The sequence below is a fragment of the Drosophila kikkawai genome, chromosome X (genome assembly GCF_030179895.1).
Source record: "Drosophila kikkawai strain 14028-0561.14 chromosome X, DkikHiC1v2, whole genome shotgun sequence".
Lineage (NCBI taxonomy): Eukaryota > Metazoa > Arthropoda > Insecta > Diptera > Drosophilidae > Drosophila > Drosophila kikkawai.
In genome coordinates, this window is record NC_091733.1 from 31,549,288 (window position 1) to 31,693,466 (window position 144,179).

The 144,179-nt window shown below is 37.2% G+C and overlaps 1 protein-coding gene across 3 annotated transcripts; it reads left to right on the forward strand.

The window, feature by feature from the left end:
* Positions 1 to 28,494: 28,494 nt before the first annotated feature.
* bi (T-box transcription factor bifid) lies at positions 28,495 to 100,021 on the forward strand. 3 transcript variants are annotated; one of them, XM_070288338.1, is made up of 8 exons: positions 28,495 to 29,069; positions 29,644 to 31,025; positions 58,136 to 58,249; positions 58,319 to 58,481; positions 91,506 to 91,652; positions 91,726 to 91,802; positions 96,281 to 96,534; positions 96,645 to 100,021. In XM_070288338.1, the coding sequence occupies exons 2-8, from the start codon at positions 29,947 to 29,949 to the stop codon at positions 97,727 to 97,729; spliced, it is 2,919 nt and encodes a 972-aa protein (XP_070144439.1). In that variant the 5' UTR covers positions 28,495 to 29,069; positions 29,644 to 29,946; the 3' UTR covers positions 97,730 to 100,021. The 3 variants fall into 3 exon arrangements, with proteins under 3 accessions (XP_070144439.1, XP_070144440.1, XP_070144441.1); XM_070288339.1 differs by having other exon boundaries at positions 58,319 to 58,472; positions 96,645 to 100,020; XM_070288340.1 differs by lacking the exon at positions 28,495 to 29,069 and having other exon boundaries at positions 30,887 to 31,025; positions 58,319 to 58,395.
* The last annotated feature ends 44,158 nt before the right edge of the window (positions 100,022 to 144,179 follow it).

Below are 144,179 nucleotides of genomic sequence, written 5' to 3' on the forward strand. Positions count from 1 at the left end.
AATTTTAGCACTAAGCATAAGCATATTTTGTTCAAGTTTTGTAAAATAAAGTCCAGAGTCTGGGATTAATTAATAAATAAATAATCATAAAATACTTTTAAATATTTTAAAATTTTTTTTTAAATATCTAAAATTATTATAAAATTTTATTTAATATTTAGTTATACATATATTTTAATACAATACTTAAAAATAATATTTTTTTTAATTTAAATTTATTAAAATATGATATTTAATATTTTAAAGTATATTTATTATTACAAAATAATTAAAAAAAATATTTTTAGAGATTTTACATTTTTTAAAAATTATATTAAATATTTAGATACATATATTTTATTATTAAATACTAAAAAAAAATATTTTTTTAATATTTGTAAAGATCTAATATTGTTACAAAATTATTTTAAATACCTGAAAATATAACATGTTTATAAAATATATTAAATACATATTTTTTATATAAATATATATATTTTTTTGTGCACCGCACAGCAACATCAACAACAACGACACATGAAGGCGGCATTGTCAACGCTGCAAACTGTCACACGGGCAAAAGCAAAGAGGGTGGTCAAGGGGGGGGGGGGGCTGGGGATTGGTTGGGGTAATGGGGGTAGAAAGCAGAGACAAGTGGCTCTCAGCTGGGGTCGCTAGGTCACCCCAAGCCCCAGCCCCATCCCCATCCCCATCCCCATCCCCATCCCCATTCCCAGCCCAATTCCAATCCCTTCTTTTGCAAACCGCTTTCCCAGTGCGAGCTGGAACTGAAACTGGCATGCAAATTACTGTCGAGCATGCTCATCTAAATTAGCAGCGGGGCTTGGCGGGGCAACAGTGGGTTAAAGAGGTTCCAGGGGCTGGCTGTGCCTAAGAGGGAGGGTCACAAGAATGGTGTGGGGTAGGCGATTCGGAGAATACCGGAGAGCTCCTACAACCAGAGGGTGGCATATATGCATAATTATTTTTATTATTATTCTTTATGCCCCGTCTCCTACCTCTACCGCCTTCTCTTTTCCTCCATTTCTCTGTCTCTTTCTCTCTGGGCACAGATTGCGACTTCAGCGCCTACCAAAGACCACACAGTGGGGCAAAATGCCTTAAAAATGTTGAGGAATTAGTCTAAGAATCTATCTATCTATGATAAGCTAGAATAATCATTAAAAAGGTATACAAAATTATATAAAAAATTTTTAAGTAGATTATTTTGTATTAAATATTATTTAAATTAAATATAGAAACAAAAGAAAATTGTTTAAAAAAATATAAAGCTTTTTATATATTATTTTGAATATAAATTAATTTATTTATTTATATTTCATTGCTATAATCCTGTAAAATACTTATTTAAGTGCTTAAAAAACATAAAAGAATACTAGCTTCTTTGAAATATCTACAAAAAACCACTTATTTGTGGGTTTTAAAGCCCTTTAAAAATTGTTAAACAGTTATTTTTATATTCCAAAACTCAAAATATAATTGTATTTTACCAAGAAATTGAAATTCAACATTAACAAAATATATTAAAAATTAAATTAAAATATATATAAATTAAATTCTTGAATATTATTATAAATTTAATTAAATGTATTTATTAATTTCATTAAAATTACTACTAAATAAATTAAATTAAATGTTACTCTCTAATTTAAACTCGTTTTTAATACCCTTTAAACCACTGTGCATCGTCTCCATCTTCTCTGGCGGCTCCGGCTCCGAACATGGCACCGACGCAATGTGCCGTAAAAATAATTATGGCTGCAACTGCACAATTTTCCTACAAAACCAAAGCAAAAAAAAAAACCCCACTCCGCCCTGATTTGCCACACCCCCTTAGACGCTTGCAACGCTTTCTGCGCCCTCCGCCAGGAGTTTGGCTGCTGGAAAAGCCAGCGGGAAAAGCCAAAGGGGGGGGAAAACTTGCAGCTGGTCTTGTCACAAGAATCTAATGTGCAATTTTATTTTACCGCATGCCACGCCCACTGTGCCAGCCCATGGGGGGGGGAGGCCCCTTTAACTGGAGGAGAAGCCTAAAAGGGGGCGAGACTTGCCTTTTTGGATGCGAATCATCAGGCTTACATAATTAACATACTGCTCACACACACATCGCACTGAAGGGTTGCAGGCACTCCTCGAAGAGGGGAATCCCACACACTTGATGTTTTTACCACTTTTTCCCAGTTTAAAAATTTTGTGTTTTTTTTTAGGTATAAATTGGTAATTGAGAAATTTAAGATTTAATATTTGAGATTTGTTTGGAAATATAAAAAGTTGTTCTTTAATTTTTGGGAATTTACAATATTTATTTTAATTTAAAACCTTTCAAAACTAGTCTTCCTATTAAATTTGTTTTAAAAATTTAAAGTTTTGTGTTAAGAAACTTAAGGTTTAAGCTAACTAAATAAGATATACAAGGCTTTAAGGAAACCTAAAAATTAACCAAATGTAAATTAGTAATTAAATTAATAAATAACTTAATAAATTAATTAATAAACAAAGAAATAAGTAGATTCCTTTTCCTATTTAAGAAAAAATATAATCTGTGATCTTTGTAAATTAATTAATAAATTAGTAAATTCCTATTCCTTTTCCTAAAAATATAATCTACGATCTTTGTACATTTTAATTTAAATTTTAATATATAAAATGAGAAAAAATACAATCTGTGTTCTTAATAAATTCCTTTTCCTCTTCTCTATCTTTGTAAATTTCAAAAAATAAATTAGTACAAATATAATCTGTGTTCTTAATAAACTAATAAATTAATTTAATAAATTCCTAATCAAACTCCTGTTTATATCTGATTTTCCAAAAACTCTATCTCTGCCTTTAAACTGCTTTTAAAATCCTTTGAAATTACCAGCCAAGGCACAATTTTTGTTTTTTTTCTGGGACTTTTTGAGGCAACTTGAATTGGCTTTTTTGGGCAAATTTGAATGGTGCTCATTACAGGACTTGATTTATATATATATACATATAAATATACAAATTCATATATATATATATTTGATTTTTTTTTTCTGGGTGGTGGCATAAAAGGCTTTGCATTAACACCACCCAGAACACCCCAAATGCAGCCAACCAAATGTCAAACGAGGCTACTTTTACTGCCTCCTCCTCCTGATCCTCCTCCCCCTGCCATATATATGTATATTTCTTCCCCTTTTTTCTTTAATGGGATTTACCTAAATGAGAGCTAATAATGCCCCGGCTGGGTCCGAGAGTGGAAAATATATTTCCGGGTGCGAGCCAAGGAGGCTGCTGCTGCAGACGACGACTTTGGCATGCCATTTGATGTCGGCCTGTGTTTCTGTGTTTCTGTTTTCTGTTCCGCTGAGTCCTGTTCCTTGGCCTGGTCCTGGTGCCGGTCCTAGTGCTAGTCCTGACTCTGTGCCATGATTATTATTGGCACATTAGCCCGGCGACTCGCAGCCAAGTGCCGGGGCCCAGCAGCCACTCCAGCCACACACTCGACACTCGACTTGGCTCCGGCAGCGGTAACGGGTCCATGTCCGGAGCCACAGAGCAGCCTCTGACCCCAGCAAGGCACTGGAAAAAAATTTAAAGGGTTTTTAAAATAATAAAATATATTTATGGGTAAGAAAAATCAAAATTGTAGGCTAAGAAATGGTTAAAAATCTATTAAAAATCTAAGAAATATATTTGTAAAACTATAAAATTATTATATAATTTTTCTCCCTGTGTAGCTGATATTTGCGAGTCGGAGCGGAAGCGTCGAACGGAACCTGCATATGTAAGCAAGCCAGAGGCAATTTTTTGGGTCCACCCTGGGTAGCTACTATTTGGGGAAGGAACGAGTGACGAATGGCTAAGGGGTGGGGCGGGGGGGGGATTACAAGGATAACTGGGCAGGACGACAATTGTCGCGTCTAGAGGCACTTACGCTAAATTGCATTTCACTCGTGTGTGCATGGCGGGGGGAAAAAGCAAATACCAGACCGTACTTATCGCACAAAGAGAACGAGAACGAGTACAAGTACAAGTACGAGTGTGAGTAGAGCAGCGAGTACACTAATAGGAGTACAACAACGAGTGCTAATAGAAGTACAACAAGAAGTGGAAGAAGACGTTCGCGAAAAAGAGCAAGTAGCAGTAGAAACGAGTAGAACGAGGAACTAGTAAAAGACCAAGAACGAGAAGAAGTACAACGAGTACTACTAGGACTACAGCAAAGAGTCCTAATAGAAGTACAACAAAGAGCAACGAGTCCTAATAGAAGTACAACAAGGAGGGCAAGAAGACGTTCGAGAAGAAGAGCGAGTAGCAGTAGAAAAACGACAAACTAGTAAGAGAACAAGATCGAGTAGAAGTACAACGAGTAAATAAACATTCGCCAAAACACACTTTAAACTCGAAAAACCTGGAAAACTCTAACCAAAAACCCAATGGACATATTGACAGTAATATTACCTCGATTCTTGGTACAGTGAGACCTGGCGATGGCGACACGCAAGCATGCCACCCCCCTTTGGGCCAAAGAGGAACAAAAACAGGTCAAAATAGCCCAACGCGCATCTCATAATTATCTCCTCGCTTGGCTGCCGTTCTGAGGAGTCACGGAGACAGTTTAATAATCGTTACCCAAAGGGCAGCCCCCGCCGATCCCTATGACCAGCTTGTTGCATGTGCGATGCCATGTGGCTTCTATTCTATTCCCTGGCCCACATCCCATAACGAAACCGAGTCCGTGTCGGTGACGGTGACGGTGACGGTGTCCGTGTCCGTGTCCGGTTTTCATCCCATAAGTTGATCAAACACGCCATCTCCATCACAGAGAACAGCCAGGAACAGGGCCAAATCATGAGTGTCAGCTGCGCGTGAAAAGTTATTCGCGAAAGAAAGCCAACTTTTGGCCTTTTGCAAGTTAATAGATATATTGTTAAAGTTTAAAATTATAAATAAAATAAATTACATTAAGGTAAAAATTATACAGTATTAATTATACAGCCTAGGGCTTATTAAAATTGGCATACAATAGTTTAGCATCAATTTATTTAATTAAATGAGAAGATATCCTTCAGATTTTCGGGCTTAAAGTTGTATAAACATTGTTTAATTATATTGAAAGAAGATAAATTTATATTTCTAGAAAGCTAAAATCATATAAAAATAAATAAATAATTTTAAATATTTTAAAAATATTTTTTTTAATATTTTATAGGTATTTTTATCACTTAAAGAAACTTAAAGTTCAAAATATATTTGTTTTTTAGTTTGGTGATTTTTGTATAAACCTTTGAATATGTTTAAAATATTCTTAAAATTTTTATAGATGATTGAATTAATTTTTAAATATTTTTTTAATGATTTTGAAATATATTTTAGATATTTTTAAAATATTTGTTTATATTTTTAGGTATTGTTATCATTTTAAGAAACTAATAAAGCCAAATATATTTGTATTTCAGTTTGCAGTGATTTTTGTAGAATCTTTTTATATGTTTAAAATATTTTTGGTGAATTTTTTTATGTAGAAATTACCATTATCCTTGAAAACTACATTAAACAGTAAACTGAGCCTTAAAATAATTGCTTTTTAGTTAATATTTAACCATTGAAAAAAATCTTAATTTTCAAAAGCTTGTCATTCCCAACTGCCTGGTACTTTTTGGTGAATTTTCCAAATGGTTTTCCACGGGTTACGCCCCCCACACCGCCCTTAGATCATGTCACACAGAAGCCAAACAAAAGGCAGAGGGTAAAAAACTGTTGTCAATTCATAACTAAAAAATGAAACGTTTTCTGTTTTGCTGGCCATTTGTTATTTGTTGTTACCACTATTATTGCTGCTACTAATACATACGACCACTGTATTTTTTTGTATTGTTTTTTCCATGCAACTTTTACCATAATTGCAGGTCGGCAAAAGGTTGGTTTAGGAGTGAAATGGGGATGGGGCATTATGACATCGGGAAGCGACAAGCGAAACGCAACCTCAACATAATTACAACAATTTGTTGTCTAGTGTTTGACAACAACAACAACAAGAAGAGCAACAACCAAGCAGCAAAAGGAGATGATTGTTGTCATGCTTCAATGATGCAACTGGAAAAAGGCAGCAGCAGCAACCGTCTATAAAGTCAGTGGCATAAGCCTAAAATGGGTTCAAAGGGGGGAAAAGTTATAAAGTTTATATAATATATTTATAGATACTATAATATTTATACCATAAATAATATATATTATATTTTTTAAATTATTTTAAACAATAAAAATATTAAAAACCTAAGAAAAATATTAATTAGAGCCTCGTTTACAGTCTATTTTGTTTATAGTTTAGGTTTTATTTATTGTTTATATCTCAGTTATGTTTAGGTAAAATATTTGTATATTTTTAAGAATACATTTAAAAATATCTACTATAAATAATAATGATTTATATTAATTTAGATTAATATTTAAATATTTTTTAAATTAACAATATATTCTTGGGCTTAGGAAAACATCTTAAAGGCATCTAAATTTTCACTGCTTTAAGTTACTACTTATTTAGAAATTAAATTTATGATCTAGGGTTTATTTTAGAAGTATATCCCCCCCTTAAGACCCCCCCTTAAGAGCCGCCCCTGTCTACACCAGTGGCAGCAGAAAAAGTCACGCACATTGACATCGCCGGAGAAACCGAAGGAAACCGACAAAAATAAAAGATGACACGGTAAGGCAGCTATGGAAAAAATAAGGAAAGGTGGGAAAGCCTTCAGGCAGAGGGCCACATCTTCTTCAACCAAGCAACCCCCTGGCAGGCACTGAGAGAAAAACAAAGCATTAAGCATAATTTTATCATTTATTTAGGGAAATTTTAACTCTAAAAATATGAAAAAGCAGCATTAAAATATTTAAATAATTTATGAAATTTACAAGTAATTTTTATAAAAATAACAATATGTTTCCCTGGTTTTAGTGTATATATATATAAACTCTTTATATGTTTATCTGTGACTCCTCTCTCAGCGATGCACGTCACACTTCATTTCAACGCTTTCAACGCTTGTTGCGCCTCCAAATTAATTGCCACAACCTTCTGCCTGCCTGCCTGCCAGCGCCAAAATTTAATGCAAAGTTTAGCAAATACAACGAAGGGTGTATGGTTGGGTATCCCCATCCCCTCCTGATTTATCCCTCGGGATGGAGCATGGTACATGGTACCATGGTACATGGGGATTCGGGATCGGGATCGGAATCGGGAGCTTCGACTAATTAGCAGACGAGGCGCAGGCGCCAGAGTCCGGGGGCTACGGCAAAGAATGCGAATCGAGAGGATATGCGCGCCACATGCCCCATTATCAACAATTGCACATTGCGCCATTTTTTACAGTTAATTCGCAACAAACCGCAGCAGGAGCCGGCAACAGCAGCTGCCTTTGCAAAGTGCTTTTTTTTTTAGGATTTTCTGAGTAAAAATTTTAGTTGAAAAGTAAATAAATTAGGCTATTATCTATTAATTTAATTAAATCTAATTTAATCAATTTAATTTTAATAATTTAATTTAAATTTAATTGATAAAAAAACACTTAGTATAAAGGAAATACATTTAAAGTCTAAAATTAAGATAAAAAAAAGGAAAAAATAAGAAACAACTTAAAATATAAATTTTTAAACGAAAATAAATTTCCTACTTAAAAAAACATATATTAATTAATAATAATTTTAAATATATTTTAAATTAAAGAAAGGGGTTCATATAATGAAAGGACCTTTCTAAAAACTAGTAATTTTTGCTGTAATAATATTAATATTTATTATTAACAAATAGCTCTGTTTATTAAATATTTCTTTGAAATTTGGTTTAAAATCTTACCTTTAAGCTTAAAATATATTAAGTTAATTATTTTATTAAAATACAGTATTTATTGATAACATTAAAAACTTAAATATAAATCTAAATATATAAATATCACAAAATTCTTATATTAAAAAAACCTTCTTACCACAGTTTCTCGGCTTTTGCTAATTTTTCACTCATTTTATAACAAAAATAAAATAAAATTTCCAAAATTTAAAGGTTTCATCCCAAACCTAATCAAAATACAAAGGACCCTTACAGCATTCCTTCAAAAACTCCATTTACTGCTGGTGTTTTCCCCCTTTATTTTTCCACCCATTTCCTTTTATTATTATTTTATTTCTAAGCACTTCAATTTGAGCATAAAATTTCGCGCCAAAAAACGAAATTAAATAAAAATAAAGCGAGGCGGGACATGGCTGGTAAAGAGAAAGGGAAAATTAAAAGGACATTTCTTCTGTGTGACAAAATCTCTGTGTCTGTATGAGTGCCTTTTCTCCCCCCCAAGATGCCTCGTCTCACTCGCACGTTCGCACACTAACGCACACACGACCGTAGACTCCGCCCCCAAAGCGATCGTGAAACAAACTCACCACAGCCCCGGCCGCCAGCAAAAAAACGCTCAACTCTCGTGCAGGACAGCGACGTCGACGTCTCGCTCTCACAGCGCAGGCGCACTCGTTCTCTCTCTCACTCGCTCTCTCTCGCTCTCACACGCACTCCTTGTGTGTGTAAAATGGTCGACCAGCAGGGGGCGTTACTCAATGGCCATCTCGCTTGCTCACACATCTGACCTTAGGAGGCTTGGTGCCTGCCACAGACAGAAAGAGAGAGGGAGAGTATGTGTGAGTGAGAGGGTGGCGGAGAGCAAGGATGCGACGCGACGCTGTAAACGAATTTGCATATTTCTGCTGCTTTACGCTTATTGCATATTTTATTCATTACGTTCTGGCGCTTCGGCGACAGAGAAAGGCGAAGAAAGCGTAGGAAAGTGTCATAAGGCATTTCGGCTACCGTTAACGGCCATCTTCCCTCCCTTTTTCGGGAAGCTATCGTACTTTTATGGTGTACTTTATGCCTGTGACGGACTTTTCCCGGTTTAAAAATTTGCAATTTAATTTACAAATTCAATACAAAGGTTTTTCATTGTTTTAATTTGGGTTTTAAATAAAATAGGGTTTGATTAAATAAAAACTTTGATTTTAAGTTTATAACAAGTTACTTTTTAGAAAAACTTGAGCTGGAAAGATAACCTTAACTGCTTATTGATATATCTAACAGATAAACGATAAACAATAGACCTTGGTAAATACGTAATGCACACAAAATAAGCTTAAAAAGAGTAACAATAATTTAAATTGTTAGTCAATTAAATATAAAAAATGTATATTTTATAATGTACAAATCAAATTAATGAAAAATAGTGTACAATTTAGTAGATGCCTAACATTAAAAAAATGTTTTATAAATTTAATTTCTTTGTACTTTATAAAATATAAATACAAATATAAAAAATATATAAAAAATACATAAAATATTTAAAAATATAAATATATAGCTACTTTGAAACCGTTTTAAAATAAACAAATTACAAAACCAAAGGATATTTGGTAAAAAATAAACATAAAACAACAAAAAAAAGTATGAAAAAAATGAAAGCTAGTTTTAAATGAATTTTGGGATATTTTCTATATATTCTTAAATTTTTTTAAAAGTAATTTTTAGCTTAAATATTTATTTTTGAAACTTTATGTTAAGTTTGTTTTGTTTAAAATTTAATGTTATTAATCTCTGTCCTTTTTCAGGATCCTTTCACTTTTGGCTTACTTTTTTTTAAGTATTTTTCCTTTTGTTTATATTAAGGAATTTACTTTTTTTTTCTTGTCACTGCCGCGCTAAATCTTTTGCTCCAGTTTTTTGTTTATCTGCCCAAAACCGAGTCCCTTGCATTTATCTTCGTTTCTTCGTCCTTCGCATCCTGGCACCCAAAATGGCCACCACACACACGCACGCACACTCGCTTGGCTGCTCTTTTTCTCACTCTATATATATATATTTTTTTTTTTTTGCATGCGTTATCCTGGCAAAAAAAAAACAGAAACCGAAACCGAAACCGGTTCCAAAAACCACTCAAAACTTGCACTCAGATTTTTTGAGCTGCCCAATTCCCACTCAAGCGGGCAGCGCTGCCGTGGTGAGTTACCCAAAGCCTGGCAGCGGCGCCAGCAGCGGCGAGTACGTCACATCAGTCCGAAGCGGCGGGTGGAGAGATCGCTTAAGGGCTGGTAAATAAAAAATAAAAAAATAAAATAAAATGCAAGAAGGAAAATAAAAACCAAAAAACATGCTGGCCCCCCTCAAAGCAAAAAAAAAATGCGGTGTCAAAATACTTGTTAGCGGCGGCAAAAACCTAAGCCTAAGCTGTGGTGAACTCTCTCTCTCTATTGCTCCCTCTCTTTCTGGCTAGCCCCCTCACTCTGGCTCTCTGTCTTTCTCTCTCTCTCCGTCTCCCGGTGTCTGGCCGTCTCTCTTTTGGCCCGGTTTTTTGTGGGAAATCGCGCTATGTCGCTTTTTGGATCGCTCGGCTTTAGCAGTCTGCCTGTCACAAGCAAACGTCAAGTCAAAAAACGCAATTTGCCGTCGCGCTTTTGCCTGTCCACGTCGCGCCGTGTGTTTACGTGTGAATCCCCAAAAAGAAAAATAACAAAAAAAAAAAAAACAACTTACCACCTCTGACCTTTTACCGTTCTTCTTATCGATAGGCGACAATCATCGGATCGACGATAACAGCCACCGAAATATGTGAACACTCCTCCCTCCTGTTTTGTTTTTTCATATTTTTTTGTGCAACAACAAATTTCAAGAAGGAAAAATCAAGAAAAGTGCAAGTGTTGTGTGTAGTAGAATTCCTAACAATTCAAAGCAACAACTAAAAATAATAATAACAAGAAAGGAAGCTAACTTCGGCACGCCGAAGTTTGTATACCCTTGCAGATTGGTTTTGATGTTTATTTTATAGATTTAAATGCTGAAAACACTCACAAAACAGAGTTTCATTACATTTTACCTATACTTATTATGTTTACAGTTTGACAGTTACAGTTTTACATTCTCAGCTTTATATATTTTATACATTTACCGATCGCTTCTATGGCAGCTATAAGATATAGTTGTCCGATTTTTATGAAATTTATACCAAAATTCTAGAATAATAAAAAAAACGTATATCTCAGAGTAAATAAAAATGCGTTGAAAAACAACGAAGCTATAATTTTATTTCTATTAATTTCTCGATCGTTCCTATGGCAGCTATATCATATAGTCGTCCGATTTTCATAAAATTTTTACCAAAATTCTGGAATAATATAAAATGGCTATATCTCAAAAATGATGCAAAAATATTGAAAAACAGCCAAGTTATACTTTTTTTTCTAAAAATTTATCAAACATTTGTATGGCAGCTATATGATATAGTCGTCCGATCCGGCCCGTTCCGACATATATAGCAGTGAGAGCATATAGAAGACTATATGCAAAGTTTCATTCAGATAGCTTTAAAACTGAGGGACTAGTTTGCGTAGAAACAGACAGACAGACAGACGGACAGACGGACAGACAGACAGACGGACAGACGGACAGACAGACAGACGGACAGACGGACATGGCTAGATCGACTCGGCTGTTGATGCTGATCAAGAATATATATACTTTATAGGGTCGGAAACGTCTCCTTCACTGCGTTGCAAACTTCTGACTGAAATTATAATACCCTGCAAGGGTATAATAAAAGGTGCAATAATAACACGGAACTAAGGAGATTTTCCATCACGGATTTGTATGTTTTTTTGCCAGAAAACTAAAGGCATATCCTTTGAGATTATATGATAAATTGTAAAGGAGTATAATACATAGTAATATTGAGTTGTATATGTTTATATAGATTTTACATGTATATTATTTTTATTTTATATATTTATAAGTAACATTAACTGTTGATATAATAATTAGGGATTTTTGAAGTTTTCTTGAAGGAAAGGTTAAATATTTTGAAATATTAAATTGAAAACAATTTACTAACTTAATTTTAAGTGTTTCTATTAATTTTATTAAATTGTCTAGGAAACATTTTGAGTATTATGATATTTGAAATAGGTAGGGTTTATAATTTGAGGTATAAATTAAGGAGTTTTAAACTATAAAAATTTTATAGATACATTTTATAGATTTTTTTAGATATATTAATAATTTTATATTTAGTTTCTTTTTAAAAATTCAGAAATATATATATATTTTTTATGATTTATAAAATGTTTTTCATAAAAATTACATCAATTTCTAAATGTTAGCCTTTGAAAAATGTTTCTAAATTTAAAATAAGTAACAAGAATTTCAGCTTTGACTTTGAAGAAGTTTTTAACTTTTACTAACAGAAATTCTGAAAAATTAAGAAATTTAGTAAATTATCATCTAATTACATTATAAAATGTATATTTATAGAAAAAATAAGAATATTTAAAATATATTTTATAGAAAAAAAAACTTACTATGGCCACAACTTGGAAGATAAGTGGTTATTTTTTAAGGTTTCACTTAACCACCTGCCTGCCAAGAACTCACTTTGATTGGATATTATTACACAATTTATAGAGAGAATATAGAAGAGTTATAATTTATATATTATTATAAATTAATTATATAACAATTTTCAAAGCTACTTAAAATCTTGATAATTTTATTTATAAAAATAATTAAAAATATATTTAAAGTATTCAGGATTTAAAAGTCCTTTAAACAGTAATACATTCACAAATAAAATTATATAAAAAATATATTCCTCTTCTTAAAAGATAACTCCTTTGATTTCTACTTAAAAACCCATTGAAGTGCAACGAATTTGAAATGAAAATCCGTATCTAAATCAAAGTCATTATCCAATTAGCTAGCTTTTTTCATCAGTTTATCGCCTTTGCCAATTGTTTTTGTGTTTTCTGTTGTTTTCCTCATATTTTGTTTGCTACTTTAACTGATGTGACAATTTGTAGCCATTAGCCGGAGGCAGTCACTCAGTCGGGATTTGCGAGTTGTTGAGGCGTGACACGTACCCCCTTCCCTGAGACGAGATCATGATCATGTTGATCACGAGATCTGGCATCGAGATGTCGACACGCAGCTAAAAAGTGTAAATCAGCAGCTCGCCTTCCATTATGTCAACAATTCTCGTGTATCTCTCTTCTGTCGTCTGTCCTGTATTATTTACATTTGTCAAATCAAATTTGACAGCTGCGGAAAACATAATATCTGTTGGGAGACGTCTCTCCAGGCAGGTTTTTTCAAGGCAGAGGGGTTCTGGGGGATTGCAGAGGCAGAAGCCTAAGCCAGAACTGGATTTGTCACTGGCCAAGGCAGAGCTACAGATAAACTCTTTAAGCAAAGACTGGCAACGATCTTAATTAGACTGTGGTTTTTAGTTTTATTTATTTTACTTAAGGGTTTTACTTGAAAAAATTAAAAAGAGGTTTTAATACATAATTTAAAAAATATTTAAAATCATTTAAAATACATAATTAATTTATAATTTATATAAGAAAATTTAAAATCGGTATAGTTTCAAGAGTTTTATTTTATTTACAAGCTAAAATCTAATTTTAAGCTAAAGATTTTAGTTATTTAAAAGTTAAAAAAATATTTAAAAATAATTTGAAACTAAATAAAAACCGAATTTCAAGTCTAAGTTTACAAGTTCTTTAAAATTTATAAAACATATAGAAATATTATACAGAAATCCATCCAGATATACTTTAAAAATTTCTTTGCCTAATTTTAGGCTTCTTTTAAAATGATTTCAAAGCCACAGCTACTTCTTAATTTAAAGCCAGTAATAAAATCTTTGATAAATAATTACTAGATTTGTATAATTTTTATTTATTGTCAAGTGAAATACCTAAGTAAACCCTTAATGAATCTTTTTGAAACCTCAAAACGTTTTAAAACCCACGAAAAATGCAGCTGAAAAGATTTCTTGGCCTACTTTTGGGCAGCCTTTCTGTTGATTTCAAAATACCCATAAAATCTCTAAATATTTACAAATTATTTAAAACTCGTTAAAACGAAAACCTAAAAATATATATAAATATTTTTCCTTAGCCATAGATTTGAACCCTTTTGAAAAATCAACAGTTTCCTTGACTTTCCCCCCTATATGGTATTACTTATTAGCGCTTAGTGACTTTTATGACGACTTGTAGCCAAGCGTGAAAAACCCCCAGACACAACCCTTAATCGGCTACGTGTTTTTCTTGTTTTTCTTAACGTTTCTTAGGCAACCTTTATTTCCTATTTGACTGCCTATTTAGTAGGGATTACAAGCTATTATTTATGGGGTTTAACAGAGTTTCCATTTAAGCCTTTTGTGTATTGTTTTTCCTTTAAATTAATACCATTAATTGTTGGCTTAAAGTTTATAAAGGAAAGAGGAAAGTATACTATAATTCCAAGCGAAAAAACTATATGATTTAAAGGATATTCTCCTTCTGGGGGTTGATCTACCACTTTGGAAATTGTACTATAAAATGCAAGCTCCATTGTTGTTTTTACTGCCCGAGAACAAAAAAAGGGGGGAAATTGTGTTTTTGTATTGGATTTGGCATTTCAAATGGATGCAGCACTTATCATCCTCCTTCGGGGGTTGAACGGGCACACACTTGAGCGATAAATACGCACGATATATACACATAATGCTCCTGCCAGAGGGGGTAGGTAGGTAGGTAGGTAGGTGGAGAGAGTCCTGGACAGATCCTTTTGTGGCTATCCCATAGCCGTATCCGTATCCATATCGTATCTATTGACTGACTAACACGCCAGCTGACGAAGGAGGAGGAGAGGCAGGAGCAGAAGCAGGAGCAGGGTCCTGTTTCGTCCTGAACTGAAACTGACTGACATCCCGGGCTAAAGCAAGCTCAACTTCAGCCACAGCCACACGCAATTTTCCTCCAACTTCCGTGTGGCAGTAACTTCTCCCTCCTGATGATTGCTTTTCTCCGGGGGTGGTTATTCCGGGGCAAGCGATTTTCCAACGTGTTGTAATCCCATTTGCAGGATTGCGGATTCAGGAATCAATTACGAATTTAATTTATAAGCAAGCTTCTCCAGCAGGAGAGAGCTGATGATGAGGGTTTCTGCTGGAATATATGTACATATATCTTTATGTACAGTCTAAGGATGCTTTGCTTCCTTCTGCTGACAGGATCACAGGTATCGATTCCTGTCTAAAGGCAAAACTTTGCCAGCTTTCGCAGCTGTCAAGTGCATCATCCTGGCGCCAAGGACTCCTTGGGATGTCTGACAATGCCAGCAACTAAAAATTCCTTTTAATGCGGGGAGTATTTCTCTTTTTCTTTCTTTTTTTCTTCTTGTTTTGTTTAAGAAAATTTCTGAAATGATTTTCCCTCCCCCAATTTTCCCCCATTTTGGAGTGGCCCGTGCATAATTCTCGTCTAACAATTTGGCGCATTTTCACGCGATTTCTCTTCTTTATTTGTTTGTTTGTTCCTTGTTCACAAAAAAAAAAAAAAACAAAAAAAAACACTTGACAGTTGCCTTTGGCTTTAATTGCTATGCAAATTTGCTTGTGAAAGGATAAAGGACCAGCTACACCCAAAAGTTTTCTTACTTGGAAAAGTTTGTAATAAAATTTTGTTAGATGAAAGTTTAAAGAATTATTATTTAAATGTTTAATATTAAATTAAATTAATGAAGTATTAAAAACCATTTAAAAACAAGTCAAAATCAATTATTTAAACAAAATTAACTCGCATTTTTCTATTTAATTAATTTATTTTAATAAATTCCCTTGAAAATTGTTCACAATTTTATATTTTTAATTTTAAAAGATTTCCCTTTATTCGAATTTTCTTTCCCTAAAAGATATACCAGCCAAAGACCCTCACATTTAATTTTATTTCGCTTTATTTGCTTTTGGTTTTTCTTATTTTTTTCTTTCTTATTTTCTTTGTTTTCCCCGGGAAAAGCTCAAACCGAGCGCAACTTTTTATGGCAGCATCACTTGGCACTTTCAATACAATATCATAATGGCCAAAGGAGCTTAGGAAAATGGGGAAAAGCTAGGGTGGTGGTTGAGTGTAAGTAAAGTGTATTTCTATTCGCAGCATCGACGCCTCATCGCCATCTCTCTGTCTGCGTCTGCAGCTGACTTTTACATTAATGAGCATGTTTTTATTTATAAGTGTTCTTTTCTTTTCTCCAGGACTTTTGCCTTTGTTCCTTCGGAAAGTCTGAAAAAGAAAACCAACAGTATTCTTTAATATATATATATATATATGCCCTCTGGTTTGACATTTCACTGGATTTTTTTGCGTTGTTCTGGGCACTCGGACAACGCTCGATTTCATTTGATGTGCCCGCTGGCCAGACTCATTTGGCTGATTGGTCAGAGGGAAAAATCAACATGGGGGGGTTTCCAAAAAAATAAAAGGAAAATATATAGAAATATATATATATATTTATAGAAAAAACTGTAATAAAAACTTCAAGGAATGCGGCCAAGAAGCTTAACCTTAAACAAAACTAAGCTCCTTTGTAGTAAAATATTTAACTATGCTTAGTTAAGGAAAACTTGTAGGAAAAACTTTACTCTAGTAGCTATAAGTACTACTTAATTTCTAAAAATAATATCTATAGGTTTGATTTATTTCAAAAAATAATTTAGAAGAGATCTAAAAGTCTTAATTACTTCCCAGAGAACCTCTTAACCCTAGAAACCTCTTGAAAACGACATAATCTTGCGGAGAAATAATACTAAAATATCTATAAACTCTCTCTTATTTCTAAAAATATGATCTAAAGGTTTGATTTAATGAAAAACTTAATAAAAGAGAGATCTACGTTAAGGATCTATCTTAATAACTTCCTAAAAAATCTCTTAACCCTAGAAACCCCTTGAAAACAACATAACTTCGCGAAGAAATACAGCCCAGTTTGCTTTAGAGAAAATAACTCATCTTAGACACTTATTTTCCCCATAAAACTCTATATTTTTAAAATCTTAAAAAATCTTACATCCCAAGACTATACCCCATAGAGCTCCCTAAACCTTAAGACAACCTTTCTTACCCCGCAAATCCCCCCCGAAGTTGATTTTACCTTCAAAATCCAACTTTGTTGTTTGTTTACCCCATCGCACCTACAATGGAGACCAAAGTGGGAATGGAAAAGTCCAGAGAGTCAAAGCAAAGAGGGTGTGTTGACCCTTCTCTTTGGGAAACTTTGGCATTTTCTTGTGCTTGTTCTTCTCACATTTTCATGCTCTCCCGTCCATTTGAAGCCATTGTGTGGCATAATTGCTGAACGCGTCGTCAGGCTGGCGCCTTTTTTATTGCAACGCCCCTTTGGCCAACACCCTCCTCCACACACACTCACACACTCATACTCACACTCACACTCACATACGATGCAGGTAAACAGACTTCAGCACACACGCACACAGCCGCGGGTCCTGTAATGAGCTCCTGCCGCTTTTCCAGCTTTTCCCCTTTTTCCGCTGGTCAGTGCGGAGGCTCCTCACATTGCACTGGCACTTGGGGGGAAAAATAAGGAAAATAAAAGAAAAGAAAAGAAAAGAAGTGCGAGTATAAGCTTATTTAGCTGGTTGCTTTGCTACCCTGTAATTTCACATTTAACGAGTTATCGATATATGCTTCGATAAATATATCGTTTTTTTGTACAAATGTTGAAAATTTTGGATTGTTTAGTTTGCTTAATTATTCAGCGAATAAAAATATTTCTTATCGTCTATCGATATTTTATCTACAAATTATCGATAGCCAAGATCAAGAGAAATATGTATTTTTTAATAAAGTATACATTTTACCCAACTTAACTGGCTTTTTGGAATAATTTCACTTAACGTTAATCGATATCACATCTAGGAATAAGCATCAGTCGATATATATTCTATTGAAATTGCTAAAAGACTGTTCTTTAATGTTGTAAAAATGTTATTCAATCCTCAACTAATAATTTAATGCACATTTAATTACCAAACCTTAATCACAGTTACATACATAGTGTTAATCGGATATCGTTTGGTCGAAACACCTGCTATACATCGCCATCTTGCTAGCTTATTTTTCATCGGTTTTTGTTTGTGCTCCCTCGAAGCTATGCTCTTTGCATAATAAACGGAAAGTTTGCTTTTTAGCGCATCATAAAAGTTCTGCCAGGTGTCATGTTTTCATTTACACTTTGCTCTCCCGCTTTTACCGGGGTTTTCCGCATTTTCCAGATGCACTCCATGGGGGGGCGGGGCGGTGCGCCCATCAGTTGAGTTTTATGAGCGTCATAGAAGAGAGTTGTGTGTTGTTAATGGAATCGTTGTTGGCTCTGAAAGACTTGACACGACTCCAGACACTTGGAGGCAAACAAAAAACATACACACACACTCACAGTCACAATTATATTCACATTCACAGTCACATTCCACATTCACTTCATCCATATATCCACTTGCAAACATCCACACATGAAACTGAAATGAATAAATAAATATGTGAATAAAAGTTTTGAAAGGCTGGCAAACTCCCAGAGGCAAAAAAGGAAAACTTCTGTACTTAGAGTCAGTCTTTGGGCTTTTTCCATATTCAGCTCGAAATCGATTGACAACATTTTCACTGATTTATAATTAATTTCAAATGGGGTTTTACTAATTTTCTTTTGGGGCGAAGAGCGATGAGATTTTCTCATCTGTTTAGGTGCCACCTGGTTTTTAGGGGGTACCGAAGAATTGATTTTCCTTAATTGCTCTCGGCACTCGAATCGAAAGTGGAAAATATGTACTTGTTTAATTGGCAGGAAATTGCCTTTAAATATTTCTCTTTTTGGTTTATTTATCGTTCAAATAAAGTGAAAGATTTTGGATTTATCTGTGAAAGTCTTTGGTTTTTCGGTTTGGTTTTCGTGGGAGTTTAAATACATATTTTGTTGTTGATTGTTGTGTTGTTCAATTGTTGTTGAAATTGAAATACAATTAATGAATATGGATTTTACAGAATTCGTTTTTGTTATAGAATATTTTATAATAATAGTTTAGGGCAGCAAAAATTAATTTTTAAAATGATTAGTTTTTTTTATTTAATAAAAAATTTAATTAAAAATTTTAGTTAACTATTTACACCTATATATAATTTTTCAAGACACTTAAAAAGCTGAGAACTTTAAAAATCACTTTGCAAGACCCCCAAATGTATGCTATAAAAACGTGTAAGGATCAAACTTTCGTATAAAAGTTTTGTAGCCTACTTTTGGACACACTTTAAATTGATTTCAAAACACAGTTATTTTTTAAAGCAGTTTTTACTGTAGAAAATAAAATGTATTTTCTTTTTTTTTAGATATGTAAATTTAAATCCTGGAATCCTGCTTTTTGAGTTTGCTTTTGCTGGGTTATATGACCATTTTGGGCACCGGCCAGCAGATCCTCTTTTTGGCATCCTCATCACACTCACACACACACACGTCAGTGGGTGTTGCTATTTGTTTCCATATATCGTAGGTGGCTTTTGGCTTAGAAACGAAGACAATTCTGCCGTTTGCCCATTGGCAAGCGTCGCCCCATTCGCTCTCTCTCTCTCTCTCTCTGTCTATGTCTTTGCTTTCTCTGTCTGGCAACGCGACATACAAACATTTCCATTTTCCACATTTTCGCAGCAGTGAGTGGGAAATTGTCAAGTGTTGGTGTTGGTGTGAATTTTGTGTACTTTGGCCACTCCTTCGCCACCCGTAAACTCTCGTCGGTGCCCAGGAGTCTCTCTTTCTCGGGCGCCGCCTGGCCTTTCCTCCTCCTGTGTGTCTTGGCCAATCGCTTGTGTAAACACTCGACGGAGCCCAGACATTCCCTACGCCCTCAGAGCTTTTCACACAAAAAGTGTTGGCTGCACACACACAGACACACACACCTACATATACCCCTCCCCAACCCTTCCTTTCTGCACTTGGAGTAAGAAAAGGTTCCAAGATGAAGGACTGTAAATCCAAAACTGGAAATCATGAAATGGTTTTCAAGAAAAATAAATAATAATAACAAATAGTACAATCAATATAAAACAAGTTTTTTAATGCATAGTGAATAGATGAAATATAAAATACCCATTTTCAGTATAGATACTTCAAAAGCCTTTTTTCACTATAATTCCCAACTGGTTCGCGCAGAAAGTTCTAATTTATAAAGCAACTTGGCTAATTCTATTAAATCTTGTATAATTTGGCTGTATAATCCAGCTATACATATTCTTAACACCTTTTTTATATATTTTGGATTTCAAAAACCCTCTTTATTAATTTCTTAAATTAAAAAAATCACTTTCCCAGCTTGAAACTCGATTTTTTCGCCATGTACTTCTCCTTTATAGCCATGGCGATTATTCATATTGCAGCCCGGGAGTTTGCCATCCATTTATCTTGGCCACATTGTTGGTGCTAGAGCCTCCCTCCTACCCCCACCCTCCCTATGATCCCCTTGATTACCCCCCCATTGCCGCCGCCACTGGAGTTGTCCGTTTCGCTTGCGGCGCGGCGTGCAAAACGCTTTTGTGTGTTTAATTGCTTGTGAAGAGCGCTTTTCAATGGAAACTGCCAAACAGCGAGAGAAGAAAAGAGAAAAGGAGGGTGGAGGAAATCTAGGGGGGAGGGGGTGTGGTAGAATCGAGCCAGGAGAAAGCCGAAAGGAGCAGGAAGAATGGCAAAACAAAACAAAAACAAAAGCCGGACCCGGAGAATCGCCAAGAGCCGGAAGATGGAAAGCGGCGCTGGGAAAACAGGAAAAAAAAAGAGCTTCAAGAAGGGAAACAAATAGTAGAATAAAGGGAGTGGAAACAAAATAAAGAGGGAGTGGGAGAGAAAAAGGGCAAATAGGAGACAAGAAACGAGGGAGGAAAGCAAATATGATTCAAAAATAAGGATGGAAAAAAAAATATATAAGCTAATTTTTAAAAATTAAAAAAGAAGCAAGATAAGTTTTAAAAACTGTATATTTTGATTTACAAAAATATATTTGAGTCATAAGTCAAAACTTCTTGGACTTGAAAACGATTTTAAATCTTTTCTTAAAAATTTTTACTGAGAATTTAAATTGCATTAATTTTTTAAAATTTATATTATAGTACATTTTTTTATATTTTTGTTATATTTTTAATATATTTTATTATTTTTATATTTCTTAACATATAATCTTATATTTTTAATATATTTACAAATATAAATCCAATATTGAATACCCCAAAAGTGTTAATTCTTTGCAATCCAAAACTTCTAGAAATTAAATACAAAATTTGACTATCTTCAACGCAAAGTTTTAATTAAAGTTAATGCCTTTAAGACATGAACTTTAAAATGTAAAGTTTAAATAAGTAAACACGTTTTGCAACATGTTAGGAAACCGTTTACAAATACCTTTCCCTTCATTTGTACTTGAACTTTTCTAGTTTTATTTAAATAAATTTAACACTTTGGAGCTATGATAAACTTTTGCTAATTCAATTTAAGTCTTAGCAGGCAAACAAACTCTTTTGTGTAGGTTAAAATAAGCTCAAAAGGAACAGGAAAGTAAATATGTACAGAAGAAAGATAAATGTATAGCTTAAATGTCCTTAAATTCAACGTTTTTACTTCTGCAGTAGTCGAATTAATCGATGTTTATGTGTAAATAATCAACTATTCCATTTCTGTAATCAAAATTAAATGATAATTATCATTATCTTCACTATCAGTCGATTGGTATCAAATAAATTCTACCCAAGCACTGAGTTCCCATTGAATTCATCGAATTAATCGCACTTAAGCAGCCAGCGATAACAGTATTGCTTCTGCAGCTATCGAATTAATCGAAATCAAGCGATAATTCCACAATTTATGGCTCTTGCAGTGTGTTAATTAAATGCGATATTCGGTGGTATCGTTAAGCTGACAAGCTAACAACTGATTATTCCACTCGAGAAATTCAATTCCCGGGGACTTCACTCCACCGATAAACGATAACAAGTGCAGAAATGGGGGGAAAAACGAAGGCTCTCACGGAGGGAAATGCACTTTGTTTTTCACACATCGCCCTAACTGATTAACTTTTGTGTTGAGCTGAAAAAACAACAACAACAACAAGGCGGTAGAAGCGGGTGCAGGGAAATTCAGGATGCACAGAATGCACACAGACACTCCCACACACACATACACATACACTTACGGACAGCGGCAGACAAAGCCGAGCAGAGCAAACAACATTGAAAAGTCTGTCTCTCTGTCTGCCACGCGTGGTTGTGTGTGTGTGTGTGTGATAGACAGGCGTAAAGTTAATTAAACAATAAATACACACACATACACATGCAGACACCAGCCGACACCGACACAGGCACCCGCACACACCCACATACACACACACACACACACACACGCAGACGCGTTAAAAATGGCGAAAAACTACGGACTACACTTGGCAGCCTGGCGTGAAATTCAACACAACATAACACACTCAAACACACACAGACAGTGAGCTGCGGTGTGTGTGCGCATTGTCTGTTGCACTGTAATTGAGCAATTGCAGTGGCCGCCACCCACACATGCACACGCCGACATACACACTGGCCGCCTCCTCTCTGGCTGGCTTTCAATTTACTTGACGCTGGAAAGTAGGCAACGCTCATCAGAAGAGCGAGACAAGGAGAGAGGGAGCAGGAAGAGTGGGGGATGCGAGAGATGCAGAGGAGATGCACTGGTAGAAAAATATAGGGAAATAAATATATATAAATATAAAATAAATACATATAAAAATATAACATGAATAACTATATATATACAAGTATTAATACCTTACCTCCAAAATATATATTTTCAATCAATTAATATTATTATGATTTTTAAATTAAAAATGTTAAAAGTTAGCCAAGCATATTTTCCCAATGTGTAGCTAGGAGATATGCCAAGAGAGAAGACTTTCTGCCATAAAGGGATGCTGCTGCAACTGCTTGCTGGCTGCCTGGCCAGGACGAAACTAGTGGAGTCCCTGGAATGAATGTAAATTTAGTTTCGTCTTTCATTTTTTTCAAACAGAATCTCAATGGAGGAAGTTTGTAGAAAAGTTCGTAGGGAAAGTGTTTAAAAAAAAAAAGGGTGAAACGTAACGAAGGCAGTAAAGATGATTGAAAAAAGGTTGTGTCTGGCTCAAAAGGGAAGTCTTCAGATTCAGATTCGAAAAAGGTGCTTCCGGCACTTGCCTTCAATCAAATTTTAAAAGAGCATTCAGAGAGCTACTCAAAGGCAAGCCTCTTCCTTTTCTACAATAAAAAAAACACGTTTAATTATAAAAAAGATCAACGTAAAGGAGAATATTTAAATAGTTAATAATTAAAACAGTTTTTTTTAAATCCCAAGAAATGCGTCCCTCCATGTGTTATATCAGCTTTTTGCAGCTGTAACCAACTCTAATTGGATTAGTGAAACAAAAATCACACAAAAAAAAAAATAAATAAACGCGAAAAAAGCTTAAGTAAAACAGAGGGGATAAAAGGGCCAAGAGCAGCAGGAAAATGCTGGAAAAATCTAAAAAGAAAATATGCACATGTGTGGTTTTAGCCATGAATATTGGCACAAACATAGGTAGGGCAGGTATATATCTGGAAAATGGACAGAAATAACTCGGATAAACAAACTTTGGTCGGCACAGAGCGAAAATCTATTTAATTCTGTTTGGAAATTACATTTTTTGGTAATCATAGCATACTTTTGAGCTTAGTTACAAGTGTTTTCAAATCCCTAGGGATTTCTTAGGTATATATATATTTTTTTTTTGTGTGCTGGACTCCATTTCCACGGAAAATAGAGGACACCCACACTCGATTACATGTATGTATCCCTTGTTTACATAAGACTATACACTTGCTTTTCTCATCTCTTCCAAAGGCATCTCTCCTCCTGCTTAGACTTCCCCCAAATTTTTTTTGGGTGGCTGCCAGTCCAGCTCATCCTCCCTAAACTCTATTGTTTTCCTTTGCACACATATTTCACATAATATTATGTTAATTTTATTGATTGCTGCGAACGTCGAGCTGGAAAAACAAGCGAAAATTTTCGTTATTTTCTTAATCTTTGCTCCTGGGGCAATTACGAATTAGTTAAAATGCAACACCGGGAATGGGATATCCTTTAAAGGACTTTTAAATCTTAAAAAATAACATTTTATTCAGAAATTTATTTTATATTTTGAGGTTTCTTATTTTTGGTGGCAATTATTTGCTGAAACTTAATATATTTCATAAAATCTCTAGAGAAAATAAATGTTCCAAGTTTAAATTACATATTTAACGCATTAATTAACTATTAATTTATATATTTTCTCTGTTTATTAACCTAAAACTTTAAGAAATTCGACGTGTAACTACTTTAAAAATTGATTTACCCAAATTTATACTCGCCCCATTATCCCTTTTCTCATAGAAACATAACGAATATTCCTGGATAACGGTTAAACACTGGCATCCAAGCGCCGCCACGAGCGTAACGATCGCAACACAAACAAGCGGGCAGATTTCAAAGTGTTAACCCATTCGTCGTCACCTTTTTGGCCCAAACATATTTAGATAATTTAACGCGCGTCGCTCGTAAATTTCCACAGACACACACAAAGGGAGAAAGAGGAGCATACACACACATTTTGCTGCGAGAGGAACACCCACACAGACGAAAGACAAACAGTTGCAGACACAGACACAGGCAACTAAACCATGTTAAGCAAATAAACAAGGCAGCTAGAGGGAGACAGAGCGGGTGTGGGTGTGAGTGTGAGTTGGGGGCGGCTGTGAGCGAGAGGCAGATAGCTGGCAAAAGGCAGCCAGTGAAATAAATGCCGCCAAATAAAGTTTTCCCTCTGATAATTATGAGCTCTACTGCTACTGCTGTCTGTCTGTCTGTGTGTGTGTGTGTTTGTATGTTCACATAAACTTTTAATTAGCTACAAAGCGCCAACAAAAAAATCACTTGAAATCGCACCATTAAAGAGCGAGAGAGGGAGAGAGCGCAAGCGAGAGGATGCTGTGTGATGTAAGCTCTCTCCCACACACACCTACACTTGCTTGAATCAATACCCAGGGAGAGCCAGCGAGAGAGAGCGAGAGCGAGGAAGTGGGGCCAAGCGAGCGAAAGAGAGAAGCGAAAACTTCAGATTTTCTAAAGGCATTTCGGCATTTTGGTTGGTTGTTTATTAACACCTTTTTCACTTTCGACCGACTTTCCGTGTTGGTGTTGGTGTTGGTGTTACATTTCGCAATTCACTCTTGTCGTTGTATTGGTTACAAACAAAAGTTTGGCGCAAAAACATCAAAGGATTCTCGCCAGGACTTGCACACAAAAGATGCTACGCATTCAAAGACCGGAAATTGTTTAGTCAGTTGTGGTCTTTATCCTAAGGGTTTTTACGTGACTGTCAATGCCCGGTTTATCTTATTGGTAAAGTCTGATTAAATAAAATACATAAACAAAATTCCAATTCAATTTTCGCTTTACTTAAAATAATTAAACACATATTTCTTAGCTACAACTAATGATTTTGTTTAATCTAAACTGAGAAATTAAGATTGATGTCTTGAATATTCGCTTTTCAAGCTCTTTCTTCATGAAAAGAAAAGCCGAAACACCAATTAAATCGCCTTTCACCTCTCAGCATCCTTCTTCTGTTCTCTCCTCCTCCTCCTCCTCTGCTTCACTGTGCCGCCGCCTTCGCTGCTCGGCTTCTTCTGCTTTATCGCCACTTCGAACTCATACCAACGCAATCGAACTCGAACAAGAACAACAACAAGAGCCTTCACCCAAAAGAGAGCCGAAAAAAGCCAACCAAAGCGAGTGGCGGCGGCGGCAAAGAACCGAAAAACGTCGCTGCTTTGCTGTAATTTTTCACACCACAAGCACACACACACCGATACAGTGGCAGGCTGGCTGGCAGACACAAACAAATGTTGTCACCTCATCTTGCATCCCGCTTGCTCACGGCCCAGTGGTGGTGGTGGAATTAGGTTCCGCCATTGAGGTGTCGCTCTCTTCGCTCCTCGCTCTCTGGGTGTCTGTGCTGTGTCTGCATGTTCGTGTGTGTGTTTGTGGTTAAATTTGTCACACAAGAAGAAGAAGCAACAGCAGCAGCAGCAAGTCGCTTGTCGTCTTTTTCTTACACACGCCCAGCCGCCATATTGCCGGCTCGCTCTTTGTCTCCTTTTTGTTTCGCTGTATTTGTGTGTGTGGGGGGCAACGTGTGACGAAATACATTTGCGTTGCCGTTTTTGCTTTTTGGCTTCGTCGCTTCTTTGTGTTGAGTGAGTTCGCCCCTGTCTCAGTGGTTGTGTGTGCTTGTGTGACTTGAGCTTGTGCCTTTCATTTGCACGCTTTGCCATCCCGCTCGCACCTGCGGTGTTTGCGCTTAACTTAGCGTCAAGTTTGTCACACACCTCTGCCGGCGTCGCTGCCGACTGTTGGCTGTGTCGGGTGTCGCTGCCAGCGTCGCAGCCAGAGTTGACGTCGTTGTTGCTCTTCTGCTTTTTCGCACTTGCGAAAATTTTCGCAACGTCGAAAAGCAACTTTTGGCAACGGCGGCAGAGTCGCTTCGCTCTGGTCGTTACCGTTATCCCCTGGAAATCTTTTCATTTACATTTCGGACGCATAAAAGCTGCCAAAGCGGCTAACAAGCGTTTATTTTTCTTCTTTTTTTTAGGGGAGAGGGTAGGGAGGGTCGTGTGTGGGTGGGAATAGGTTACGTAAGTGTAAGTGTGACCAGGCCAGCGGGAGAATCACAGCGGATTCCCCGTTGCGTTGCCGGGATAAGTCGGTGAATTTTCGTATTTCCTATTAAGTAATTTGGTAAATTCTAAATTAAATGATATTATCTCGTTTTTGGTAATTTAAGAAGATTTTTATTGAATTTATTTACATATGTACAAAATTCAAAGACAAACTAAAAACAAATTTCGACTAGGTTTTCTTCTTTTGAAAATTAAATATATTTTCGGAGCATGTGTGAATATTATTAGATTATTATTATTATTCATTTAATAAAATCAAGCATTTTAAAATTAAAAAAATTTTTTAGCACTGATTATGATATTAAATGTTACTATTATAGTCTTTATTTTATTTTTATTATATTTTCATCACATTTATCTTTTATTTTCTTTTGATTTATGACTTTTTATAGGCTTATTTTTCTATTTGCTCTATTTTGATTTTTCGAGCAGTGCCTTTTGATTGTCTGGAGGTCATTGTAGGTCAACTTCTGTGCCTTAAAGTGCTTCTCGCAGCCGGCTTTATCTCCCTGTGGCCTGGGAAGCGCCACCCCCAAAAGCCGACCCAAAAAGCGCCTCACCCATTTATCTCACCACACCCGCCACCCGCTGCCCGTCGGCCCCCCTCGCGCATTTATCTCCGCCACCCCCCAGGCCCCAACTTCGCCCCCTTTAGCAAACATTTGACCATTGAAGCGCATTTTTCGCTTGCGCGTCATTTGTCAACTTGGCCGCTTTTGCAATTCTGGGCCCCCACATCCAGCCGCCGCCTCTGTACAACCCCCCTTTGAGTTCCCTTTCGCCACCACTACCTCTGTGATTTACTGCTATGTTTTTTCTTCTCCTTTTTGGCAGAGGCTTCTGTTTTACTGATACTTTCCTTTCGGTGTCTCATTCTTTTTCTTGTATTCTTGGAGTTTTCTATAAATATTATTATTTACATATTTATATTATACTTTTTAGGATTAAAAATAGTGAAATTATAATATTAACGCTAAAAGAAAAAGATTTCCCAAATTTATTTTGCGAAAATATTTAGATAATTATATTAAATATTTAGTTCTTTCTTTAATTATTAATTTCGAAATCAGTTTTATTCACAAAACCGAATAATTTATTTCTCTTAATTCCTTGTTTTTCTTTTTAAAAATAGACAAAATGCAAATAAAATAATTATCCTGGTTTGTTTTTTAACAATTTAATCTTATTTCGTTGTATTTATTTTTAAAATATCCCTAGTTTATTCACCGATTGGTTTTCGTATTTTCCTATTGTGACAGCTCTTTTCCCTTACTTTTATCTGCCTTCTCCCACTCCCACTCCATTTTACCACCATCGCCTTTGCCACCTCCTTCTTCGTCAGCGTCTTTCTCTTCTTCTTCTGCTGCTGCTTTAGTGGTGTCAGCTGCCTTGTTACTTCTAACACGCTGCAGTGACGCGACGTCGCTGCCGCCGCTGGTTGGTGCCATTTCCCATTACACACACACACACAAACAACGTAACACTCTCGCACACAGTCGCGTGCAGGCGTCAACTCAACACTTTTGGTCCAAGTTTTTGGTTTTCTTATTGGAACCCCGCAGCTCTCACTTGCTCGCTCGCTCACTCACTCGTCTGGTGCCGCCGCCGAGAGAAACTCAACACTCCGCTGGGTCGCCACCACTCGCTCTCTCTCGCTCGCACTGAGCAGTCGAGAGAGAGAGCTCGCCATCTCGCTTGCACGCCCGCTCAGCAGCCCGGCGGTGGGAGGGAGAGCGCGAGAGTAAGCCGGCGCGGCAGCAGCGACGCCGACGTCCGTTCGCTCGGTGGGCCTTACACATTCGCAACTTGCCCAACCGAGCTCAGTTTCGCTCTCGCTCTGCCACTGCTGATGTCGGTGTAAACGCTTGTCCCGGCGATGTTTTGTTAAAGGCTCGCCTGCTCGCGGCGGAAACCGGAATATTCGGAAATCTTATCGTTTCATTTTTTCGTTTTCTTTTCCGTTTCATTTTGTTTTCGAACGCCGAGTTGTCGAGTTGAACCGGCCGGCGTGAAATTCGTGTCGCGGTCGCGGTCGTTGTTGTCGTTTATCGTCGTTTGTTGTTCGCCCCCCGGTTTTTATCGTCTCGTCGTCGTGTCTCCAGCATCATCGTCGTCTCGTCCTCCCCACCTGCTTCGTCGTCGCCTACTCCTTACATCGCCTTGTTCTTTCGCCCGCTCCTTGCACCGGTACTCCATTCTATACCCCAGATATTTTTTTTTGGTTTCCCTATTGCAAAACTAAACGAAAACAAAAACAAAAGCGACCAAAAAAGCGGCCAAATGTGGGGAGCAAAACACAAAGTGCAACTGCAAAAGAAGTTTTATTAAGTGAAGTTTGACAAAACGCATAACAATAGAAGCAAAAAACAAAAAGAAAAACAAAGAAACAAAGTTGTGGCGTTTTGCCGTCGCCAAAGCAAACGGTAAACAAAGAGAGTGAGCGAGCCAAAAAGAAGAACCCAAAGAGAGCGCAGTTACAGTTAAGAAGTTGCAAAGAAGGAGCAGGAAGGAATCAAAGCTTAAAATCCAATTAGAAAATAGCCATATTTACAAAACCAATAGGAATTATGAAGAAGTTGAGAAGAAAGCGGAACAAAACAAAACAATAAGTTTGTAAGGCTTTGAAAAACCAATAGGAAAGGAGGTTTCAATAGGAAAAGGATTTTATCAGTAAATGGAATATATTTTATTTAGCACACCCCTTTTTTTTTTTGTTTAATTAAGCAACAACAATTTAAAGCGGCTATATTACAACTAAAATAAAGATGAAAACAAGACAGAAACACAAAAATAGAATTAAAAGCATTAGATTAGAAATAAATTAAACAGTTAAAACTGTCTTAAATTAATAATACTTAGAAACAATTACTTTAAGACTTTAAATTAAAGTTAAAAAACCTTAAAAACTAATTTAAAAGAAAATCAACACAAACTGAAAACCGTGCTGGAAAATCTCAATCTTAACCCAAACTCTTTTGGTTTTATATATTTTTTTAGCAAATAAAAAAGAATTTTTTTGAAACAAACCACAAAACCAAGAAGTAAAAACAAAGTAAAAATTACAAAAAAGATAACAAGTGCAAGTGCTTTTTGAGTGTCCCGGAAAAATAAAAAATAAAAATCGTACCTGCTGAACAACAAAACAACAACAAAACAACAACAAAAAACTAACAAAAATCAAATCGAAGCCGAAGGAAGAGCTGGGAAATATATTGCTGAGAATATATATATAACTTAAAATATATATATAAATAAGTTGGATTCTGCATGACGCACCTCTCTGTGTAGAACGGTTATGTGATGAGATACGACGTCCAGGAGCTGCTACTTCATCAGTCTGCTGAGGATCCATTCGCCAGGTTCGCCAATGGGATGGCATATCATCCATTTCTGCAGCTAACGCAACGGCCCACTGACTTCAGCGTCTCCTCGCTGTTGACGGCGGGTAACAACAATAACAACAACAACAACAACAACAGCGGCAACAACACCAACAACAGTTCAAGCGGTACCAGCGCCACGCCCAGCGGTACCAATAATAATAGTAGCAACGCCCACGTATCGCCAACGGGTGGTGGTGGTCAGCTATCGCCGCAGAGCAACCACAGCAGCAGCAACACCACCACCAACACCAGCAGCAGCAACTCCAACAACAATAACAATAATAATAACACCACAAATAATAACAACAACAATAATAACAATAATAATAATCACACAAATAATAATAATACAAGTAACAGCAATAGCAAGCAAGGAGGAGGAGGAGCTGCCGCAGGAGCTGGAGCAGTAGGCGGACATCATCTGAGCAGCGACGAGACACCTTCGCCCGCTGGCAGTCCTGGCCTAGTGCCGCCACCGCCCGCCGCCCATCCGCAACAGCCGCAGCCGCCGCCGCAGCATCAGCATCATCAGCAGCAGCAGCAGCAGCACCCCGCGCATCCTGCACATCACTCGCCCAGTACGGGTGCAGTTGCTCCACCGCCGCCACCTCAGCAGCAGCAGCATCTCCAGCAACAGCAACAGCCGCCGCCACCGCCACCGTATTTCCCAGCAGCGGCACTGGCCGCTTTAGCCGGCAGCCCAGCTGGTCCACATCCCGGCTTGTATCCCGGGGCGGGACTCCGATTTCCGCCGCATCATCCGGCCGCCCATCCGCACGCCCATCATCCGCTGGGCAGCGCCTACACCACCGCCGAGGACGTGGTGCTCGCATCGGCCGTCGCCCATCAGCTGCATCCGGCGATGCGACCGCTGCGGGCACTACAGCCGGAGGACGATGGCGTCGTCGATGATCCGAAAGTGACGCTGGAGGGCAAGGACCTGTGGGAGAAGTTTCACAAGCTGGGCACGGAAATGGTCATCACCAAGAGCGGCAGGTGAGTCTCAACTAAGAATAGAAAGAGGATAGTTATATTGGGGAAATGATATAGATAGAGCGGGGATCTTGAAGGGATCTTGGGTGAGATTGGAAAACTTTTAGAAATTATAATATCAGAGTTTTTTAGAATTTTAATTTTTAGATACTTTTTTTTTTAAATGAAATTCTAAAATCTCTTGGGATCTACCCTGAAAAGTAAATACGTTATTGATATTATGAGTGAATAAAATGAGTATTTCCTAAATAAAAATAGGGTTATTCTTACTACGATACCATGAATAAAATAAGTATTTCCTAAATTAATAAAGGATCCTACGATTTAACCCAAAAAATGGTTCATTTTGAGATGTGAAATATATTTAGAAATATATACCTTGAAAATATATATGGTTAGAATCCAGGTCTTAAAAGATCCTGACGGATTTTGAATAGAGAACAAATATTACGAATCGCGAAATTCTAGATATATTTGTGATCTTATAGAAAATTCGTAGTTCAAAAAGTGAATAAATAGGAATTAAATGGATTACAAAGTGCCGTAGGTTCTAGAATTTAAAAACTGGAAATATATACATATATACAATTTCTAAGGAGGACTACAAATCTGGAATAAATAAAAAACATAGAAATGAATTTTTAACAGGTCCAAAGTGATAAGCTTAGATTTATTCAGAAAAAAAGTGAGATTAAAAAGTGAACAGTGCTTTTTTTTTTTTAATAAAAATAATATAAAGTGCTAGAAACACTGATAATGTGAGTGTTGTTTTGCACATAAAAAATAATATCAAGGGTGTTATGAACACTAATAATATGTGTTTATTAGGTGCGGAATTTCAAATAAATATTCTACGACTTAAAAATAAATAATTTTAAAAAGCTAAGCCTCTGAAATTGGGATTTGTGTGGAATAAATCTAATAAATTCTACATACGACTTGGATTGTATATAATTTAGACCAAGTTCTAAATTTTTAAAATAGATTAGGTTTGTTTTTTAACCCAGAAAAATATAAACAAATTGCTATTAAAACAACAAATAATCATTTCAAATATTAATACCCAATATCCTATAGGAATTTTAAACTATTTTCAAAAAATCAGCGCTTTCGTCCTTTGGGATTATTTTCAATAGCCAATTTTGTTTAATATGTTTGGCTTTGTAAAAGGCTTGAATGCTTTTCAAAAGAATGCATTTCCATAGTGTGAAAACACTGCAACAGCATCAAATTCTATAAAGTTTTTTATTATTTATTTTTTTTGTAATGTTTTGGACAACGTTCCAATGAATATTGGTGGAATATATTCAATGAATGATGGTTTTAATCTCAAAAAAAAAAAAAAAGAGAAAACATTTTTATTTACAGAATTTGAAAAGAGAAATTTATATTGAATGAAATGTGTATTTTTTTTTTTAAAGAAATTTCCGTTTAAAAAATCAAGAACATTTTCTTTTTTTATAAAACAAAATGTGTCTTTTTTTTGGGGCTGGCAATCGCCGGCAGAGATCTCCGGCTATAATCTTGAGGCATTTCCGAAGCGAAGGTCAGGTCGCCCAGCCGTAATCCGTAACCATTCAGAGATTCTCAGTCAGTCGCCTGGCAGCAGCAGCAGCAGCAGCGGCAGCGGCAGCCTTGGCCACTTGAGCACGTGTGGCGATGTCTCAAGCTCCCGTTAACCGCTCCCAACCGACCGCTTCCACGCCCAGTTTAAGCTGAAAGTAGGTGAACCAGAGAGACGCCCCCTGTTCCGCAGCCCCTGGCTGAGTGACTCTCCTCCGCACCCCCTGGATTTTTCCAGCGGCGTAGTCTTCTCAGCCTCTCGGTTCCCCCGAGATGAATGATGATGATGATGATGATGGTGATGGTGATGCGGCGTAGACGATGATGGCAACGTTGACATTCAAGCTGCGTTGGCGCGTGAAAATGCGTTTTGAGCTTCACACCTACTTGAGAAAGTATTCACGGAGACACACTCACTCTACACACGCACACACACAGACAGAAGTGAGTGTCAAGTGAGTGCAAGATGTGGCAGCTGTGAATGCACTCAGTCGACGATAGTGGCTCTCACACCTTCCCAAGAATGATTTGTACTCTGAATAATTCATATTTCGTATAGCAGACAAGTCTTGGTTGAGTTTAAAAAGGGATTAAAGGAGGTTTTATGCTAGGAATTTAATTTAGGAAAATATATTCTATATAAATATATTTTCTGAAATTTTAAAGCATAAAAATAAATTCTTATAAAAAGTAATAACAATCAGGGGAAAGCTAAGCTGTATTATTATATATTATATTATACTTTTTATAAGCTAAGCTATATTCCATAAATAATAGCTGCTGAAATAGTTTATAAATTCCTAGGAATTTTAATTAACCTCGATTTGAGTCGACTTTAAAAGTGAATTTTATGCTACCCCAAATTACACTCTTAATCCTTCTGAAGCCTTTTTATTTATATATATTTATAAGCCAGCTTCCATTTGTTTATTTGATTTTATTTCACACACTTTATGGTGATTCCATTGCGTAAAAGCAGGCCAAAATTCAATTAGCCTTCTGTTCTTGTTGTTTCTGGCATCTTTTTAAGCTACAAATTGCCTGACGCCTCGGCTAAGCTTCTTTGGCCAACGCCTTTGACTTTTTACCACCCACCCAACCAGCAAAATAACCCAACGCCTGCTTTTCAGACAATTTTCAATGCCAGTCTGGCGCGGCGCGGGGGGGGCGTGGCATTTGACTTTGCCCAACAACAACCAATAGAAAGTGGAAAATGGGCGAACAAAAAAAATGAAAATAAAATATTTGCAAATAGTTTTGTGTGCTGAAAGTTGCGAATATGTCTGGCCAGGTGTCTGGGCCACGCCCACACCGCCCCCAAAAACTATAACTGCAACTACAAAATACAAAACTCCTCCATGCATAGTTGCATTTCAGCCTTGTTGTTGCTTGTTCGCACTTGGCCAAAACAAAAAAAAACACAGAAAAAAGTGAAAAACAAATGGAAAACAACAACCGCAAAAAGTTAATGCAAATTATATATATATATGTATATATATATTTCAAGAAGGGAGGTTCTGGTTTATATCCTTAAGCTCATTAGCAGTTTGGCGACTTGAAGTGTGAAACTAAACCAAGTGGCCCAAGCCCTGGGCATAAAAACACTGGCATACTGCAGCAGCTCCGCCCCTACCACCATCTCTTCAGCCTTGCCTTCCCAGAGTTTTGTAGAGGCTTGTGGAAAAATGTGTGCACTGGGGGAAAATTATTATTATTAAAGGGGTTTCTGTTTTAATTTTGAAAATTTCAAATAGTTGTATATTTTATGGGCTTTTTTTTTATATAATATATCACCAAGAACCTTGTCAAAGACTTTTTCTTTAAGCAGTTGGGAATTATAAGCCTTTTTTTTCTTAGCAGTTTCTTAAGCAGTTGGGAATTATAAGCCTTTATTTTGTTATATTTTGGATATACTTTGATAAAAGAAAACTCTGAAGAGTCTTACCCTAAATTAAATGCGAAATAAATTTGAATATTATATTAAAATAATTTTTAATAATAAATATATAAAGAATTCTAGAAGTTCTGCCAGCAAAAAGTTTATTACAAATAGCTTCATTAATAAAGAAAGGTTATTATTATGTTGAGGCCTAATAAAATATTTTAAAATAAAAAATAATTAAAAAGAAAGAGAATTAAAATATAAATATAATATTTAATATATTTGAAACATATAAATATAAACAAAATAATTATTAGTTTGATGAAATGAGGATTTCTCTCTATTTTTATTATAAATTTATTTATTTATTTTTCTTGCAATGTGTGTGTGCTAGGTTCATGACCCCTCCCAGGGGGGGGCGGTGCAGGTGTGGTGCCCCAAAGTGTGGCATGCAATTGTTGTGGGTGAGGCGGTGGTTTGGGGCAGAACATACCGAGTGGCTTGTAAAAGTTTTAAGTACTTGTACCTCGCACATACACATATGGCGATTATGGGTGTGTGTGCGGTTTTTGTTATTATTATTTTTTTTTTATTTTTTGTGTAAGTTGCAACTTTTTTGCACGCCACACACACACACACATGGGTGACTGCTTTTGTTGTTACTGCTGTTGCATGCCACCAGCTTGCTTGCGAGACGTGCGAAAAAAAGCAACAACCAAAACGGCGAAAAAAGCAAGAGCAGCAGCAGCAAACAGAATTATTGTTGCCGCTTCTGTTGCCGTTTTTCCCCATCATCATCAATGTCAAAATTATTGTTTTTCCTCCCCTTCCACCTCCCCTTCCCCTTTTCAGCCACACACACTCCACATGTGAGTGCCACTTGAATGTTTTGCGAGTGGATTTTGCATATTCACTTGGCTCCTCACGGATTCAATTGGTTCTTTTTTTTTTTCCTCCTGCCGGCTTAGCGAGAAATTTTTGTTTCCATTGATTCATTGGTTTTTAGTTTTTCATTCATCAAAAGTTTGAAGGTTTCCCTGCGACAAGGTCGTTGTTAAAATTAGGTTTTATTTTGTATCGAATTCTTTAAATTTGAAGTATTAATTCCATATTCCTGTGCTTAGCTTCCGTTTTTAGATTGGAATTTAAAAACAAACTCATAAGTTGCTGTTCAATTTCCACTCTCCACTTCAATTTCCTTCCAATTTCAATACTATTTTTCCCCCCTATTTGTCGCTGGCAATTAAATCGCTAAAGTAAATTGCGTGAAATCTTTCTTGTTTGGCGACGGCGGCAGCTTGTTGCTGTGACTTATCAATTAATTGAAATTGCTGTCTAAGCGCAAATAAATAAAGACTTGTCGTCGTTGCGACTCCCCTAGCACACAAACACAAACACACACATACACAAAACTTGACGACGACAACACGTTTAGTGCGAATTCAGGGAAATAAAAGTCCCAGAATTCAATCTACAAAAAATATAAAAAAATATATATACATGTATAGTAGAGACCCTCGAAGAAATCTATTAAAAAAATGTCAAAAATTATCAAGTGTTGACCTCAAAGGCAGAGGAAAGAAACACTGAGAAAAAAAGAGAAGCTACAGGGTTTATTTTTTGATTTAAGAATACATTTAGTAACTAGATAATAGCACAATGTAATAGAACATTTGTAATAGCATATAACAAAGGTAAAGACACCGCATGTAATATTACAAACATATATCCACATATGCTAGACCGGACGTCTTCGCTTAATCCGGAAGCGTTAGAACCAGTTGGGAATTATAAATGCATATGTGGGATACTTTCTTAAAGCTAATTCTTTATGGAGGGGTTTTTTTTTGTAATTGATTAGTGAAATTTGAGCAATTTGCTTTTAAATTAAAAAAAGGAACTTAAAGCAAATTCCCATAAATTTATTTAATTCATTAAATTAACGTCAAATTTAATTAATAATTTTAAAATAGAAAAATGATCCCTGAAATATGGTTTTTATGATGGCTGGCCTTGATTTTGAGGTACTTTGCTTATGGAAAAAAAACTTAATTCTAGTTTAATTTCTAGAAAAATATTTTTATTTTTAATTTCATAACAAAATGAATAACTTAATTATAGTCCTTAATTTCAGGTTGATTTTTTTTTCAGAAAAATATAGAACAATATTTTTATGAGTGAATGTATTAAGCTTCTTATATTTTTTGTGCAACAAACGAGAGAATCTTTAGGCAGGCACTGTGTGTGTTTGAGAAGGCTTTGATTTAGCCAGTTTAAGGCTAATTGAAAGTGGCAATATACCCAGAACGTCCCCCCAAAAAACACCATGTGTAATTTTATATATATGTATACATATTCATATATATGTTTTTTTTTTTTATATATATTCCTTTTGAGAACCCCCTTCTAATGCTTTAATTGATGTCAGACTTTTGTGTCCCGGAGGCGGCATGCGATAATGTGGCAGACAAAAATATTTAATGACACGCCAAAGGACACACACAATGACAGGGCACACACACAACACACTCACACACCCGAAGAAGGGTCAACCCCTGGGCAACCGCCTGTCAAAGTTCACTTGTTTAATTTTCATAAATAAAAATTTTCCATTTCCTTCATTTCGTTTTCGCCTTCGTTTTGGGTAAAAACTCAGCTGACGGCGACAAAACGCAATCAAAGTGCACTGGCCCTGACACAGCCCCTAAGACCAAAGGACCAACCCACCCCCTGCCCAACTCCAACTTCCAAACGATGATCCCCGGCCGTTTCGTAGGCTCAATTAAATGGGCGTGTCCGCCTCCCATTTTTTCCCCTGAATATATATATATATTTTTTTGTTGTATTTCCAAAGTTTTCCGCCTCCTCCTCCTTGAGGAGTCATTAGGGGGGGGGGGGAAATTTTGTTACAGTGCAACCCTTGAGGGGCTCCACCATCTTGGAAACGTTTTTCATAATTGTGTTAAAATTATCGTGGGGGTTAGAGGGCTGTGTTTAGTAAAATTATCGATGTGCTAAGTTGACAAATACGCGCAGGGGGGGAAGGACAACAAAAAAAAAAGGAGGAAAACCCCTCTCTAAATTGCACGTAATTTGCTTAGTAACTTGGAAATTTCTTTAGACCCTTTACTGCAATTTTCTTGCCACCCTTTTCTATATATATTCTTTTTTGTTGCTACCAGAATTTGCTTGACAATTTTCAGTTTGATGAAAAATGCATTATAATTGGCATAGCGATGGATCCACGTAACATGGCGTATATGGTGGATATGGAATTGCCAGCCATTGGAGGTTCTTGGAAAATTCATGAGGCCGTTGGATAATTTGCGCGTAATTTGATTTCAAATTGATTTCGCCTGGGAGTTTATGGGAATATTGGTGGATAAATGCAGCTATGTATATATATATATATCTGATAGGGTATATATCAAGTATATGTGTATTTGCAACCCATAATTATGGCTAGAAATTTCACAAAAAGTTTAAATTGAGTGTGTTTAGTTTACTAGAATTTTTAGTATATTTTTTTAGGTTAGCAAAATTGTTATTGCTTAAATATTCTTTCAAGAAAATAACTTGGGTAGATCTTAGCTGGGAAATATTCAATCTAGACTCTAAACTCAATAGGAATCGGTTGATATTTTAGATATATTAATATTCCGATTTTTAGATTTATTCCTAGAGAGATCCTTCCAGGTTTTTGTGATCTATTTATTAAGAATACTCTTGAGTTGCAATATAAAATACTTGATATGATCGTTGTATCCATTAGTTACCCTGTGGCTTTTTATTCATGGCTACTGTTTCTATAATCCCTGAATGAGAAGAAGAATGCCTTTGTTAGAATCTGATCTTCCGTTTCGATCATGGCCGACTGACAACCCTCGAACAAAACCCTGTAAACCCTCCACTATAAAATAAAATCAAATGAAAAATAAAATAAAACCCGTTTCATTCAAACTACTCGTACAATACGCACCACCCAAAAAAAAATATATATAAACGAAAACCCATAACCCAAAGCCAAAAGCCGCAACCAAAAAAACTCAAATCCAAATCCGAAAACGACGCTGCTTAAATTACAATAAAAATGTCATAAAAAATTTGAACAAATTAAAAAGACGGCAAGACGGTGGAGAAAACGAGACAGATAGGCATTTAAGTGGCGCATTTTGGTGGCTGTTAATTTAAATTGCATTTACGCCCACTTGGAATTAAATGGAAATTAATTTGACGAACACCAAAATTTCAGTTTTCTGCTTTTTCGTCCAGCTTTATATTATATTTTGTTTTTCTTTTTGGTTTGGTTAATTAAGTGAGCGCTTCCGTCGCCCACGCAGCGGAAGTTGCAAGTTGGAAGTTGGAAATTGAAGCGCGTCTGGCGGCGCAACGCTCTTAACTTGGCTTAATGGCTGCTGAGTTTGGTCAAGACAACCGCAAACAGTCGAAAAATTGATGGTAACAAAATGCCGCTAAATGGTTTCGGTCTAATCGAGAGAGAATTCCGCTGTTTACACGCTTCGCTTAGCTAATGAGACGCCGCCACTAAGGCGGGGTTAACTGATAAGCATAATGAGTGATCATGGCAGGTGCCGGATTGGGGGGGCGGACGTATTTAAAAAAACAAAAGAAAACTTTAAAGAAACAGTGGAATGAAACACCGAAACATTGGAATGAAACAGGGGAACAAGTGGAATGGAACACTGAAAATATCATAAAACTGTCAGAGACAACCCTAAAAATAATATTGAACAAAAAAAAAAAACATCTACAAGAAACGCCTGGAATTCGAAACGCACAAAAAGAATATTTAAAACGCATTTTGCACTCCTTCCAAGTTCTTTTGCGTTTCCTTTTCTTCTCCCTTTTGGAACTTGGAAATGCATAAAGCAAACAACGCAAAATATGACAACCAAACAACGACAGCAACAACCCAAAACGATGACGATGATGACGTCCTTTATAATGAACAACATGAGTTCAGAAGAACCCAAAAAAAAAAAAGAGAAAAAAATAAAATAACACACAAAACCGAGCAGAAAAGGAGAGACAGCAAAAAAAAAGGAAGAAATATATAAACTGAGAGCACAAAGAATGAAAAAACATACAACAAAAACCAGGGAATACCAACAACAAATGCAGAATGCCAGGCCATCGAACAGGAGCAAGCGAGAAGAAAGACAGAGCGAGCGAGCAAGGACGAAGACGGAGACGGCGTCTTTTTGGCGCCAGAAAAATAACGACAATGCCTGACGAATGTGCGTGGAGTCTGCTCAGGAGGAGGAGAAAGGAGGTGCAGCAAACAGCAGAGGAAAATTTATAGCATTGCCAATCAATGATTATAATTATTATTATTTATTGATCAGGATCAGGATTAGAGGATTTTAAAGGATTTTTTAAAGATTTTCAAAGATTTTTAAAGACTTTTTCCTGTCATATTTTCCAAGTTCCTATTATCTTGACCCTGACTGTGTGCTTTTCAAGAACAATGCCTTCAAGTTGTTAGCTGGACATGTGTTTGGCATTGGCGCTCGCTCGAAAAAAGCCGAGAAAAAGCAGAGAAAGTGATCGTCGGGGCAGACGACAAACAAGAATCAGATGAAGGAGAAGAAAGAGAAGCTGGGAGAAGCAGCATCTCAGCATCAACATCAGCGCCAGCATCAGCATCAGCAGCAGCAGCAGCGGAGACTAAAAGAAATGTCAAAAACAATGAGAACGGTCGAGTGAGTTTGACAAACATTTCCTAGATGTGCGCTGGCAGATCAAAGGAAACGGCGCCGGCAGAGCAGCAACAAAGTCAACGACAGACTTGCGCCATCCTGCTTTAATCAAATTAGCTCTCTCTTTTACTCAAAAAAATCTAAAAAAAAAAAAAAATTAATAAAATAAAATAAAAACAAAATAAAACTAAAAACAAATAAGTAAAATAAACTTGAAATAAAATAAAATAAACCCAAAGCATCCTGTGATCTTGCCTCTTCTTTTTTTCACAATTTCCCTACATCGCTTCCTTTTGTCCTTAGATTTTGGTTTTGTTTTTTATTCCCAAGCTTTTGTCTTGTTTTATTTATATTCTATTTTTTTTATTTCTTATTTTGTATACCCTTTTTTTAAGGGTCGCCTTTTGTCTCGTGGCAAATTCACGCGTTCGAGGCAAACTCGGCTTGGCTTTTAGCATTAGTTTACACTTGATTAGAACGCTAATTGGCCCAAAACCCAAAGGAAAAAAAAAGGAGAAAAAAAAAGTTAGAAGGGGAACCCAATGAGCTGGGAAATTTTTCGCGGAAATGGGGTCTCCCCTGGTCGTTTGATCTATGCGATATACCTGAGCCCGATCTTATCTCTGAGAGCTGATCAGCCGTTTTGATGATGGTATTTGGCATTTTCCAGAAATTCTATAAGTATCGTTTTCAGAAGCAGGTCACCTGAAGTTTCATTCAGAAATTATATAAAGAATATTTTATTAATATATAAAAATGAATAGGGAATTAAAATTAAATATATATAATATTTTATTAATATAATAAGATGAGTAGCGCCTTCAATATTTTTATTATATAAATCTTAGATATTTTTCAATATAAAGAATATTTTATCAATATATTAAAATGAATAGGGATTTTAATTAAATATATATAATATTTTATTAATATAATAAGATGAGTAGCGCCTTCAATATTTTTATTATATAAATCTTAGATATTTTTCAATACTTTTATTAAAAAAATGAATGAATACACAATTTTTTAGAAAAAATTGAATGAATAAATGAATAACGTCTTGAATTTTTTTTTTGCAATTTTATTCATGAATAAAATATATAATATTTTACTAATATAATAATAATAATTGTAATAATATAATAATAAGATACATATAAAATATATACATAAAAATATATTTATAAAAAAATGAATACCGCCTTGGAGTTCATTTTTTACTCATTCGAGAATAAGGCATATACCATGTGTGGCATAAATGTCAAAACACTCTTAATATAAATAAATAAATGCAAAAGCAGAAAAGTTGATTTACTTTAGCATAAATGTCAGAATTTAGTATATTTACCTTGGCAAAAATGAATATCTGAAAAAGAGTTTAGAGATTTATTAGTAGTTTTCAGTCCTCAAATATTTACTCAAAAATACATACAAGTATGTATATATATATATATTGTTTAAATTTATTTCTCAAAATGCAATTCTTCTAGTCTCGTGTCTCCTCTTCTCTTCCCCCACGTTTACCCTTCTTTGTTCTCCTGGATTTTGCTTCTTTATTCAGAGGCTCAGGCGACGCTTTATGAATTTTAAGTGGCAAAAATTGACGAGTTGCTTTGGTTTTATTTTTTCTTTATTATTATTATTGCTGGTATGCACATATCTCTCTCTTTCTCTGTATGTGTTTATATATTTATTTAATATTTTTCTGGTCTGAAAAATTATACAAATTGTATGGGGCATTTGGTGGGTTTTAACTGCTCTGCGTGTTCTGTTTGCCTGATTAAACTGCCAAACACAAAACACACAACAAGGCGAAAGAAAACAAAACCAAAAGCCAACAGCTACAAGCTGGCTCTCGGCGGCGCACAGCCTACGTTTTTGGTAACACACACGAATTTATGTTGCCACTTGATTTTTATGAATAAAAATTCTTCTTATTTCGGTTTCAGTTTTTCTGGGAAAATAAAAATCAAATTTATGTAGCACCTACACCATGGCCAGTCAGTCACTCAGTCAGTCAGTCAGTCAGTTAGCCCTCCTATGAGCTCCTTTCCCCTCCTATCTTGCCAGTTTTTCCTGTTGAGGGTTTTCCACGAGGGAAATTAACACGAAGCCAAAAGGCAATTACGCACGCACATCTACGGAGTGGATGGTGAGAGGGGCCCACTGTGCACTCATAGGTTACAGTGGGCCCTCGACAAATTGCTGCTTTCGGTGACAAATCTAGAATAAATTTACTTTTAAATTCTAACTTTGCAAATAAAACTATCAACTTTAGGTAGCTTTAAGAAATTATACTATGGTCTATGGTTTGTTTTTTTTGGTGACCACTGTACTGGCTGTGTTGTTGTTGCATTTAGGTGTCAATGACGTGCGCTATCAGTTTCCATTCATGCCCAAGTCTCGTTGCAACAGCAACAAGAGCCTCATTCCCCCAGCAACACCATCAAAAACAATGCAGCTAACAGCTTTAGAAAAAAAAAAAAACAATTACACTTTAAAAATCACAAATAACTAGAACGAAAAAGATTTTTAAAAGTGGAATAGGTTTGAAACTACTTCACCAATAAATATAAACTATTTCACCAATAAATATTTAAGATATAGCTAGAAAAATCAACAATTACACCAACAGTAACACCAACAATTACACCAACTATTACACCAACAATAACACCAACAATTACACCAACTAGAATTTAAAGCTAGAATATACAAATTAGCACATATAAAAATCTTTAAAAAATCCACAAAAAATTACACCAAAGCACCAAGAGTTACACCAACACATCTAGGATTCTACCAACAATTACACCAACCAAGGAAGAGCAGAACAGCAATCATTTGAGCGTTCTCCTTCCTTTCAAACCCCTTTGTTTGTGTGTGTATGTGCAGTCAATTAACGGCAAACAAAAGTTTTGCAATCTCCGCTCTCTCTTTCTCACACCTTTTAGTGGGTGGCAAAAAATAAAAAGAAAATAATAACAATACAAAACAAGAAAGGAAGCTAACTTCGGCACGCCGAAGTTTTTATACCCTTGCAGATTGGTTTCGATGTTTATATTATAGATTTAAATGCTGAAAACACTCACAAAACAGAGTTTCATTACATTTTACCTATACTTATTATGTTTACAGTTTGACAGTTACAGTTTTACATTCCCAGCTTTACATATTTTATACATTTGCCGATCGCTTCTATGGCAGCTATATGATATAGTTGTCCGATTTTTATAAAATTTATACCAAAATTCTAGAATAATAAAAAAAGCTTATAACTTAAAGTAGATGAAAATACGTTGAAAAACAACGAAGTTATATTTTTTTTCGATTAATTTCCCGATCGTTCCTATGGCAGCTATAAGATATAGTCGTCCGATTTTCATAAAATTTTTACCAAAATTCTTAAATAATATAGAGTGGCCATATCTAAAAAATGGTGCAAAAATGTTGAAAAACAGCAAAGTTATAATTTTTTTTCTAAAAATATATCGAACATTTGTATGGCAGCTATATGATATAGTCGTCCGATCCGGCCCGTTCCGACATATATAGCAGTGAGAGCATATAGAAGACTATATGCAAAGTTTCATTCAGATAGCTTTAAAACTGAGGGACTAGTTTGCGTAGAAACAGACAGACGGACAGATGGACAGACGGACAGACGGACAGACGGACAGACGGACAGACGGACAGACGGACAGACGGACATGGCTAGATCGACTCGGCTGTTGATGCTGATCAAGAATATATATACTTTATAGGGTCGGAAAGGTCTCCTTCACTGCGTTGCAAACTTCTGACTGAAATTATAATACCCTGCAAGGGTATAAAAAAAAAAAAAAAAAGAATATTTTTGCAGCAGCAGAAAAACTTTTTTGCTTTTACATATGCTTGTATGCGTGTGTATCTGTGCGCTGCTGTTTGCAGTATATTTTTTATTTTTATTTATTATTTTTTTTTGTTGTTTTATTTACTCCCGTGCAGTTGTGTTTCCCTGCTTGCATCGCGTTAATTGAGTGTGAAGTTGGGCTTTTGTTGTTATTGTTGCTGCTGCTGTTGATTTTAATTGTTAAGCAACAAAGGCGCGAAATATGTTTTAGCTGTTTTGGCCAGGCTTTTAATTAAGCAAAGCCTCCCAAAAGAAGCAAAAAAATAAAAACCAGTGCAGATAAAATAAAGCAAAAAACCAAAAAGCAAGTCAGAAGCAGGAGAAGATTGCGTGCAAGTGGCAGTAAAAAGTGTTGATTTCATTAAAAGCATTAAAAGCAATTGCAGCAACAAAGTCAAAGTCACACTTTCCGTCTCCTTCTGGCCCATGTAATTTTTATTTATTTTTATTTTTATTTTTTCTTCTTCTGTATTTTGTTGTTGTTGTTGTTGTATGATCGTGTGTTGACTGCATTTAATTGTTGTTGTTGGTGGCAACGTTTCTGCTGGCGTCGCTGCTCGCGTTCGTTGTCACTTTGAGTTAACAACTCGATTACACGCTCTGGCTCTGCCTCTGGGCCCAGCTTCAGCCTCAGTCTCAGTCTCGGCCAACGTCGCTGTCAACGCTGCCGGCCATGTGCAATTTTTTGAATTATTAATGAATCTCGGCCCAACGATGGCAATAAAACCATGGAGAACAAAGAAGTCAAGTCCAACAGGCCAAAGAATACCTTAAAAAAGAATTTTTGCTATTTATTTAAACAATAAATAAATAATAATAGCTTACTTCTCATTACATTTCTTCAAGGAAATGTTCTATTTTCTTTTCAGATAAATATTTGTTTCAATAATCATACAAAGTCTATAATAAATTCCTTTAAAATATCATGAAATGCAAAAAATACCCAAAACAACTCGTTACTTAGACTCGTTACCTTTTCTGTGACATTTCAAATTTTCAATTTGCTTTTAAAATAGATTTTTGTTAGTTAAGATAAATATAAATGCAAAATATCCGCAAAGAACTCGTTACTCCAATTCCCAAATCCATTTACAGGGTATAAAAAAGGCGACACAGAAAGACCCCTCTTACATAGTCAAAGTGCTCTCTGTAAAGCAGCCTGAGGATCGTGTTAATAAAAAACAATTAATATTAAGTGTATGTTTAGTGCGGCTCTTGACGCTGTTGCTGTTATTGTTGTTCCCGATTCACGGCAGTCGCTGCCGGTGTGTGTGCACTCGTTGATTATTTGTACTATTAACGCGTTGTCAGCGCCAGAACTCGTTATCTGCCGTCTCGCTCTAGTCGCGTGTAATTACTTTTAGTTGGTCATAATTTGTCAATAGCTATTTTGTTGCACTGCCAATTGCCAGGCAGTCGTCAGCAGTCAACAACAATTGCAATGCCCCCCTAGGCCCCAACGACAGCGCAGCACCATCAACGGAAGTGCAAGTGTACAATCGTGTGTGTGGAAAGGAAGAGCACAACAGAGCGTAAGGTAGAGAGGAGACGGAAAAGGAAGAAGGGGGGAAAACAGAAAGTGGAACAAGTTAGGTGACAGGCAGAAACAACTTGGCCAGATCCGAACCGTGATTGACAACCGTCAATTGCGGGAATAAAAGCCTTGCCTGAGGAATGTCATTACTCGTTGCTCGTTTTAATCCATCACTCGCCACTTGCCACTCGTTGGGTTTTAAAGAAGCATTCTTGTAGAGAATATTTCTTAGGGTAATCCCTATATATGTGATATACTTTGTTAAATTTTCATAATTAACTAGTAAGATATTTATTTAAATTATAACTCGCCATAAGAGAACTCGTTACTCGTTACTTTAAGTGATTTTTCACATCTTATATTGTCTTGAACAACTTCATTTTTTTTTTATAAAACTTGTTTTACTTTAATTTTGATTAAACTAAAAATTTTATGCACTCGCTTAAACTAAGTAAATATTTGAAAGAACAGAACACCAATCGTCACTCGCTTCTGAAGTGCCGGTTAATTAGCATAATTGAGATAACTGGATGGCGGACTTGAAGGCACACACAATAGAAGCGAGGCTAATCCCCATTTACCAGCCAGCCCCTGTTCCCTGGGTATTCGCAATCCCTCTTTTCCCTAGTCCCGTCCCTCTGCCCCGAGAGATTCTCCAGCTCTTTTTGCTCGCTCTGCTGGCCAAATCCCTCTCGCTCAACCTGTTCCCTGCTGCCCTGCGCCGCGGCGCCTCAGCGATTTTTGCGAGCAAAAATTGCACAAAGAGAAAGAAGTAGAGAGAGAGACGCACAGAGCAGGGGAAGAGGTGGAGGCTTAAGAGGGAGAAGGTCAGCTGCCTGGAGGGATGTGATCGCAACCCTCGGGGCAACCCTGTTCTCAGTTTGTTGTTGGTATTCTTTGTTTGATCAGTCCCTATAGCGCCAGGTAAGCCACATCCTCATCTTCATCCGATCTCATCCCCCGATCCCTCTCATCGCTCAATATCTCCGCTTTGGCTCCTCTTCCTCTGTTTGTTTTTTGTTGTTTTTTTTTTTTTTAAAGGTCTTTCTCCCTTTTCCTCTTCCTTATGGTTATGGGCCACTTGTCCAGTGTCGTTTGTATCTGCATTTTATTATCATCAAAAGCCGCTGGGCTTTTTGGCTTCCTTGTCTGTTGTCTGCCCTTCCTCCAGTTTCCTATAAATGCCATGGGTATTTCATCAACATATTTATAATCTGTCCGTCAGTCGGTTTGTCCGTTAACTAGAGTATGGGATAGTAAGGGAAGTTTAGGGGATATATTTTTCTGATATTTAGAATGTTTATAGATTATGCAAAGAACCATTACATGAACTTATTTATAATCTGTCCGTCAGTCCGTTTGTCCGTTAACTAGAGACTTTTGTGGAAAAAAATAGGAAGCTCAGGATATATCTTTATGATTTGTAGTATGCTTATTGATTTTTTATAGGTATATTAAATGAACTTTTTGATGATCTGTCCGTCTATCTGGTTGTCCGTTAACTAGAGTCTTTTGTGTGATAATGTCGTAATTTCTAGACACATTTTCTCGAATTTTTAGATGTTTATAGATTTTCCGAAGAACTTTTTAATTAACCTTTTTAAATTTGGTGTTTGTGCTACAATTTTGGATATTTGGTATTTCAAGTTTACATTTTTCGATGCTATATTTTTATTTTGGGTTGTTTTTAATCGAGATTTCAATTTCCGTGCTGGCTTTTTTTTTGTTGAATTTTTTTAATCATTCAGCTGGATCAGCTGTTGAGGCAAGCTTTAGTTTTACTCTTTTTTTTCCAAGGGGGTGTGGTCAGCACCTATCTGGCTATCTCTGCTCCGTTTCCCCGATGGTCTCTGGCTCTGCTCCGACTGCTCCGGCTACTCCAGGAGCGGCGCAAAAGGTAAACAGACCACAAATTGGACAGTGGAACACATGTTTGGCGCGTTAAATGCTCGAGCGTGTTATTTATAACGTTTTTTATGCGCTCAACAGCTCTTTGCAGCCGGGCCCAGCAAAGACTCCTCGGGTCCCTCGGTTCCCTCTCGGTTCCCTCTCGGTTTGCCCTCCACCTTGGCTTGTTGCTTTTGCTTGTTGGCCAACTTGGGACGCTTCTTGGTGTTGTTGTTCTTGTTAAGACGCGTGTACCCAGTTTGCCCCTCGTGTGTTTTGGCCAGTTTGCTGGCACTGCCACTGCCACTGCCGTTGTTGTTTGGTCAACACCTTTTGTAGACTCTGGCTTCGGGCAAGAAAGAAGAATCCATCCCCCCGCTCAATCTCTCTTTCTCTCTGTTTTTGGAAGAAAAAGGGCTTCGAACATGGAAAAAATACAGGAGAAAACGGCAGCAGTTGTAAGTTTCTGTTTGTTCTTCACTTCTCTCTTGGTGACCGCAAAAATATGCCTATATGGTCGTCCCTTTTATATATATATATTTTTTTTTTCTGGTGGCCTTATGACAGCCATCGGTCATCGAAGGCAGTCCTTGAGTCCTTGAGCACAACTGACGCCAGAACACGCAATCTACAGAGAGGACACTCGGGGGCAGCGCCACCAAAAAAAAAAAAAACCAAAAGAATTCCCATTCTGGATCAAGATCGGTATCGCAGACAGGCAAAAGTTGAGGTGTTGTTAGAGTCACGAAGGAGCTAAAGGAATTTCTATAGTAATAAACGGTATTATCCTTGATAATTCTTTATAAATTAAGAGTTTGAGCCTTAGTTTAATCCTTGTTTAAGTAAAAACAAGGCAAAGATTCTATTTAAAACCAAAGAACCCCAAAGAATTCTTGGCGAACAGGTGAACCAACCAGTAGATCTCGCCGCTGAGATTCTTCCCCCGGTGTGTGTTTCTTCGTTTGTATATATATATTTTTTTTATATTTTCTTTACGGTTCCGGGGCCTCTTATCAGCTCTTCTTGGTTTTCTGCGAATCGTGTTGATTTGATTTATTTAAAAAAACCAACAGAACAAAACGCAAGCAACCCAGGGAATGCGAATTTATCGCTGTTCGATCATAAATAAGAATTATATAAACATGCGTTTGGGGGTCCTCTCGCTGCACCACCCATGAATGGAGACCCCTTATTTCTTGTCTTGTTTTTTTTTTTTGTAATTTTTTCCCATCCTCTGTGGGCTGAAACAAGTTGCAGTATGTGTTGTCTGTCTTCGTCATGATGATGATGATGACGATGACGATGCCTTGGATGCTTCGCCGTGTGTGGGACATATTAGAATCCGGTCCTTGGGCTGCCTCCTGACTCGGTTATGTTAACAACATTTAAACGCAGCTCGTTTAGAATCTCCTGAATCTTCCTTTCCATTGAGAAACGAAGAAAACTGGAACTGGGATCGGGGCCAGGGATCGGGCTGTAGTTTTGCTGTGTTGCCTGTGGAACCTAGGCTCGTTACGTGCGCTGCCCTCCGCCTTGTTGACTTTGAGGATTTATGAGTGTCTGACGTGTGTGATGACTGTTATTAGCCGCGTCCGCGTCCGCATCCTCAAGTCAGCTCTGCAACAATCGCAGCAGCAACAAACTGGCAACAAGCCCACAAAAATAAGACACACTAAGGGAAAAGTAGAGTATTTTTAATAAAGCTTTAAATTTGTATAACAAAAATGAGTTTTTCTGTTTGTAAAACTATAAAAAATATCTTAAATATATATTTTAAAGAAAAAGAGCTGGGAATATATTTTTTTTAATTTTGTTACTTGATTTTCCTCGGTGTTTAACCAAGATCTCTGAAAAACGGATGTGCCCCGATGTGTGTACTGTATTGTATCCCTCGCTTACCCTGGCAACCATCATCATCATCATCATCTTGGTCGTGATCGTGATCCCAACCACTCAAAAAGGATCCCTCTCTGGCTTTTCCTTAAAAAATAAATATAAAAAAATAAAAATGAAGAGAAAAGGGGAAGCAATACCCGGGCAATGCAAACAAACAAACTGTGAGAAGCGTTAATGGCGCCTACCACCATAATTTAGACATTAAACGTGGGCGCTGAGGGGGGCGTGGCAGCTATCGGGGTTGTTTGTTTTAGCGATTACTCACTGTACAAAGGGGGAATGCTAAATTAATTTGTTTTTAATACAAAATATGCCAAAAGTATAATATAAAATGTTTAATATTTTTATAAATATTTTATATAAAATATAATAAAAAATATTTTATATTTTTATATTTTTATAAAATATTTTATATTTTTATAAAATATTATATAAATTTATAAAATATTTATATTTTTATAAAATATTTTATATTTTTATAAATATTTTATATTCCTATAAATATTTTATATTTTTATAAATATTTTATATTCCTATAAATATTTTATATTTTATATTTTATGAATTAATTAATCCTAAATTAATTATTAAATATTTTTTCATTTTTATAAATATTTTTAAAATATTTTTTAAAAATGTTATATTTCATAATAAATTTATACAACTCCATATTTATCTTGGCTTTTATTTTCCTGCCACTTGAATGGCCTTCAATGGCGACAATTGGTATGGAAATGAGTTGCTCGTCGAGTCAGTTTTCCATGGGCCAGCCCCCTGCTCTAATTTTCTCCAGCATCTTGAGGCTCATCTTTCTTTATCTGCTCGCTTTGAGCTCACTTGAGCACTAAATGCGCATAAATTACTTACACTTTGGCAGGCAAACATTGACAGACTGCGGGGGGAAAAAAATAATAGGAGGAAAAACAGGGAAAAGCCAGGACGGGGGGCCACGCCCCCTAAACCACCCACTGAACCACTCACCACCACTTCACAATGTGCTGGCCAGCGAGCTGCAAAAACATTTGACGCACAATTTAATTAAAAATAAAACAAACTCCCCTCTTCTGCCGTTTTTTAAAACTTGGTCATAAATTATTTAGCACCAACTTTTGGGGTCGTGTCCTATCTATCTCTGAGATACTTTTCCCCGCTGATTTGTTGCAAATGTCACTTGGGGACATTCCTGCCTCCTCTTGGCCAACTTGAGACTTGGCCTAAGAGAACCTAATTGAGGTTGAACCAATTAGCCTAGCCATCGCGGGTCTTTTGGGGCCAAGTCAAGGAGCTGTAAATGAAATGTGGCAGCTTGAAATGCATATTCAATGGATTTAGTAAGATTTTTGTGATTTTTAAGGGATATATTTAAGGGATACGGTAATATATATAAAGCATTTTCTTTAGCAATTAAATTTTGAAATTAAAAGATATATAAGACATATAATTCCCAACTGGTTCTAACCCCAAAGGTAATTAAAATTGATCATAAATTAATTAAAATAATCTTTCTAAATGTAAGAAAACTGTACTTTTAACTTTAAAAAGTATTTCCCATATTTTCGTGATCTAGTTTTCTGAATCATATTATAACTTCCGCCCATTGTGTCTACCAATTTAATTGAATTATTTACCAGAAAATTACAGCTAATAGGGGGGAAAACAATTTATCTCGTATAAATCCATCTATTTTAATATTAAAAAAAAAAAATATATATATATACTCGCCCCCTCCTAAATGTTATTATTTAAATCAATCTATTTCTAATTATAAAACAAAATTTGAAATTATTCTAAAACTGTCTCTGGTTGCATGTGCGACAAATGAAAATTAAATAAAAAAGATTGCCGCTAAATTGTTAAGCCTATTGTTGTTTCTGTTGCCTGTTTTTATTGCAGTTGTTGTCGTTTATTACCCGCTTTTTGTTGTTGCTGCTGCTGCTGCTGCTGCTGCGTGGCTTTGATTATTGTGCGAAAAGTCACACAACTGAGGGAGCCAGCGGCTTGCATATTAAACAGGCGAAAAGCCAGAGGAAACCAAAGATTATTAATAAATGAATGTAAATGGGTAGTGTACAGAGCTAGGGATGTCAAATACAGATATATCGTTTAATGATTTTATTTAAAATGTTAAAATTATTTAAATATTTAAAAATCTATGAAGATGTTTTTGGTTAAATTTACCAATGCCTTAATATTTAGTAGCAAAAATGATTTGTTAGATCATTTTCAGAACGTTTTTTATTAGATATGTTATCGAAGCTGATATTGAAAAAATCGTTCACATTCTAATCAAAAGCAAAATTCTTGACTTAATCCTAAAATAATATATATGTATTATGCTATTTAGATAACTGTATTTAAAATACACAATGAAAATAGTATAAATAATAATATTATAGTGTCGAAAATGCTAACAATATCGATAGTAATATCAAAACAATATTAAGGTTATCGAAAATAGCAACAAAAGTACCGGAAATTATATTGAAAGCCCCTATAAACCTCTAGAAATATAATGTCTCAAATATTATCGAAACGCATATCGAAAATATCGATAATAATATCGATCTCATGACCCATCTGTAGGATACAAAATACCAACAAATCAGTATCAAAAAATTAAGCAGGCAACAAAAAAAAACAAAAAAAAAAAAATAAACCAAAGGGTTAAGAACATTTCTTGCATGCAAACGAGGCAGCGACGTCGACTGAGACTGCGACGCCGGCAGAGGCAGCGGCAGCGTGACAAGAGTATGTAAAACGACCAAGAGCAAAAGAGACGGCATGTCAGGTGTGGGAGCGAGACGAGGCGCAATGGGCGGGCCAAGCGACGCTGCTGACCAGCAAAATCTAGAGGAAAAAAAAGAAAGAAAATAAATAAGGCAAACCAAGCGCATAAAAGCGAGAAAATAACAAAGCAAAGCACAAAGCACACACACATACGACAAAAAAAAAAATTAAGCAAAAAATAAACAAACAAAAAAAATATATAATAGAAAGAAAAAAGGAAAGAAAAAAGCACACATGCGGGGGCGTCGCTCCATCCTGCTCTTGCCCAGGCCTCGCTTATGGCCAGGCGTGCAACAGGGACAGCAACAGGCCCGAAAAACAGAGCAGGTGAATGACGAGCGGGAGGGGGTGGGTGGCATTTTGCAAGGTTAGAATGTGTGTTTTATTTTTTTTTCTCTTATTAAGAGGGTGTGTGTGTGTGTGCCAATTGACCGAAAATGATGGCGACCAAAAAAAAATAAGCAAAAATAAAAATTATTTCAGCAAAAATGGCGCAAATACAACACGAGTGTTGGTCTTTTCTGTGTGTGTGTGTGTGCGCCTTGTGACAGCAGCCGCAATTATGACCAATTATGACAAAATACGAAAAAAAAAGAAATATAAAAACAAATACATAACAAAGGCGGCAAACAAAAGCAGCGACAATAAAAACAAATACAAATAAAAACCAAACCAAAGCAAAAAAGGGGTGGACATTGTTTGTATATTAATTTGATGCGTCCCAACACACACACTCGTACACCCCATAATTATCCATATTGGCAATGTCCGCTCAAAAAACTATTTACAGCTCAGTATAAATCACTTTATTTTTGTGCACTTGAAACTAAATATAGATAATAATTAGATAATTATAATTATTATTTAAAAAAAAATAATAATAAAATAACAGGAGGTTCTTTTTAATTTATTTTTATTAATAAGAATAAATAAATTATATATTAAATTTATTTTATGGTGTTAAATATATTTCTTCATATTTATAATTTTCTTTTTTATCATTCTCTATTTTATAAATATTTTTAAAAATTAAAAATCCTCTCCCTTAAATAACAAAATTGTGTTAAAAAATGATATTGATATTTATGGTTTCGACGCACTTGTTTTTTTTCGGGGTCCCCCTGCCCCCCGCTTCTTACCCTGTCCAAGTGGAGGCTCTGTGTTAGAGGCTTCTCCAGACCGACATAAATCAACACCAAAGTCGAAGAGTCGCTGGAATCTGACCCCGCGACCCCCTGAACCCTTGTCTTTCCGCTTATCTGCGTGACAACTGCATTTCAATTCATAACAATTAAGTTCGAACATCGAGAAAAGCAACAATTCTAATCGTGGCCAGGGTTAACGGGTTCATCCTGGTATGTTTTCTTATATATTTTTTTTGGGAGACTTTTGTCATGTTATCATGTGAGATAGTTGCCGCCGCGATGACAGGGCCACAAATCCAGTTCTTTGATAAGGATAACTCCAAAGGGAGGATACCCTTTTCTTATTTGTGGAAGGGTGTTTTGGGTATGTGGGGATTTGATAAATATATTTTAAATATATATTAATATTTATGTGTAAAGTAGAAACGAATTTCAAATTTTTAATACAGGGTATTACTTATATTTATTTATATTTTAAACAACTTTTTAAACCATACACTTACCTCAGATCGAAGTACTCCTTGGTTTTTTAATTGTTTTATTTCTCTATAAGTATTTTTTAGTGAACTCCCACTAAATTCTTCCTAAAGGGTATCCCTCAATTCGTTACGATTTGGTTTTCTTTAACCATTTGCTTCGCTTGTTTTACGCTCTCCCAAAATGAAGCGATCAAATTGTAATTACAAGCGATTTTCCACATTTGATTTATTCATTGCGCCAGATTTATGACCCTCCCAACCGATAAGCGAGCGATAGATTCCCCAGTTTTTTTTTCCTCTATAAAAATATATATATACTAAGTATATGATGTATATTTAAAATAGCAGAATTATACTCGATCCCGATCCCGAATCCCTAGCCCGGATTCCCGATCCTCTTTCGGTTCTTAATGACATGGCCATTCATTTCGTGGCCCAAACAGACTCGACGCCGTCGAGTGGGCGTTACCAACTAACTGACAGGGCCCAAAAGCAAACAGAGAGGAGCGGTATTTACGAGGACTTGGGGCCGTGGTTATGCCTTCATAAATTGTTTTATTATTATATAGACTTGATATATGGCAACTGGCCCAGGTCCGGGTCGGGTCCTGTCAGTTTATTGGTTTAACTAATTTGTGCCCCGATCCTCTTGGCCTGGTCTGTGTGGGTAATTAACGTTTATGATGCAGCTGCCTGGGTCCTTTTTTCGTTCGCATGTATATATTCTGCATTTAGTATTCCCCATCACAAATTTGTCAAATGTCCCTGTCCTGTCCCTTTTCCTGCGGCAATTTGCATGCAATTGTCATTCAATAAAATTCAAATTAAATGCAATGCTAAAATATATATATATATATAAATCAACTGAAAGTCAGACAGATGTTCTAGGCAAATGATGTAAGACGATCATGATGATTATGCACCCTCTTTGCTTATCGAAAATCCATCCATACATATTGGCCCAATGTGTTGACAAACTTGGCCCAAAAGATTCAAGGGGAATACGAAAAAAAAGGAAGAAAACTCGACAACAATTTTGTTGTCACAAAGCCAAACTGTCAACGAGGGATCCGATCGGATCGGTTCCTATCTCCCCGGTAGCCCAGGGAGCCCCTATACCTTTTTAGCAATTTTCGGTTCCCTGCAGGTGCTACTTTAATCCCCGCGCACAAAATAAGAATAAGAAAAAAAAGGAAGCCCACCTTTTGTTGGTTTTTCGGCGGCTCTTCAACCTCATCATCGAGATCCTGATCAGCTGTGGCCGCCTGTTGACATTGCAGCCTCTCTTCATATATTTTTTCTTCCTTTGGATTGACTATCAGATAATGCCTTGACGCTTCTACGGCAGGTTCCACTGTGTGTTCGCCAGCACAGGTGCGTTAATAGACGCCATTTAAGGGGACAAGGGCTACTTGAAACAAGGAAACTAAAAAAACAGGGCACAGGCCACAGGACACAGGACATAAAAGACACTGGGACACAGATGTCACCTGCTGATGGCATCGCTAATCGATTACATGGGCACCACAAGTAGCCAAGATTTAGATAAGTAGATGGAACCATCAGTCCAAGTCCAAGGGTTGTGAGTCAATTTTTTGTTGGAAATTTACAGGAATTGAGAGGAACTTACAGGAATTTACAGAAAATTATAGGAAATTCTGTGTAGAATTATACAGTAAAATATTATATATTTTTTTATATATATATTATATTAAATAAAAAATAAAATAAATATTTATTTTATACATTTCTTCGCAATCTTAGCTAGAAATTTCCCTACTTTTTATTATTCTCAATCCTCAATATCCTTTTCATTTAACTCCTTGTTCTTGTGTTCTCTCATCTCAAAACCAAATTACAACTCAATTGTTGGTCATTTTATTTTTTGGGCCAGGCTAATTGATTAGCCATTAACCCCTATGTGGGCTAAGGACAACTGAGCGACACCTTAACACACTCTTGGGCCAAAGGAACGGAACGCACTGAGCCTTAATTAGGCTTAATTATGGGCAGGAGCCGGGTTGTTGTTTTTTGTTGTTGTTACCTTTACGTTTTCTTTTTTTTTTTTTTGTTTATTTTTTCTTGGCCTCAACACTTTTGGCCGGGGGAAATTGAATTAGCCGCGGTGGCTCTCCGTTAAATGTGTGTGGCAAAAACAAACAACGAACGAACGAACGTTGGTCAAAAGGTGCAAGTTTTACACGTAACGATTTGCACGAACCTGAATCTCGGCTGCTTTGGGTTTTGTTTTGGGCCAGAAGGAAGTTTCAGCCAGCGAGCGAGCGAGCCACCAGCACAAACGAGAGCAAATCGTTTTGTTGTCGAGCAAGAGCTCGAGCTGGAGCCAGAGCTGGAGCCCAGGGTTTCAGGCTTAAAAAAAAAAAACACACACACAGTATAAGCGGCGTGCGGTGTGGGCCCAGGAAACTGGCTCCAAAGTCGGCCTCGCTTGGGGCCATGTCTCTGGTCTTGGCCCGGTCCCTGGTCTCTGGCCATAACAAGCTGCCAACAACTGGCGCCAAGTGCTCAATAATGTTAACGAGCTATTCAGTTAAGACAACACACATACAGAAAAAAAACAGTCCAGGCCCAAAAAGCGAATAAAATATAAAAAAAAAAAGGAAAACCAAAGCAAGGCAAGGCGAGGCGCAGACAGACGTGCCTTCGTTCCTGGCAAATAAAAAATAATTTGCAGTCGAAAAAGGCAGGCAGACACCCCCCGAGAAAAAGCGGGGAACTGGGTGCCTGTGCCTGTGCCTTGGTACCTCCTCGGTCGGTGCTGCGCTCTCCTCCAAATAGAAACATCCTCGGTTCGGGGCTTGCCCTCCGCCTCCTTCGTCTGTCCAGGTCCCGTCCCGTCCCGTCCCGTGTCCAGACCCAGCCCGTCGTCCAGTCAGTCAGACAGACATCAGTCAGCTTGTTAGCCCTCGAACGCCTCACCCTTTGATCGGGCCCCCCAGCCCAGGGTTTGTTGGTTTTTATCAAAATGCAGTCGCAGCTGATGATGATCTGTGAACATGAACAAGACGTTCGTTAAATTTGATTCATGAGGCGCTCTCGGACCAAGAGTCCCAGCCTCAACCTGAATTTGTGGCTGCACAAGATAGGGACACTGCTAGAAGAATTTTATAAATTTATATAAAATTCTATGGAGACCTTAAATGATGAATACATTTATTATACTTCTGACTTTGTTATAAAAGTTATACAAAAACACTTGAGAACTATAAAAAATTATTATATTAAACAAAACCAAAGGTTAAAACACATTAAAAGCTTAAATTTCATTTCATAAACAGAGGAAAAAATTCGTAAAAAATATAAAACTTGAATATTAAGCATCCTACTTGACTAAAACCACTTGGGAATCATAAGGACATTCAGTGGTTATGCAGTCTCTCAATACAAAAAACACCATTCAAGTCATGAAGCTCTCTTAAAAATTCAATTCTTAACACTCTTGAGTATTTCCCTTTTTCTTAATCACAATTTAAATGCAATTTCAAGGACTAACCCATAAGATTTTGCTCAGTGCAGCTGTTGCCAAACCTGAACCTGAACAGCGATTGAGTGATTGCTACTTAAAGTTATAATTTTCATATTTATGCCCGTGTGTGTGAGTGTGTGTGTGTGTGAGATCTCCTCTGGCCAAAGACGCCTCATCCTACTCCAGGTCCTCTCCTCATCCTTCTCTCCTGGTTGTGTTTTTTTTTCGGGGAGCTGGAGGGACAAGGAACGACATCGTCTGCGCCCGAGCCTATGCCTGCGCCTGTGCTGTGTGTGTGTTCCCCCTTTTGGCTGGGCCATGTAATTTTCGAGTTTGCACATTGCCACCAACATGGCTAATCAACCTGGCCAAGAGGAGGTAGTGCAGAGAGGAGGAGCTCCGCTCAGCTCTTTGGGCCAATTTGAATTCGGGCGGGGAGAGAGCTCTAGAGCTGGGAGCTGGGATCTGAAGCTGTAGCTGTAGCTGAAGCTGAAGCTGAAGCCTGGACTCGACTGAATCGAGTCGAAACAATTTGTGGCTTGGCGCCACTTGATAACCCGGGCCCCGCCGAATCGTTTGGGCCATGGGTTTGTTTGCTTTTGGCCAACAGCTTCAGCTTCGAATCCGATAATGATGATGATGATGATTGTTGCGATCTTGGACTTGGTGGACGGGCCCCCTGAGAACCAGAGAATACGTGGTCTCAGAACCCAGGGACTTGGGATCTCTGCACTGATTAATGCTTTATTTGATTACCCCGGGAAAATGAGTGTATATATACCCACAAAGCACACCCAGTTCTCTAATTCCTCATCTCTCTCTCTCCACTCTCCTTTTGCAGACAAATGTTTCCGCAAATGAAATTTCGTGTTTCGGGACTGGATGCCAAGGCTAAATACATCTTGCTACTGGACATTGTGGCGGCGGACGATTACCGTTATAAATTTCATAATAGGTGAGTTTTTTATATATACTTTTTTTGTATTTATTTTTTATATAATTTGTTAAATTGCATTCATTGCAGTCGCTGGATGGTGGCTGGTAAAGCGGATCCCGAGATGCCAAAACGCATGTATATCCATCCAGATTCACCCACAACGGGTGAGCAATGGATGCAGAAAGTTGTTTCATTTCACAAATTAAAATTGACCAACAATATTAGTGATAAACATGGATTTGTAAGTACTGTACGTCTTCTTTGTTTACCGCATTTAGTTATCTAAGACCACACCATTAATGCCTATAAAAAACCCTCAACAAAATACAAAAAAAACCAAAATCGAAACCAAAAACCTTGAAGAAACAAAGTCTAAGGATATTTATGTTAGGAACTTCACTTGAAACTTTGCTTATACATTTTTTTTGGACTTCCTTGATAGTAAAATCGTTTGAAACTTATTTAAACTATATTTTTTAAGGCAGTTTTGTCAGTAAGTTCTTTTTGAAACTAATTAAATTTTGTTAAATTCTGTGTGTGCTTTGAAAGAATGCTTTTTTGCTTGACTGAAAATATTATTTTGGGTTTTTTTTAGAAGCCTAAATTTGGTTTGAATGTTTATTCTTATGAAATTATAGAGCTAGCCAGATAGGATATATGGTTTCAGGAGATTTCCCTTTAGGATTTGAGTGATATTTCCTAGTTATTAACTCATTTAGTCTTCCTATATATACTTTCTCTAAAAATAAATATATATTTATAAATAAAAAAAAAAGGTCATAGAAAGACGGAACTGCCTTACATCAAAGCGGACTTTATCTAGGCCTCATATCACAGAGTCTGGGCCTCATAGTCGCCGCACTTTAAATACAGTTTCCAACTTCTCCAGATAGATACTCTTGTTTTTGTTTTTATATTTTTTTTTTGGTTCCTATATTTTTTCTAAATATATTTTTTTTCTCTATATATTTTATATATATATATATAGATTTTTCTATATATGTATATATATTTTTTATATATTTTTTTCCTATATTTTTTTTTTCTATATTTTTTTCCTATATTTTTTTTTCTATACTTTTTTCTATATATTTTTTCTATATATTTTTTCTATATATTTTTCTATATATATATATTTTTTTTTTCTTAATTTTTGTTCTTATATTTTTCTATATATATATTTTTTTTTTCTTAATTTTTGTTCTTATATTTATTTTCCCTATATTTTTTTTCTCTATATTTCCCCACCCCCACCCTCTACTTCCCTCTTATCATTGGAAAATTTGCATGGCATCCGAGTCGTTCTCGCTCCTCGGGTTTGCACTTTGAAGTCGCCATGGTCTCCTCCTTATCTAAAACTTCTCACACGCATGAAGAAGCGGGATGGATAAGCCCGGGATCTGGGCTCTGGGATCCTTCCTCCCCTCCTCCTCTCGGCAAAAGGAAAAGGAAAACTGAGGGAGGCGGGCGCCAAGCAAATTGTCGGTGGACTTTATATTATTTTTATATTTTTCTTTCATTTGAAGGCCGCTGCTTGGGCGCGCTTCTTTTGACTTTGTAGTTGTGCCGACGCCGATCGCGTAAATTTCATCAACTGCTGGGCAAATTTTCATTTTTTATTGATCGAACGATCATCGGGTGGGTTTCGGGGGGCCCACCCGTTGTGCCTATATGATGATGATCATCATGATCATGATCATGATCATCATTCGCGGCGCTGATCATTACGATCTTGGGCGGGCGCCATGTGGTTCTGCAGTTTTGTGTCATGTCTCCGCCTCCTTTCTTCCCTGGCTCTCGGGTTTTTGCATGCCGAGTCATAAATCGCACAGCGAACAAGCCGCAGCGGATAAGGGCTCCACCACCAGCTTGGTTCTCCATTCTCCGTTCTCCGTTTGCCGTTCTCCATTCTCCCCCGGACAATTGTCCGTGTCTCGTGTCCGGCGGTGTGCGTGGGCCTCCGCCTAAGTAGCCTGTGTTGGCCATTAATTTCGCTTAGTTCAAACGCCAAAAAGCCGACGCTGCGTGTGGCTGTTACTGAGGGGGAAATGTGACTAAAGCGATTTTAAATTGTATAGAAATTTATATATATTTTATAAGTATTTTAAATATATTTTAGATATATTTTAGATATATTTTATATAGATTTTGGTTATAGTTTAGACCATATTAGGGTACATTTAACGACCAAAATAAATATTTAAAATATTTTAAAAATTTTTTAAATATTTTTTAAAGTATTAAAAATATTTATTAACTGAAAACACTGATGAAAACCTTTGGAAAAAGCTATAGACAACAGCCTTCTGTTCTGGACTTCTTTTAAAATATCTCTAAAGTAGTAGAACCCCGTTTTAAATATATATAAATTATACTAAATATTTATATATATTTTTAACACTATATATTAAATCTTAGTTAATATTTCAATCAGCTTTCAAAGCAAAATTTCTCCTTCAGAGACACCTTACTTACCTCACTTTACTTCAAATAAATCAATATATAATTTGCTTAAATAATGAGAGATACTTTTGTTTAACTTTGATAGTTTTTTCTGGAAAATCAACAACAACACCAACACCAACAACAACAAATTGGAACAACCCCCTTTTGTTGAGTTTTTAAGTTCAGCAGCTGTTGGCGCTCTCAAAAGCGTTATAATCATATAATCATGTGATAGCAACTCTCGGACCCGTTTGCTATTTAAAGTCTATAATTTAACACTTTTTGCGGTCGGTGGGGGTCATTCTATATACACATACATATACCCCTTTGGGGGGGGGGGATCACCTTTTATAAGTTCGAGTTCGAAGGGGTGGTGCTTTAGGGGTGTTCACTGGGCGTTTTTCGAGTTTGGGTTTATGGCTGATTTCAGTGACTGCTCTCCGCTGGCTGCGTGTCAAAACAACGGAAAAGTCGTAGCAAAAGGGCCCTCGGAACGGGGGTACCATAATTGTGTGCCAGTTGAGGCACCTTTGTTTGCCCCGTTAAATTAAATATATACCTAAAAATAATATTCACAGTAGAGGTCAAAATCATAGGATAACGAAATAAAATTTATTTAAAAGGAAGATTTTAGAACTTCAAGATGCTAAATTTTCCAAAGAAAATATATAAAATATAATATTTAAAATATTTAAAATAGATTTATATATTTTTATTAAAAGTTTTTAGTAAAATATACCTTGTTAAATCTGAAAAAGCAAGCCTTTTTAGTCTTAATTTATTGACTGTGTGTGTTTATTACATATTTTTGTATAAATATATATACATTTAGCCAGGATTCATTCCGATTTTGGCCCCCAAAGCCTGGCGGAAACGGAAGCGGCTTTTCATACATTGAAATGCACTTAACGGGCGGCAGAAAACGCGCGCGTTTTTAAACGCCCTGTTTTTAGACTGTATGTGTGTGTATGTGCTAGTGTGTGTATATGTGTGCCTGCTGGTCGGCCATGTTGCGGCAAGAACCACCCTAATAAGGCATTAATGGGCTTTGGGGTGGGCCAAACAAGAGAGGGTTGGTAGGTGGAAGGTGTCGCATTAATGCGTTTAATTGTTGCAGCTTGAGTTTTGGGACACTCTTTACTCCAATTAGCACCATTCGATGGAAGAAGATGTACACTGAGAGGAAAATATAGTTAATTAAAAGGCTTGTATATATTTTTCTATATATTTTTATATATGCAAGTGATTGGTTTTAAGAGAAAAAGAATTTTATACTCCCAAAACAAAATGTAAATAGTTTACAATCACAAAAGATGAATCTTTTAATAAATATTCCATTGATTTATTAATGAAAAAGTAAGCAAAACCTGGACATTAAAGAGGTTTTCTTAATGTTTAATAAATATTTCAAAAATATATTTATATAATATATATTTAAAATATATATTTAATCTCCAACTGACATATCTTGCCAAAACAAAAAGACGTGTCTTTAGGGGAGAGTAAAGAGATGTCAAATCGGTTTTGTTTTTAGGGGGTTGGGGGTTAATGGGACTGCTGCGCCCTGTCTGCTGCCATTAGTTTCCCCATAGTTCAAAGCATAGTTGGCCATCTTCTGTGCCCATTCAACCATGGCCAAGTGGTCTCGAGAGCACACATCCACATCCAGAATCCAGTATCCCATATCCCATATCCCAAAAGCAGACGAAGCGAACAAAAAAAAAAAAATTATGTCCGAGGCGGAGGAGAATGGAATGAGAACGGGTTGACAAACTAAACTCAAGTGGAGTTCCATTTCCGGGCAAATTAATTGAGGCAGAGCGCGGGGCAGGGCACACCAGTGAGTCCTTTAAACCATTCCCTTCCAATCGAAGCTGCAGCTCCGTGTTCTCTGGTGGTTTTCTTGAAACAATTCGCTTAGAAAATCAAAGGCGGTCCCGCAAACTGCACGTGTGTGCGTGTGTGTGTGTGTCGGGATATGGGATATGGGCCAAGGGATATGGCCAATTTGTCTGCGAGGTCAGGTAGGTTAGGTGTTGCCCGAAATATACCATTTGAAAGGCTCCTTTGAAGTTGACAGCCTTGTCAGATCCATTCTGGACATCCTTGGGCATCCTTGGCTCGTGGAAGGATGTGTGTGTGTGTGCTCTCCTTTTTGGAATTGAAGTGGATTGAAGTGGATTGGAATGCTCATTGTGACGCCAATTAGGCCTGGACCAAGGTCTCCCAGGCAACACATTCGAACACAAGGACTTGTTATTATCTTTGCAACTATTTTTAAGGCATCTCGAGGGCTTTTAATAATTATCGATTCATGAGTTCAAGTTCGATTTTCTATATATATAGATACGCATTAGTCTGAGGATCGGTATCGGTATCGGTTTGGGTTGGGTGCAACCCTTAGGCATACAACCCCAAAAGTGCTAAGCCCTTAATGAGGATGCTTCCTGCTTCCCAGCCGCAATGATGATGATGATGACGTTGCCGGGTAGCTGCTGATGTGGCCGGAAGATAGGCCATATATACCATATACTGCTGCCTTTTGTGCCCTTAAATGTCTGATTTCTTATCTAAGACCTAATGCCATCAATTGCGGCACTGCGTCGGCTATCTTGCCGCCCATATCGTATCATATCCTATCCCATAATAAGGCAAAGAGTGCCATACTGGTCGGGGCACTAAATAACAGTGGTGTTCAAGAAAGTAGTACTAAAAATGCATGAGTTTAGAAAGCTTGAAATTAAGGTGGAATAAGAAGAATTTTAAAATAGTTTAGGAACCTTTAAAGGGTAAAACTTGTTGGGAATTCCTAGGGAAAAAGTGCATTTAATACTTAAAAAATGTTTGTTAAGTTCTATAAGAAATATTGGTTTAAGAAATATTTTAAAACAAGTTTAGAGACCTTTTAAGGTTAAAACTAGTTGGGAATTCTTAGGGAAAAACGTACATTAAATGCTTTAAAAATGTTTATTAAGTCCTATCATTCTAACCTCCGCTGTGGAGAATGCATGACGTGGAAGGAGGGTATCAATGGCTGGCTATCTTTGGCGATCAGCTAGATTAGGCCTGCTGTTGTCTTATACATATAACCTTATATATATATTTACTCTTTTTCGCCGCCAAGTGAAAGGAGCAATATGTGAAATATTCGCAACAGCTGGCTAACTGCTGCTGCCACCGCTACCTCTACCGGCGAGTGGAACTGGTCTTGGCCATCAATCATTCAACTGATGGAAGCCACACGCAATTTGCCGGAGGGCGTAACATGGTAATGGGATTGGGATTGGGATTCCGACTGGGAATGGGAATGGGAATGGGAACATGGCCAGGTGAGATGAGCCAAGCCAAGAGAAGAGCTGAGCTGAGCTGTCTTGTGATTGGAAAACCATTTTAAGTGGCCTTAACGCGGTCCAAAAGCCACCTCCTAGCCAGGAATATTAAGTTGTTTCAGTTTTTATAGCTTCCTCTTGGTAATTTCAGTTAATTTCAAGCTGTAGCTATGATTTTTTATGGTTTTTGCTTGGTAAATTAAATTGAATTAGGAACTTTTGAATTTATAAAGATGAATTTTGTTTAAATAACTAGGAAAAACCTTGGCATTTTCTTTGTAATTAATTAACTAAATTCAGGACTTGTGTCCTGCTGAGCCTGGTATCTTATCTTGACCAAGTGTTGCCCTTAAATGCGAACAAGGACAATGAAGATAATCCAAAAAAACCAAATCTCTCTGTGGCCAAGCCCATCCTTTGGCAAGGGTTAAGTCCGGGTCCTATGGCCAGTTTTTCGACCAGGACATTAGCATATTACTCTCCGGATCCTGGCCAGAAGCTAACGTGACCAAAAGCACTTAAAGCGGAGTCAGGAGTGTTTTTTTTTTTTCGGGTGTTTTGTCACAAATTTTGGAACATTTAGCTAGCTCTCTTTCTTTCCGTGAACTCCTTTTTGGCTTATATGGCTTGCGGTCAGGGGCGTTGAAACTAATTAACATATTTAATGTTTTTGGCACGTTTGACTCCTGCCAGGGCCGAGCCTTAGACCCAGAGCGTCGGCGGCGTGAGTCCTGGCGCCAGGCCTAGTTAAAATCTAATAAAAACCTGAGCATGCCTCATAAATTTCCACCGCTTCCACACTCTGTCTGTGTAGTATAACTCCCTCATTTTATTTTGTGTTTTATATAGGTATATTTTTCTACTTTCTTTTCTGTGTAGAGTGAGGGGTTGGTTGAGCGCCTAATGGCGAACGCGCTTTTATGTTAAATTAAAACCGAGATCCGTCCACATCCTCAACTAAACTTCTACCTTTTTGGGGTGGCCTTTTCCACGAAATACCAAAAATGAAATGTTGAATGTACAACGCGACAAGGTGGCAAGTACGTTGTCGCTGAGGTGCGACAAAATATCGCAAATAAAAATTCCATTTTGTGTTTTGGAATTTTTTAATATTCAAATGAAGTCTCGCGCAGGGCGCAATGTAATGTACCTTTTGAAGAGGTTTCTTTTTTCCCCCCTGAGGGTAAGTTTCAGTTGGCTTTATTCTTTCCACTCTTATTTTATTTTTTATATATTTTCGGCCACTCAAGGGCCTTAAAGTCAGCACTCTTCAAGCCAAAGAGGTCCTGCAAAACAGAAGGTTTCAAGGGGTTTTTCTTTGGGTTTACTGCTTCAGGCATTTCTGGTTTTGATTGCCATTCGAGTTCGATTTAAAAATAATGTGTAAAATATAATAATAATTTTAATTAAATTAAAATAAATTATTTAAAGCCAAAAATATTTTTTACAATTTATAAGGGTATCCTTGTAGCCCTGGAAAATATTATTATAAATAAATAATAAAGTTTTCCAAGTTTTTTACATGAAAGTCATTTGATTTTAGAGTTTATTTCACCAAGAAAACTATTTAAAAACATGTTTATAACAATTTTTAAAAATTTTCCCCATTAAAGTGACTTGATTTCATAATTTATATAATAAATTTCACTAAAAAAAACAATTTTGTAAATGTTATATCAAAGTTTATATACATTTTTAAACTTTCCCCAAGCACCTAGAAAATACATTCCTTATTTTTCTGACCCTTTTTGGCCTTATCCCTCATTAACCTGGATTGAGGGACAAAGCAAAGAAGTCAGCTATATATATAGGGACAAAGGGGGCCCCCTCTCAATGGCAGTTAATCCCCTTGATGATTAGTTGCTGCCCGCCCCTGGATTTCAATAGGTTTCGATTTGTTCGATGATGGGATCGGAGCTCTTTCCTTCCTTCTTTCTTTCTTTTTCTCCTATTTTTTTTTGAATGGCAGGATTAGGCGAGCCGCAGCAACGAGATGATCCTGTGCTAATATCCTTAGGCTAGAAGGGTCCCTGGAAAAGGCGCATCTACCACAAGATGCGATCGCTGTCTAACAACATAATTAACCAGACCCACGCCCACTTTTTCATAGTCGTTCTCCCTCGTTATATTTCTTTATATATATATATATCTTTTTTTTTTTTTTTTGGTGGTTTCTGGATTCGGAACAAGGAGATGGTGGGGCGTATCCCGCAGTGCAGTCACCGCAATCTTGAGGGGAAGCCCCCTTGTCTATCTACTTTCTTTGTGTGTATTTTTTGTTGTATCTTTGTATCTTTGTATCTTGTGTGCTCGCTGCGGTGCATGTCTAAACAAATGCTTAGAAATTAAGGGCGCGCGACGACAGCTGAAGACGAGTTTATGATGCCAGGACAATGCGCACATGCTGGCCTCAGTATCCATCCTGTCTCCCGTCTCCTTTTGTGCGTCAAGTGTGCGTGGACCCAAAATCCAGCGATTAACTATATATATATATATGTATATGTATATATAACATTTTCATCCCACAATCGCTTAACAAATCCAAGTGAGCAGCGCCAGCTGTGTGGCTGGGGTGGAGGAGGAGAAGGAGGACAAAACCCCATTGTTTGGCTTTATTGTGTTGCCAAAAAGGAGATCACAGGAAATGCGGGGCGCGCGTGGGTTTTCCATTAGGCCAAAGCAAATAGACAAGCTTGACTTGGATTTCCCAACAGTGCGAAAGGGGACGGAAGTGCAATATTTGTCAGGCAAATAGATTTCTAAATGCGACTATCTATAGTCGTGACCGAAAGTGTGCCTATTACACTCTAAGAAAATTATAGAAAAATGTTTTGAAAGGTATTTTTAAAGAGTGAATTTATTTTTGTATTTTTTAGGAAAGTAAAAAAGTATTTTTTTAAAGAGATTTTTAAGCTTTCTTTATGGAAAATATGCGAAATATATATTTTAAAATATATTAAGGTTGTTTTATAGCTGGAAATGCAGTTAAAATTCTCAAGTGCTCATTAAGCAACATACTTGCCATCTCAAAATATTTTTTTTTATTAAATATAATATTATGTATAAGTGTTTTTAAATTATAATAACATAGCATTTCTTAAGTGTACTCTCTCCACTTTAAATCACAATTTTTCTATGCTCTTTTGTTTGGGTTTTTTGCCTATTTTCTCCGTCTGAATGACTTGGAATGAGATCTCCTATCATCCGCTGATATCCGCCGAGTGCCTAAGTCTGAGGTGACAGTTAAACACCTCAAACATGCTACCACATTGTGTAAATCTCTATTGGTATTCAAATGTTTGTCCCCAACTCAGACTGTCTGTCTTTCAACTTAGATCTCTGTGGCATCTGTTTGCCTTTGTTTCTATTTGAATTTAAGATATTTGCCTGTTCTCCGGCTTGTTTGACTTGTCTGCGACCCGAAGAGACTCGGATTCGAATTCACCTGCAGCAGAAAAATATAAATGAATACATAAAAAGAGCGCAGCTTGCAACACTCGAGTGGTAGAAACGGAAGCTGCCTCCGCTGGCGCCTCGAAACTAATCTCCGTAATCTTGGAGGTCACCAGATATCTGGATTTTATCTTGACTTTTAAGTGGGTGAAATAGTTGAGGAGAGATTTAGGTTTTTATTCAACACTTTTCTCTACCTGAAGCTTTTTCCCGCTGCTTTTGATCTTTTATCTTGGAGTTCTTTCCCCTTTTAAATATATATATCTTTTGCTGGCGCCACTCGCATATAGGTATATATGGAGTTACCCAAAAAGTCCATCTTGTTGATCTTTACTTAGCCGAAATGTTTGCCCAAGACCCCTCAGAACCATTCATTCTCTTCTTTCGGTGTTTGCCAATGCCTCTTCTTATCTCTTCGGAGTCTGTGGAGGCTTGTGTGTACATCTTCTGGTTCTTGAACAGGTGAAAGTAAAAGAATTTTCCAGTGACTTTTTATGGATTCACTTGCTGCTTATTTGATTCGATTATATGTCGTCGCCATGCCATTAACCATATAGACAGAGTATGACAACAATTATGGCAACAACTTTAACAACATCTAAAACACGGCAACAACGGGAACAACAACGAGAACAACTTAGATGTCGCACGCAAATTCTGTGTTGTCTCTCATTAAGAGCGGGAGGGGGAAGGCGTCCGTAAAAGGGGGGTTTCTACCATAGATTGATAGTTGCTGTAGCTGGGATATAGTATGTATAGGTGTATATATTAATGTGTGTAGTTAGGGTTCTGTATCAACGCTCTGCTGTGGACATGATTCTTGCGTGTTGACAACTAAGTTGTCTCTGTCAAAGCGTCAATCACTGGGAAAACAATTTTCGAAATGTAGGAAATGAATATATTTTAGGATATTTGCATAGGGGGGAAGTATGAAATGGGGAAATATTAATACAAAATGTAGAAGAGTTTGGTTTGGAAATTCTTTATTACGGAGAAATTTCCAGGATTAAGCCAAATTCCACTATAATTCCTAAGAGGTTCTAGTTAACTATTCAACAAAGTTTTGAAATTTATAGAATATTTGATTTTATTCCTTGGTATTTCATTGATTCACTTGCTTTAGCTGAATTTTAGATATTTTCCAATTTTGGCTTGCTATAATTCTCAAGTGATTCTGGCTAACTTATTACTTGAGAATTATAGTCAAAATTCAGCTTACTTCTGGGAATTTGATTAGAAGTTAGGTTTTACTGTTCTTAAGAATTGTATAGTTCCTTATTTAAATATTATAAAATAATTGTATGTACAATATACAAATAAAACCCAGCTCAAATACACACAAAAATAACAAGAGTACAACAAAAAACCAAGGGGAAAACGAACTATTAGTGGGATAATTAATTGAATCAATCGACGCGCTGCCGTTGGCAAATGGAGCGAAGCGCGTATTCTCATAGTTCCACTTCCACTTTATATTATATATATATTCTACTCGATAATTTTCCACCCGGGTCACTCATCAATAACCGCCAGACTCTGGCAGCAGTGGGTTCAAAATAATAACAAGAAAATGTTGGGCAATTATTGTTATCGTTGCACCTCGGACCGGACCCCGGTCTAGACGCTAGAGTATCTGTATCTAAGTATCGGGTAGTAGCTACTACCTGGCCAGATGAATGACTCTATATATGTATGTAGGGGATATGTGTATTGGCCTGGCACTCCAGGGCGGTGCACAGTGGGGCGTGCCAGCAGCGGCACAGTGGGGAGATAATGGCCTCGTTTTGTTTTGTTTTGTTTTCGTATTTTATTTTATGTTTGTGTGTCTTGTGGCGCAGTTTCCCTGCTTCGGTCTAGTGGAAAATGGAAATGAAAATGAATGGATATTAATAAGTAAGGCATTCCAAAAGGAAATTCAATTAGTTGAAGTAGATAAAGCAGGTCAGAAAATAAGAGAGCCAATAAAAAATAGCATTTAAGGTTGAAATATTAAATTAAAAATTATTAATTATTTTTTTAATATTATGTATAGAATTTTATATATATTTAAAAATATTTAAGAATATTTTTAGTAGTTAAATTTACTTTTTTAAATGTTTTACTTATTTATCTACACCTTTTTTCCTATCAAAATCAAAGCTAAACTTTTGTGTGGCTTTTCTTCAGCTTTTCTCCCACTTTTCCAACTGGCTTTGACCACATTTTCCACCCAGCTTGTTGATAAATTATCGCTCTTAACGAGAAAAGCGCATGAAATTGGCACCAACAAAAATAAAAAAAGTGCATTGCACATGCAACTCAGGTAGCCAAGCGCCGCCCGTCATAATTACCCCAAAAAAAAGAAGAGAAAAAAACAGAAACGGAGAAATATTAATGAATTATTTGGAAAAACAAACGCCATGGGGGCAGGGGTGAAAATTAGGCATTTAATTGTCTCGACCAAAACGCTCTGCTCTCCCCTCTTCCCTCTCCCTTCAAATTATAGGCCCAGCTGACAGGCGTCACGTTGGAAAACCAACAAAAATTTAACTGCCAACGATGAGGAAAAAAAAAAGAAAACAGAACGGAGTGCGAGTTGGAGGAGGCACATGCAACGCCGCTGGCCCCCCGCCTCCTTGAGTGCTTCAAGCCCTGGCGCCACAAAATGGGCGCAACGTGGTCAACCACCAAAAAAACAAAAATAATAATAAAAAAATAGGAACAAAAAAAAGTTATAATCAAAGGAGAAAGAAATTAGTATGCGTCTGCGACGGCAACTTCATTTTTCGATGATTTATTAAATGAAAAATTCAAGTTGCGGTGGAGGAGATCCAATCCGAATCCTTGGAAACATTTCTACACGCGTCTCATTATTAAATGAAATTATACTTTTTATTATAGATTATTAATAATTTGTGACACGTAGCTGCGAGACCATGGGCTTCCAATGAAATCGAAGGGGTAGGGAGGGAGGAGGTGCATATCGAACACATTTTGGTGATTTGGTAATTCCCGACGGGCGCCGCCGCCATCCTCTGGGGAATGTCTGTCTCACTGGTCGCGCTGTGATCACAGCTAAAAATAAAAATATCCATCCATCGGATACATCGATCGATGAAATTGCATTCGAAAAATGATTCAAGGTTGAATAATTAATATATATTTTTCAATATGCTTGGGGAACAGGTATCCATGAGAGAGATCTCCTTGTTACCTTAGCATAATTTATAATAATTTATTAAAGGAATATACATACAAACTGTATAGTATAAAATGTGGCTAAAAGCTTTTTAAAATCAGGTATTTAACAGGGTTTACAACATACTTTACCTAAGGGGAAGTATTTAATATTCAAGTATACCACTTGAAATACATTTCTACTTATATTTCAAGGGTAAAACCAGGTCTCTAAATAGGGTCCAATTTAAGCCTAGTCTCTGAGGTGTATTCCCCTAGGTGACCAACACTCCATTTATCTATTTTCACCCTCCATTAGCCCTATGACTGATAACCGATAACTGATAGCTTCCTTGGGTTATATACATATTTTTCTTTTTGAATAATTCTATTTGCTTAACAATTTCGTTTCTATCGTGGTGGCGCTTGAATAATGATGATATAGGGGCTGGCTGGCTGGCTGGGTTCGGGGCCGTTTTGTTAGCCCGGCTAAGAGCGAGCCGGCCTAATGACCGGCTTCATTTATTGATGACGATTATAAAGCAATTTGTGTGCGAGTCAACAGCAATTCCAGACTGACCCAGTGGCAGCACCCCGGTCGGTATATTGGCCGAGATGCAGTGCAGTTGGTCGCGCTTTTTCCAGTAATTAAGCTGGGCGACGACGATCGACGACCAAGTGGGTTAGCAATTAACCCTTGGGCCACTCTGGTTCCCCACCATAACTATTTATTATTTATATATATATATAAATATATATATATATATTTTTTATAACGTTTACTATTCTGATTTATAAGAGCAAGTGCAAGAGAGAGAGACAGGAGGGGAAGAATGGCGATTAAAATGCACTCATGGCGATGACAAATTGCAGGGGCTGTGCGGGGCGGCGGTAGTTACCTGGTTTAATTACCTGGGCTGTCGCTCTGCCAGTGCGTTTCGCGTGCGTTTTTGCACTCTCTGCCTGTGTGCTAATTATAGTCGCACTCGTGCCGTCTCTGTTGCTCCTGGGCCTCTGGGCACCACCACCCCCCCACCTTGATCGCCCTCACTCTCTCTCTCTCTCTGTTGCTCTCATTCACACATATTTCCGCCATTGTGGCCCAGCCATTGCATTGCACTGCTCTTCCTTTCTCTCTCGCTCTCGCTCGGCTGGGGGGGCACTCGGCATTTGGCATTCGGCACTTCTTGGGCTTTGTCTTCGCTTTCGCTTTCGTTACCCTTCTCTTTCTGGCCAGCTTCGTCATCTTTATTTATGCCTTTGTTTTTTTTTTTTTTTCAAGTGTCTTTTGTCAAGCGGCCATGCCTGCTGATGCCTCTTCTTTCTCGTCTTCTCTTGACTGCATTTCTCCAGGTCTCCGTCTGCACCTCTTTCTTCAGGATACCCTATAACACGCTGAAGAGAGAGAAAGAGCTTTATAATTCTGGTTAGCATTTGGTGTCCTGTGGTCCGTTTGTCTGTTAATTTGTTGTTATGCTTAAAATGTATTTTAGTAATACAACATAATTAAAAAAAAAATATTAAAATTTCATTTATATAATATTTAAATAGAGCAAGTAAAACAAGACTAATAATTGTTAAAATAAAAAAAAATAATAAAATATACAAATAAATATGTTAATGAATAAATAAGTAAATGAATAATAAATAAAATTCCTTCGCTTGACACTATAATTCCGAACTAGTTCTAGGATCTTCTGAGTGGTAACCCAGCTGAATGTTGAGGTCAAGTGGTAGAGGTATTGCGGTGTGTGGTTGTGTTGTTGTGTGGTAGTCTTTCCCCACTTCTAAAACAGGTGCTACTTGTTGTGTTGTTGTGCTTTAGTGTACCCTATCTCTGTTTTTTTTTTTTTTAGCTTAGTGCAGGTTTATTTAATATCTCTGTTGCTATCTAAGAGAAATGGAGAGTGTGTGGGAGGTTGTAAGTTGATGTGCTTTCCTTCTGTGGCAAAGCGAGAAGCGAGAGAGGAACAAGCTGATATCACCGGAAAGGGTTTGAGATCAGAAAGAAATCAAGGAAATCATAGGATATCAGGGATCAGATGAGGGACCTAGAGAAATGTGAGTACTCAAATTATTTATTTATTTAGCTTTAATCTTAGGTAGGTAATAGGGTCTCCTTGTCCGTTGTCCGTTGTCCTTTATCCGTTACTTGGCTTTGAAATATTGCTATAAGATCATTTGCCTTTCTTTATATCTTTACTATAATACAGTTTCTGTTGGTTAATATTATATATATTTTTTTTTATTAATTTATATTTCTTTTAAATTGTATTTTTTCTTTAATTTAAAATAATCTGTTTTTATAATTGTCTTAATTTATTCTGCTCTTTTACTTGCTGACTGGCATGCAAATTGGCAACTGCCCCCCTTCCTAAGAAGAGGTAGCACCCGTAGGGGGATGCATTTGGTACAATGGGGTGGGGATGGTGGGGTTGGTGTGGATGCAGCAACACTTGACAAACACCCAAAAGCAGTTGGCAGTCCTGCCAAACAATTCCTTGTCTCCGCTCTCTTTCTTTCCGCTGCAAAAACCACCATCTATGGCTGCCTCTTTCTTTTCTCTGCTCTGCCTTGTGGGAGGCCTCTTCCTGATTATATTTTTTATTCGTTTTTGGCGCTCATTAGGGGTAAAAAGGAGAAAAAAAAAATGAAAAACATTTCCGCCAGCTGAGTGGCATGCCACATCCTCGCATTTTGCCCTCTGGTTCAAGTGGGCTAATGTCTTTGGAGTGTTTCGCACTCTTCACTCACTCAACAAACTCCCCATATTTAGGCATTATTATGCACAGATTCAATGGGTTTTTTATCCAGGGCTCCATGCCCTGCCTGCCAGCTCATTATTGTCACAGGACTCCTGTATTTTTTTTTTGTATTTCTATTTTTTATACCGACACCCCTTGCTATTTTGCATTTAATTGGATTTTCTTAAAGCTGCGCCTTGAGCTAATGGGATTGCCATTTGCAAGCGAATGCGATTTGGGGTTTTCCCCCCACTCCTTCACCGTCAAGTGGCTAATACCGGATAAATGGGTAAAATGGTATAACTCCCAGATGAGTGAGTGGCAGGTGTTGGCAGTTTGACGCTGGTCTGAGGGATTAGCCGTGTTCAGTCGAGTGTTTGCTGTCTGATTTGATTCGATTTTCAAAAGGTGTGAGTTTTGTTTAATTTTATATTATTTTTTAGGATTTTTAAACGAAATTTCGAAGCATAAAAACTTTAAAAATGTCTTTAGTAAAATTCTAATAAAACTCTAAAGGCATTTATTTACTGAAAGTTGCAGCGACAGAGGAAGTTCTATAATAATAATACCTCAAAAGTTGTAAGAAAATAATCAAAAGGAACCTTACCTAGTCAAACGATAATATTATGAAACCAGAACTGCAAAATACGCTTAATATTTGATGAACCCTTGATTGCTGACCCAGGCACACTCTCGGCACACAACACTATAATTTCGATAGTCAACCGACATAGGTATAGTTCTTTGATTCCCCAGAAGTCATGCCACCGGGCAGGGGCAGGGGTTGGGGGTAGGGGTGTTCCTTTGTAGGTTGTATTGACCCACGTTCCGTGCGTGTGTTCCACTTTTGTCTGGCAGCCATTTACAAACGATTTGTCAACCGGCTAACAACTGACTTGGCTTTCCTGGACTGGTGGACCCCCGAAGTTATTTGTGGGCCCAAAAGTCGTGGCTTGTTAAGCCAGAGCTTGATGGTGGCCTGCCCTGGCCTGGCCCTTGGCTAAGAACTACTCAAAAACATATTAATCATGCAGCATCTCAGGCAGGCCCAGACAGCTGAAGACAGCACACGAAACGAAATCGTTTAATTGCCACAAATTCGAGACTGGGCTTTTGGTTTGGGGGCTCTTCAAAGCTACGTATTGGGTGCTGTGGCGAGTGAGTCAGTTAGTAGGGACCGATTAATGCCTGATAGACAGGGAGATGCAAGAGATGTATTATGCACAGGGAGAAATGGAAGGGTAATACGAAGTGGGGATTGTGGGAAAACATTTATTAGTAAGGGAAAATATATTAAAAAAAAAAAAAAAAAAAAAAAAAGATTAAAAAATAATTAAAGAAGAAGATTAGAGATGAATTTTTAATTTAAAGAATTTAATATAAAATGTATAGAAAATATTTTTATATAATATGAATATAGAATATTTTTTTAAAAATTTTAAAAATTGCAAAAAATTAAATTATATAAATTTATAATATATAAATATGTATTTTCCCCCCCTTTTCTCTCTGTGCATCACCTCTCCCTGTGGTGGCCAATTTTCGTTTATCAATAACTACTGATAGATCTTCGCCCTTAACCCTTGGCTGTCTTCTATAGAGCTCAGCCTCAAAATCAGAATCAAAATCAAAATCAACAATGCTAATATGTGTAGGCCGCCCGCAGGTCAAAAACCACATTCACTGTATCTCAAAGTCTGTAGCTGCGTATTTGTAGCTGTATCTATGAATGTATCTGTATCTGTAGCTGTCTCTGTATCCGTATCTGTATCTGTGCCAACTACTAATTTCCAGTTCCCACGGAGATTTGAAAATTAACATTTTGCTTAGCTCTCTCGGTTGGTTCGGTTTGTTGTTACAGTTCCTGCGGCTAAAATCGAATCGATCCAAAACCCAGGCCATACAATACAATCCAAACCAAACCAAACCGAACCAATCCACCTGTGTGTATTTCGGACTAAGCCACACACGCACACACACACACACACTCGACTCGGGGACCCAATAATTTTGTAATTAATGATGTGAGAATGGACTGCCGACAGGCTGATAGGTGGGGAGGAGGCTCTCGGACTCTCGGATTTTCGGACTGTGTCTTGGTATGAACCTTAACCTCCTCCGGAGCTGTCGACAGTAGGGTGCCCCTACCGGACGACTCTGGGAGAGACCCCCGGGCTGCTGCTTGTTTGGCTTTTTGTCATCATCATCAGCAGAAGCAGCAGCAGCTCAGCATCATTAGAGCCAGATTATACACTCATCAGTGCACAGGGAGAAATTAGTTGTGAATATTAACATTCAGACTCTCAAGTTGTATCCATTTTGGGGGAAACGTATTAGTTTCTTTTATATTTTTCTTTAATACAAAAGATAGCCTTCATTTCCGTTTATACTTTTCTTTTAATTCAAATATAGTCTTTATTTTCTTTTATAATTTTCTTCTAATTAAAAGTTAGCCTCAATTTCCCCCAGTGCTTTATTTCTGTGTGTGTTTTTGCCCCTGTTTTGTATCTGTGCCTTTGTGCCAGGCTGGAGTGTCGCCAAAGGCTTCAAGTGGCTTTCTATTGTTGGGCCTGACATGTTCTGGCCGAGACTGAGACTGAGGCTAAGGCCGAGACTGAGGCTGATTAATTGACTCAGGTCGTGTCTTGGGCCTAATGCTTGCTGCTACTTGAACGCCACAATATCTCCCTAATGGAGTCGCTCGTAATGATATCTGAATCTCTCTGACAATTAATTAAATGATATTCGAATATGGAAAATATATTCTTATAATATATATACATATTGTGTGTATTTATTTTCTGGGAAAAACAAAAGCAATATGTTTTCGTTTATAAAGTAATTTAATGTAATTGGATTTCTTTACTGTTCTGTTTTAAGATTTTGCTAGAATTTATTTCTCTAGAATTTATTTCTCTAGAATTTATTTCTCTAGAATTTATTTCTCTAGAATTTATTTCTCTAGAATTTATTTCTCTAGAATTTATTTCTCTAGAATTTATTTCTCTAGAATTTATTTCTCTAGAATTTATTTCTCTAGAATTTATTTCTCTAGAATTTATTTCTCTAGAATTTATTTCTCTAGAATTAATTTCTCTAGGATTTATTTCTCTAGAATTAATTTCTCTAGGATTCATTTTTCTAGAATTCATTTCTTTCGAATATATTTCTCAGGAATTTATTTCTCTAGAATTTATTTCTCTGGAATCTATTTTTCTAGATTTATTTCTCTAAAATTCATTTCCCTAGAATTGATTTCTCTTGAATTTATTTCTCTAACATTTATTTACACTTTAAACAGGTATCTATATATTTTACCTTATTTACTTATATAACATTATTTATTTATTTATAAATAATAAATTTATAAATAAGTTGGCAATTTTATTATAATCTCTTAACTTGCTTCCCTCCACTCTGATTGGAAATTTTCTTTCTTGCCAACTTCTGGTCTGTTGGGGCTTAGCCAACCCTCTCTCTTTCTCTATCTTTCTCTCTCTATTTCCCTGTCTATCCATCTGTCTGTCTGTCAGTGGCACTTCTCCCGCTTCTACTGCCTCCCACTGGCCACCCGCTGCTGCTCACGACGCCCAGCTCGCTCGCTGATAGGCCAACCCCAGCTACCACCATATGGCAGCCACCACCACCAGCGCCAGCAGCACCACCTTCTATTCTGGCTAAGTGTTGGCTGGCTTGTAGTTTTGTCGTCTGTTTTTGGCTGCCAAAAGGTCAGCCCCCTTGGCCCAAAAGAGCTGCTGCTGCTAATGCTGCTGCTGCTGCTGCTGCTGTCGCGTCGTCGTGCCGGCAACATGTGTACCCCATCACATCACGGTCGCCAAGGAGACCCAAGACCCAAGACCCGTACTGGCCTTTGTTGTGGCTGCCTGCCTGCTGGCTTCCTTCTACCTTTTCTGCCTTTTGATTTGGCCAACCGCCCCCGATGCGATTTCGATTTCTATCGATGAATTTCATTTGTGTTCTATTTACTGATAGCCATCTAAACGGCGCTGCTACCGACGAGGACGAGGACGAGCCTTAAAGACGCTGCCAAAGCCAATTTGTATGCCCCCCCCGAAACCAGACTCTGTCTTCTCCTAAACAAATTTTATGCAGTCTACCATCAATATATATATATGTATTTTTTTTTTTAGATATATATTTATATATATATATATTCGAAACCAGTCGTCGCTTCCTTTTGGCGCACGAGTTTTCAACAAAAATTTCTTATCTGTCTTGCGAGCTGGTTTCAAAAATTTTATGGCAGCCGCCGAAGAATCAGCCACCAACGAGCTAAAAGAATTGCCAGGGAAGAATCTGTTTTGAGGAGGGGAAGGGGGGGAAGACTGGCGTTAGCAGCGGCGACCTTCAGAATCTACAGAAAAGAGGAGCCACGCATTTGTCTCTCTGCGCCATAAAAAAAAAAACAAAAAATGCAGCTCCCTCTTGCTCTTGGCTTATTATTTTGGCAGTTTGAATTTGTTTTGGCCTGGAGCTGGTAGATGGAAGCTGGAAGCCTTTAACCAAGGAGCCTTGGTTCCATGGAGCCAAGAACGAACCGAACCGAACCGAACCGAACCGAACCGAACCGTCGCCTTGATTTCAAGTTAAGATTTGAATGTGGTCGCTCCTCCTCCGCCAAAGACAATGCCTTGGCGTTGTCGTCCACGTCGTCGCCTTGGTCGTCGTCCTGTGGCGCTCACAAAAGCTCGTGCTCAGCGGTTTTTTTTTTGCCCCCTTTTCCCACCAGCTGCCCCTTTAAGGCTCCCCCCTGGTTGAGACTTTGACTGGCCGCTGGTGGCCGTCGTCGTCGTCGTCGTCGTCTGCATCGTTGTCTGGGGCTCTTTTATTTTATTTGCTACGTTTTTCTCCGCGCTTCTCCTTTAGTTTTTATTTTTATTATTTTTTTCTGGGTTCTTTGTTTTTGGGCTGGCTGGCGCCTGCGGTATTCCTTTGTCGTCGTCGTCGCCGTCGTCCTCGTCGTTGTTGTCGTCGTTGCCGCCGCCGCCGCTGCTGCTCGGGTCTATATGAGAAATGATCGGACATGGGAAACAAAAGATTTGCAAATGTCTTTGGCTTTTTGGTTTGCGCCGATGCTGCTGGGGCAGAGACAGAGCTACGAGCTTGGAGCTTGGAGTTTGGAGCTCCCAGCTATGGAGCTACGAGGGACGACAGGTGACGCCAGTGGCCAGCCATCTATTTAAGCGGTGCTGCTGCTGCTGCTGCTGCCTGCAGCTGGGAGAGCTCAAGCCAATTACATACAAAATACAAGGCCTGACAAGGCGGCAGGTCAGGAGGAAGCTGGAGAAGGAAGGGGAGCTGAAGGGGGAGAAGGCGATGGAGGCAGGGAGCAGGGAGCTGAAAGCAGGAAGCTGGGAGCAGGGACCAGGAGCTGGGAGCTGAAACAACGACACACATTCATCTTGAAACGACGAGGCGACGCCACGGCGGCAACACAGGCGCCGGCCAAGCCGCCGTCCTGTAACAAGCTTACCGGGGCCAACATGCTGCTCCTCCACTTCCATCTCCACCTCCAACCTCCAACCTCCTCTTGTATGTGTTTTCTGCCTGCTTTGCATGAGGATTGTGTGCCTCTCAGGCTGACCATGGGCGTGCGCGGCCTGACGCCGCCAACTTGTTAATTAGCCACAAACGAACCGAAGTGAGCTGAATCCCTGGGACAAGGTCGTTCTCTCTTGCTGGGATTTTGGAGCTAACGGGCTTGGCTTGGGGGCAAGTGTTGATCGGGGGAGTTGATCTTATGGGTTTAAAGTTGGGGGTTTTTTGGGGAATTTTAAATAAATATTAAAAACTTAAACTTGCTTTATTAATTGATAAAATATAATTCCAAGCTTAGAAATATTTTTTATTGTATTTTAAACACCATGTTTCCAAAAGTCTCTTTTAAGCCTGCAATTGCTGTCACTTGACCAACTTTTGTTATAATTTTTCAACAATTTGTTGGGGGCTAGAAGCCAGGCGCTTCCACTTTCATCGCAGCGGTGGGCCCCCTTACTTAGGCAGAGGCTTCTCCGCCAGAGTACCAGGGGCAATTTGTGGACCACCGGGTGAACCGATTCCCAGAGAAAAAGCAAAAAAGAAGAAACGCAATGTGGCACTTAAGGTGGCTACCGCTGGCAGCTTGCTACGCAGGCGCCTTCGTCTCCCAACTCCAACTGCCCTCCGCCGTCGTCGTCGTCGTCGATGTCCGATTCCCCAGCCATTCAGCTTTATCATTAAACGCATAAATGCGAATCTGCAACATCCGAGGCAGCAGCAGCATCACCACCAGCCTTGTGTGGATATTTATGGGACGTAAATTTTTATGTCCCCGTCCTGGGATCGATATGTGTACTTGGCATAGGCCATCATCGTATTTCCCACCGAAACGCGTCGGTAGCAGCGCCATAGCCATCATCATGGTCATCATCATCATCATCACCAGCAGCAGGAGGAGGAGGAGGAAAAGTGGAGAATCAGAATCAGAATCGGAATCGGAATCAGCAGCCAAGTCCTCTCATCGTCACATGAAAATGCCATTTTTATGGCCAACTTTACTTTGGCGGCAAATGTTATTAACGCACATTTTTTTATGGAGGATGCTGTGGCTACCGCTCCCGCTTCCTCTCCCCCCTCTTCTCTCTTAAAAAATTTAAATTAATTTCCCTGTTTAAAGCTTGGACTTTCTTTTGACCAAAAACACCAAGTTTATTAGCATCGCAGCGGAAATTGTGGGCAGTCGTCGACCTACTACCTTATATGTCCACTCTCGTATTCATTTTCTCCACTAAACCGAGGGGGGATTTCCGTTGCAACTGATTAGCTGTTAGCTGTTAGCTGTTAGCTGTTACCTCTTACCTCTTACCTGTTGACTGTTTTTGGGCTGCCAATACGAACCACCGACAATTTCCTCAATCAGCGGGCAATCAAAAAAAGAAGAACGAAGCGCGGCATGATTAACATAATTTTACACTTAATTCCCTCGATTAGCCCAAGACGGAATTGTTTTTTTAGGCTTATTTTTTTATAGGAAATTTCAAAGCCATTTTGGGGTGATTGCAGCTCAAGCAACTTGCCTTCTGTATTCACTTTTTATGACCTCTAAAACGTTAATTAAAAATACATACAATCGTTAAGGAAATTCTATCAATGGTAGAGTAAAATATATCTATAAAGGCACTTGGGGGGGGGGTTCTTTTAACAAGGAAAATAACTTTGGCTTACATGGAGTTTAGAGAGTATTTTAAATTGGGGGGAAAAATGAGGAGGAAATTGTAAAATTAAATGGGTAATAAATAAATAAATAAATAAGTAAATAAATAAATTACTAAGCAAATCTCTTAGAGGCTACTTACTGCTCTATAAACTAGTTTTAAATATGAAATTTTAGGTGGTATATTTTCCTAGTTTTCCCTTTAGAAATTAATTTAATTTGACTAGTTTTTCAATGAATTTTAGAGGCCACTCTAGTGACTTTTTCTCCCTGAAACTTAATCTTTAAAATAAGAAAAAGATTCACAGAAAATTCTAAAAATAAATGGATAAAAAATACTAGTTAAAAATTAAAAAACGAACCTCTTAAAGCTGCTTGCTTATTGATTTATAAACTAGTTTTAAATATGATGTTTTAGGTTATATATATATATTTTATTATATATTTTATTATATTTTTTTAAATAAATTTTATTAAATATTTTATTATATATTTTATTATATATTTTATTATATATTTTATTAAATATTTTATTATATATTTTATTATATATTTTTTTTCTTTATTATTTATTCTTCAATCTTTCTTGTTTTCCCTTAGAAATTAGTTTTATCTCGTCTAATTTTTTCAATGAATTTTAGAGAAGCCGCCCCCCTAGTGACTTTTTCTCCCTGAGACTGATCTTCATGCCTTCTGATTTTAGGTTCTGGATCTGCTAATTAATTTTTATATGCTACGCTCTGTCTTGGCCTTTTCTTCGTTCGTTAATTAAGCAAAGAACTTGAGTGGCTGCCAGTAAAAGAGAGGCAGTCTGTGATCTGCTGGTGTGAGTTTTTTTTTTATAGAGAGTTTATAGAGTTTATAGAGTGTGTGGAGTGTGTGTTTGAGGCCATAAAGACGAGTTGCACAGCGTGTGGCACTGGGACTCAAAAAACAGACACACACAGGCTGCTTTGACCTGAACCCTTAAGCCATTATCTGGCTCATTTCCATAAGCCCTTTTTTCATTTTCATTCATTAAATTTTATAAAAAAAAAAACAAGAAGAAAACCCAAAGGAAAACAAAGAAAAGCCCAAGAAAACTCCAATTTGAATATCAAACATGTGACGATTTGTTTAGTGACTTTTGACTGAACGTAATTAAGTTATAAAAAATATTTTAAGGCCCAGATAAAGATAGCGGCTCAAAAATCAAAGGATCACATGGATCATTATTTTGCCAACAAAAAAAACAAAATAAAAATAAAAAAGGCAAACCTAAAAAACTGACACCGTGTGTGTGTGTTTAAATGCTGCTCATTAGCCGGGCTCGAGCAGCCCATTAATTGCCTAGATATCTGGGCTATCTGCTGACCCGCCGGCTACTGTATTTGCCATCTCCATTTGCCACCTGGCTCCGTTCCAGTTCCACTTCCAGTTTCTCAGCTTGGCTTTCACTCCTTCTCGCTCTTATTTTCATTAACATAAAATGTTTTGTGTTGATTTTTATATACTGTAAATTATTGGGAATTTATGCGACAGCCAGGGCGGTCTCGAAACCTTTCACATTTCTCAGTTCTTTTGCAGTTTTTTGTTTCTTTCAAGTCTTGGCTTCTTTCCATTCATAAAAAAAGCAGGGCCTACACTGCGTATGCTTAATTTATCGATACTTAATGTCAATGCTGCGAGTCGCCAGGCACTTCAATTAAAGCCCCAACACAGTTCCTGGCCCCTGAGTGTGGTGTGTCTGCATTATGCTTAACACTTGTCGAACAGTAGCCTCTTCAGCTCCAGGTTCTCTTAAACCGATCCCAGACCCAGAAGGAGACGGCGACGGAGACGGAGGCCACTTTCAAAGGCCAGAGCCCGCCTCGCACACACAACTCTTCTGCATGCGTGCAAATAAATTTGTCTTTTAGTAATTGCCGGGGGAATTTTTTGGGGGAAGGAGTTGGAGGAGCCAAGGAGCCAAGGAGCTGAGGAGATCCCATCAGGGGTTAGGATCGGGACAGGGCTTAATCATTAGCGCTTCCCGCTGAATTTCATTAAGCCAGCTGGCTGAAGGTAAAGGCCGCAAGCCAAGTGGCAAATGTTTGATTAAGGATTACAAAATAACAGGAATAAAGGAAAAAATTAACAAAAATATATTACAAAAAATATTAAAAATATATATAAAATATATAAACAAAAGAAAAATAGTAAGAAATAGAAAAACTAGTAAGTTTTCGACAATTTTAACGTTGTAACCCCTTACAAAATTTTGAAAAAATGGTTAACAAATTTTTTTTTGCCAGAAATGTCTAGATAAACTCGGCTTGTGATGCGAATCAACAATATACATGATTTATAGGGTCGAAAAAGACTTCTTCAATGATTTTTAAGCTTCTTCTCGTTTTTTTTTTTAATATAAATATGTTCTTTGAATATAAATATATATTTATACCAGAAATTTCTATGAATGTTTAGGGTTTATAAGACCCTCATAGCCCCCTTCCTAGCCATCTCTTCCCGATTAACCTCTGAATATAGAGCATTAATCTCCCTTCTGCTCCTGCTACTTACTTAAAATTAAACCAGCAAAGCAACACCAATCCCAACACCAACTTGAAAACTCAAAAACTAAAAAAACAAAAACTCGAACCCAATGGGGGACACCCAACAACGTGAAAGACCTTTGGTGGACAATCGCTTAATGGCTCGCCTTGCGGAACATGAAAAAATACTCAAGTGTTATCGATTAATGTCCAAGTCTAGCGGCTACCGAACGAGCGGCAGCCCCAGAGAGAACTGGGAACCCACCACAATCGGGAGTCCAGAACCCAGAACCCAGAACCCAAAAACCCGAATCCCAAACCGAATCCGAAACCCAAATCGAAATGAGAAGATGCCAGTTGGAAACCCGCTTGGCGGCAAACGGCTGCTCAGCCAAAACTCAAACTCAGTGGCTAAATGGACGACAACAACTTGAACGACAACGAGACAACGTCGGGAGTTGTGTGTGTGTTGTTGGTTCTTTATTATGATTATTCGCCTTTTTAATAAAGAAGAACAAAAGGCGCCGACAAATATGGCAAAGCGGCGACAACGGCAACAGAAAAAAAAGTGCGGGTCCAGAAAAACTGAGGGGGGGAAACCAGCAGTAGCAAGGTGAGCACTTGAGCTCGAGCTGAGTGGTAAAAAACACTGAAAAAAAAAATATAGAGAATGTTCTGGATATTTCTAGGATTTTTTTCTGGATTTTGGGAAGAGAATAAATTAATTTTAATTGTATTCTACTTTAAAATATTATTAAAAATAAAATTAAAATTATAAAAAGCACTGACAAAAATTTCAGAGAATGTTCTGGATACTGCAAGATTTTTTCTGGATTTTAGAAAGAAAGATTAGGCTTAAAGAGAGTTTATTTAAGGGGGGGGTAAGGTTAATTCGGTGCAAAAATGCCCACTTTTCAAAAAAATGTTGTGGCGAAACGGCTAAAGCTAGCTTAACGAATTAAATACCATATAATAACACAACATTTGAACAGTTTGTGATAAATTTTGTATTGAAAAATATTTAGAGGTTGAGGAGTTATAGGGAATCTCCCGAGTCGCCTCCAAAAAAAGTTGGTTTGCGGTGTACATCCTAACTGTCCACAGAATCATCCGATCTACAAAAATTATACCTCATTCGTTAAAGGATAAGTGTCCCGAGGTATTCTCGAAGCGTTTTTATTTTTACAATTTTTTCCCTATTTTTTATCAAAATTTGAAGTCAAAACCCCGATTTTTGACTAAAAAATTAAGTTAATTTGTTAAATAAAAAATATAAGAAAATTAAAAATTAAAAAAAGCTCGACGAGAATACCTGTAGAATTATCTAAAGAAGTTATGTTCCAAATTTCAAACCGATTGGTTCAGTATATTTTTAGTTATCGTGTACACCGATTTTCAAAATGGCATTTTTCAGGAGAGCGCTTTAAACTTTGTGATTCTCATGCATTGAACACCAACCGACCTTCGTTCAGCTCCGCATAACTTCGTCAATTTTACTATGATTGATGTAAAACTTGGACACAATATTCTTAAGATATTGAACTTTTAAAATAAAAAATAAAAAAAAATTTACGAAAAAAAAAATTAAATACCTTACCCCCCCCCTTAAAGAAAGACTTTTGATCAGGTTTCTCTAGAATTATTATTCAATTTTAATCTACTTTTAAATACTTTTAAAACTAAAATTAAAATTATAAAAAAAAAAACACAGGGAAAAATTATAGAGAATGTTATGGATATTACTAGGTTTTTTTTTCTGGATTTGTTTGAAGAGTGATTCTCGGCCAGGTTTTCCTAGCATTATTTCCACTTTAATTTCTACTTTAAAAATTCTAGAAAATTTCTAAAATTTAAGCTATTTTTCTGCCAGTGTCCTTGAGAGTTGATTGCGGCATTTGGATGGTGCTAATGTCATCGAGCGTTGAACACCTTTATCAGTGTTGCATTGAAATGCACACACGCATGCGCCGGCAGTTGCTGGCTTTCGGTGGCCAGTTGCCAGTTGCCGGTTGCCAGTTGCATGTTGCATGCAACACTATGCTGCTGCTGCTGCTGCTTGCTGCTGTTGCTACTCCTTATCGCAGCAAATAGTTGGCCAAACCCGATCCGCGCCGCCTCAGTGGTGGGTCGCCATCGCCATTCAATTTATTAGCTGCAATAAAACGCAAATCATCGAGCAGCCCCCTTTTTTTTTTTATACTTTTTGTTTTTACCATTTCCATTTTTCCAGGCAGATCGGGCGGCATCGGCAAAGTGTTGAAATCATTTGAAATATTTGTCATTCGCGATAGTCGACGGTTTGGATCTGGTAGCTCACTCGACCATTAGCCGCCCCTGGGATCTTAACCGATCCGCGCGCTTCGTTTCGTTTCGTTTTTTATTTTTATTTTTTATCTACGGCCCGGCGAGCTCAGCTCACCATAACTCGGCTCATTTATAAGCAAGCGGCGGCGGCGGACTTCACATGGCCCCGGCTCTTGAGCAGCTGGAAATTTATAGCCCTCTTTGGGAAGGAGGGGAAATGCAGAGCGCGCGATATAAATAATCATCGATAGAGCCCGGTGCCTACTAGGTGTTTGCTCTTTATGTGGGTGGCGCGAGTACAAAACGATTATTAATGGAGTCGGTGGAGCCGACAGTCTTTGGGGGTTATTACAAATCGATTAATGTCCATCGAACGAGTAGTTGTGTTTTTCACGATTCCGAAATAACCAATAAAAATGGGTGTTGTCGGGTTTTGCAAAGCGATTATCTATCGATAAGTCATGGCTTTGATTTTTAGGTGAGCAATTTAGCAGGCCATAACCATGGGTAATTGATACACTTTGATTTTATCGATTTGTTATTTAAATAGGATTTATCTAAGTAGGCTTAAGGCTATTTGTAAGTGGTTTTCTAACTTTTGTAAGCGTGTAATTAGCGCTGTAATCGATTTTATCGATAAGTAATCTATATAAGTAAGGGGTAAAAATCTTTGGGATTTAGTTAGTTGGTTTTTAAGGCATTGAAAGCTTACTTTCAATATAAATTTCCTTATTTATGAAGTTTAAGAATTGCTTACTTTCAACAAAACATCGAATTTATCGATAAATAAGTTGGGTTTCTCTCTAATTTGTATTAAAATTCTTATAAATTCTCCTCAAAACTTGTATCTCTTGGTTTTACATATTCTCTACACCCACTGGTTATCGATAACCCCTGACTATCGAGGCCTGGCGTGCTATCGGGATCAGCGGTCCGCATCCAACCGCAGCCACAGAGTGCCAGAACTCATGTTCCAAGCTGGGCTTTCGCCGAGCATTCGCTTTCTGCTCCCGGCCAATCGACTGTGACTGTTGTTTACTTATTTTTCCTTTTTATTTTTTCTTTGTTTTTCCCCCTCTAATGGTGAGAGGGGAAAAAGAAGGGAACACGATCGATTTGCATACAACAAAACGGCAGCAAAGGCATCATTAGGCGACTGCCGGCCGAGATTTCATTGAATATCGAATGTTGAAACCGAAAATGTCTTGCTTGGGGATTTTTCTCCTTCTTTTCTGAGGCCCCAAAACGCCGCCCATTTTGTTTAGCAAATTTGCAATTGGCTGCAACTCTTTTTTTGTGTCTTTCTTTTTTTGTTTTTTTTTTTGTGTGGCTTTCAAAAGTCTCTGTATCTCAATCGGAGCTGGTCGCTGGTAGCTTGTGGCCTTCGCTTCGTGTTGTCATTAAAATGTAAATCCGTTTTTAACATTTTCCCGACGACGTCGACGACGACCACCGGGCGATAAGATGGGCCCCCGAAAAGAATTGTTATAAATTGTAAATAAATTTTGACTGGGGCTCTCTCTCTCTCTCTCTGGCGGATGCCGAAATCAACGAATTCGAATTCGATTCGATCGGCAGCTGCTGTTGCTTTTGCTGCAGTTCCGTGAGAGTTTTGACAGAAGAGAGTCTTGGGTTGCCGGGAGCCTGGGTGGCTTTGTTTTCTTCTCCTTTGGCTTCTTCATTAAAATTATGCATAATTTACAGATTAATATGAGACAGCATGGGGGATCTTTCCTCTTTTCTCTTGTTTTTCTTGTGTTTTTTATATTTTGTCTACCTGATCCGCTGGCTTAATTAAGACATGGCCACTGCGACTGCGATCAGAGTTTCGTGTTGATATTTATGGTATAGATAGGTCAATATGCATATCGCTTAAATACTTAATACAGCTTAATAAAACTTGGACTCGGAGTCGGACTCAGACTTGGGCTTAGTCATCGCGGCGGCTTTGGCGCTTCAATTATGCCCATAATTGGTCAACAGGTAGCCCCCGAAAATGGCTGTGCGGCGGCTGTGTCGCCTAATTGAGTCCGGAGATGATCGAAGCCGTTGCTGATCGGAGTTTATCATTGTCAGTTGGGTGCCGGGTGCCGGTGCCTTTAGAACTTGCCTCAGATCGTTTCAATTGAGTCCGCGTTTGCGATCACTGAACTGATCGGGCCATCAAGCGATCAAGTGATCAAGTGATCAAGTGATCAAGCAATCAAGTTATCCAGCAATCAATCCGGTCAGCCAAAACCATTTTGTTGATCATCACTTGCTGACAATTTCAATTTGGCATCGATCTTCTTCACACGATCAGGCCAAGCATCGATCTTTGGGTTTGTTTTGTGCTTAAATAAACAGTAATTTATGTTATCGATGGGTTTGGGTGTACAGACACATCCCTAATGGTATTGATAGGTTAATCGGTGGCTTAAAATGTGGAATAATCATTAGAGAACTCAACCTAGCTGAGGATATATTATATAATAATTATGTTCCCCGTATTCTCTTAAGTTTTCCCCCTATTTTCTTTGACATTTCTCAAGGCTTTTCTTAAGCCAGATCTTCACACGATTAAAAGCCAACTGACATTCACTCACGATCACCTTGTGGCTGAACTTTCCAACCGACTTTTTGGAATTAAATTGACTTCAGTTGGAGTTGGACTCGCCGGAGTCAATTGAATCTAACTGGCAATCTCACCATTAACTTGCGCCTGGTTGCCTGCGAAATCGAATCAAAGTGTGAGTGATCATTCAATTAACCCGGCCAACAACGAACACAACCTGACAAGGCTCTTCCGTGGCAAACAAGGCAACGGGCGACAGTGCCATCATCAGTTAAATTATGTGATAATATGCCAACAATGAGTGTGCAACAACAGCAGCAGCAACAGCAGCCACAGAGATTTTCTACCTTTTAGCAATCAACACGCAAAAGCCAAAAACAAACGTGTTGCAGGCTGGCTGGCTGGCTGGTTGCAACTCCTGCTGAGGAGAGGCACAAAACACAACACCAAAGGCAACATGAAATTGTCGCACCATTTTTGGTATTGACCGACCGCCGGCGGCTCAATCAGTTGTCACCCGGGCGATATATAGAGTGATTAACTGCTTGGGGTATTGGATTGTGCTTGGGTACTTTGTCAATGTGCTGGGAGCCAGGAGCTGCTAACTGGCCACGTTGTGCTACCTTGGCTAGGCTAGGCTCTGCAAACAGCAATTGCTACGTGCAGCAATGCGCAATCATATGTGCTAAAAATCTAGGCAATATTTCGATGCATAATTGCCAAGAGGTTTTGTTCGCCAATCAATTCAATCAGCAAATACAATCACGACAGCAGCAGCAACAGCAGCAGCAGCAGCAGCAACAGCAGCAGCAACAGCAACATGCAATCTGGTTGCTGCCTGTTTGAGTGACGACAACTGGCGACGACAAGCGACCGACGACTGCGTGGCGTCCGTGTAATCGCACTTCATGTCTAATTAGACTTGTTTATGCCCATTTGGAAAATGGAAAATGCTGCTGGCTGCAGAGAGAGGCAACATTGCATGCTTATATTTTGTATTTTGTACTTTTTTTGTTGTTGTATTTTTTTTATGGCTATCTTCACGGTTATTTTCATTTAAATCGCCGCCACAATGACATTTTAAATGACAATTTTGCGCCTTGCATGGCAGAGCAATGAAAAATTAACGTAATAATGCAAATTGTTTTATCAATAAATTCTAGACACACACACACTCTATACTATGTCTTTGGGGTAATTATGATGATTGTCGTGCTTTGCAAAATGAATTTATGTGTCAATAAATTTAAAGCAAATTAGCAAATGACGTTTTAAGTAGAAGCAAAAGGCGTTGTACGATTTATGGACTCTAGGGGGTTATTATATATATATATTTTTGAGGCTTTAGATTGATGAATGATAATCATGGCTTGGGTTTTCTAAATTCTATAGCTCAAAAATGGTGGAGCAATTAATCAGCTCTTTTGTTTGGGTATTTTGGTGGGGCCTAACTTTTGTGAAAGGCTTTTTGCAGTTGGAAAATCAGCAGCAGAACCAGCATCAACTCGTTTCCCATTCTTTGGTTTTTAAACACAACAAACCCTACATATTTATGGGGTATTAAATGTATTTTTCGATTTTCTGTGATTTTCCCCAAAACAAAGCTCATGCCAAACAAAAAGCCTTGTTTTTAAATGATTTTATCAATTCAATCAAAAAAAAAAAAAAAACAAGGATAAAGGTTATAATTTGTACAGGAAAATATACAAAAATATAGATTAAAAATATTAAAATATATAAGAAAATATATAAGAAAAAATATAAGAAAATATAAAAATATTTAAAAAAAATGCATATAAAAATATATTAACAAAGTATCTTTAAAAATGATATATAAAATTATGTATATAAAAATAAATTTAAAAAGATGTGCAAATATATATATATACAAAAAAATAAAAAATATATATTTTTAAAAGTATATTTTAAAATATTTATAGAAAAATATATACACATCTAAAAATATATTTAAATATATACACATAAATTTATTTCTCTATTAACATACACTTGAATTAAAGTATTTTATAAAGAAAGTATCAAGAAAATATAACCCCCCCCCACTAACACCACATTTACACACCGAAAAGCATTCGCATTAGTCACACCTTCCGCGGAGCAGCGAGAGTCGTCGCCATTGGTGGTCTGGTCTTGGCTGTGCTTGGTGGTGTTGTTGTGGTCTCTTGTTGTTGGTGGGGGTCTCTGGGGCTGGGGCTGGGGCTGAGGCTGAGGCTGAGCCGAGAGGCGTGCGAATCCAACGCAGATACAAGATACCAGATACTCGTACTACGACGAGATACACATTGGGGGCTGTCTCGCTTTGTTCGCTCGCTCTCTTTGTCTTGCTGTGTTCCTTCGTGTTGTTTTACTCGCTTTGCTTTATTTTATTTCTTTTTTTTGTGGAGTTTTCTTTTTTATTTCTTGTGTTTTTTGTTGTATTTTTTTTTCTTTCCAAATTACACTTACAAAATGGCGTTTGCTTACTGCCTCTGCTTGTGGGGTCTCCACACACACACAGAAACTTGTCTCTGGTCTCTGGGCCTCTCTAGGCCTCTGGTCGTTTGTCGCTTAATCGAAGTCGAAGTCGAAGCCGACGAGTTATGGTAATTAAAAAGGTGTTCCTTTCTGCAACAGCGGATCGAAATGGTTTAGGCAATGTATATATATATATAGATATAGAAGACGAGGGCCGGGCCTTGCCCTGGGAGGTCTCTCTGTCTCTGCCGCGCAGACAGATTCATATTTTATGACAACAACTTTGTATTGTCGGTGGTGCTGAGCTTCTCCTGCACAGCTCCTGCTCCTGCTCTGGCCCCTGCTCCCTACTCCTGCTCCTGTTCCTACTCGTTCTCGTGCCTTTTGGTGGGTGGTCGTTGGTTGTCCGTCGGCTGCAAAGTTGCTGATGTCGCCAATGTTGCCCATGTTGCTCTGGCGTGCAAGTGAGCGGCGCGGCAATGGCATTGTTGCCGCCGTATTTTTGTTCTTTTTTTTCGGATTTTTTCCTAGCCAAGAAAATAAACAGGGAGAAAAAGATAAGCCTGGCTTAAATAATTTTCCATTTTAAAAATATATTTGTATAATCTTTTAAACTTGTAATTCTTTTTAAGACAGCACAAGTCTAAAAGTTGGCAATAGTTTTAGTTCTTAGCTAAGAAGCCTCATCATTACCTTTAAGTTTAAACTGTTTAACACACTGAATTTGTACTTGGGAATTTTAAAGACAATTTCTACAAGATTTTTAAACATTTCTAGGGATTTGTTTTTTAAAAATTACTTTTAAAAAAAGTTTAGGCAACACTTAGCTTACGTTTTAATCTAAAAAATATATATATTATAGTTTATTATTTTCTGATATATCGAGTATATATTTTTTCTCTCTGTGTGTGAATTTTTCCTACCTTTGTGAGTGAGCTTTAGTAGTTTCTTGGTTGTCCCTTGCCCCGGTTTTGTTTGGTTGGTTTTGCAAAAAAGTATAAAAAACTGGCCACGTCCATGATGATATGATGCGACTATATCCACTAATCTACGCCGTGTCCCCTCTATTTTTCTTCTCCGCCCCGCAGACCATCCTGAACTCGATGCACAAGTACCAACCGCGATTCCACCTGGTGCGAGCCAATGACATCCTCAAGCTGCCGTACTCCACGTTTCGCACGTACGTCTTCAAGGAGACGGAGTTCATTGCCGTGACTGCATATCAGAATGAGAAGGTAAGTTATGGCAAACCCTTGAAATTGTTATCGTTATCAAGTAATTTATCGCCTTTAATCGATTGCTTTGCAGATAACTCAATTGAAAATCGATAACAATCCCTTTGCAAAGGGCTTTCGTGATACTGGTGCTGGCAAGCGGGAAAAGAAGTGAGTATCACTAGTTTATAGTTTATAAAAAGGTGAAGATAATGCACACTAAGAAGGATCTAGATATTGTTAAAGAAATATCATAGGATTTTTATAAGAATTTGATTATTATTAAGCTAAAAAAAGGAACTTATAAGAAAGGTTTACAGTATTCCAACTAAAATATAGACAGTCACATCGTTTACCCAGAAAATTAACATCAAAAAGCAAACTAATCAGGACACAAGCTGACTAAAAGAAAAGCGGAAAAGCTGGAAAACTGGCAATAACCAGAAAAAAAAAACACAAAATGGCCTTTTGTGGCCAGCCGACAATCAAAACTTTGCACCGAAGCGAAACCCTAACCGAAAACCCCAAAAACAGAGCACTCATTTGTCTGCTGTATCTGCTGGATGCGGCTTGATTAGCAGTTACAGATGGCAGATACACAGATACACAGATACAGATACAGATACACAGTTGCCACACACAGTTACTGGCATTAATTTTTGTCAAATCTGTGCGGAACTAATTAGCCTGCAGCTTGTCAAATTGCAAGTCACACAAAAGACAAAAAACACACTCGAAAAAAAAAGAAGAGAATACACAGAGCAGGGGGCGTATCATCAGCAAAGCTTAATGATGCTTTTGGCCCTTTTGGCTTTTGGCCTGCTCCTCCTCCCCCCTCTTTCCCCCTTGGGGCGAAATAATGCTGATGACTGGCACCTCCGCTGGCAGCTAACTCGAACATGTAATCCATATTGATGGATTGATTTCAATTTCCTGTCGGAAGACAGGACCCACACCCAACCCCAACCCCATGGCATCCTGCTGCGAGTCTGCTGTCCTGTCCTGTCCTGATGATGATGGTCCGAAAAAGCTTTGAGTTTTTAGCGCACAGATTTTCCAATTTCTGTTTGCCCACGGCGGAGTAGAGAGAGAGAGGTCGCCCCAGGAGGAGGGATTGATTCTCTTTTCTGGCCAAGTTTTGAAGTGGTTCCGGTTTCCGGCCACAGAGCAGCACCCACCAGCCATGGGGAGGCAGGAGATTCAACTTTTGCACTGGGGGAAAGTCAATAAAAGAAAAAAAGAGGAATATTAATAGAGAAAGCAGATGTAAAAGTTGAAGAATTTGTTAATTATTTTTTATTGGAACGTAAAAAACATTAAAAAATTATATAATGTTATAAATTATTAAAAAAATAGTGAAATAATAATAATAAATAATAAAAATTAAAATTCAAAAAATATAAATAAATTAAATTAAAATTAAATAAATATTAATAAATTTGTTATAAAATTCAAATTAAAAAAATGCTCTGAAAATTCTGCATTTTCCAATTTTTCCTTCCCCAGATCTTTTTCATTTTTCCTCCAAGTGTTCGTGTGTCCTGGTGACTTTTCCTTCCCCCCTAAAAACCCTGACTTAGCATAATGATGAATGACATTTAATAGACGAAAAACGACTCTGGTTTTGCCTCTCCACCCCCACACAGAAACCATGTCCATGTCCATGTCCATGTTAAACGTTACAAATCAATTTTCACTCACTGAGCTCTGGCATTTTCCGAGCTTGAAGGTTTTTCCACCACCAAAGAACCACAGCGCATTTGACACAAACAATTTACTCAAGTTGAGTTTTGGTTTTTGTGCCGAACCTGATTACTTTTGGCTTTTGATTGGCATTAGCGTGTCTGTCTAAGCCAGGACCTCCTCCTTCCAAAAAAAAAAAACCAAAGAATTTGCCTGGTCATTGATGTGACAGCGAGTTGTCAGCCAGTCAGCCCAGTCAACTTTTCAACAAAAAGAACTTTTACTTTACTTTTCTATGCCTTGCTTTATACTTTGTCCAATTGTTAATTAAATTGGGGGAAGGCACAAAAAAATAGAAACAAAACCGCTAAACCGCTTACAATTCCGCAGGCTGAGGTCCTGGAAAGTTAGCTGGCGCTCCCCGAGAGCTGCCAAAAATCCTGGGCAATTAGTGACGACTTAGTCAACTCTTTTGCAACCCTTCATTAGCAGGGGAATGCCAGAACGCCCATGATAATGATGATGTGGATGATGATGATGATGTGGTGATGATGATGTGGTGGTGATGGTGGTGGTAATGATATCCCCGAGTCCTTCACAGCAAGAGATGCTAATTGGTGGCAATCTAGTGCGCAACTTCCGCCGGAATGATATTCATCTCTCTCTCCTAGGGAAAACCAAACCCCTTTTTTTGCAAAGGCTATAAAAGCAAGAGGATTCCCCTTGGTTTTTTATTTTCTATTATTTTGTGCCGCCGCCTTGGGCGCAACCAGAACCGGAAATCCAAAGTGAAAACGTTTTAACAGCAGCAATTGAAATTTGCTTTACTCCTTGCCACCATCGTCGCCGCTCTTTTGTTGTTACTGGGAATTTATTTATACATATATATATATATATATATATATATTTTTTTTTTTTTTAAATATATATATTCTCTTATTTTCCCGAGGCGTTAGTTGACAATAGATGCAGACTCTCCTTCGGTCTCCTTTAACGGTGGGCGTGCGTGGGCTGTTTAAGCCGCAAATTCAAACGTAATTCAAAAATTACAAAGCACACACACAAAACAGCGCAATTTCAGCAAAAACACCCCCTCCTAGAAAAAAATAAAGGGAGAAAAAAAAAGGAGAAAAATTAAAGGGAACTCCCTTTTTGCCAGGGCGTTCCACTCGCACACACAGGGAGGAGACCCCTTACAATGGGAGGCAAAAGGGCAATAGATAAACGTCTTTGGGTCGAAATGTAATGGGCCCGCTGCATGGGAGTAACCAGGAGCGGATTCAGAGTCTTAAAAACAAGGAATTTTAATTAAAATGAAATATTAAAAATTATTTATAAAATATATATAATTACTACAAATGTTTCTAATTAGAAAAATAATATTTTAAATTCTTTTTTAAAAGTCTTAAAATAAATTAGAATGTTTTAACGTTTATGGACATGGAAAATGTCATAAAAAAGGCTTTAGAAATTATAAAAAAGTATTTTTGGTTGATTTAGAAAGTTGTAAAAAATCTAGAAATATTTTAAATAAAATATTAAATATTAGGAAAAATAAATTTTGTAGAGTTTAAGTGCTTTATAATAGCAAATAAATATTTAAAAAAGTTTTTAAAGTAAAATAATAATATCAAGTAATTTCTAATACGATTTTAAAGTATTTAAAGGGCTTTAAAAATAAGTTTTTGAAGGATTTTAAGTAGCTTAATATTTATTAAATTACAAAATATATTTTTGAAGGCTTTAAATATTTTACTATATATTTTATTTTTAACGCCCCCAACGATTCGGGCCTTATCACCACACCCTTGCCGGTGTCCTGTTAACTGCCGCTCTTGAAACGTCTTAGCGTCTTTGTAGTTAAGGTGGGTGGGTCCAGATACGTTGGCTGGATTAACACAAATTGATTTGCTATTAAATTAGGCCCGAACACACCACACTCACACACACACACATAACAGGGCAGGTGGAAAAACAGTTAAGTGCAAAAGAAGACGCCCTTGGCGCAATGCCAAACCATGGGTGGATTTTCCGTGGTTTCTTCTTTTTTTTTTTTTTGGGTGGTGTTCAGTGGGTGTGGTTGCTGTGATAATGATACACACAACACCCGTGTGTAATCTATGTGTGTGTGTGTGTGTGTGTGCTAAAATTGCCCAATTTGCGAGGCAGCGACCGGCTTTGATGTGTGAAAAATAAGGAAAATTGAAATGGAAAATGCAGGCCAGGGCAGGCCAGGGCCAGCACAGACACTAAATTACACTAACGTGTTTTGAATTATTTTTCAATTTCATTGTCAGCCGCAGACACACACACACACCACATACACTAGGTCGTCCTTGCTCCTGCCCCCCGTTTCCGCCTCGCATTGTTACATTTCAATTAAGGTTCACCGGGTTGATGTGGATGTGCTGGGCAGGACTGGCAGCCGGCCTTTCTGGCCGCCGCCAGCGCTGGTTTATCATTTAGCAGATATTTCAGTTACCAACAATATTATTAAAGCTTGGCCCTGATCCCCAACGAAAATTCCGCTGGCAAATCGACCAACAAATGCGGCCTGACGTGGAAATTGCTAGTGAAAGCTGATTGATTTGGCAGTGGAAAAGGAAATCCCTTGATTAGGTGTTTGTAGGAAACTATACAAATAATATATAGATGGGTTTTATGTGTGTTTTATAGGTATGATAAATAAAAAGTTTAAAATAAATTCCACATGTGTGCACTTATGATTCCCAACGGGTTCTAGCAATAAACCTATCTTGGGTATTTTAAGTAATGAGCAGATGTGTGCTTTTAAATATCTATAGTGTGCATTATCCTTACTAAAAAAAGCAAGTATATAATTATATAGGGATATATTTATACCCCCTTATGTATACATATAATTATATAGAGATATATGTAATACTCCCCTTGCCACCCTGACAATTGGATGTTCTAATTTGTGGCCCTCGCCTCTCGTACAACTGTTGTTACAGGCAGGCGCTGATGTCTAACCGAGGGTCCGATTCGGACAAGCTCAATCCGACGCACGTGAGCAGCTCCCGGGCACCGCTCCACCTGGGCCATGCCGGCCGACCGCCCCACCTGCATCCGCATGCCGCGTTGCTGGATAACCAGCAGGATGATGAGGACAAGCTGCTAGATGTGGTTGGGCCACCACAGAGTCCGCTCCTGCCGCTTAGCCACTCGCTGCAGCAGATGCATGCCCACCAGCACTCCGGTGAGTACGGTTTTCCAGCTTTTCAAGGGGAAAGAAGGGTTTTATGTGGTTTTCTAATCAAAAATTTTAACTAATTACATTTTATTTTCATTTTTCTTTTATTCCTGCAGCCTTGGCCGCCTGGTTTAATCATCTGGCCGGAGCTGGAGCCGGTGCCGGTGAACATGCAGCGGCCGCAGCGGCAAATGCCAGTGCGGAGGAGGCTCTAAGGAGACGCCTCCAGGCGGATGCCGATGTAGAGCGCGATGGCAGCGATTCAAGCTGCTCGGAAAGCGTCGGCGGCAGCACCGGCGGTGCCTTTCGGCCCACCTCAACGGGCAGTCCCAAGGAGGCGGTGGGTGCCGCTGCAGCGGCGGCAGCAGCCGGCTTGAATCCCGGTGGTGGCGGCGGCGGTGGCGGTAGCTATCCGTCACCAAATATCTCGGTGGGTCCGCCCATTCACCCGTCGCCGCACCTGTTGCCTTACCTGTATCCGCATGGCCTGTATCCGCCGCCGCATCTTGGTCTGCTGCACAATCCGGCGGCAGCGGCCGCCATGAGTCCGGCTGGTCTGAATCCCGGCCTGCTTTTCAATGCCCAACTGGCGCTGGCCGCCCAGCATCCGGCGCTGTTTGGACATGCCTATGCGGCGGCGGGACATACGCCGGTATCACCGCTCCAGGGTCTGAAGAGTCATCGCTTTTCGCCGTACAGCTTGCCGGGTAGCCTGGGCTCGGCCTTTGATGCCGTCACCCCCGGCTCGAATGCCAATCGAACGGGCGAGGGTGGACCACCTGGGCAGGGTATGGAGCCAAGGAGCTTGAGCTCTAGTCCAAGGCCCAGGCCTGCCTCCCATTCGCCGCCGACGCGTCCCATTTCGATGTCGCCCACCACGCCGCCCTCGCTGATGAAGCAGCAACAGCAGCAGCGCGGGGCAGCCCAGTCCCAGAATTCGCCGTCGGAGCTAAAGAGCATGGAGAAGATGGTCAATGGGCTGGAGGTGCAGCATAATGGCAGTGCCGCAGCAGCAGCAGCAGCGGCGGCTTTGCAGCTGGCAGAGGAGGCGGCCCACCATCACACCCAGGCGCATCATCACCAGCAGCAGCAGCAACAGCAGCAGCAGCAGCACACGCATCCGCACCAGCACCAGCAGCACCCACATCCACATCACTCGCATCCGCACCATGGCACCACGGCGGGCGGTACGGATCAGTGACAATTACTGGACGGCCGCTCCGACTGCGATGATGGAGGCGGCGGTGGCGGTGGCCAGGAGTTAGACTTGGAGCTGGAGGAGGACATCGATGAGCAGGAGGATGGCGATCAGGATGGCGATGAGGATCGCAGCTCGGTGATCGATCTCGATTTGGATGTTGACGTCTGACCGGGAACGGGTCAGCGGCCCAGCCTCTAGCCCCTCGTCGAGCATCAACACCAAGCTGTAATGTTGGTCGTCTAAAAAGTGGGTGAAGAGTGTAAATACCAGGCGGAGCAGAAGCTGGAGGCAAGGATTAACATTTGTAGTATATATAAATATATATTTGAAGGCTTGCTAAGTGTGGAGAAAGTCAAAGAAAGTATCTTTAACTTGGAATTTTTTTGTAGAATTCTTTAGAGAGGCTTAGCAAGTCCACACTGAGAGAAATAAGTGGTCAGTAAAGTCAAGAAAGTCAAGAAAGAGAGAGGGATAGTTGCAAACGGGACAAACTTTTATTTCTCCAGAGATTTTGAGAAGAGGAATAAAGGGGTATAACTTTCCTCACACAAATTTATATATACATATATATATATACTTTATATATCACCACACACACACACCTCCCCCCTCCCCCTTTATATATGTATATGTATATTGCAACATCAAAGATGGCGCCTCTTTATATATATATACAACTAGAACACATATATAGTATATATATAAAGTATATATATATTAAAAACAAAATAAAAATGAAAATGTAACCTTAGTAAAAAGTAAAAATTAAAAAATAAAAGCAAAGAAAGTAAGAAAGGAAGGAAAGAAAAGATAATTAAAGAATATAACACACACCACAACAAAAAAAAACATAAAAATAAATGCAAAAAAAAAGAAACAAAAACAAAAAACAAATACGAAATGAAAACAAAATAAATGCAATTTTTTTTCTTAGTCTTAGGTGGATGAAACATTTTTTTTTAGTAAACGTAAATAAAAAAACAAAAACCTATATGCATAGAAATATATGGAATATATATATATATATATTTAAAATAATTTATGTAGCTTTTAAGAACCAAAATACCGTAAACACTCAGCAAAACACACAAACACACACATGTAGTACACACTCACACACACACCCCTCACCAGTGAAGGAAAATGCAACCTTGAGAACTTGAGTTTTCCTAATTTAACTCTTTTCTTTTCCTAAAATATTTTTAAATAATTTTTTTTTCGTATATTTTAAGTTCTAAAACCAAAGAACAAAATAATATTTTTTTTTTTTAGTATTTTTATTTTAATCTCGTTAAAAAAAAAAAGAAACACCCCTGAGATGCTAAAAATTCAAGCACGACGAGTAGTTCTGTGTGTGTTTATATACAACAATTATAAATAATTATATATATATACTATATAAAAAATAAAAAAATATAATTTTTTTTTAGTGTTAAAAATATCATTTTTTTTTTTTACACTCGCATAAGTTAAAGCAAATGATTTCAGAAACAGAAAAAAATAAAATTAAATAAAATAAAAAAGAAAAGAAAAGTAAAGTTGAATTCAACGCATGTTCCTCGCATATAAGTTAAGAGAGAGCGACAAAGACGCAGCTAACAGACATCTCCCTCACACACACACACCCTCAAACACCCAAACACACACACACCCAAACACACACACACAGACATGCAGAATTAATGAGAATATAACAAAAAATGAAGAAATAACACAAGAAAATTCACTTTAAAAAAACCAACAAAAAAAAGAAAAGATTAAAATTAAAATAAATTTCCGTAGCAATTTGTTTTTATTCCTTGTAAACCCCATAAAAGCAACAACAACACAAACATCACCTTCATCATCATCAACACACCTGCATTGTCATAAGAATTTATATATAAATATATAAATATATATATTTTTTTTTCTGTTGGTTTAGCTGTTTTTTGAAAATGAATTATACGCAAAAGCAATATTAATTATAGTTAATTAAATTTAAACAAAAGGCAAACAAACAAGAACCCGAACATCAACATCAACAAAAACATCAACAACAACAAGAACAAACAAGCAAAAACAAGAACAAACAAGCAACAAACAAGCAACAAACAAGCAACAAACAAGAACAAATTCGATATGTATATGGATATATATGTATGATATATATATTTATTAAATATATATGTATATGTATATGTATATGGATAAAATTAATGAAGAAGCAACAACACCTCATGTCACTGCAATTATATATAAAATTAATTAAACAACAACAAAACAAAGGAAATTAAATAAAAATTATTACTAAAAAAAAAATTAACAACTACAAGTGTTTGTATATTTTTTTGCAACAAAATAATTTGAAGGGAACGGGGGGATCCCCAAACATGCAATCAAAAACATTTCGTGTTTCATTAGTTTTCCTGTTTATTTGTTCTCCTCTTTTTTTGTATATTATTTATATTTATAGATTTTATATTGTTTGCTGTCTGGTGGCTGTATCCCCGCTGCTCTTCCCCCCCGCTTAAATGAGCAGCGCCACTGGGGAATATTAAATAAAATGCATAAATAAATAGCAGCAACAGCGGCGGCGGCGGTAAGCAAACAGTGCGTGTCATAATTAACTGTTCACTGGCCATATCTCGCACACACACACACACACACTCAGTGCTGCTCATCTCCACCCAATGGGTGGTGGTGGTGGTTGCCAGGCGATGCCAAAAGCTGTGGATTTACTGTCTGCCTTCGATTTATTGTTCATGGGATCAAACGGTTTTTTGTTTGATTTTTGTTTGGAAATCAAAAGTAAGTATGGCAGGGAATAGGGTTAATATTATTAAATATTGTATAAAATATTATAGATTTTATTTTTTATATTTTTGGAAAGAAGATTTACATTAGGACTGGGCTTTAGGTCAGATTTTTAAGCTAAAAAGACGCTCAGAAGTACAAAAACAAAATATATAAAAAGATAATTAAGGGTTTTTGGGATAGTTTTTCCATATAATTTTTCTATATAGTATATATATTTTAAAAATAGGTTATCTACGATTTTTTTAAAGGTTTAAAATATCTTAAAAAATAATAAGTAAATCATTATTTTAGATTTGTAAATCTAATATTTAAATGGTAGATAAAATTCTTTCATTTTTTAAAATAATATTTAAATGCTAAAAAACTTACTTTAATGGGTATAAAATTCTAAACTTTACCTTTTTTGTATTAATAAATAAAATAATAAAAAATAATAAAATTTAAAATAAATTTATAATATTATTAAATCAAATAAAATAATAAAATTAAATTTAAAATTCCTGCTAAATAATTATAATAATAATAAGAATAGTTTGTCTGCGAAGTTTTAAAATTTTTTAAATTAGTTAAAAAAATAATAGAAAAATTATAAGTAATTTTAGATTAAATTTGCTAATTTAATATTTAAATATAGTAGATAAAAAATTCATTCTTCAAGACAAAATGACTCTCAAAAGTACAAAAACAAAATAGACACAAAGAAAACTAGTGGTTTTATTGTTATTTATTGGTAATCTTATAGTCTTAAAGTTTATAATCCAAGAATGGGTAATATACAAATTTTTTAAATTTTTAAATCTATAAGCAATATTTTTTAAATTTAATATTTAAATGATAGATAAATCCTTTATTGAGTATAAAATTCTAAATAAAACTCGAATTAAAATTAATCAAATTAAAAAATTCCTGATAAAACCACTCACCTCTAGACCATCCCAAAACCCTTCATTTAATCCTTATTTCCACAGCCTTTTCAAGTCCCAGTTATCGGTGGGTAGGTATCATTTTTTAATTTAATAAAAACTTTGTCTGCCGTTTTGGGATTAACCAAAAAACCCGGCGATTAGCCAAGCGTTTAGCAGTGGCTGTAACTTGGCTAATAGAATTTGACACGAAAGCCGGATTAGCCTGGAGGATAAGGATAACACTCTTGGCCAGAATAGTTACCTATAAAATATATATATATATATTGAAATGGAAATGAAAATGGAAAGGGAAAAGGGTTAAGGGGTATTGGCTAAAAGCGGTTATGGGTTACGGCTGACTGCCTTTGGCTGTAAATTGTAACGCTTCACTAGAAAAGGCGTTTAAGTGCGGTTCTCTTAACCCTTTTCTGCATGGGCTTGAGTGTTGTTTTTTTTTTTTTTGGGCCACAAAGTCAAATAGAATTGAATGCGGATCATAAATTACGTATTATTAATTGCCGCCGTCGCCGGTGTCACCAATGTCAGCACCACCACCACCATCACCACCACTGTCGTCGTCGTCGTTCCGCCAACTGTTCAACAAAAAGGGTTACGTAGTATAAACCCCCGCCTTCCTGGCCAAGCAAAAGTGGTAAATAAAGTTAGAAACAAATATTAGCAGGCTAATATTTTAATCATAATGGGACAAACAACAGGGAATTTTGTACCTTAAGTAAATATTAACTTTTAACTCTTTTTCAGCACGTTTAGAAACCAGGTTATAACTTGGTTAAAAGCTAGTGACCTTTGTTGTTAATAAACTTTAAACTTTCCAAAGAAAAGTTCAAGGATGATGTGAGGTTATCTGTTGTTGAAGAAGATTGTAGTATGTACCACCTGCTGACCAGACCAGCCCATCCCCCCATCCCCCCATCCATCCATCTATCACTCTTCCCGTGTTGACGCTTTCTGCACGTCATTGGGGTTACCAAAAAAACAGGCAACATGCAAACACGGCCGGTATAAATATTTAGATATCTCCGCACACTAAACATGAATTGGCATTATCATAACTTGGGCTTTATTGCCAAAACATTTATGAGGCTGGCAGTGGGAGTTGGGTGTTGGGAGTGGGAGTGCGCGTCAAAGTGCGTGTCGAAAGTTACTGGGATACGATGGAGGATACCCTTCAATTTCAGTGGCAGTGACAGTGCCGATGGCAGGTTGCCTGCCATAATGATCATAATAATAGTTTTACGGGTTAGAGAAGTCACAGCAGAAGTCGCAGAGGCAATAATTTAGCAGCAAATCGACATTGGGTTAAATCGTGGCAAGGTCTTATACCAGAGATGAGAGCTTGGGTATTTTGTGGATAAAAAATAAATTAGAAAATTTAGAAACCTTTAGAAATTAACCATTAAAAAATTAAATAAATAATTAAATAAATATTTAAATACATTAAATAATAATAAATTCAATATATAATAAAATAAATAATTCAATTAATAATTAAATAAATAAAAAAAAATAAATAATTAAAAAATAATTAAATATATAATTAAAATAATAAACTAAATATTTAAAAAAAATTACATAAATAATTGAAAAAATAATAAAATAAATAATTGAATAAATACTTAAATAATTAAGTAAATTAATAATTGAATAAATTCTTAAACAAATAATTAACTAGATAATTAATTAAATAAAAAACTAATTATTTAAAAAAATAATAAATAATACAAAAATCTTTAAAATAATTAACTAAATAATTTTAAAAATAATTAAATAAATAATTAAATAAATACTTAAATAAATAATGAAATAAAATAATTACCTTAATAGTTAAATAAATAATTAAAAAATTAATTAAAAAATAATTAAACAACAAATTTAACAAAATAATTAAATAAATAGATAAACAAATATTTTAATAAATACAAATGTAAATAAATAATTTATTAAATAATTGAAAAAATAATTAAATAAAAATAAATAAATAATTAAAAAAAAATAAAAATAAAAATAAATAAAATAAACTTGGCTACCTAATTTCCCACCTCTATCGCTGTCCTGGTTTTAACCCCTTGACAGTGCGTAGACATTGCGTGCGGCTGGTGGCCAACAAAAGGGGTGGCCGTTTGCCATTCGGCGACTCAAGTTTGTTATGCATATTTGATTAGTTAGCGCATTTTGTGGATACGCACAGGAAGTTGACTCTTTGCGTGCAGCACGGGGCCTGTCCTGGGCCGCCACCCTTAACCCGCCGGCTGCCCCACCTTTAACCCTGTTGTTTTGGCCGCACGGCAGCAATTAAAATGCTCAACTTGTCAACAAGGCATTCCAACTCCAACTCCAACTTCGATTCCATTCCAATTCTGATACCCCTGCCCCGTTGAATCCTGTCAACTTGGCATCGCCGAGCTTTGATTTGTGGACAACAAAAGCCCAAAAACTGTTGACAATCTGATGCCGATGGACATGGCAATGGTGGCGATGATTCACTTGGCTGCTCCACGTTGGCCAACTGATTTTTGATGATTCAGTTGGAGACTGGGATGCTCGTCCCCTAAATGATGGACATTGTTTAATGATTTTCATTGTCTCTGCATAATACAATTTTAACTTTGATAAGGGGTTATTTTATATGTACAATTTAAGTTTAAGATTTTTGACAATTTCGACGATTATCTAGATTTAGATTCGAAGAGGAATTTGAGACTGATTTTGGCAGCGATCATTTTATAAGCAAAATTTCCCCCTTTTACGATTATCACCAAGGCGTTTTTCCTTCGATTTCGTTTGAGTTCATTCAAGGAGCACCTATCGATGGAAATGGAAATTTGTTTTCAATTTTTCGGCTGCAGCGGTCGTAAAAAGAGCTCATACTGCCACCTGTGCTGTGCGGCTTGGAAAAGGGTTGACAGTGCTGGCGAAAAAAGCGGTTAAGGGGGGGATAAAAGGATGTGTATCTCTTTGGGTGTGTGTGTGTGTGTGTATGTGTGTGTGTGCAACCATCAAAATGCAAATGCGCGACCATAAATAATGTGCACAGACAGAAGTTGGAGACGGAGACAAGCGGCCTAATAAAAACCACCCAAACGATTAAAAACAAAAAACTGTTGAGAAGAAGCTTTATAGTCGAAAGTAGCGACTCTGAAATACCCGGTTTTATTTACAATTTTTATTGGAAAATTAAAAAAAACAAATTTATATTAAGAAATTAAATAAAATAATTTAAATTGAGGAATTAATGCACTAATAAACGAACAAATAAATAAAAAATAAATATAAATAAATATAAATAAATATAAAAAAATATAAATAAATATAAATAATTCAGCAAAAATTAATATATAAGATTCTTATAGTTTTATCCGAAAATTGTCATGGAAAATTAAATAAAAAATTGTAATTAAAAGATTAAGTAAACGAATGAACGGACAGGTAAACGGGCAGATAAATGAACAAATAAATGAACAAATAAATTAACAAATAAATTAACAAATGAATAAACAGATAAATGAACCACAAAATTGACTTAAAAAACAAGAAAGGAAGCTAACTTCGGCACGCCGAAGTTTGTATACCCTTGCAGGTAACAATTAAAATATATCAGAACTAAGCCAAAAATGTATTAATTTCGATTCGGAAAGCAGTTTTGTGTTAGTTTTTATGAGGTTAACAAATCTGCATACTTAGTTGGAAAAAAAATTTAGGTCAAAAATTGAGAATTTTAATGATGTAACCCCTTATCAATTTCGCAAAAATGGCTCAAAATTTGATTTCCTCCAAACATGGCTTAAACGATTCGAATTTTAATGCTGATCAAGAATATATATGGTTTATGGGGTCGGAAATGATTCCTTGACTTAGAAAAATATTATTTTGTATTATAAAATCTGATTTTCTTCACTGCGTTGCAAACTTCTGACTGAAATTATAATACCCTGCAAGGGTATAATAACAAATAAATGAATAATAATAAGTAATCAGATAACCAAAGACACAACTTATAGTTCTTTTCCCCTATACACCCTTTGACCCACCGACTAACAGGGTATTCGAAGAATATAACTATGAAAAGTCGAGTGAAAAACCCAACGCTAACCGAAATCGAACCAACGTAGGCGGCTATAGGCGTGGCTGCATCGGTGGTTTTATTTTTATATATATATATATTCTTTTTTTTATGGGGGAGTTTGGGTAACGCTTCAATGGTTGCGTTACGACGGCGTTAAAGGGTTGCCATCGATTTGGGCGCTGCTCGCGTTTAAACGACGCGACAAATTAAAATTCCCTACATCCGGCAATGATACCCCTCCCATCCTCCTCTTCCTCCTCCTGCTGCTGCTTCTACTGCTGCTGCGTAGGCGTTGCTCTACAAGTTTAACCAAAAGTCATGCTCGATTAAATTGCCTTTGTTTGAACCCGAGAACCGAACTCTGCCGGAAGTTGAGTTACCGAAAAAACTGAACAAAAAAAATCCCCGAAAGGAGAAACCAATTCAGAAACAATGGACGAGCCAATGTTCAATGTGGGAGCTGCAGGGTCTCCCTAATATCTCCGCAAGGTGTCTATATGGCTTCTATTTTTCTAGAACCCAAAATTCTGGGGGTTATGTGTGTGTGCCACTGAGCTGTGACTTGGGTGCGGCGGCAGTGAATGGGGCGCAAATTTGAAAATCAGTTAACGGTCAATTTGGTGACCAAAAATAATGCGGTGTGCCGCTTGGTGTGGCATTGTATTTGTCAGAATCAGTATAAAGCCCCCGCACCCCATATCCAGTGTCAGTATATGTGGTAGCCGATCGATCCATTTACTTATTAACGAAAAACATTTTCCACATTCGACCAGCGGACTGCCAAAAGATGACAAGATGATGGGGATGCGATGCCATGTGATGTGTGCTGCCCCGATATCTGAGCCTGCAGTTTGGCGGAACTCTATTTGCGGTAAATTGCTGAAGTCCACCGCCCCAGCCACCCATTTCCCTTGCCCATTTTTCAAGGCTTACACGGGAAAAAAAGAGGATTTTTCTGAAGAGGTTTTTTCTGAAGAGAAGAAAATTCTTGAACAAGTAAATTTTACAAACTTTTATAGAAAATATCTAGTTTCTTTGTCATTTACTATTATTTTTAATTAAATTCTAGTTTATTTGTATTTTTTTACTATTATTTTCAAATCAAAACTCCTTTATTTCTAATTTATATCATTTAATTCTTTAATTTAATTCCTTAATTTAATTCCTAAAATTCCCTTATTTTCTTATATAGTTTCTTAGCAAATGTTCCTTATAATTTCCTTATTTTCTCACAGTGCACCTTTCAGAACGACCCATCGAAATGAGTGAACGAACCGGTGGACATTCGCTGGACTTGCTGACTGACTGACTGACTGACGGACGCTGCCATTATCCAATTTCCATATGCAAAGCCAGTTGACATTTTGCGGCAGCTACAATCCCATTCCTACCCCCTGGCCCCAACCCCCCTGCTGGAAAGCCACCCCCTCACCCCCCTTAAACTGAGCCAGTGTTCCACTTGCATAGCAATTTCGTCTGCGCCGTTGTCGTCACTTTGATTGATTTGACTTTTTGTGCTGCGATTTTCGTGTCGATTGCGAATGTTTCAGGGGTGGTGGAGAAGGGGAAGACTTTAGGGGAGTTGAGGGGGGAAAAAAGGGAACCCCATCGATCGATTTAGCAGGATTGAGCTGCAAATACTTGTGTATAATCAAGAAATCAAACATTTTTACAGGACAAGATTGCGTTTTTTTCATTTTTAAGAAGTTAAATTTTAAATAAATAAGTTATAAACAAAATCTAAAAATTAATAACATTTTAAGGGACTTAAAAATAAAATAATAATTAAGTAAATTAACAACATTTTAGGGAGTTTGTAAATATAGTAAAAGTTATACTTAAAGTTTGTATAAATGTCAGTAGAGGCCTGTTTGTTAGAAAACTAAGCCGTAAAATTTTATAAATTCTAAGAAATTATATATTTAAATTCTAAATTAAAAGTCTGAATTAAAATTCGAAATTAAAATTCGAAATTAAAATTCTTTTTTAAAATTTTATATTAAAATTCTAAATTAAAATTGTAAATTAAAAATCTAAATTAAAATTCTACATAGAAACTCTTAATTTAAATTCTATTATTAAAATTCTAAATTAAAATTTTATATTATAATTCTAAATTGAAATTCTAAATTGAAAATCACTGAGCCAAGCGCTTCAAGCCTTTCAAATCCCAATCAAATCCCAATCTTTTCAACCCAAGTTCCTCGATCCCCGGGCACTTGGTCAGCCAAAAAAGAAGCCCCGGGAGTTGCAGACAAAGGAACAATAGGGAAAACGGAGGACTGGCGGTCCGACTGGGCGACTGTCCACTGCCAGGGATTGTCAATAAAGTCGAGAGTCCCAGAGTTCCAGAGTCCCAGAGTCCAAGTCCAAGTCCAAGTCCCTTGCTGACTTTATTGTCAATGCTCCGTTTAAAATTCCAATCGACACCCGACTGCGGCAAAGTTCAAGCGGCGTAACCGAGGAGATTTTGTCCATCCCAAAATCCACCAACCAACATCCCAGCCCAGCCCCAATATCCCTTGTGTGCATATTTTATGCAAATTATCGCATTGCTGCGGCAATTTATGTGGCTGGCTGACCCGACGCGAAAAACAAAAAAAATGTAAAACAATTTAACACTTTACACGACATTCAAATACTTTTGTGGGAAATTACGGCGATTGTTAAGCTCCTCTAACTGGCCCCGAGTAATTGGCCACCAGTTTATTGGGTGTCGTCAGCAATCGGCAATTGGCGCTGCCAATCCCCCCTGGACAGCATCTTTTGCATCTCCACCGGCCAGCCTCAAATTGAGATTGAGGCATCCAGAGACATCTCCATCAGTCTAGGCAAACGAGAGGAATTACCAAAAGGCGGATAAAGGTGTCTCTGCCTAGAGCTTGAAATTGCATTCACAAATTCCTTGAAAAGCGGGAAAAATTCTAAACAAAAAAGAAAGACAGAAAACAAATTCTAAACGATTCGCACTTAGGGGTTTTTGAGAAATAACCTGAGCTTAGAGGAGAGGGGAGAGAGTAATATTTATTGGCTTAAGATTGTAGTTAATTTTTAAATATAATTTAATATTATTTACTTCAACCTCAGACTTTTAATCTTGTATAACTTCTTAGGAAATATAAACTAAAATTAATTTGCAAAGCCTCTTTTAATTACTTCAAATCACCCTTGAAAAGGTTATTTCCTGTTTGAGTTTTGTGTGAAGTCAATTAAATCTGAAATGATTATTCCAATTAATGCGCTTAAGACATTTACATTGTGTCCTGGCAATTGGCATCTCACATCATTTACAAACTAAGCTGAAATTTTGGGGATTTTGAACAGTTTTAGCCAGCTGATTGGAGTCTAATTTGGGTGGAGTTGGCTCTTTGTGGCTGTCACAACTTAACACACAATTGTGGAAAATGTATGATTGGGATTATTAACCAAAAACAAACACAGTAAAGGTAAGAATTTATTATATAAATATATTAATTTAAAGTTCTATATTTAAATTTTTAGAAAATGTAGTGACTAAGTCAGCCTTCAAGGCTCTTTCTATAGTTTTTAATTATTTATTTCAACTTAAAATTAGTTCTAAACTGTGAGCCCATGTAGAGTTAAGAATTTTAATTATTTAAAAACATAATTACCAAAGTTTTTATTAATTTAATATATTTAAAATGAAGTTAAGCAAACATTTGCCTATTTTAAATATTTTTATTATATTTATAAATAATTCAAATATTTAATATGTTAAATAGGTAAATTTAATATATTTAAACCCGAGATAAATTCGCATTTGCCTATTTTAAATATTTTTAATACTCTTATTAATAATGCGAATAATTGTATAATATTAACAAGAGTAAATTTAATATTTTTAAAACCAAGTTAGCTTATTTTAAATATTTTTAATACATTTATAGATAATGTGAAATCACTTTGCTATAATTTTAGAATATTATTAAGTATTAATTATTAAGCATTTTATATAATATAATAAAATCAAAATTAAATATGTTTTAAATGATTCAAAAATATTTTAACAAGAAATTAACCATTTAATATCCTGTTATATATTTTTTACAATTTTTCTGAGGATCCTGCTTATATTTATGCATAAAATATGGATTGTTTTAGCCAAAAAAATCCCAGAACAACAAGTACAGCAAGGACAACAGAACTAAACCAATACAGTAAAAACCCTGTACAAGCAATAAAGAAATCGACAAAAATCGAGGCAGCAAGGAATCAAGGAATCGGGCATAATAAATTGGCTTCAACTGACGGATTGTGGACAGAGACAGCAGAGAATTGCGACCCAAAATAAAAGAAAAAAGTAAGTAAAAATATATATAAATAAAAGGGGGAGGGGAGCGGGGGTTTCTTCCTTAAGCACGGCTGCACAAGGGCGGGGGTGGATGGGGGGTTAACAGCGATGCTGCTGCTGCGTCCAGCATTTAACACTCAATTTAATACGAAATTTATGGCCAAGCGTCAGCGACGACATGCGACTTCGATTGGGCGATTGGGACAAAAGGCACTGCAAGAAAATGTGGCATTAAAATATATTTTACTAAAATATATATGTTTAAAAATGTTATACATACTTCTATTATTTTTTAAAAAATATTTAAAATATTCAGTTTGGACTTTAAAAATATTACACTAAAATATATTTTTAAAAAATGTTATGTACTGTAGAATGTACTCTTTAAATATGTTTAAAAATATATATAGTTTGCTTTTTAAAAGTACAAATTTAAAAGAAAACTTTGAGATTTACCAGAATATTTAAAATATTATTAGCAAAGTTAAACTGTGGGTAACTTAAATATAAAAAAACAGATGTATAAGCCTTATAATTCTATTTAAAATTATATTATATTCAAATATGTTTAAAAAAATGTTTAAAAAATAAATACATATTTTAAAAATATTAAGTTTGTTTATTTTTTAAATATAAATTTAAATGAAAACTTGAAAATGTATTATTATCAACAAATTTAAAGTGTGTGCAACTGAAATATAAAATAGAATTGGTTTATAAGGTTCATAATTTTATTTAAATTTAATTCTTATTGATATAATTTATAATTCTTAAAAATGTCACCAAAATAAGGCCTCGTTTTCACTACATTTTCACACCACAAAAGTCAGACTTGCTTCATATTTATGATTACAATTTTATATTTTTTATGCCACTCTGTCATTTCTCTGAGTGCAGAATCGAGAACTGCGTCTGAGTAACTAACTGACTGACTTGGCTGACGCATCACAGCACACTTGGCTGCCCCGCAGACGACTCAAACAAATTAAAGACATTAGAGTTGATTTAATTTACGCCTGGCCAGCTGACCCCGCAGCGAAACGGACCTGCAATTGGCACTTTTTACGCTGCCCCGTGACAAATTGTCCACTGAACTGACCCCTTGTCACCCCACCACACACACACGAGTAGTACTATTCCCCGAAAGCAGTTCCATATGGGCCCGCACAATTTAATTGCTGGGGTTGGAGAATCTTTCGAGTGTCAATTTCGTAAATTACAACGATTTGCCAAAAGGCAAATGCCAGATGGGCAGCAGCCCAGCAAAAAGGGGGTTGTGTCCGTGAGGATTAAGCCATCAGGATAATGCATTTTTAATACGTTTTCAGCAATTTTCTAATGAACCCATCTAGAAAAAAGAGAAGAAAACGAAAACCAAAGGGATGACTTTGGCGGGCTGTCATTGCGATGAGAATACCTGCCATTGACAGAGGATCCTTTCTAGGAATCGTTTAAGGAAGTCACTCAGTGCCTTTGAGCTTGTAGCAAAGTGACAGTCGGGCTTTAGCCTTCGTTATTATTTACCATTTGACACTTGATATTTCAAAGGTTATGTTTTTAAAGCAAATTAAATTAAAACTGTTTTGGTAGGGTGGATAAAATAAATTAGTATTGACTCGTTTGGGGTTTTAATTTAATTATAAATAAGTAGATTTTTAGGTAGAATATTATTGGAAATATTTATATTTCTTTCAGCATTCCACAAGCTTTGCTTTTTAAGAAAATATATATATTAACATTTTCTTAAATTATAAAAAATGTTTTAGTTATTAAAAATGTTGTTTAATTATTAAAAATGTTATATTTATTAATCAAAAATTTTTTCCGGCAGGCTTACTTTTATAAAAAATATTTATTTGATTTCTTAAAAAAGAACAACCAATTTTAAATAATATTATTTTATTTTATTTTATTTTTTAATATTTTATTTATAAATATGTAATATTTTTTATTTATAAAAGCTTATATTTAGCATCATAACTAAATGTTTAAAATGTTCTTATTCTAAATTCAAAACATTTGTTTTTAGGAAAGCTCACATTTATAATAAATATTTATTTAACTTCTCAGAAAAAAAAACAACCAATTTTAAGCGATATTTCTTTATTTTATTTAATTTTTTATTTATAAAAGCTTATATTTAGCCTTATCACTAAATGATCCAAGTCTGAAAAAAACCTAAAAAATTGTAGATCGCGGCACAAGCTTCGCACTCATCGAAAATGTTGAGCTCAGGTCCCCTGCCAGTAATGCCTCAATGGGTTCGCGGGGTTGGGTCTGCCCTTTTCCCTTAGGATTCTGGCGGGGTCTGGGGAGGAGCACAGGGCCAAGTCGGTTTTGCCTTTTGGTGCCCTTTAAGGCCTATCGCGTGATGCGATCGCATAGCCGAATGTCGTCTTTTGTCTACAGAGGCCAGTGATGGGCACTTGACTTGAAAAATAATATTTAAATATATTTATATAATTTATATATAAATTAAATGAATATTTAATATATATATAACCTAGAATAATACAATATATTTTATATAAAAATAATAATTATAATTTATATTATTTATATTGTATATTATATATTATTAATTATATATATTTAATATATTTTTAAAATTTATTTAAAAGTTAAGATAAATGGTAAAAATTGGTAAGTAATTACAAATTAAATTAAATTAATTTAAAAAATATATAACAATTATTAATTAAATTAAATTAATTTTTAAAAATAAATAACAATTATAATTTAATTTTAATTAATTTTTAAAAATAAATTCAAATTACTTTGGCTTTATTTAAAGTAATTTTTATCATAGATTTGTCTCTTTTAAATATCCTTTTGGCTGCTAATCCAGATATAATGAATTAAAAATTTAATTAAATTCATTTTGTAATAATAAATTACATTGCTTTAAGCTTTATTTAAACTTTCAGCTATAGCTTTTCCATATCAACATCTGGCTGCCACAATCGAAGTTCTCGGGGATCTCAGATCCCAGCCAGAGTTGAGCTGAGCCGAGCATATGTGGTGGCTGCCGCTGCCGTTACGTGTGATCGGCCATTTGGAACCGATCAATTAGCCGCACACACAACAACCGAGGGGAATGCACTGGGGATAAATGCGTTACAGAATTAATTTATAAAATAAATTAAAATAAAAGCCACAGAAGGAGGTTTTTTTGAACCTGTCACATTATTTATCATATAAAAGTCTAGAGAATAAATAAATTTATAAATGATTACATAAAATATAGGCTCAAAAATATAGGACTTAAATTATATATATATATATAAATATTGTTGTTAAAAATCAAGAAATTCTCATAAAAAATATCTCTTAACTTGGCTAGAGTTTACCTTGAATCTTTGTTATAGTTTTTTTTTTAAATTGTATAAATATTTTTCTATTAAATATATATAGTCACATTATTTTTCTTACAGTGCATGCTAAAGTTATAAAGGCATAAGCATAGGCACATGTATTTGGAAGTAAGCCCGCGATCGGGGCAGACGATCGATCTCGATCGATCGATGGATGGATGGATGGACGTCTGGCGGTGGCAAAGTGTTGGCTCTAATGGGAAAATTGGTTTGGTTAAATGCATCGGTGGTTCGGTGGCTAGTAGCCAGTTCAAAAGGTCAAAAGTCTGGCTAGGGAGTGGCCCAGTGGCCATACCCACAAGCCACTGCACCTGACAGTCTTTTCACACGGTGTGTGTATATGTCTCGGTCTCGGTTCCTTTCTGCGGTTTTACGCCAGTTGGCCAGCTTGGACTGCCTATAATTTTTAGCACGAATACACACCATACACACACACACACACATTTTGGCCACAATTCCCAATGCCAAATGTGCGTATTCAACTGTCAAAGTCTTTCGAGTTTTGGGCGTTTTAATCAGCAAATAACAAGGCCATGTCGCGGTGCCGCTTGTATTGGCATTGAAATTGAATCGAATCGAACGGAATTGAAATTGGAATTTCTTGCAGTTGTTGGGTGTCAGTTTGATAAGTTGGTTTTGGCCCGAAACAATGCCAACGATCGGGAGATCCGAAAAGATCGGAAGATCCCAAAGATCCGGCGCGATCCTCTGGCGTTAGCAACCCCTTTTTATAGTATATATATATGAAAAAATATATATAAATATATGTATTTGTCTGAAGTCACCACAATAGCTTTTGTGGACATTCCACAATCCCAAGAAGTCTGCTGTCTTTCTCTTTTGAGATCAGTGAAGTGGCCACTGTGAACTTTCCCAAGTTGATAAATCAATCAGCTGACAACAAACACCCACTTTATATTTTTTATTTTAGTTTTTATGGACTCTAAAAAATATATATCTTAAAGTGATTTAAAATCAGCTTAGTTCTGGGTTATTTTTGGATTTTTAAACCTACTTTTGAGGCTTTGAAATAAGTACTTGAAATAGAAAAATAATAAAACAGACAACGTAAGATTTTCTATTTTATAGAATATATATTTTCTTATGCTAAAATATTTTTAGGGACTCTTGGAATTTATATATATATATCACCTCTTATCGAAACCTTCTTTCCTTTCCTTAAAGATTCATCCGCTTCCATGGATCGATCCCCTTCATCGTCGTCGTTGTCGTCTGGCTTGAAGTGGTTTCTGCGGTGGTCCTGGGTAGCCTCTCCAATCCCATCCTAGTCCCTGGATCTCTCTTTCTCTTTTGAGCAATTAGAATGTTCCGTGGCCGTTGGACTTTGCATGACTTGGGAGCATATTGCCGGCTTGGCGCTTGGCAAATGGCAAAAGGCAATCCCTGAAAGCGATGCACACACGTGGCCAGCTGATTAATCACGTAAATGCGTAGTGGAGCACTCTGTCGGGATACCCCCTTAGATAAGTGCACAGAAAACCAAATTTATGTACAATTAAAAAAGCGAATTCAAAGATAAATTTATATGTAAGTACTTAAAAATCATTAAGTAGCTTTAAATTGTTCTATTTAATATTTAAAAATTAATAGAAAATATTAGGAAATATTAGTAAATATTTACTATATATAAAAACCAATTTAAAACCAATTTCTTTCAGTGTAACTGCCCCTCCACCGAGAAGTACGTGCAGCCGTAGAACACTCATGCTCTAATGAACTAAATGGCGGCAAGCGGCGACGACGACGACAACGACGGTCAGCTTGAGTTGCTTCCAGCCTCTGATGTTTCCATGTCCTGCCACACGCATGCGAATGATGCAGGACATCAGCACATCCAGGATACACGCCCCCCTCTGGCTTGGGTGCCCATTAATATGCGATGCCAGCTCTCAAATTGCAGGCCATCCTCCGCATACCGAACTGCAAACGGAAATGTGGTGGCCACTCCTACAAGGAGTGCTCCTCCTACTTCTACTCCTACTCCACCTGCTTCTGGAATTGCGTCAGTTGCAGCTCCACAGCAACGGAAGCGGACACGAGGCCAACTCGGCTGAGCACTGACCAGAAGTGGCCAGGACACACAGTGCAATTTGGCAGCATCGAAGTGAACTCTCGCTCGTCATTAGCACACACGAGGAGATGGGAGACAGTAGGGACACTGGGCAGCAGCAGTACACTGCTAGAAAATAGGGTATAATAAGCAAGTTAAAACTAAGAAATCTTATTAAAAGAAAATATATTTACACCTGCAGTGTTTTATTATTTTTAGTTTGTTACGCAGGGAAATAGTCATTTTCGACTCTGCAAATCATATATTTTCTTGATCAACGTGAGCAGCCGAGTCGATCGTTAAGAGGTTTTCACTCAAATTGCGATATTGCTCAGAGCTGCAAGCTATAAACCTTTGAAAATTTGTTTTTTGCTTCTTATTGTTTAAAAAATTTTTTAAAAATTACAGGTAAGTGTTTCAGTAAAACTGAAAGCAGTTTTGTTAAACGGAGAATAACGAACTCAGAACCGCTTTCCGAATTGAATTTCATGCATTTTTGGATGAATTATAAACATTTGAAAATGAGTCAAAATGTCCAAATAAATCGATCCAATTTTTCAAAAATATGTAAGGGGTACCATCAGTAAAATTCTCAAAAATTGAGAAAAAATGACATTGAAAACGTAGTATGCAGTTTTGTTAAGCGTAATAAAAGCAACTCAAAACCGCTTTCCGAATTGAATTTCATGCATTTTTGGATGAATTATAAACATTTGAAAATGAGGTTTTGTTCTGGCTGAGTTATGAACCTCTGATATTTAGTTTTTTGCATCTTATTGTTTAAAAAATTCTTTAAAAATTACAGGTAAGTATTTCAGTAAAACTTAGTAAGCAGTTTTGTTAAGCGGAGAAAAACGAACTCAGAACCGCTTTCCGAATTGAATTTCATGGGTTTTTGGATGAACTATGAACATTTGAAAATTACTCAAAATGTCCAAATAAATCGATCCAATTTTTCAAAAATATGTAAGGGGTACCATCAGTAAAATTCTCAAAAATTGAGAAAAAATGACATTGAAAACGTAGTATGCAGTTTTGTTAAGCGTAATAAAAGCAACTCAAAACCGCTTTCCGAATTGAATTTCATGCATTTTTGAATGAAATATAAACATTTGAAAATGAGGTTTTGTTCTGGCTGAGTTATGAACCTCTGATATTTAGTTTTTTGCATCTTATTGTTTAAAAAATTCTTTAAAAATTACAGGTAGAAATTTCAGTAAAACTGAGTAAGCAGTTTTGTTAAGCGGAGAATAACGAACTCAGAACCGCTTTCCGAATTGAATTTCATGCATTTTTGAATGAAATATAAACATTTGAAAATAACTCAAAATGTCCAAATAAATCGATCCAATTTTTCAAAAATATGTAAGGGGTACCATCAGTAAAATTCTCAAAAATTGAGAAAAAATGACATTGAAAACGTAGTATGCAGTTTTGTTAAGCGTAATAAAAGCAACTCAAAACAGCTTTCCAAATTGAATTTCAAGGGTTTTTGGATGAATAATGAACATTTGAAAATGAGGTTTTGTTCTGGCTGAGTTATGAACCTCTGATATTTAGTTTTTTGCTTCTTATTGTTTAAAAAATTCTTTAAAAATTACAGGTAAGTATTTCAGTAAAACTGAGTAAGCAGCTTTGTTAAGCGGAGAAAAACGAACTCAGAACAGCTTTCCGAATTGAATTTCATGCATTTTTGGCTGAATTAAGCCCCATTTTTGTTTAATATTAGCTTTTTTCCAAAAATTATCAAAATAAATCGCACTTTTTTTTCAATTTTATTGCAGCAAGCTGCCAGGAGCTGAAAGCGGATGCAGGATCCGGACGAGAAGAAGCAGAAGTGGACCAGGTGCTGGGGCAGCACGACGAGGGTGCCACCAAGACCGAGCCGAAACCACTGGGAACGACCTTCGATATTCCCACATGCCTCACCTTTTCTTCTTGTATTTATTTAAAGCTGAAATAAATAATAACCCCTAAAAAATATGTTATTTTTCAGTTATGAGGAGGATGCGGTTATTTTTTGGGTGGGATAATTTAAATAAGCTCAATAGAAGAGCATTCTTGCGGAGGAAAATGAAAGAAACATCAAATATTGCAAAATAGCTAGATGAGCATCACTGGCAGTTAGTGCGGTGCCATTTTGTCCCAATAATGCAAAATTGCTAGATGCGCATCACTGGCAGTTAGTGCGGTGCTATTTTGTCCCAATAATGCAAAATTGCTAGATGCGCATCACTGGCAGTTAGTGCGGTGCTATTTTGTCCCAATAATGCAAAATAGCTAGATGCGCATCACTGGCAGTTAGTGCGGTGCCATTTTGTCCCAATAATGCAAAATAGCTAGATGAGCATCACTGGCAGTTAGTGCGGTGCTATTTTGTCCCAATAATGCAAAATAGCTAGATGCGCATCACTGGCAGTTAGTGCGGTGCCATTTTGTCCCAATAATGCAAAATAGCTAGATGAGCATCACTGGCAGTTGTCCCAATAATGCATAATAGCTAAATGCGCATCACTGCCATTAAAACTGATTTTATTGGCCCCCAATATTGCAATATATAGCCAGATGAGCATCACTGATGCATATAAGCATCACTGACATTAAGCCCGATTTTTTGCCCCGCCAATATTCAATTATAGCCAGATGAGCATCACTGATACAGATGAGCATCACTGATACAGATGAGCATCACTGATGCAGATGAGCATCACTGATGCAATTGAGCCAAATTTCTAAAATTTGGCCGCTTCCCAAACTGGGGTAACAGGCGAACAGAAACCAGCAGCAAGCAACTGAAAACTGGTATGAACTGTTATAAAAACTTTTGGGCAAAAATAATAATTGGTATAAACTGTTATATTTCATTTTATGCATTTATACCTATTTGTTGCCGACAACAACAGCTTGATGGCAACAACAACCTTTTTACAAAAACATCCCTACAGCAGCCTATCCAAATTTCCGAACATTTCCATGCAAATTGCCCGTTTCCCAAATTGGGGTAACAGGCGAACAGAAACCAGCAGCAAGCAACTGAAAACTGGTATAAACTGTTATAAAAAGTCCAAGTTTCGAACCATTCAGGAGCCGGCGCAAGTAAGCGGAGACTCAAACCTTTTGAAACCAAATGCAAACGAATATTTTCACTCAAATTACGATATTATTTTCACTCAAATTACGATATTATTTTCACTCAAAATACGATATTATTTTTACTCAATTAACGATATCTCTTAGAGCTACGTATCAGCTCATCTTCGCTCTCCTTCTCTTTGTTCGTTAGTTACGATCTTCGGGGAATTAAGCTGCAAAGTTAAGAGCACGTTATGTATTCTCTTAATTACGATTCCGCTCAGCGCTGCGAGTGCTGACCTTCGCTCTTCTGCTCTGTGTTCGCCAGTTACGGTCTTACGCAAATGAAAGAGTAAAGATGAGTGCAACCCATTACTTGCGAATACCGTATCTGAGCTCTGCAGCCCAGGGAAATATCGTAGCTTGAGTGAAAAATTCTTTTGCACTAACGTAAATCCACCTTCTGCTGATTCTGTTCGCCTGGTACTTGGCTCCCAGCAGTTAATGAATTTGTATTGCAAATGTCCAAATTAAAAACTTGTTGTTGCTACAACAATAAAAACAATATTTTTACAATAAATGCATTTAACAACAACAACAGTTGTTTTTTTTCATTGGGTCTTTAAGTTGTTTTAATCGTTGCTCTCAAAGAATCAGCAAGCTCATCTGTGCAATGAGTGAGAAATGTTGAATTTGAGTGAAAACAATGTTGTGCACTCATTTCGGCTCTCTTAATCCCCGAAGGCCGTAACTGGCGAGCAAAGAGCAGGAGAGCGGAGACCGTAGCTGACGTGCAGCTCTGAAAATCGATTGAGTCAAAGAGTTATGGTAACCGCTGCTCTCCCGCTCTCATAAGTGGTCCGTCTCTCCGTTTCGAACAACTTTCGAACACAGAGCGGTAGAGCTTAGATGAGCTGATCTGTGGCGAAGAGTGAAAACAGTGAGTGGAAGTATTAACATTGAGTGAAAATATTGATTTGCACCAATGTAAATCCACCTCCTGCTGATTCTGTTCGCCTGGTACTTGGCTCCCAGAAATGTATGAATTTGTACTGAAAATGTCCAAATTGAAGCCTTGTTGTTGCTACAACAATAAAAACAATATGTTTACAATAAATGCATTTAACAACAACAACAGTTGTTCTTTTTCATTGCGTCTTTGAGTTATTTTAATCGTTGCTCTCAAAGAATCAGCAAGCTCATCTGTGCAATGAGTGAGAAATGTTGAATTTGAGTGAAAACAATGCTGTGCACTCATTTCGGCTCTCTAAATCCCCGAAGGCCGTAACTGGCGAGCAAAGAGCAGGAGAGCGGAGACCGTAGCTGACGTGCAGCTCTGAAAATCCATTGAGTCAAAGAGTTATAGTGACCCCTGCTCTCCCGCTTTCATTATTGGTCCGTCTTTCCGTTTCGAACAACTTTCGAACACAGAGCGGTAGAGCTGAGATGAGCTGATCTGTGGCGAAGAGTGAAACCAACGAGTGGAAGTATTAACATTGAGTGAAAATATTGATTTGCACCAATGTAAATCCACCTCCTGCTGATTCTGTTCGCCTGGTACTTGACTCCCAGAAATGTATGAATTTGTACTGAAAATGTCCAAATTAAAAACTTGTTGTTGCTACAACAATAAAAACAATATTTTTACAATAAATGCATTTAACAACAACAGCAGTTGTTCTTTTTCATAGGGTCTTTAAGTTGTTTTAATCGTTGCTCTCAAAGAATCAGCAAGCTCATCTGTGCAATGAGTGAGAAATGTTGAATTTGAGTGAAAACAATGTTGTGCACTCATTTCGGCTCTCTTAATCCCCGAAGGCCGTAACTGGCGAGCAAAGAGGAGGAGAGCGGCAACCGTAGCTGACGTGCAGCTCTGAAAATCCATTGAGTCAAAGAGTTATGGTAACCGCTGCTCTCCCGCTCTCATAAGTGGTCCGTCTCTCCGTTTCGAACAACTTTCGAACACAGAGCGGTAGAGCTTAGATGAGCTGATCTGTGGCGAAGAGTGAAAACAGTGAGTGGAAGTATTAACATTGAGTGAAAATATTGATTTGCACCAATGTAAATCCACCTCCTGCTGATTCTGTTCGCCTGGTACTTGGCTCCCAGAAATGTATGAATTTGTACTGAAAATGTCCAAATTAAAAACTTGTTGTTGCTACAACAATAAAAACAATATGTTTACAATAAATGCATTTAACAACAACAACAGTTGTTCTTTTTCATTGCGTCTTTGAGTTATTTTAATCGTTGCTCTCAAAGAATCAGCAAGCTCATTTGTGCAATGAGTGAGAAATGTTGAATTTGAGTGAAAACAATGCTGTGCACTCATTTCGGCTCTCTAAATCCCCGAAGGCCGTAACTGGCGAGCAAAGAGCAGGAGAGCGGAGACCGTAGCTGACGTGCAGCTCTGAAAATCCATTGAGTCAAAGAGTTATAGTGACCCCTGCTCTCCCGCTTTCATTATTGGTCCGTCTTTCCGTTTCGAACAACTTTCGAACACAGAGCGGTAGAGCTGAGATGAGCTGATCTGTGGCGAAGAGTGAAACCAACGAGTGGAAGTATTAACATTGAGTGAAAATATTGATTTGCACCAATGTAAATCCACCTCCTGCTGATTCTGTTCGCCTGGTACTTGACTCCCAGAAATGTATGAATTTGTACTGAAAATGTCCAAATTGGAACCTTGTTGTTGCTACAACAATAAAAACAATATTTTTACAATAAATGCATTTAACAACAACAGCAGTTGTTCTTTTTCATAGGGTCTTTGAGTTATTTTATTCGTTGCTCTCAAAGAATCAGCAACCTGTTCTATGCAATGAGTGAGAAATGTTGAATTTGAGTGAAAACAATGCTGTGCACTCATGTCGGCTCTCTAAATCCCCGAAGGCCGTAACTAGCGAGAAAAGAGCAGGAGAGCGGAGACCGTAGCTGACGTGCAGCTCTGAAAATCTATTGAGTCAAAGAGTTATGGTAACCGCTGCTCTCCCGCTCTCATAAGTGGTCCGTCTCTCCGTTTCGAACAACTTTCGAACACAGAGCGGTAGAGCTGAGATGAGCTGATCTGTGGCGAAGAGTGAAAACAACGAGTGGAAGTATTAACATTGAGTGAAAGTATTGATTTGCACCAATGTAAATCCACCTCCTGCTGATTCTGTTCGCCTGGTACTTGACTCCCAGAAATGTATGAATTTGTACTGAAAATGTCCAAATTGGAACCTTGTTGTTGCTACAACAATAAAAACAATATTTTTACAATAAATGCATTTAACAACAACAGCAGTTGTTCTTTTTCATAGGGTCTTTGAGTTATTTTATTCGTTGCTCTCAAAGAATCAGCAACCTGTTCTATGCAATGAGTGAGAAATGTTGAATTTGAGTGAAAACAATGCTGTGCACTCATTTCGGCTCTCTAAATCCCCGAAGGCCGTAACTAGCGAGAAAAGAGCAGGAGAGCGGAGACCGTAGCTGACGTGCAGCTCTGAAAATCCATTGAGTCAAAGAGTTATAGTAACCCCTGCTCTCCCGCTTTCATTATTGGTCCGTCTCTCCGTTTCGAACAACTTTCGAACAACTTTCGAACACAGAGCGGTAGAGCTCAGATGAGCCGATCAGTGGCGAAGAGTGAAAACAACGAGTGGAAGTATTAACATTGAGTGAAAATATTGATTTGCACCAATGTAAATCCACCTCCTGCTGATTCTGTTCGCCTGGTACTTGACTCTCAGAAATGTATGAATTTGTACTGAAAATGTCCAAATTGGAACCTTGTTGTTGCTACAACAATAAAAACAATATTTTTACAATAAATGCATTTAACAACAACAGCAGTTGTTCTTTTTCATAGGGTCTTTGAGTTATTTTATTCGTTGCTCTCAAAGAATCAGCAACCTGTTCTATGCAATGAGTGAGAAATGTTGAATTTGAGTGAAAACAATGCTGTGCACTCATTTCGGCTCTCTAAATCCCCGAAGGCCGTAACTAGCGAGAAAAGAGCAGGAGAGCGGAGACCGTAGCTGACGTGCAGCTCTGAAAATCTATTGAGTCAAAGAGTTATGGTAACCGCTGCTCTCCCGCTCTCATAAGTGGTCCGTCTCTCCGTTTCGAACAACTTTCGAACAACTTTCGAACACAGAGCGGTAGAGCTGAGATGAGCTGATCTGTGGCGAAGAGTGAAAACAACGAGTGGAAGTATTAACATTGAGTGAAAGTATTGATTTGCACCAATGTAAATCCACCTCCTGCTGATTCTGTTCGCCTGGTACTTGACTCCCAGAAATGTATGAATTTGTACTGAAAATGTCCAAATTGAAACCTTGTTGTTGCTACAACAATAAAAACAATATTTTTACAATAAATGCATTTAACAACAACAGCAGTTGTTCTTTTTCATAGGGTCTTTGAGTTATTTTATTCGTTGCTCTCAAAGAATCAGCAACCTGTTCTATGCAATGAGTGAGAAATGTTGAATTTGAGTGAAAACAATGCTGTGCACTCATTTCGGCTCTCTAAATCCCCGAAGGCCGTAACTAGCGAGAAAAGAGCAGGAGAGCGGAGACCGTAGCTGACGTGCAGCTCTGAAAATCCATTGAGTCAAAGAGTTATAGTAACCCCTGCTCTCCCGCTTTCATTATTGGTCTGTCTCTCCGTTTCGAACAACTTTCGAACAACTTTCGAACACAGAGCGGTAGAGCTGAGATGAGCTGATCTGTGGCGAAGAGTGAAAACAACGAGTGGAAGTATTAACATTGAGTGAAAATATTGATTTGCACCAATGTAAATCCACCTCCTGCTGATTCTGTTCGCCTGTTACTTGACTCCCAGAAATGTATGAATTTTTACAATTAGGGGCAAATTGCAGGCAATTTTTTAGAAAATTTGATGGCTTAGGTATTGTTGCTGTAGATATGTTGTTGTAAAGGGCAGAAACTTTTAAATTTGAATTCAAATTGGACGGTTACCTTAAAAAACTTAAAATGAACATAAATAAGATATGCAGATTTATCAACCCTAAAAAAAATGAACAAAAAAACGCTTTCCGAATTGAATTTAATTAATTTAATTCCGTTTTGTAGTTAATTTAGATTTAAAAAAATGAACCATAAACCATATATATTATATCAAGCATGATTACATCAAGTATTTTATAAACAGGAAGTCTTTATTTTCCTTTCGGGAGAAAAGTGTGTAATGTCACAGCTGTATTATTGCCAAAAATTGCTAAAGTGTCGTCTCAACGATACGCAGAGACAATGGTTGTTGATGATGCGTAACCATATCATGGTTGTCTTATAAAGTGCTGTCTCTTCCTTTTTTTTTTATTTTTTTTTTGGGACTCTGACAAAAGCGCAATGTGCTGCTGCTCAGCAGGTGATCCGTCCCACGCCGCCTGCCTTTTTTATGCCATTTACTCGGGGTGACAAAATGCGATGGTAATTGGATGGAATTGCGGTCCACAATCAGCTTGCCTTTGTTTCGGTGCCTTAACTTTGTTAAGTCCCAGTCCCCGTCCCAGTCCCAGTCCTAGTCCAAGTCCATCCAAGTTGCTGAATATAAAAGCTTAGCCGGAAGAAGTCCTGCTTCCAGGAAGCTGTCCGGCCAAACGGAGACCCTGTGGTTTCTGCGCCTCAAGCCGCAGGACGACTACCTACGAACCAACCCCTTCCCCATGTGACAGCTTCTGTTGGACTCCTTGGACGGACTCCCTGGATTTCCTGGCTTCTCTGGCTTCTCTGGGTTCCTTGGGTTTCCCCCTTTCCGGGCTTCCTTCGAGGGTGGCTGTGATAATTTGGGTGCAGCGGCAGCGGCAGCGTTCGCCGCGGGAAATGTAATAATACATCCGAAAATCAGTTGTTATTATTGCTAAGCGTAAGCGATACGTCCTGATCCGGCCACCCCTTCCTCGGCACTGAGAATAAAAAATATAATAAATAAAAATGTAAATAAAATAGGAAAGAAAAAATTATTAAGTAATAAATTAAATGAATCAATAAAATAATAAGTAAAAAAATAAATAATTATTCCGACAATGTATTTAAAAATTAAACTTAAAAAAACGTAAGAAACAAAAATAGTCTATTCAAAATTCTTCCTTTAAATAATAGTTTCTTCTTTAACTGAAATATTTTAATTAAAAATAAGTCCAAAAATAATAATAAAAAATGCAAAAATATTATTTAATAACCTAGTTTTCCATAGTTCAAAATTTGTTAAATTTAATTTATATTTAATTTATTAAAAAATATAATTTTCAGTGCACACACGTCCAACATTATTGCGGCGGCATAATCACAGTAATCATAAGCCAGGGGTTGGCTGGCCAAGGAGAGAGGGGGGGCTGGCCTGGGTGAGGGGTCTGAGCACCCCACCGACTCCGTTGTGGCTGTTTATTTTTTACGCTGACTCAATAGAAATGTTTTGTGCAATTGCGGCTCATAAAATCACAGCGGGTTGGCGTCTGGCGCGATCGAGACCAAGTCCAGGCCGACAAAATATCCAAAAATCCAGAGTGTCTGCCAAGCGATGACAACAGCAATAAAAAATACAAAAAATGTAAGCCCAACCACTTTTTTCCCCCCCATTTGCAAAACGGCCAATAAATAATACAAAAAAAAGAGTTCGCTTTTGAGAACTCGCAGAGTCGAAATGCTAATTGGTTGGGAAAGAGGGAATCAAAAGAGTTAAGAGGGGGCCTGGAGAGGGAGACTGGAGAGGGTTTAGAAACTAGAGAGACTTCTCTTTGAAAAATTCTTTATTTTAACTTAAGGTGTAAGCTTATCATAGGAAATAAGTTTCCAAGGAGTTACTTATAATTACTAGAAAGTTGAAGGTGCAATTTCTGACCGTATAAATCATATATATTCCCGATAAGCTTTACAAGCCGAGTCGATCTAGTCACGTTTTGGCAGGAAACAGTTTTTATCCATTTTTTCAAAAATTTTATAAGGGGTTACATCCCTAAAATTAACAAAAATTGAATTTTTGTAGATTTTAAATTTAGTTACAAATTCTATAATAATTTTTGTTTTATAAAAACAAATAAAACAATGTTTTCTGAATTAAAATTAATTAAATTCCGAATTAAATTAATTAAAATGTAAGCTTTTGAATTTAGGTCAAAAATTGAGAATTTTAATGATGTAACCCCTTATCACATTTCGCAAAAATGGCTCAAAATTTGATTTCCTCCAAACATGGCTTAAACGATTCGTATTTTAATGCTGATCAAGAATATATATGGTTTATGGGGTCGGAAATGACTCCTTCACTTAAAAAAATATTATTTTGTACTATAAAATCTGATTTTTATACCCTTGCAGGGTATTATAATTTCAGTCAGAAGTTTGCAACGCAGTGAAGGAGACGTTTCCGACCCTATTGTTTTGTTTTTCAACATTTTTGCACCATTTTTTAGATATGGCTATTCTATATTATTTCAGAATTTTGGTAAAAATTTTATAAAAATCGGACGACTATATGATATAGCTGCCATAGGAACGGTCGAGAAATAAATAGGAAAAAAAATTATAGTTTCGTTGTTTTTCGACGTATGTTTATCTACTCTGAGATATAAGTTTTTTTTATTATTCTAGAATTATGGTATAAATTTCATAAAAATCGGACAACTATATCATATAGCTGCCATATAAACCGATCGGTAGATGTAGAGAAAATGTAAAACTGGGAATGTAAAACTGTAACTGTCAAACTGTAAACATAATAAGTATAGGTAAAATGTAATGAAACTCTGTTTTGTCTGTGTTTTAAGCATTTAAATCTATAATATAAACATCGAAACCAATCTGCAAGGGTATACAAACTTCGGCGTGCCGAAGTTAGCTTCCTTTCTTGTTTATATTAAAAAATATCATAACTCGGCCAAAAATGCATTAATTTTAAATCGAAAAACTGTTCTGTGTTAGTTTTTATGAGGTTAACAAATCTGCATACTTAGTTAGAAAAAAAAAATTTGGTCAATTTTTGCGAATTTTAATGATGTAACCCCTTATCAATTTCGCAAAAATGGCTCAAAATTTGATTTCCTTCAAACATGGCTTAAACGATTCGAATTTTAATGCTGATCAAGGTTTATGGGGTCGGAAATGACTCCTTCACTTAAAAAAATATAATTTTGTATTATAAAATCTGATTTTCTTCACTGCGTTGCAAACTTCTGACTGAAATTATAATACCCTGCAAGGGTATAAAAATATACCCTAAAGTTCATTTTAAAACCCTCTGTTGGCTTATTCTAGACTCCCAAAAGCCACATATGTATATATACTTACATATTGTACATAAAATATATATATTATATAAATATTATACATGCACTACTTTCAGCAATCACCTTGCCACGAGTGCTCCTCCTTGGCACATCGGCACATCAATATTAATCAGCATAAGCTGCGCCATAATGGTTGCCATAGCCGGGTGTTGACACCACCCGCACCGGCGGATTGGGGGCACCGCCAGGCAGCTCCACCTCGGCCATTCCCCAAGTGCTGCGTGTTTCGGTTGTGGGTCCTAGTCCCATATCTATATATGTATATGTATATTGGCTGCTTTTGGTCCGCGGATCCTTTTCGGCGATGTCACCGCCGCTTTGCATGTCGGAAATCCACAAATGGTGAGTTAGCCCCCAAGGAGACAGCGCCACCGACGGGCCAAGAAGTTTCTGGGTTTTGGGTGCTTCACTTGCCACCCCCAGAGGTTTCGCCTGGGTGTGTGGGTGAGCTGGAAAAATTAACGGAATAATAAACAGGCGCTGCTAACGACACGCGGACAGAGAGGAGTCAGGAGTTGGAGCTGCAGCTGGAGTCGGGAGTTGGTGGCTTTGGTGGCACGAATCCTTGCGAATTAATTGTAATTCATGCGCCGCAATTATCACAAAAAGGAGTCCTGGAATTTTGAGGCAGTTTCAAGTTGGCTCCTCCATGGGCTTACTCCTGATTATATATTTTGTACACAAGAAAAATTCAAATGGGAATATTTGTATTATTTTTTATTAAAATATTAGATTATATATTAAATATTTATTTATTTATTATTAAAATATTATTATATTATTATTTATAATTAAAATAGTAATTTAAATAGTAAATAGTTGCTTCATTGACCTCCAGACGGCTTAAGCAACTATTTTAAAAGGAAGAAAGGTTGCCTAAAAAAGGACATCTTCTTAATTCATATTTATTTTTAAACTTTACTTAAGATAAGTATGTATATTTTTAATTTATATTCAGTTAAATTTGGTATTAAAATAATTTTTCTGTTTAACTTTAAGTTATTTCCAGTAAATAATAATAAATAAAAGAATAACACTAAGACCACTAAGAATAATGTCTTTTATTCATTTATTTTTTTTTATTATTTAGTAGGAAATTTTAAATATATTTAAAATATTAAATGACTAACATGATTCTGCTAACAAAATGTAATTTTTATAAGCGTTAATTTTGAAGAAATATCAAGACTAAGCTAGATTTTTAACCAATTTGTATTTTTTTATATATATTTTATCTCTGTTCACTTTAAATATATTTTTTCCTTATTAAGAAGAAAATTTAAAAATATATTTCAAGTATTAAATAACAGCTTGCAAACTTTACAATTAAAAACTCAACTATAATGTTTAACCTACAATGTTATTTGTTATTTTACTCCTTTTTATATATTTTAATATTTATTTAATATTTTATTTTATACTTATATTTTCTCTCCGTGTTTTTGGAATCTCCTTCCCTCGTCCCGTTTCGAAAACAACTCAAACTGTCAACTGTTTTCGAGGTCATAGCCTAACAACGACAACCGCAACAACGTGGACTTTTTGGGCGGTGTCTGGTGGGTTAAACGGTGGCTTAAGGGAAGACGCCACATTTCGTTTTGTATATATCCCTCTTTATTTTTATTTACATATATATTTCCTTAATATTTTTTTTGTTTGCCATCGTTTCGGTGACGGAGCCTCTCGCGCTTATTTAGTGACACTGATGAGTGGGCGTGGCAATAGCAATGAGCGTTAAAGTGAGCAGCGCCAGCGAGGCATAACGTCTGTCAGGAGGAAGTGCCACCCCACCCCCCACCCTCAAAAAAGAAAACCCCTTAAACCTACGCCCCTTTAATCAGGGGGAGGCGGAGGTAAAGTCGCTCTGCAAAAGTTTTCGCTCTTTCCCTGGCCCTGGCCACAGAATTATGTTGATTGGCAGCAATTTGTCATAACGTGAAATGAGTTTGTTGTCGTAACAAGCTTAAAAAACCACCGGAGAACCGCCGCCATAGTTGGGGAAAAATATGTCGATAAAAACAAACAAATTAACATTAAATGAAAAGATTAAGTGTTTAAGTTTTGCCCTTTTGCCAGGCACGAAAGACACCGTTGCCGATGATGATGGGGTTTATGTCAGCCACAAAAAAACAAAAAAAAAATGGCAGTCAAATGGAAAATAACGGTTTGGATTTGGAGTCCCATATTTATACTTATATATCATAACAAAGTTTGGTTTTGCTATAAATTAATTCCATTAACCACTTGAAATTAGAGATTTAATGGATTAGCTTTGAGTCGCTGCCTTTGTGCAGGCTGTACTTCTTAGAGTTCCTTTTTTTAGATTTAACAAAAAAGATATTCTTACTATCTAAAGCATTTAAAACATAAATAAAAGGACACTCGAACTCCTCAAGCTGCTTAAATTGAATAAAAACTTGTTCTTTTCCCATTTTCACGTTAAATTGTTCACATTTCGAGGTTATGCTTGTGCAGACTGTACCCCAAGGCAAAGTTTATCACACTTTCGCCTCATCAGCATCCGCTTGCTTCCTTTTTTGTGAAACGTTCAAGCTGCTAGCTACACACAGCCTCTAACCATATTCCTAAACCTGGGTACAGTTGCTCCTTCCGCTGGAAGTGTGCGGAATGCAATAAAAAAAAAAATATATAAATATATCCAAGTGGCCAGGACAAAATCCTAGAAATGAGTAACGAGAAACGACAAACGACCCGAGGCAAATCCACAGGCCCCGGCCGCAGAAGCAGCCACAGCCACCGGAAGTCGAACAATTTCAGGCTATTTAACTTGGCCAAAGCCGCGAAGCTCCACAGATCCGGGACTCAGCTTTGCCACGCTTTGTTGACAATAGTTTCACAGCAAATTAAGAAAAGGTTGGACACAACACAGACACAGAGAGAGAGCAGCCTCCGGTTGAAATTTGTGGCGACACTTTCTATGCAAATTGCAGACCCCACACATGCCCCAAAAGTACAGTTGCCGCAGCGGAAGTACAGTCACGAAAGCGGACGCAGCGTTGCATGTGGCTGCCTGTAAGCCCGTGCCCGTCTGTGTGCGCAAGTTTTTGGGCAAAACTCTCATAAATCTTCGCTTACACAATGTTGGCGGGTCAGTTGTTGCAGCCGGAGCAACCCTCTGCCTACCCTCTGGCCACCTTTGCAGCCACCAGTGTTGCTCACTTTGGAGAAGAGAAAATCTAAATTATTTCTTAAAATTTAAATAAAGAAATTCTTTAGGGTTTTTATATATACAAAATTGAATTCAAGATTATGTTTACTATATTTTTTATAATTTTATTTCTTATTTTTGGGCAACTCTGTCAACCAGCCACCGCAAAAGCCGTAAACTTTTGACCAGCTTTGCATATTGCAGAGAGAGCGCAGAGGCAGGGATGTGTGGGTGTCCAAAGGGAGGCACAATTTCAAGGCAGGCAGGAAAGTTTTATTGAACATATTGTCTAAACAGCATTATTATCCGAAAACCGAACCAAAGTTTTCGCCCCGCCGCACAGTTTGCGTTAGTTTCGAGTCAATTGAAATTAATTATGTTGTTGGCCGGCAATTTATGCGCCATAAGTTGGCCCACAAGTGTGCGGCGGCATAAATTGGGCAGTACCAAAAATCGTTAGGAGGGAGATGGGGCGGATGAGGATGAGTGGGGGTTAACATGCCGTTACATGCGTTTTTGGATGCAATTTCCATAATGGCCCAAAAATTACACTGGCCAAATTGCATTGACTGGCTGACAAATATTCGAACCCCCCAACCTCCATTCGAGTGTCACAATCGCACCTGACACCTTAAACGCCCGTCGTATCTACCTGGTCTGCCTCCTGGTATTGAGGGATATGAAAATTACAAAATTTCATGTGACACTTCATATAAGGAAAGGCGAAAGGCAATTGGGGAAAATTACAGCAGAAATTACCAGGGGATTCAGAGACGTAGCCTGCATATTAAGCAGTTGAAATTTTTATGAATGAAGTGGGTTTGGGTTTTAGGGTAAGGGGATTCCTATTCCGGTTTGGATTGGGTTCGATTTTATCTGCATTTGTAGACGCCACACACCCAGAAAGAAGCCGCGACATGTCTCTTTCCTAGATCGTGACAAGTGCTTTTCATTGTCTTTGGAAGAATGAAGGTGTTGGGGCTCTTCTAGTCTCGTGATTCTTCCCAGAATTAGTTGTCCGGGGGGGAAATGGGCTTGGCTGTCTTTCACTAGGTGGTTTTATGGGGTTTTCTCTGGGTCATAGCTCTAAAAACAAGCTCTAGCTTTTTAACTAATAACTCTAAAATCCATAAATAAAATATCTATGAATACAAAATCTCTTTTAATATTAACCTTATAATAACCTTAATTTATCTCCTTTTTAATAAAAAATATCTCTCAAGTAGAAGGCGCCACTTGGCTGTATAAAAGAAGTAACAGACCCGTTCTTGAGGACATCCTTAAAAGCTTTTTTCGCTTCCCTTCTTTTTTCCAAAGAGAGAGAAAACAGTACCAAAGTACCGCCACTCCAAATGTCTTATGTGGGGCTTCTATGTGTGCGATTCACACCTGCGGACTCCAGGGGACTCCCCGATCCACACACAGCCTGAATCCTGAACTACGGCCAGGAGTGCCACTCGTCAGATAATCGCCAAGCGGCCCCAAGAAGAGCATCCTCTCAAGAAAACGATATATATACATATGTATATAAAAATGTATATAAAATGGCAAATGGCAAGCGCCCCTCATTTTCCTCTAGATTTTCCCCTGCATTTTCCGGTGCCCCCGCTCAAAGCCCCGTCGTCGTTGTCGGTGAGTGAGTCGACACATCAAAGCAAGTGCACAAATTAAGCTAAACAAAACCAAACAACGGACTCGAACTCACCCACATGCAGGACCAGGATCAGGGGCGGACAAGGGTTTGACAAGAGGGGGGACTTGGTAGGAAAAGGCTTAGGGAAATCAAGGGGTTTTAATAGGAAAACAACAATTAATTGATGTTTCCTTTTCAAAAGTATTAACAAGAAATTATTTAAACTCTTAATTTGTTGATTATTTTTCCAGATTCTGTTTTTATATTTTATTTTTAAAATGTACCAACCCCTTTTATACGCCGCCTCTGTCTTGGACAGTCCTGTCGGCATTTTCTTTCATCGCCCAACCATTGCTCCCCACCGTCAGAAGTTAGCCCCAAGTTGCAGGAGCGTCAGATGAAGTTGCTCCACTTCAACTCACACACTTGAGGCTCGCTTGGTTAAGCATGTGTGTGGGTATATATATATATTAATATGTGTGTGTGTGTGTGTGTGTGTGTGAAAGTTCAACTTGAAAGTAGCTGTACTCGGTTGCCTTTTCCTTGCTTTTCTTGCTTTTTTTTTTGTGCTCCGCAGAACTTTGCCGACTTTTCCCCGAAGGAAGAAGGAACCAAGACCAAGAGGACATTCTTGGGGTACAAGAAAATTTCGAGCCAGAAAAGATGTGGGTTCCGAGAACATGTGGGCACATGACGGAAAAAAGGGGGGAATCCCCGGACAGCGAGAGCCACGGGGCCACTGCGTAAACAAGGCGTCAGTCAATCAATCGATCGTTTCTAATAATAAACGCTGAAAATGCAAGAGCATTTAATATGGTTAAGGCTAAGGGTATATTTTTAGAGACACTGTAAGTAGATTTAAAGGTTGATACAAATTAATGCAAAGCTCTGTATAAGTCATTGAAAATTATGGATATTTTCCAGCAATTTTCATTTTAGTTACAAAATTTATTACAAGCTTAAATAATCGAAAAACTAAGAAAATCTTTGACTTCCAGTTGAAAGAAAAACCAAATTGAAGGCTCATCTAATGCGCATTTAAGTCACTCACCTGAGTCCTTCGACTCCACAGGATCCAGGATAATAAATGGAATTGAAATGCATAAATAGTTTTCGATGGCTGCAATCGATTTACACAATTTTCCAGGCATTTGAAAATTGCCTTAGCTTTTTTGGTTTATGCCAGAGTGCCAATTGCAGAAGCACTGAGGAAAAACACTGGGAAAAACACCACACACACACTCAAGCACACACACACACACACCCCTGTGTGTAGGGCATTAACTAATTTTATTAAGCCATCACATCAAAGCCGGACAAATTGCAGCAGGAGCAAAGGAAAAGGAAAAACTGCGGGCTAGCTACGAAAATTAAATGGACTGGAAAACTGGTCACTGCCCAGGACCAGGATCAGGACCAGGACCCTGGACCAGGCCCATGCTTCATACACCCTATGCCTCTCTCTGCTGGGTAAATATTTTGGGGGTGGATATGGATGGCCATCCATCGTGACTGCTGCCTGCCAGCCGAATCCTGAATCCTGCCGAGAGTGCGTGCATAAAACATTGCTTATTACAATAACAACAACGGCAAATGGCAAAAGGCAAGAGCTGGGGACATCCTGCGACAGAGAAGGCAACAAACATTCCACAAATTCTGTACAGAGAAAGGAGCTCGCTCGATGCAAATTTTCGGACGATGTCCTTCCTGCCTTTCCCGGCTGCTCCTTTTGGCTTCTGCTGCTCCTGCTGCTGCTGCTGTTGTTGTTGTTGTGGCAGAAACTAATGGGGCACAATGTGTCCACACACACACACACACACTGGCACACACACACACGCACGCAGCGCCTCGGGTCGAGAGCAAAGAGTCCTGGCCTTAAACATGAGCTAAATCATCTGTAAATGCGGGCCTCAGCACGAGTCTCCCCCGGTCCGGATCAGCTGTGCACTGAGAGAAAAAAGAAATACAAGAAATAACAAAATAAGAAATAAATAATTACCATAAGTCAAAGTTTTGTGGCTCTAAATTATATTTAAAATGTTAAAATTTATGTTTTTTCTTTGAAAATTGAAATGTAAGTTTAAAAAATTTTTAAAATATATAAAAATACTTATTTAAAAATTTAAAAAAATATATTAAAAGATATAAACGAGTTTATAAAATATATCATATTAATTCAAATAAACTTTGGTTGCAGTTTCCTCGATATTAAATCAATTTTTTGTATGAAAACTTAAATTTAACTCGAACAAATGAATAAAATACGTAAAGCTAAATTGGCTAAATTTAAAAATATATAATACTTACAATAAATAAGTAATATAATTCATAAAATTGATATTTATAAATACGAAAAAATAAAATATTTTAAATATACTTTAATATCTTAAATAATAATTTACATATAAATAAATTTTTACATCTAAAATCCTACCAGAAAACACCTTTATTCCTTTCAGTGGAGGCTTCTCGTGACTCGTTCGGTACGCCTCGTCGTGGGTTAGTATGGTTTTTTGGCTCGGTTGGGATTCAGCCGGGATGTGAGTTGGCGGGGCCACTGCTCCTCCTCCTCCTCCTCCGCATCCATTGCCAGCTCCAGCGTCTGCTCCAGCAGCAACGGTCATCATCATCGGCCTGGTCGCCTCCTCATCGGCATCATCGACCTCATGAGCCATGGCCAACAGCACACTCGACCACGTCCTCACAATGCACACGCACTACACTACGCACATGTTCTCCAAGGGGGGAGGGAAGAGGGGATTGGGGGCTTGGGGGCTTGCAGATGGGTGACCAGGGGGAGAGGGGTGAAAAGGAGGATGCTGCTGCTGCTGCTGCTGCTGACGTTGCTGTGTAGCCGTTTCAGGCGAGAAAATTAAATTGGCCAAAAGTTGAATCCATAACTTTTGGCTATGGACTGGACACACACGCACTGGGATACACACACACGTACACACACACACACCCTGGACTGGCCGCACTCAGTGGCCAGCCTGTGAAAATTGAGTGTGTCCTGCGGAAAGGATGGGCACTGGAAGTGGAAATGGAAATGAGAGCGAGTGTGGGTATATTGAAGCGGAATGAGGATGAGTATGGCGATTCGAATGCGGATATAAATCGGGAAAAAGTTCCAAAAGGGGGAGAAAAGTCGGCCATTTTGGTTCGTCCCCCAAAAAAGGAAAAGAAAAACCTACAGCCGGAAAAATACGTGTGTGCGAAAATACGTTGGCGCGTGGAAAATGGCCAAAATATGAAATTGGCGTTGATAACGATTGGCGGACGTGATCAAAATAGCACCAAAAATGAAACTAAAACACAGCTATAGTTATTACACAGCTAGGGGGAAATTAACAGAATTTTGTTTGGGATTTTAGGAGATTTTACTTGGATAAAAACTTGGGTTAATTATATTATTTAAAATATTTACACTTGCACATGTTTGTGCTTTATGTTCTTTGTATTAACTATTTTCTTTTACTTTTAACCATAAAAACAAGTTAACTTTCAAGTAAATCTTTCTATTCAATTAAATTTAATATATATATATACAAAATATCTAAAAATTATATTTTTATAAAATATTCTTAACCACATTCTTGACATTTTCCTTTGCCTATATTTCCATAGATTTTCCCCCCTTTTCATAATGAACCTTGGACTTGATTTTCGATTAAAATTAAAAAAAAAAAACCTAAAAAAAACAAATGTAAGGGAAATTAATACTTGGCCCTTGGAAAAGTTTGTGTTAAGAATGGAATGCCATAGGCAGTGGCCGTGTGTGTCTGGGACTCCATTCCACATTACCCCAAGCGGTTCTTCATGTGGAAATTCTCGGCGGGAATGACGGGAATGCGTCCGAGTCCCCGGGTAGCTCCATTTTGGGGTCACTTTAATAAAGAGTGCTTCTGCTCCTCCTGCTCCTCCTGCTGCTTCTACTCCCACTCTCCTGGTGCTGTGTGAGTTTCTGCTTAAAAGCCAACGGCAGCTGGCCGAAAATGGAAAGGATGCTAAGGATATGGGGGATCCTACGGGGCGTTGGGGGACTGGGGCCCGGAACTGGGTTGGTTATGTTTGTTGCTGCCTTGTTGACTGGAAAATATGACCGCCAGCTGTTTGTTGTTCTCCGCCCCAGCCACACACATACACACATGGCAATGGGGCGGAAATTTATGCACTCCCACTAGCCAGCCCCGCTTTTTTCCTTCCCTCCTGTCAACGCTGGCTAAGCATTTCAACCTTTTTTTTTAACCCAGGCTTAGTGGGCAGTTTAGGTCACTTAAAAAAATATTATTTTGTATTATAAAATCGGATTTTTTATATTAAAAAATATCATAACTCGGCCAAAAATGCCTTAATTTGCATTCGGAAAGCGGTGTTATGTTAGTTTTTATGAGGTTAATAAATCTGCATACTTAGTTAAAAAAAAAAAATTGGGTCAAAAATTGAGAATTTTATTGATGTAACCCCTTATCACATTTCGCAAAAATGGCTCAAAATTTGATTTCCTCCAAACATGGCTTAAACGATTCGCATTTTAATGCTGATCAAGAATATGTATAGTTTATAGGGTCGCAAATGACTCCTTCACTTATATTTTTCTCTTGGGGGTTGATAAAACCCACTAACCCCACTTTTTTCCCTTGCAATTTTAATTTTAGACATTATTTTTTAAAATATCTCTTCATAATTCAAATATATTAATTATTTACTTAATTATAGGCCCAAAATCCTTAATGCACTGCCGCCATCTGTTTGCTAACTCCGGTGACAAGCGGGCGCCATCTGTGGGCCAGCAGCGAGACCGCGACGCGGCCTTCCTTCGCTTGTCGCCGTGGTGGCTTCTGAGGACAAAAAAAGGCAAGACACGGCCAAGGGGCTGCTCTTCTTGGGCAACTTCCCTTAGGGGTGGATTCTTTTAGCTCCAGCCGAAGACAGGGTTGTTATGCCGCGAAGAAATTGCTTTTCAGCGGAGAAAATAAGCCCTAAAGCCGCGAATATTCATGATCAGTTAAGGATATCATATTTAAGATGGTATTATTATTAAACAAAATGTTTAAATTATTTAAAATAAATTTTAAATTATATGTAATATAATACATTTTTAATTTAAAAATATTAAAAATATATAAAGTAAACAACGGAATATTTATTAAATGATTTTTGGGTATATAAAGTCTCTTTTGTAATTTATTTAAAAAAATTAATAACAACATTAATATTAAATTAAAAAAAGGTATTTAAAATTAAGAATATTTAGTTTAAAAAATGGTACAAAAAGGTTACTAAAAATTAATAAGTTTTATACAGAGTTTTAATTAGCTTTTAAAGTTATTTACTGCGACTTTTAATTTTATTTATTGATTTGGTGAATTAATCACTATCATTCCAAATTTATTTATTAAAAACGCTAGTCACTATATTTTATAAATTATTTTTAAGCATCAGAAATATATTCCTTTAAGGCTTGTATTTTTAAATATTTTAATTTAAATTTATAAACCCTAAAATACAGATATCAAAGCAATTAATTTACAAAAGAATGAGAAACGGTCTCCATAAATAAATAAATATATAAATGAAAGCTAAAACTCAATTTGTAAGTTACTTTCTAGTTTATTTATATATTCCACATAATAATATTAAATTTATTAGAATAATAGTAAATTTATTATAGTAAAAACCCCTATTTAAAGTCATTCCAGAAAATTGCCAAACAAAACTAGTTTTATAATTAAAACATATTTTCCACAGATATTAACACCTTAAATTGCTTCCAAATATAGAAAAAAAACTATTTAACTAATAGGGAAATGCTTTTCCAGCTTTGCTCAATGATAAACACCCCCACGATCTATATAAAAATATATATTTTGAGCGGCCACCACTTGTTGCCTCATTTTCAGATAGTTGGCATTTCGGCAGCGCGTAGTTTGCACCGCACTAAAAAAAAAACAAGCGGGAAAAACTCAAATTAAAAAAACAGGATAAAGGATGAGCATTTCCCAGGGACAACAAGAGCAATCTCTCCTAGAAAGAGCAGAGGGGCGCGTTAATAATGCCACCCACTGGGCCACAGGGGTGGTGCAAGGCGATGGTGTCGCCACTCCTGGTGGTCATGTGTCACCATTGGCCAAGTGAAGGCTCTAAGGCCAACGAAGACGGCCACACACTCGCACCGCTCTCGGGGGAGAGAGTGAGAGAGACCCGACCCCCGAGAGAGCCGAAGGACCAAAGAGTCAGAGAGAGCGCCTTTAGGGGTGGTTTTTCTGCTGCGCTGCTTGTCTCGGCCAGCGTCGCTGTCGTGGTGAGTTTCACCTCTCTGCCGGCGCCGGCGTTTTAGATTTGTCACCCTCAACGGGGAAGCGGGTGGGAACCAGAGGCGTGAGTTTGTGGAGGGGGTGAGAAATAGGGGTTGGGGGCTTAAGGGAAGAGCCGAGCTGAGCTCTGAGTTGAGTCGAGTCGAGCAGCTGTTGTTGTTTGTTTGCCAACGTCGTTGACTGGATGTTTATAGAAGTCGCCAGCCTGCCTCTGTCTCTGCCGGCTTCCTAAGGGTGAAAGTAGCTCTCTCTGTGGGTGTGTGTGTGTGTGTGTGTGTGTGTGCGAAAGGGGGTGTATTATGATGTGTGAGTGTGTGCGTGTGCGCTTGTTTTGTGACAAAATGGTGAATTTGCTCTCGCCGTTGTCGTTTTACATGGCGTTTTCTAATAAAATGGCAGCGCGTGTCCTGGCCAGGACCCTTTTTGCCTCCTGCCCCTAAAAGTAATATAGCGAAGGGAAGCTTACCCAGATGATGATGATGATGATGATGATTTTGAGGATACTGATGACGTTGGGTGTTGGCATTGGCGATGCTGCGCTGTTGTTTATTTTTATTTTTATTATTTTTTTTTTAGGGTGCCACCACCACCACCACCTCCTTGGTATTGTTGTGATATCAGGCAATTGATCGTCACCCAAAAAATACAAGCATATGCGGCACAACAATGGGTGTACAGTCAAGGATATATTTCTTGTTTTAGAAAAACTCATTTTACTGGTTGAGTTTCAAGCAGGTTTTGGGTTTTTGTAGGCTTCTAACTTAATTATTATGCAATTGTATTGAAAATTTCTATAAAAAACAAAACTGAACACACTATAAACTTATTTTTGTTTTTAAATATGTATTTTAAGACCTTAATTGCTTTATGTTAAATCTACTAAAATGTTTATAAAATGTTTATAAAATATTTATAAAATATTTGATATATAAATATTAATTTTGGAACCCCCTATTGCCCCGAAATAAGGTCCACCTTAAGGCCAAAGCAAACAAACACTTACGGCCACACTAAGACGAGCAGGAGGCATGCTTTTTCCTTTTTTTTCCATTTTCTTTAGTGTTATTTATTTTTTGCTTGGGTATTTTTTATCCCCACCCTCCTCCCCCCGCTTACATCCCTTGGGCCTTCTTCGGTTATTTTCAATTTGAGCTTTTTGGACGAGAACTCGTGTCAACCGTCGTCAGATTCAGCCGCCATTGTTGTGTCGCTACAGCCTCCGCCTTCAGACTTTAGCTTTTTTGCTGTTTGTCCACGAGCGTAGTTCAAAGAGGGGTTTCTGAGGGGGGTTTACTTCATATCTTATGATAAGTTAGAGATATGTCTTTAGAAGGCCTTAATTTGGGATTAATGTGGAGAAGAAAGCTTAAAATATAATTTAAAAATAACAAAATGTCAGGAAATAATATTTTTCTAAAATATAAATAAATATAAGCCATACTTTTCAACCTGAAATTAGATTTTTTTAACATTTTTAAGAGTTTTAATTTTTTTTAATGAATATTTTACATATATTTCTTAAATAAAAGATTAAAACTTAACTTCAAATTTTAAAATATAACGAAATAATATAACGAAAATAAAATGGAAATAAATATTTATAATACTATTTTTTTAATTTCTAAGAGTTTTTAAATTTTTTATGAATATAATAATATATTTCTTTAACTTTAACATAAAAATAAACCATAAATAAATATTTTAAACTATATTTAGACCCAGTTAATAGTTGTTTTAAATTCCTAGTAACTATATTTAACCCCTAAAACGGCGCCCCTGATCTCGCTGTTGTTGTTTTTTACCCAAGTTGTTGCCTTGGCTTTGGCGTTGGCGTTGTCGCCCCGAGGGTGAAAATAAGGCATTCAAGCGAGAGACACATTCAACATCTATCTTATACAGCATCGCCACACACACTTATTTATATATATACATATATATATATGTACAAATACGGGAGTGTTTATATACCTTATGTTGTTATGTACATTTGCGGCAGCCGGCAAGTTGCAAATTATTTAAGATGCCATCATTTATGTATATTGATTTGAACAACAACAGGAGCAGGGAGGCAGGGCAGGCAGGCAGGCAAGGCAGACAGGCGCCTCGCAGGACCTCGTGCATGCGGCCATTAGCCAACACTAATTGAAATACTTTTATCAGTGCTAGTTGTTGTCCTTACACAGAGCACAAATATGTGATAGAAATTGTCTAAAAAAGTTTTGTTAATTTTATATTATTTATATATTTTTAGGAAAAGAATAAAGGAAAGGAAAATCAGATAGATATAGGGAAAATATTGATTAAAATATAATATTAATATTAATTCTTTAAGTTACTGTTGATATTTTCCTGTTTATAATTTCCTGCTTTTGTTTTCCTTAATATATTTTCCCCATATTTTTACTCCAACACCTTTTTTTCCTCCAGTGTATAGTAGTGTCGGGCCCGTTGTCTTGAGCTCATCTCATCGCATCAAAGGAGGCGGGGGTTTTTCCTCCGTTTTCCAGCCCCTAGGGACCACCACTGGCATCGATATGATCTAAGGGCTGATGCTCTGATTTGGCTTCCTTTTGGCCTTCCCTCGTCTCACCCTAATTCCATTTCATTTCATTTCAGTTGCTTTTATTTTTATATTATTTCGTTTTTAGTTTTTCTTTTTTTTTTTGCTTGGTATCTGTTTTTGTTGTTTGCGCCTGATTGCGCAATTTTCAGTTGCACCAGTTTTTCCATTTTCCATTTTCCGCTTTAGCTTCCAGTTGGCCACTCATCTGTAATCATCATACTGATTATCATCATCGTCGTCATCAGGTAGATCCGATTCCGATCCAAATAGCAAATATATATACATATATCTATGCTACTAGTGAAAATCCCCATTGGGAGCCGTCGGAAAATGCCCCGGAAAATGTGTTAAATATTTCAATTTCAAATCCAATCGAATGCAATTCTAATAACCAAATCCGAGCCAGCATACAATTTGCATGGCCAGCTGCTGGCCAAAAGTTATCTCCCCCCGGAGACATGGCCAAAAATATTTGATAACTTGTTTATTCCCCCATTTTCCCCCAACCCCATTTTCCCAGCCTCCATTTCCTCAGGCCCCCATTTTTAGTTCCGAGTTTTAGCTTTCATTTTCGGATTTAGAGACTTTCAGTTAAATCGAGTTTGTCCTTTGGCAAAACCAAAAAAAAAACAATATTTATAGGCAGGCAGAAACACTTTTAATAGTTTTAAGTGATCAATTTCGTGTTGGCAAGAAGCGTAAAGCGTAAAGCCTTCAATTGAAGGCGACCAATTAGGCAAGTTTTTTTGTGAAACTGAAAGGACATTTGTGAGTTGAGAGAAAGTGAATTTTGTTTTTGGTTATTCAGGGAGTATCTCTAACTAATCTGAAGGTTAAATATAAAGGAGTTTTGGGAGGAAAATTAAAGTTTTTTAGGTAGATTTATTGATACTTTTAAGTATGCAAATCTTTGTTTAATCTGAAGCCTAAATGTACAGGAATTTGGGTTGAAAACTTTAGATTTTATAGGTATTTTTTCATGTTCCTTTGAAGCTCCTTCAAATTTTTTAGAGAAATCATATAATATATATAATAAAAATGAATAATAATAATAAAAAATATACATATAAGAAAATAAATATACATTATTTACAAAACCTATGACATTACATTTTGAAATATACCAACAAACAAGCATTTTTAAAAGAAAACCTCCAGAAAACCTCGAGAAAATCTCCAGAAAGCCCCAAGGAAACCCCCAGAAAACCCCTCGGAAATCCCCCCAAAAAAGCCCCAGAAAATCCCCAGAAAACTTCCCAGAAAACCCTCCAGAAAACCCCCCAGAAAAACACCAGAACACCCCCCAGAAAACCCTCAGAAAACCCCCCAGAAAACCCCTATAAAACCCCCAGAAAACCCTTAGAAAATCCCTCAGAAAACCCCCAGAAAACTATCTAAAAACAGTGTCCCGAAAATCTATGTAAAAAATAAGGCCAAACAGGTAAGACTAGGACCAGAAAATAGGGAAAAAATGGGGAAAATGGGGAAAATCGGGCAGAGTGAGAGGCTGAAACTGAGGCCGCATTCCGCGTGCATTCCCGGTGCAGCCGAGCGCGAAGCTAATCAAAAATCGAATCCAAAATTCAAATCTCGTTCACTCACGTATGCAGAGGCGTTCGAAAGTATGCAGCATGTGCCGAGTGAAATGTTTAAAAATGCAAAAAGCGGGGCTAGCCGGGCGCCAAATATGCAAATTCAAAATAAATCAAATCAAACGCGCCGCGTCGAGGTAACGAAGCGGCAGCAACACCAAAGCGCCTCGCTGACCATCAGGGCGGCGGCATCGAGGGTTAAGGCGTGGCTTCAGGGGGTTAACAGAGGGGACTGAGAGAGAGGGGGGCGTGCCACGGCTATTTGGACGCCCTCTAAATATTTTATGTTGTATTTCGCGCTGATTGTTCATCGGCAAATTGCCTGGAAGCGCTTCGAAACGCTCCATAGAGCGTCCACAACAAGTGCAACATTTGCAAAAATCCCTAGCTAATAAACTAGATACAAGAATGAACTCAAAGATACCCTGTAAAATAGGTTAAATTAATGCCAGGAATGTTATATTCTATTTTTTGGGATTTTAAAATTAGGAAAATATATATTTATCTCATAAAATAGACAAACATAAATTGGCAAATATATTTTTTTTATATTTTCCAATTGAAGTTCAAAAAGGATCCATCCCATGTACCCTCCCAAAGGATGCAGGATACTGGATAGCTGACCAAAACGAGTTGCACCGCACTGAGGCTCAGCATCCCCTCCCTTCGGCGTCATAAATACGCAACAAACGTAAAAATTAAACAAAAACATAACAAATTCATGGATGCCAGTTTTTGGAGGGGAAGCCAAACACATTGCCAATATTTGTGTGTAGCCTGAGCACTGAGAGAAAATTCTTGGAAATTAAATAAATGCTTCCTTAAACTTTATATTACTTTTAGGAATTTTTAGAAATAAAAATTCCATGTTATTATTATTAATATTAAAAACTGTTATAATTATTATTATTTTATATATGCATATTCAAATTTAAATTTAGATTCCCACTGAAATGGCTAGATCGACTCGCCCTAAAGGATATAAAAGTAAAGGCAAGTCAATAAATTCTATATAATATTTACAAAGAACCTAAGATTTCAAATAATACATGTAACTAATAGTTAATAAATTCTACATAAATGAGAAATCACTGAAATATATTTGTAAATACTTACCCAATATTTTGTGCAGTGTCTAGCAGAGCCTAAAGTTTGGAGTGGAGGAGGAGGTCCAGAGGAGGCTCTTGGCTAGCCGCATTGGTCGTACTGGATAGGCCCAATTGACGCCATCTTCCGATTCCCTGCTGCTCCTTGGTCGGTTTGGGGAAAATCCGCAGGATCCTGCCCTTCTGGGGGGAGGAGGGAAACTCGAGTTCATTGTGCATAGTCAAATATTTTTCACCATAAATTTCGCACGTCCATCAAAAATTGATTGGGCAACGGACCATGTAGCTCTTGCACCTTCCCACACACACTCGATACACACACACACACACCCTATACCCATTGGCACACCCTCTTGCATTGTTAGTGTGGAAATTTGGAATATTGTTTACATTTTGGGCATTGTCCGGAATTGCAGCCGCCCGCAGATTGGCGGTGCATAATTCTTTTCTCTTTTTTTTTCTGTTTTTCCAAGTTACCAGTTTAACATTTAGCATTTTCCCAAGCTGGAAAAATTCCCAAACATTTTCCGATTTTAGTTACAACTAGAGATAAATCATATTCAGCTTGTTGAGTTGGAAAATTAATCAAAAAAGGAACCTAACTTTGGGTAGCTGAAGATTGTAGTAGAACTAGTTGGGAATTATAGTGTCAAGCGATGGGTGTTTATCTTTTTTATTAATAATATACCGATTTTTATTTTTAGTTATTTTTTTATCTACTTATTAAAAGCTTAATAAAATAATTAAGTAAAAATTCATTAATCAAATATTTATCCATAATTTTATATGCTAATTTTAGGGAGAATTAAAGCTTAAAAATATTATAACCAAGTTAAAAAGGGATTAATCACAAATCAAAAAACTGTTCTGTGCTTTTTTTTCTTAATTTTCTTAATTTAATATTTAAAAGAACTCACTTTACTTTTAATTTTTAAGAATTATATGTAACGATGTAAAGCCTTAAAAATATATTGATCAAATTTTTGAAAATTAAAAATAAATAAATTTATAGTATACCCCTTGCTTCTTTTAGATTTTTCCAATTTTATACATAAAAATGTATATATTTAAAAGACTCTAATTATTTACTTAAATATTATCAAGATTTATATATTTTTATGGAGAATTTCCTTCCAGCTTTCCATTTGATTTCCTTGCCCATAATC

Bases quoted from the DNA above. Each gene is read 5' to 3' on its own strand.
- bi (XM_070288338.1), top strand. From the start codon at position 29,947: ATGAGATACGACGTCCAGGAGCTGCTACTTCATCAGTCTGCTGAGGAT. The intron at 58,250-58,318 runs GTGAGTTTTTTA...CATTCATTGCAG, and splicing joins CGTTATAAATTTCATAATAG to TCGCTGGATGGTGGCTGGTA. The intron at 91,653-91,725 runs GTAAGTTATGGC...ATTGCTTTGCAG, and splicing joins CTGCATATCAGAATGAGAAG to ATAACTCAATTGAAAATCGA.